General features: G+C 37.9%; 1 protein-coding gene across 3 annotated transcripts; it reads right to left on the bottom strand.

Moving 5' to 3' along the window:
* Positions 1 to 9630: 9630 nt before the first annotated feature.
* On the bottom strand, positions 9631 to 99794 carry Pak1 (p21 (RAC1) activated kinase 1). Of its 3 annotated transcripts, none has more exons than XM_051192281.1 (15): positions 99774 to 99794; positions 69392 to 69605; positions 61899 to 61999; positions 61223 to 61370; positions 56007 to 56044; positions 44660 to 44776; positions 41890 to 42064; positions 39884 to 39947; positions 36055 to 36103; positions 21933 to 22045; positions 20097 to 20214; positions 17124 to 17223; positions 16213 to 16409; positions 13386 to 13523; positions 9631 to 10927 (listed from the first exon to the last, which is right to left on the bottom strand). In XM_051192281.1, the coding sequence occupies exons 2-15, from the start codon at positions 69579 to 69581 to the stop codon at positions 10841 to 10843; spliced, it is 1635 nt and encodes a 544-aa protein (XP_051048238.1). In that variant the 5' UTR covers positions 69582 to 69605; positions 99774 to 99794; the 3' UTR covers positions 9631 to 10840. The 3 variants fall into 3 exon arrangements, with proteins under 3 accessions (XP_051048238.1, XP_051048236.1, XP_051048237.1); XM_051192279.1 differs by lacking the exon at positions 99774 to 99794 and adding an exon at positions 83080 to 83283; XM_051192280.1 differs by lacking the exon at positions 99774 to 99794 and adding an exon at positions 83080 to 83283 and having other exon boundaries at positions 69392 to 69602.
* Between the last annotated feature and the right edge of the window lie 29029 nt (positions 99795 to 128823).

Below are 128823 nucleotides of genomic sequence, written 5' to 3'. Positions count from 1 at the left end.
TGTTACCCGGCTAGCCTTGAACTCACAGAGATCCATCTGCCTCTGCCTCCCTAGTGCTGAAATTAAATTCATGCACCACCACCACCCAGCTGGCAACTCTTATTAATAAAAACATTTAATTAGGGCTTGCTTACAGTTAGGAGTTCAGTCCATTATCATCATGGCAGGGATCATGATGACTGGAAGTATGGCAGACATGCGGGCAGACATGGTGCAGGATTGGAGCTAAGAGTGCTATGACTTGAAGGCAACAGGAAGTGGACTAAGTATCATATTCTCACAGTAACATACTTTCTCCTACAAGTCCACACCTCCTAATAGTACCACTCCCTTTGGAGGCCATTTTCTTTCAAACCACCACAAAAATCTATCTATAAAAGGCAACAAAATTTAAGCATCAATAAAACAAAAATTCTCCCAAATAAAAATACTCCACACCTAGATGAATTAATTGCTGAAATCTACCAGGCTTTTAAAGAAGAATTAAAACCAATGGTTCTCAAATTATTCATAAAGGAGAACAGAAAGAACTGCTACCAAACTATCTTTTTTTTTTTAAGTACAAAACATAAAAAGAAATTACAGATCAATCTCTTTCAGGAAGAAAAGTTCTCAACAAATTACTTGCTACTGAATTCAAGAATACATCAGACATTACATTATGTATGATGAACTTGGCTTCATTCCAGGATGGAGGAATAGTTTAACATACACAAAAGGACTCAAGGACAGAAATCATATGGTCATCTCATAAGATGAAGAAATAGCCTTTGACAAAGTCTAACATCCGTTAATGACAAAAGCCATGAAGGAACTTGGAATAGGACTATATCTCAGCATAATAAAGGCTTTTTATAACAAACTGACAGCCAACATGATAGTAAATTGAGAAAAACTCAAAGCTTTCCTACCAAGATCAGAAATAAAACAAGAGAAGGAATAAAATGGATACAAGTAGGAAAAAAGTTAACATGTCCTAATTTTCAGATGATGACTCTACACATACGAGACTAAGAAGACTGCCGACAAACACTCTTAAAACTGACAAACACTTTCAGCAAAGTGGTAGGATGCAGACTTAAAAAGCAGTAGCCTTCCACAAACCAAGGACAAGCATGCTGAGAAAAGGAATCAACTCTACTCATAATAGTCTAGAAAATACATGAATAAACTTAACCAAGGAAGTGAAAGACTGCTACAGTAAGAGTTTAAAAACACTGAAGAAGGAAATGGAGGAACATGCTAGAAGATGGAAAGACTTTCCATGTTCATATTATTGTCCTTCCAAAAGCAATCTACACATTCAATGAAACCCCTCCCTCAAAATTCCGACACAATTATTTGTTGTAGAAACAGTTGCGGGTGCATGTGGGTCTGTGGAAGATGACACAGGGCACTTCGGGGATGAATCTAGCCTTTCCATCTACAGGGGAACTCAGCCTCATTGGGACTGAGACACTCCACCTTAGTCAACAATCTTTTTTATTGTTATCCAATTTACACCTTTAGCAAATTGATTTCTAAATCCCCAATACATCCTAACTAAGCTTCCCAAGAGACAAAGCCAAATGCAAATTCTCGATTAAGGAATATCATGGTGTGCCAGATTTTTCCCAGCCAAGTTTTGCATAGGCTTTGTACCCTCGGGGAAACTCTCAGACAAAATTTACATACGTTAAATAGAAGATGCCAAAGACAAAGGGCAGATTAAGGCTACATGCAGACATTCCAGGGCCAGCTGCAGTTGTGAAGGAGTTCTCCCTACAATTATTCACAGAAATTGAGACAACAATCTTATGATTCATACAGGAACACAAAGGACCCCAGATAAACAGAGCAATCTTGAGAAAAAAGAACCTTTCTCTTGTCTTATTATTCTAGTCAAGCACTCCACTGAATAGGAGTAGAGTGGAATCCTTGTTTGAGGTAAGACCCCATTAGCTACAGCCAACTAATTTTTGACAAAGATGCTAAAAATGTATATTGAAAGAAAAGAGCCTCTTCATAAATGGTTATAGGAAAACAGGATATCTACATGTAGAAGAATGGAACTAAACACTTTTCTCTCATTCTGCACAAAAATTAACTCTGAACCTTAATGTAAGGGCTTTCTGAATAGAACTCCAGTGCTAAGGAAATAAGGTCAGTAAGCAACAAAAGGAACCTCAAGGCACCGTATAGCTAGCTCTATATAGGAAAGAAAATAGGTAACCGAATGAAGAGACAATCTATAGAATAGGACAAAATCCTTGCCAGCTATATAACTAACACAGGATTGATACCCAGAATTTACAAAAAAAAAAAAAAAAGAAAAAAAGTTAAAAAACTAAACAGAGATCTCAAAAGAAGATATACAAAGGCCCAATAATATTTGTAAAAGTATTCTACATCCTTATCCACCAGGAAAATGGAAATAGAAATTCTTCTGAAATTTTATCTTACTCTAGTAAAATAGTTATCCTCAAGATATCAAATGACAACAATGTTCTTGAAGAAGTTGAGAAAGGGGAATCTTTATTCATTGTTTGGCAGAGTATAAACTGATGCAGGCACCATCGGAATTAGTAAGCAGTTTCATAAAAACTAAAAAGAGTATTTCCATACGACTCAGCTATATCTCTCCTGGGCATATAGCCAAGGGACTCTAATATATCCTATTACAGAGATACATTCATGTTTATTGCTGCTCTATTCACAATAGCAGAGATCTAGAATCTAATTTGATGTCCATTAACTGATGAATGGATAATGAAAATGTGGTACATTTAAACAGATCCATAACTGTTGTCTCTCCAGCAAAGAAAAGCCCAGGTCCAGGAGGCTTCATTGCCAAATTCTACCAAATCATTAAAAAAGAGCTGACACTCAGGCTTCTCAGACTATTTTGTAGAACAGAAAGGGAAGGAAGATGAAGTATGATCTTAATTTATCCCAGGTTCTATAGATTCAACACAATTCCAATTCCCAACAGGATCTGTGGACTTTTGACAGAAAGCAATATACGGATGTAAGATTTGTACAAACAAACAAAGGGAATATAAAGCTAAACAATGTGTTTTGAGATTCAAACTAAGCTCAAGACTTATAGAGTATTTATAATGTACAGAACCAGAGACAAGGAAAACATATGGATCAATTAATGTTTGACAAAATACTACGGTATGTTTGTTTGGCTGGTCTTTGTAACGGTTTGGGTTTCCTTTTTTTATGTTAGAAATTTATACAGACCAAGAGAGGCTTCAGACTTGCTATGCAGCCCAGGCTGGCACTGGGCACATCTGCATCAAACCGGCACTCTTCTACCTCAAGATCCTGCACTAATCATATTTACCATGTGCTTCTACCATAATAGAACACGGGACTTAGAGATTTTGAGGAGTAGGATGTAGGTATCTTTGGAGTATCAATAAATTAGACCACTATGGTTAATTTCTAGACTACTCAGTTTTAATTTTTAAAGCTTAAAATAACAAATCCACAGAACTAATAGAACCCTTGATTTTGTTTCATAATTTCACGTCCTGGCCACTTCCCCAACTTTGGTCCTCACCTAAGCATTTCGATAGCCTTCTAAACTATTGTTCTATACTCATATTTGCCCTCCCAAATTTATTCTCTATTCCAAAGTAATCTTACTTCTTTGGTTTTTTTTTTTCTTCTTCTTAAAAAAAATAAAAACAACTTTTTTGAGATCATAATTATAACATTTCTCTATTCCTTTCTTCCCTTCAAACCCTCTAATATATCCCTCTCTTAATTAACATTTATAGAACAATATATTCAACTAAAAACATTATTCACAAGAATGTATTTTTAACAACTTCAGTGATTACATGTAAAGTGACTATATTGATGTATAGCTCAGTAATAGAATACTTGCATAACATTCGTGAAATCCTGTGCTCAATCCCCAGAGCAGAAAAAAATTATCATATACTAAGCCATGTAACTGGCTAAAGAATTAATGTCTTAAAGAATGTATTTTTTGGCTGGGTGGTGGTGTCACACACCTTTAATCCCAGCAATTGGGAGGCAGAAGCAGGAGGATCTCTTTGAGTTCGAGACCAGCCTGGTTTACAAAGCTTCACAGAGAAATCCTGTCTTTAAAACCCCCCCCCCCACACACACACACAAACAAAAGAATGTATTTTTTTCCCTAGAAGCCATACTTAGTGTATCTTGCATCAATAAAAAACAAATGCAAACACTCTTCGATAAGACAGATGACATAAACAACCAGAGCAGGAGTCAGTGATCACACAGAGGTCATAGATGAAGGCTAAGCCTTTCAATAGGTAAAAGAATTGCAAAGAGTGTGCATGACTTAGGAGACATTTAATGTCCTCTCGCTTTGATTTTTCTGTACAGCTCCAGTTCTTGCCTATTATATTCACTGTATTTATCAAGGAAGGTAAATCATTATATATATATATATATATATATATATATATATACATATATATATATGTATATATATATATGTATATATGTGTGTGTATATATGTGTGTGTGTGTATATATATTCATTTCCAAATGGCCTGTGCCCCCAGATTGCTGTTTCAGAAATCAAAATGTTTTGGTTTGGGCTTTGGTTTTTTTGAGTGTGTGTGTGTGATTTTTTTTTTTTAACAACAAATAAATATATCCATGAATCAGTAAGAAACATAACTAGAATATATTACATTTGGGAATTAAATACACATAAAAAATCGTGAGTCAACACAAAATAATCACAATGGAAACGAGAAACAAGTTAGCTGAGTGTGTGGGTGGGGGGTTATATCTTGGTGTGACTGGTTGCAAATACTGGGAAATCTACTGGCGGATTTGAACAACAGTTTTGTGATGGGAGAAGGGTAAACTGAACACTAAACGAGGCAGCTTTTTACTTAGTCATTACCACTAGCATTTCAATATTCCCATGGATGGAGCCTTTGAGCTTTTGCACTGCCAGGGTAGGTGAATTCACAGGAACCTCAAATGCTTAGCAGGAGATCAATTAAGTTATTCCTGGTCCAGACCTCTTCACTCATTCATTACAACAGCCTGAAAAAAACACCACTTAAATTTCTTACAGGTACTTCAAAATAAATATGTGTAAAACTCAACCATGAATCATCCCCCTGAATCTATTCCCAAAGACACCACCATTCACCAACTTGATTGTGTGGGGCAAAATAAAATAAAATCAGTGATTCCAGGGACTGAGCAAGGACATTTCTCTTGCCACAAAAACTAGAGAGACGAATGAAGAACGTTGACAGGCGGCATAGGACTGTCATCCACAGACAAACCAGCCTGCAAGGACTTCAAGGTCACATTTTGGGTGGCCAGCATGGGCACCCCTGGGCTGCAGAGCTTTGTGCCTGTCCTCTGACAGCTGTGGAGAGGAAACCCTTTCTTCCCTAGAGCTGAGGAAACTTGGCCGGTAGGCTCACCTCAAGAGATGAGCAACATGGATCAGAGCCCCCCAGCTTTGGCTGTGGGCTGTAAACCTAAGGTAACTTCCTGGTTTGGGTGATGTTTGGGGGTTCCACAGAAATGGGCATGCTACTTACGGTGACTTCACAGCCCCCAACGCAAATCTGATTTCACACCTATGAAGACCAGCGTCTCTCAAGATGGAGGACCGGCAGAGGGAAGCGGCTGACCTAAGGGTCACATGCGCGGGGGCGTGGCCACTGGCCGTGAGGGCGTGACCACGTTCACACAGGGCTAATGCCCAGGAAAACCCAGTGAGACCAGATCCCTAAACCTTAGGACCAAGCACCATGATTGGTGTGTTGTTGTTGGGTGATGCTTGGGATTAGAATTTATTTCCTCGGGGCAACATGTTTTAATTGTGCCTTCGAAGGTAAACACTCGGATTTGTTATGATTTATATGAAAATAAGCTTAGTTCTTATTGCTTGCTAAGTATTTGTGTGTGTGTGTGTGTGTGTGTGTGTGCACCAGAGTGTGTGTGTGTGTGCACCAGAGTGTGTGTGTGTGTGTGTGTGTGCGCGCGCGCGTGCACGCGCGCACCAGAATGGGCAACCACACTTGTACACACAGAGGCCAAAACGGAATTCTGGAATCTTCCTCTGGTTACTCCTTTAAGACAAGGTCTCTTACTGAATCAGAAATACTGGACTGCACCTTGGCTCTCCTCAATGGCATGTTGCTGTATAGACTTCAAACTCTGTAATTGTAGATTAAGTTCATTCTCTTTCCTTTCAAATTTGTTCCATCTCCTGTGGCTCTAAATGACAGGATTTGAAAACAGTGTCTCATTCTTGATAGCTCCGTTTTCTTTGCAGTCTGGCAAGATAACAAAATATTACTTAGCTTTTTGTAAAACTATTTGTCCACTTCTCTGTGTGGGTACCTTATTTGTATTTAAGAAATAACTCGTGCCTGAAGATCAGAGGGCAGAGTTTACCACTAGTTAACCATAGATGTCTGGAAGTCTGTACAGATAAGACAGGAAGTGATATGGCTGAGTGGAGGGAGGAATATTAAGCAGGAGACAGGAACTCAGCCCTTTTTTGGCTGAGAAGTTAGCAAGATAAGAAGTGGCTGTGACTTGCTCCTTTGTTTCTCTGATCTTTTAGCATTTACCTTATATCTGACTCTGGGTTATTATTAAGACCAATTAGAACGTGTGTTACACTTCTAACCATTTCTTCTACTCACTTTCTTGTATTTCAAAGCCCACTGGGCCCCTAAATTTCTCGCTGTACATCAACCAGTTAGGAAATAGTTAATCATACTACTTACACTCCCCCAAAGCCCTCCAAATAGCAGGCCATGCTGATCTAACGATTTTTATAAGAAAACTCCAGATAAAACCTTTTCTATTGATTGCTGTTACATTATCTTTTTATCTTTCACTCATTTGTTTGTGGATTTATTGTGGCAATGTTGGGGGTTTAACTCAAGGTGCCTTGCACACCTTAAGCGAGTACTTTACTCCTGAGCTACATGCCAGCCTATACACTATCCTCTTTTGACAAATTCTGCTGAAGAAAACACAAGAGTGTTTTTAGTTTCCTGTTGACTCTAAGGCCTATCTATTTCAAACAGTTGGGAGATATAATCACAAATATGCAATCACCAACACCCATTTAAACATCTGCAGTGGTAGACATTCCCCTTGGCTTAGAAATTCTTTTCAGCCAAATATATGTTGGTAATTTTAAAACTGAAGCCAGTTCCCTAAGTTCCCTGTGGTTTGAAGTTGAGTGCAATAGTTTTCCAAGCCAGTTATAACTTCATTATTCTAAGAGCAGTTTTACTATATAGTTCTTGGACTGAAGAATGAATAAACAGTCAAAGGTTGTTTTAAGTGGCATTTATCTAAATCAACAAAATGAGGAAGGTGACATGAAGAAAGGAATATACTTGTGAGTACACATGCCACCTGTCTTGTGCCAGCTTCTGATTCTTTTTCTTGGCAGCATGCTGAGGCTTGGTGCCAGACCCTACTCAACCATCCAGCAGCAATACATCAAGCCCAAAAACGTGGACACAGCTTTTATGAAGCATTCATAGTGTCCTGTTTGGCAAGTCACTTTTTATTAAAATAAATATTTTATTTCTTTTTAATTTCTTTTATTGTGTGTGTGATTTGGAACTCAATTTCTATAAGCAGGGTGCATGAACATCTTTAGTTGCAGAACATCTTACTGACTCTGAATCTTTTTATTTTTTAATGTATATGTCTGTGTAAGTGTATGTCACGTGTGTGTGTGTGTGTTTGTGTGTTTGTCCCCACCAAGGCCAAAAGAGGGAGTCAAATCCTAGTACTGGGAACCAAAATTGGATCCTCAGCAAGAGCTCTTAACTTCCAAGTTATCTTCCAAGCCCCTTCAATTTCCTTTTAAATGCAAGGACATTAAAATCAATTATTTGATTTTGTTCTTCCAGACTGTTTCTCTATGTAACAGCACCGGCTGGCTGTCCTACAACTCATTCTGTAGACTAGGCTGGCCTCGAACTCAAGGAGGTCCACCTATCTCTGCCTCCTGACAGCTGAGATTAAAGGTGTGTGCACCACAAATGCCCTGTAATCCTTTGCTTTTAATACAACCGTAATAAAGAAACTTGAACTCAAGTCTAAAAAAAGACATGAAATGCTAATGTTAGGTGCTCCAACACTTAGCAACTCACCAGGAAGAGGCTTGTTTTTTTTTTTTTTTTTTTTTTTCTTTTCTTCTGCTTTTTTAACAGTCTTGTCAAACAGCCTTGACCATACACAATTTATTATTTTGGTTTGGTTTTTGACAAAACATATCATAATGTAGCCCAGATTACAGGCCTCTATCACCATGCCCAGTGAGACACAGTTCTGTTTTTTTTTTTTTTTTTCCTTCAGTGTTTAAGTGATTATTGATTTTATCATTAGAAACCAGTATTGACCAAAATGTTAAAATACAACTTAGACTCCCAGATATAGATTCTTATGTAAGGCTCCTATTTTAGTGTCAGTGAGAGACAGAGTTAGCACACAGCCTTCTGACAAATCAAGTCACTTCAAGCATTATAACATAGCATTTGCCAGGGATTGTACCCAATGCAATAAATTACTTTATAGCCTCAGAAACTTAGAGGTATATAGTATCATTATATCTACAGATCTAGAAGTCAAAGTTTAGACAATTTAAGTAGTTTATCCAAGGATGTACATAATGTGGGTGAGCCAAAATGAAATATACTCAATTGATTTCAGCTACATTTGCTACTTGTTTCCTTTAGAACAGTGTTTTTCAACTTGTCTCAACCCCTTTGGGGGGTGTCAAACAACCCTTTCATAGGGGTTGCCTAAGATAATTGAAAACATAGATATTTATAATATGGAATAGTAGCAAAATTATAAAGTAGCAATGAAAATAATTTTATGGTTGGGGATCACTACAACACAAGGAACTATATTAAGGGGTTGAAACATTAGAAAGGCTGAGAACCACTGTTCTAGATGTTTGAGCCTGGGAGAGTACTTCAAGCATTGTGTGAAACACAACCCCAAGACGCGACACTTTGACTGCACCCTGATGACAGATAGCCTGAGCAGAAAGATCAAGCCAGGGTATGCATAGACTTTAGAGTGACAGCAACTGTTGCTGCATTTGGTCTTCTCAGAGTTATCTCTTTCAACTGAAAGTTGAGTCTATGCTCATCTTAACTAAGTTGGAATATTGATCTGTCTAGCCTCAGCACTCCAGTTCTTAAAAACAGCCTTGAGGGGGTTGGGGGAACCAACCTGGCAGAATGAGCTGCTGATTCTACATTTATATACTGTGAAAGCATAAACACATATGATTTCACCCAAGCACGTCAGTGGTTACCATTCAGAGTTGGGGCTGTAATAAGGGAACCACAAGATGGAGAAGTGTTCCCTTTCTTATATGGGCACCAAGTACATGTGTATTTACAATAATTCTTTAAACAAAACACACTTGGTTGTTGCTATTTGTTTTGTTTTTGTCAAGTTCTTTGGTATATATTTAAACTAAAAATATTTTTAGAAAGAAAGACAACAAATGGAAGTCAATAATGGCAAAGGGGTACTCTATCCACAACTTACTTTCAAATGGTTTATGGAGAATCATTATTATTTCATGAGAAAGGAGTAAAAAAGACACACTCTGTGTAACATATTTTCATTTCCTTTTATTGAAGGAAACAGAAACTTGTGCTGCTGAGGCAACAGTACCTCTGAGCATGACAAAGTAGTCAGTGGCGCTGACATGACAAGCCACAATGCTGGCCAAGCATCCTACCACAGTGGGAGAACCAAAACCACAAAGAAAGCAGGAGGTAGCAAATATCCCCAACACCTAGAGGAAGCATGTCCATTTGCAGAGAGCTTGGTCATGCATTTAAAAGGAGGGTCCCCTTATCACTAGTAGCACATGATCTCAGATTTGGAGACCTTTTCTTTTGACTGAAATAGTTAAGCTACCAGAAGATGAGTTCATCTTTCAGCTTCTATCCCAGGTAGAAACAGAGGCTGAGGTCACCTAAGTATAGCTGGCCAGGTGCCGAAGCCCAGCTATGTGCTAAAAGTAGCTGCACTTTCCCTCTGACTTCTCACACAGCTCTTACTCAGCATGTGCTCTAGGAAATCTCTCAATGCTATAAATAAGATTTATAACAGAATGCAGGCAGCAGCCTAGGGGATGCAGGGAATCAAAAGCTGCTACATAGCTAAGACCATTTCACTAGAAATAGCACAGGGAACACTACTGGGTCATGGTTCTCCCGAACAGCTGCTAGAAGCACACACAAAGAAAAACATGGTAGTTCTCCCATGTCAGGATCAGCTGCACCAAGGTCATGGTTCAGGAAACAGAGCCACTTCATGTCCCTGGCAGATTACCAGGCACCATAGCATTCCAAAGCTGTTATGGTTTTCAAATACAATGAGATGTTTGGAGAATTTGGTTACAAAAAGAAAGCACTAAAGAAATTTCAACAGATTGCAAATTGATAATGCCATCAAACCATAAATTTAGGTAGTCAAGAACTGATTGTGAGGGGTAAGGAATGGGATGGTTCAGATTTCTGTTTCGTAGAAACAGGTTTATTCAGGTAAACCCTTGCTCATAAGTCACCTCCCCCATGCCCACAAACTGGAAGGGAATTCCTACTTAGAAATGGCCATTGTTGGATTAGTCATCCAGTTGCAGTTCTCTTCAGTGCTAGCTAGACATGGTTTCCAAGTATCAAAGTCTTGAGAGCACTAGATCAGGAAATGGGAGAAGCAAGGCAAGGGGAAGGGACACGAAGGATCAGAGTTCCCGAAATGAGTAGTTTCTTTCATAGAAGGCTTGGCACGATGATCTGGGGTGGATGTGGTTTCAGTGACTGTTCTTGGTTGCTTCCTTTGCTGCAGCAATCAGTGGAGTGAGACTGGACAGGGGCTTGGCAATCTTCAGGAACTGATGCTAGAAGGAGAAAAAGCAAAAAGAATATGATTATTTACCACTCTTGCTTGCAACCTTTTTGTTTTGTTTTTTGTTATTGTTGTTGTTCTTGTTTTTTCAAGACAGTTTCTCTGTGTAGCTTTGGAGTCTGTCCCGGCACTCACTGTGTAGACCAGGCTGGCCTGGAACTCAGAGATCATTCCTGGCTCTGCCTTCTGAGTACTGGGATCAAAGGTGTGCACTACCATGGTTTGGCACTTAGAACCGTTTTAAAACAAAACGGGCATCCATGTCAGGTCACTCTCAAACTAAAGGAAAAAAAATATATTTTACTTATTGTGTGTGTGTGTGTGTGTGTGTGTGTGTGTGTGTGTGTGTGTGTGTAAGAACAACTCACAAAAAAATTCCCTTTACTGTTACAGGAACAGGGGAATTGACCTCAGGTTGTCAGTCTTGGCAGCAGGCATTCGTCCCTACTAAGCAATCTCACTGACAAAGTATACAAGTTTTACTTATAATAGTTAATACCTATAAATCCAAACAAAGTTAATAGTTTTATGTTCATATGGCATTATACAGTATATTAACACAGTAATTGACACACTGAAGGCAGGATGAATCCATAGACCTTTTTTCATTTTTGGGGGGATAGGGTTACTATGTTTCATAGCCCTGGCTATCCTGGAATGCACTCTATAGATCACACTGGCCTCAAACTCATAGAGATCTACCTGCCTCTGCTGGGATTAAAGGTATAAACCACCACACCCAGCTCTAATCCATTTTGAGTGAAACAAGTAAGACAAAAAGAGTTTATTTTGTATGATTTTGTTTGTTCCTAGGTAAAACTAAACTATTGCAATAACAGAGTAACTTTTATTTCTGGAAAAGACACTGGTATTTAGTCTTATAACTACAATCTCAGCCTATTAGCCAGGACTATAAGCACAAAACATACCTGGCCATAAATCCTTGACTCCAGCAAGGCTAAGTGTTCCAATAAGGATTTCAATAGTTTGGTCCTTTCCAAAATTACCTTCACAGAAATAGACTTTAAACCATACTTCCAATTAAAGAAAAAAGAGTAATTTAAGAGATAATACCATATGAAAATGTTATAGAAGACAATTCTTTATGTAACACAGAGTCTCTTAACTAAAACAATAGGTTGTTTGGTTTTTCTTTTGTTTTGCAATTATCTTGAGTATATAGACTGTTTGTTCCATTTGATACAAATTAGCTACATTTCTTTTTCTGAGCAAATATGATTATTTATAATTATTTAACATATCTGGTTGTTCTACCATGCTTGTAATAACTTTAAATAGTCTTATTTTATATGTGTACAGTCACATACATAGAGACATATACATATATATTCTTTGCTGAAATTTGTTTCAAATCTTATTAGGACAGATACAGGATATATAGAGGAACTGAGAACTATGAATGATCTTGGCTAAAGCTTGAAGCTATGAATCCCATATTGGGATTCTATCTATTTCTGTCTCATCCAATATATTTCTGTCCATATGTGTATTCTCACAGAAGAAAAAGATGTGAAACTTCATGATTTAAGATTCTGAAAAGCCTAAGTTTTGAATATTTACCAAATAACACTGACAAGTTAAGGAGCTAGGGTTGAGGTCCTATTTTTCTAACTCTTCTGAAGTAAGAAAACAATATTATCCAATACTAAACTAGGAAGCCTCCATTTTCTTCTCTCAACAAAGCAAACTAAGTAAGCCATATACAACTTCCAGTTCTGACATTTTTTTGAGTCTATAGAAACAATGATGCAGGGCATATATATTTGGCAAGCAAACAGACATGCCGAAACCCTGTATCCTCTATTTATCAACTGTATAAACATACAAAAGTTATTACATGTAAGTTTCCTCACCTGCAAACATGAGAATAACCAATCCTGTAACCTGTGGGGCATGAACCCCTTGGGGGTCGCATATCAGGTATTTATATTACAATTAATAACAGTAGCAAAATTATAGTTATGAAGTAGTAACAACAATTTTATGGTTGGGGGTCACAACAACATGAGAAACTGTATGAAAGAGTTGCAGCATTTGGAAGGTTGAGAACCACTACCCCAGACTGCTGTTTTTTTGCATTGTTTACATGTATCCCAGTAAAATATAACTTGTACAAAATTAAACTTCAAAGAGAGCTACTTTTCAAGACCCAACTTTGACAGGCAAATCAGACAAAATAAAAGATGCCTGAAAGACAAAGAAAAAAACTTCATGAGAAGTTCAGAAAGTAGACTTTGAGTTGAGCCTAGAAAAATGTGTAAAGTTTAAAAAGACTGAAGAACAAACTAAGGGACAACTTTAAGATGAGTGAAGGTCAAGGAGCTACAAATACAAAGTGAGACAGTAGGAGAGAGAAGCCTATAATAAGCAGCCTTAAAGGCAAAAATGAGGTACAAAGGCTTGGTATCTCCCTTCATAAGGATAGTTACCTGCAGTAGCTCTTTAGCTGAACCTCTCTTCTCCACATCCATCTCAAGACAGCGGTTCAAAAAGTCCCGGAAAATAGCCGACAGCTTCTCTGGATTCTGAAGTTCTGGGGTCCCATTGGTGGCAATGAGGTACAAGGCCTAACAATACAAAGGAAAAACAATGTTGGTGCCACAAGGTTCTCGTTCCTGGTCTTAAGACATGTCTTCTAAAAGTACACCAGCTGTGGTATGCTCTAGGACACAATGAGGCAGCTGTGATGCTCTGCAGAGAATATACTAACCTAAGGATCAAGGTTAACATTTCAAGGCCATATGACCTTGTATCTGCACTTAATGTATAACTTCTTTGCTAATAAAACAATGCTTCATATATCCACAAAAATAAAGAGTGCATTTGGAGAGCACTCTGTACACTTCTAAGGTATTACAAATCTAAGGGCATTTTCCTTTTTCTTGATACAAGGGGTTTATTATTCACTTAGCATGGTAAGTTAAACATTTCTTTAGTTGCTGGCAGAAATAGCTGCTGACACCTTCACTGAACTCAGTCACCCAAGAGGATTATGGGAAGGCATGTTTTGTTAGGCAGCAACTGTTTTTCTGCTGCTTCCCTACCCTTAACATGAAGCAACTCAAAATCACAGATCCACCTGCCTCTGCCTCCTGAGTGTTGGGATTAAAGGCGTGTGCCATCACATCCAACTGCACTGGCTCATTTTTAATGACCACAGTAACTCTGAGTAACAGAGGCAGGCAAAAATGACTTTCCTCATTTCACACATAAGACTATACACCTGTTGCACTCACTGTTTACCTATACTCACTCTAATCCCAGTCTTATTTCCATCACACCACACTGATCACCTTCGTATCTCAGGCAGAAGAGGACATGGTACACATGAAGTTAGAAAAGAAAGCTGGGACACCAAAGGGTAGAAACTAAAGAAAACTTCACTTTGAGAAAATGAAGAACTTTCAGGAACTGAAGCTACCTAAGAGTGGCGATATGAGCACATAGTTAAGGGTAGATATCCCTTACAGGGGAATTCCTGTACTAGATTGGAGGATGGATTAAATGAGAAAATAAAAGCAATCAAAAGAACCTCACAGTTGTCCACCATCAAAATCACCACCTTTCTTGTATCTTTGTTGTATACTCTGTGTTCCTCTCCTATTACAGAACAGAAACATGTTCACACTCTAAATGCCCTTTACTTTATCTAGCTTCTCTTAGCTAGGTAAGAACATCAATCATTCTTACAGTTGCCATTTCTCTCTTGCAAATGACCATTTTCTTCTCTCCACGAATTCATTTCCATTAGCAAACATACAACTTTTAGCCTATCCCTTCTCAACTCTACAAGATACTGTTCCATTTCTCTGTCATCCTCCATAACAAAATTCATATAAGAAGAAAAAATATTTATAAATACCATTTCAATTTCCTCTTTTTCTGTTCTTATGGGTTTATTCAAGTTAGGTGTTTACCCCTATCACTCTACTAACTGGCCATTAAGGCCTTGCTGGAGGAAGTATGTCACTGGAGGAGGAGCTTAGGGTTTTCTTACTTGCAATTTGTGGTTCATGTGCTGTTCCAGATGGAAGCTCTCCGCATCCTATTCCTGCTGTCACTCCTGCTACCTCCCTACTATCATAAACTCTTATCTCCCAGGAACCATAAGCAAAATGAACTTTTTTCTTCTATAAGTTGCCTTGGCCACAGTACTTTAATCACAGCAACAGAAAAAGTAACTAATGCAAAGGGCAATTGAATTTCTCAAAATTTAGGCTATAGGGACTGTTGATTCCAATATATCTATCTTGTCAAGATACTTTACAAGTCTACCTGTATTCCTACCAGTGTCATCCAAGCTACTACTCTTGTCTGAACTATTTTATCAGTCTCTTACTGTATTTTCTAAAGAAGCAACCAACATGATTCATTTCAAACACAAACTGTATCTTATTACTATTATCCAGCTGAAAATTCTTTCTAATGCTCCAAAATCCAAGTTCTCACACTGGCCCACAAGTCTTAGTGGCAGATCCTTCCTTATCCCTGACTAGCAACCAATCTACTTTCTCTTCACTCCTTTCAGAGAAATAGCCTCCTTGATTTTCCTTGCGGCTCAATGAGCTAAAAAAGTCAAGTCAAATTCTTAATACATGGAAACTCTTGCATAAGACTAAATCTCCTTTATTTTCTGCTGAAATAATAAGAGAAAACTTTCCTCTAAATAAAAACTTCCCCATTACTTTTCCAATTGTTCTTATTCTACATTTTTCAACAGCAGTTACCAAGCATATTATAATTTAGTATTATTATCAGAACAATATCTTGTATATAGCAGGAACTCAGCCCTTCCACAACCACACAATGCTTGGATTGAGCTCTAAAACAAAGCTATATCACCAGACCCTGTTACATTTTATATTCATTTACATTTTAAATTTAACAGTATCTAGCCTCTGGGTTATGTGTTACATTCATTTAGTGTGTGTACATGTGGATGTGGACACCTGTGAACCACACAGCCCACATGTGGGAACCAGAGGACAAACTGTAATACCTTGTTCTCTCTTTTCACCATGTAAGTCCCAGGGATTAAACTCAAGTTATCTGGCTTAGCAGTAAGAGCCTTAACTCACTGAGCCTTCTCACCAGGTCTCTTGGCCTGAAACTGGCAATCTTCTACTCTCAGTCTTGCCAGCCTAGGCTGTAAGAATCTGTTACTACACCAGATATATAGAGAGAAGAACCAGAATCCAATTTCCTGGGATTTGAGACAGCAGCCTAAATAATTTGAAAGAAGTTGGGAACACTTACTCTCAAAGGGTTTTCATTGAGGTATGGGGGCTCTCCCTCAATCATTTCAATTGCCATGATACCCAGGGACCATATGTCAACCTTGGGCCCATAAGCTTTCCGTGTCACAACTTCAGGTGCCATCCAATATGGAGTTCCCACCATAGTGCTCCTTTTGCTCTGCTCTGGAGTTATCTGTGCACAGAATCCAAAGTCAGCTAGAAACAGGGAGAGGAGAGACACATGGGATAGTCCATCAGTACGTGTTGTGTATCTGCACATGGCCATCAAGCTCTGCTCTCTGCAAGCTATCTCAGCAAAGCAGGAATCACCTGACTGTTATCAGTCCCCTCCTCATTCAACCATGAAGAGAAGTAGGAGGAACATAAGAACAACATTTCTAGCCTCCCACCTTCTCAGACCAAACAGTCAGAGTGTTAAAGTCCAGCAGGCCATTTTGGTCTTAACTGCTTGGCCCTTTATACATAAAAAAATTTCCATACCCCAGAATCTTGTAATAATTGTACAAAGACTGTTTATTTTGTACTCTGAAAAGAACTGGCATATAATAGATATTCAATAAATGGTTCCTGAATAAATAACAATAAATGAAGTTATATAAAACGCTTTTTCTAATTTATTACAGGTCTCTCATACAAAACTGAAAGATCCTTGAAGATTGGTAAAATGTACCCTCAGAGTCTGAAAGAACAACAGAAGTAGGCATTCAATGTTTTAATGTGTAAAAGAATTGAAAAATTGTGAAAAAAAATGCTGTAAGATAATACAGACAAATATAAATACCTTATAATATCTTATGAAATAACAAGGTCTCTTTGGTGAATGTTATAGTTACTATTATTTAATTACCATCCCACCAGAGACATAGCCCCATATATAAAAGTGTTATCATTCCTAAGACTCATACTTACTTAACTTGACAGAACCATCCATTCCCAGCAGAATGTTGTCACTTTTGATGTCTCTGTGAATGACTTGGTTTGAATGTAGGAACTCCAAAGCTTGTAGACACTGTTGAAGTAGTGGGCAAGAAGAAGAAACATACAATCAGAAGACTAACAACAATTTAACCTCCTCATTTTAAGATAAAGAAGGCTCCTAGGAAAAGACAGACTTGCCCCACATAAAGAGGCAGAGCCAGCTATATAACCAAATCTTCTGTCTCCTAACAAAACATTCTTTTAAAACATCATGGGGCAGGGTAGGGGTAGAGGAGGATGAAGAGATGGCTCAGTGGCCACACTGGGCAGCTGACAACAGCCTGTCACTCTAACCTGAGGGGATCCTATGTCTTTGGCTTCCTTGGACATTCACATACATGTACACTTAACCCTCTACCCAAAACACACATAAAACTTAAATTTTAATTTAAAACTATATGCTGGCTTTGTCTTACAATTTTCCTTTAATCAAAAGTATTCTATCATTATATTTGCATGACTAGGAAAGGAGACACATGGAAGTGATGTTCATAGACAATCTTATTTTGGGAAAGGAAGTCTGTATTATTTGACATTGAATTTGACATCCTTATAAAACATAAAGACAAATGTTCAGTGGGCACCTGAATTTATCTTATGGTCTATACAAAGATTGATATTTCCAAATCATTTACAGAGACTGATTTTTCAGTGCTGAGAAGTGAAAACATGGCCTCATAAATATCAAGCATATACTCTCTTACTGATTTACACTACAAGCACAAATAGACTTTTCTTTTTTTTTTTTCCTTTTTTGGTTTTTCGAGACAGGGTTTCTCTGTACCTTTGGAGCCTGTCCTGGAACTTGCTCAGTAGATCAGGCTGGCCTTGAACACACAGAGATACACACCTGTCTCTGCTTCCTGAGTGCTGGGATCAAATCTGTGCACTACCACCATCCTTTTAAAGTTTAGAAATGATCATCACAACCAGTAAAGGATATGAGAAAAATCTTTAAAAAAAAAAAAAAAAAAAGGGAAGGGAGAAAGGGAACAAACCAAAGCACCTATTGTGATGATTCCTCAACTCATACACATAAGCTTAAACACATATTTACCCAACAGAATGAGTGACAAAGTACAGTGGAAATGTCTGGTTTGGGCAAGTGAGATAGATGGCTTAGAGGGTAAAGGAGTTTGACACCAAGTTTTATAACCTAAGCTAGATTCCTGGAATCCATAAGGTGGAGTTGTCCTCTGACCTCCACATGTACACCACGGCATGTACACATACATGCACACACACATATGCATAAATGCAAAATATTTTTTTCCTTTTTGTTTTTTTTGAGATAGGGTTTCTCTATATAGCCTTAGCTATCCTAGGACTTGCTTTGCAGACAAGGCTAGCCTTGAACTCACAGAAATCTGCCTGCCTCTGCCTCCAGAGTACTAGGATTAAAGGCAGTTGCTACCACTGCCTGGCACAAAATAATTTTTTTTATTTAAAAGGCAGTATATTAAAAAACATTTTAAGTAGATTTATGTATTTTATTTTATGTGAGAAGGTTTTGCCAGCAATGTATGTATGTGCATCATGTTTGGTGTTTGTGGAGGTCAGAAGAGGCCATCTTTATTAGATTTTAAGAATAATAATCCCATCTATTTATATAACGTTTAAATTTCTGGCCATGTTTTTCATGGCATTGGTGCAGTTCTTGGGATCACACTCAGGGCCTAATGTATATACTATATACCTCAGCTGATCTATTCTCTCAAGTTCCCAAGCACTTAAAAGAAAAAACCCATATCCTTTAATAGTCACTTCACAAATATGCTGAAAATGGTGAATTATATACTTTATGAGGATAAATTATATGACATACAAATGTATCTCAGTAAGCTGTTTCAAAAGTGGTAATGATCTCCATCATTTACAACAACAATACTACTTATTTAAACAACATTTATACTTTCTTGCCAAGATTTTTGTTGATATAGTTCTGGGAAGCAAACTCAGGGTTTGTGTCAAGATGTTATTTATTTTATTTTTACTGGGGGTGAGGTGTATGTGTGCCACAGAGCATATCTGGAGATCAGAGTACAATGCTGTGAAGTTGTATCTCTCCCTTTTTCATATGGGTTCCAAGGATTGAACTCAGACCACCAGATTTTCATTTCAAGGGTAGAGATGAAAACAAGTTAAATAATATGATTTTTTTGTCCCTCCAAAGGGCATCTATATGTATGTAATTATCCACCAAATCTGTAGTATTAAAATTTCATAGGAAGAATGTGATGGGGGGGGCTTCATGGGAAGCACCATTTATTTATTCATTTGTTTGTTTGTGTTTTGAGACAAAGTTTTTCTGTGTAACAGCTCTGGCTGTCCTGGAACTCACTTTATAGGTCAGGCTGAATTCAGGGCCTCCCAAGTGCTGGGATTAAAGGTGTATGCCACCATATCAAGCTTTTCACCTGCAGTTAATTTTTACTAGAACTTTGCTGGCTTACCTCTACATGTCATTCAGTTGCATATTCAAATTAAGGGTGGAACCTTCTCTGACTATCTGAAGTATGACACTACCTTCTAACCAGTGTTATTTCCTTCACAGCACACAAAGCAGGAAGGCAGGAAAAAATGGTTCAAATATATGTGCAAATAAAAGAGATTAAGAGAGATATTATGTGTTAGAATAGCTATAATTACAGATTCAAAGTATAAATGATTGCTTAAGTATTTATTTCTGAGTACCTTTTAATTTTTCTATCATGGTTGGAACAGATAGCTTTAAAGAAAAAGAACATGATTACAGAAATTATAAAATACAATCATATAATATGAATGATAAGTGCCAGAACTAACTTCTCCCACTTCCGCAGAACCCAGACTGAAGCCTCTGTTGGGTGTGAACTTTCATGGACTGTAATATAGTGGTCACTTCCTGTTTTACCCTTGCCTTACCTCTCGGCACACAGCTGCTATCTGGCCTTCATCCATACAGGTTTCTGTCACCACATCTGTCAAAGAGCCTCCAGCCAAATATTCCATGACAACCCATAGCTCATCTCCCACAAGGTAACTACAAGAAAACAGGTACAGGGCAAAAAGGAATAGTTAGAATACATTAAGGTATTGCAGTGGATTTCAAAACCAAGGGACTAGGATATAAAGGAATATATCTCAGTCAGCTTTTGAAGAGTCTAGGGTTCTTTACTCTGAGATAAAACAAAATTTGCAAAACATAATCAGTCTTAGGGACAGATCTGGAAAAAGCAAAACATACATGGTCTGTGAAGTCCCAAACACTAAAACTAAGAATACTAGATTGAAATATAAAACTACGTATCATTGCAATACCAAGGGATACCTCCTAAAGCTATAAAGACTAGCATTGTTCCCACACTTGTAAAAGCATACAGGCAGTACCCACACATGCGAAATGGGATTTGGAAGAAATATTACCATCAAAAGGGAAGGCCACAGGACCTCCTTGAGAGTTCTACTAGACCAAGTAAACTTGGTCTAGTTCAAGACTCTAGATCCAGGGTCTAGCACAATAGGTACCAATATTTACTAAATAAATCAATGAGTAAAATAATATGTATGCTAAATATATATTATTGTAATATATATTAAGTGAAAGTGTAGTGATAAGTCTTTAAAAGCTGTAAAATGTACACAAGGTTACTAAAGCTGACAATGATTTTTACTTTGAGTTTCTAGGATTCTAGTCTCTTCTAATAAGCCAAGGCTGTGGGTTTGGTAGTCTAGGCTGTTATAAATTGACCTGAGTCAGAAATGAATTTGACTCAGAGATTAGATCTCTTAGACATATCACACTAATAAAAAGGTAACTTAACCCATTGGTCAACATTATCTCACTGTAGACAATGAAAAGAGGCTAACTAACTTATGTTAATCTTTTGCAAATAAGCTATGATGACTTAAGGTATGAGATCTGTCATCTTTTCTTCATCCTGGTAATGGATCTCTTACTTGGTAGATGGTGAAACTTGAAAGATTTTAATACATCTCAAACGATGGTAAGATTTTAATCCTGTTCTTTTGTAATTTTCTTCTGGTGATGCTGGGAACCAAACTCAGAGCCTCACACATGCTAGCCAAGCATTCTATCACTGAGCTACATCCCAACCCAATGATAATTTTTTTAAGGTGATGAAGAATAAATAGGACAAGTTAAAAATGGTGATGCATGCCTTAATCCCAGCAGTCAGGAGGTAGAGGCTGGTAAGCTAAAATGTTCTGAATGCAAGTTGTTCAATGCAAGTTTATGGGTGGGGGGGGGGTGGTGGTAATAAATTTCAGTTGACCACAAACTTGCCAGAAGTTAACAATGAAACAGGCAAGGGGAGCTGAGGGGCAACAACTAGATACACTTTTCTTGAGTCTAGAAAAACAAAAGAGTCCCATTCTTTCCATGTTAGTCTGATTTCAAAACAACACCCAGACTGGAGTAACATCATGATTTAAGAATATATAGACATATAGAGTTATTCATGAAGGTGAGCAGGATGAAGAAATGTTTGGAATATAGAATAAAATAAAGACATCAGGCAGGTGGACTGAAAAGGCAAACTTCCCTAAAGCAGAAAGCACAGTAAAAGAATCTGTTGTTAGAAACTGTGTGGTTGGGGGGTTAATCATCACCTAGAAGGATTTTCCAACAAAGACCTCAGCACAGAAAATACTTAAGTGGAAGCAGTTCCAAGTGCTGGCTTAATTTTCTCCTCTAACACATTGGTCTGAAAATTCTGACAGGACCCACCCATTCCATACCTGTCCAGATAGTTCACAATATTTGGGTTTTTGTTTTCCCTCATGACCAGGATCTCATTAATAATCAGCTCTTTCTTCGGCTGCTGCTGAAGATTCATCTGTTTAATGGCCACCTGAAATAACAGGACATTCAATGTACACCATGGGACACACAACATTTATTTAGCATACATTCAGCACTACACCTTAAGTACTAAGGAAACAATCAAGAGTAAGGCATGGTCTTAACCTTAAAGTAATTCATAACTCATCAATGTTAAACTCAGCTGGTAGCATTTAACATCATCTCAAAGACTGTTGGAAACAAATGTTTTCAGATGCCACTACAAACTTATTGAAATCAAAAACTGTTTTAATAAGCCCCTGTGCTTATTCAATGTGCTTATATGCTGACATATATCAAAATTTGATACCTCAATTAAAAAAAAGATGTATGCTGTGAATATATTTCTCTTATTGGATGATGAATAAAGCTGTTTTGGCCAATGGATGGGCAGGATTTAGCCAGGCAGGAAATCCAAACAAGGATAGAGAAAGGCAGTAGGCAGAGTCAGGGAGATGCCATGTAGCTGCCAAGAAAGGAAGAGGCTCAGAAATCACCAATAAGCCAAGATCATGTGGAGATACATATTAATAGACACAGGTTAATAATTAAGAGAGAGCCAGCCAATAAGAAGCCTGAGCCAATGGCCAAATAGTTTATAATTAATAAGCCTCTGTGTGTTTACTACTTTATAATTAATAAGCCTCTGTGCGTTTATTTGGAACTAAACAGTTTCAGGACTGGGTGGGACTGAAACTACAAAAAGTACTTTAAAAAAAAAAAAAATCACTAGATAGAGAGTTGGTACTGCCTATTATCCCAGCACCCAGGAGGCTGAGATAGGATAATAGTACATTGGTGATCAGCCTGGTTTCATAGTTAAATTGTCTTATAAAAAATGTTAATAAAAATCAAAAACAGCTATGAAAAGTTGTAGTGAGACAATTCACCTTGTCCGCACTTGTGGCATAGACTACGCTCATTGGGGGTGGAGACAGGGCCAGACAGTTACCTGGGGGGAACTAAGTCTGAGGAGGGAGCTGGGAGAGCCCTCTTTCTTGCAACACCGGGACAGGAGTACATCTGGAGGCATCCTTGGGACCAGGAGCCTGCAGGTGTTCATCTGTCTATGTTGTTAGTTATTTCTCCCTGAATAAACATCTATTTGGCCTATTTGTTTCTCCTGATCCTTATTAAACAGCAATATCTGGTGTCAGAAGCAGGATCAGGTTTTCACCCAGGCAGCAGACACACTCCCTTCCCCCAACATCCCTGAACAGGCAAGGTCCCTTGCCTAACCAGGTGGACACACCACAGCTTGTAGGATGTTTGCCTCTGCCCTACAACTCCTTTATCTCCACAGCAGCCCTGAGAAGGTACTCACTGCTTCTCATCTTTTGCCCATTTCCCCACTTTGCATTCGCGCAGAGCCACTTGGCGCCCACCCTGCTTGTGTGTTTCCTGAAGCCCAGCGCCCAGCAGTGTCAGTCAGAGGCAACACCTGTTAGCCCTGCAGTCCCAGCAATTTAAAGGCTCCTTTCACTCATTCGATTAAAAAATTTTCACTTGCCTTAGTTTGTTAAGAGCTATTCTACAAGGACCAAGATCAGAAGGATCGCCTGCTGCCAGACGCTATTTGGTGGGACACCTCCAGGCGTAACTACCACAGGTTGAGATCTACAACTAAAATCATCAAAGTTCTAGGGCAGCAGAATCACACCTAAGGTAATTGCAACATTCTTCACAATTTAAGCTGATATAATATCTGAAATCAATTGTTCCATACCTATGGGAGATAATCTTATGATGCAGGATTTTAGGAATTCTTTTACTTCATATATAGAAGGAATTTTAACAGAAGAAAAGCATGACTTAACCAATATATACATTTTTTTTGTAATAGCAATGGGTTTCATCATTATTATGATATTCTTAAAGAAATGGTTTGAGATTAGAGCAAATAATAAGAAACTTGTACAAACCATAAGAGACTTAGTAACAAGTATTCAAAATACGGAAAATGACAATAGAGAGCTAAAAAAACAGAATGGAGAATATTGAAAATGACAATGAAGAGCTTAAAATTAGAACACAAAACATAGAATGTTTGGAAAAAAGGTTCAGAATATTGAAAATGATAATGGAGAGCTGAAAATTAGAAGGCAAAACACAGAATGCTTATGAAAAAGGTTCAGAATATTGGAGATGGCAATAGGGAGCTGACAGGTAGAATACAAAACATGGAACATAAAAATGACCAACTAGAAAACAGAATTTGTTCCATGTTTGATGCCTAAATTACCAAAATGGAAACAATGCAATGCATTAACATGCTAGCAGAAACAGCTCTCTCCTAGTTGGATGAAGCTACTAATAAGGTTAAAAAACTGGAACATCAGATGGAAAGACTAGCAGATAGAATCTGTTCCATGTCTGAGGATAATGGCAAGACAGCAGATAGAACATTGTTTCTGGAAGGCAGTTTACATGCCATTCAGATAATATCTAAGGGTGGAGAAAGCAAGAGACTGACTGATTCAATGAAGTCTCTAGAAAGTTATGATTCAAGAAGTTCAGACACTCAAAGAAACAATGGCAAATAGATTTCAGGCCTTAGAAGACCTTTGATCTGATACATCAGAAAAAGAACTACAGGGAACAGGGGATGAAAGAAGACTTAAACTATTCTACACCATTTAGGGTCAGGGGAGTTTTCCCTGTATCTATTAATGAAAAACCAGCAATGAAAAAACACCCAAAAGGTGTTGTTGCATATCAGTGGGAACCATTACGTATGAAAGATTTAAAAGGTATAAAGGAAGCAGTAGTCTCTTACAGCATGCATTCACCATATGTGAAACAATTAATAGAATCGTGGGCAAGGAATAACAAGGTAACCCCTAAGGATTGGGATCAACTATTATCAGCTGTCCTTGAAAACTCCTCTCAATTAGAATGGAGGGCTTTAAGGAGAGAGGAAGCAAAAGTTCTTGAAATACAGGGATTAAAGAAAGGTTATAAAGCTTCCCAAGATAAAATTCTTGGAGAGGGTCTTTATGCTGACCCAGAAACTCAAGTTGCCTACGATGACCACACCTTGTCTCTATGCAGTACAGCAGCCTTGAATGAGAGGATAGAATCCTATACCAAGATAAGGCAAGGACCAAGAGAATGCTTTAGTGTATTCCTAGAAAGGTTGTCTAGGGCAATACAATTAGAGGTAGCAGACACAGATTCTAGGTGAATACTCATAGAATCATTAGCTTATGAGAATGTGAAACCACAGTGCAAACAGGTGCTTTGGCCTTTAAAAATCAGATCAGCATCCTTGGATGAATAGGTCCTATATACAGCCAACATTGAGTATTGTAACACTGAAGCTTGGGTAGGAGAAGCCATATCTAAAGGTCTGAGAAGACATCAAGATGACAGAGGTCTTAACTATGGTGACAAAAAAGCTTGGGTAGGAGAAGCCATCTCCAAAGGTTTGAAAAAATATCAAAATGTTAGATGTTTTAACTGTGGTACAATAGGACATCTAAAAAAGAAAAATTGTAGGCAAACATTTCTAGAAATAACACTCCCAGGAATGAATTGAACAGAAAAGCTCAGCCTTCTGGGTTATGTAGAAAGTGTGGCAAACCGACACTGGACCAATGAATGTAGATCAACCAGAGACAAGCAAGGAAACCCTTTACAATCGGGAAACTCCTTGGGGGGGCCTCTCGAAGGCCCCCATGTCAAAGGTGGTCCGGACATTCCTGGTCGCAGTGAAGGACAATCTCCCACAGGATGATTAGAAAATCCAATGCCTATTGTAAAAACTCATACTGCTCTGGATGACAAACTAGTGATGGAAGTTGAATCAAACATGAAAGAAGGAAACAAAAAACCGTATATTTTGGCAAAACTCTATAAACAGTCATAGGCCTAGATTGATAGTTAAAATGAATAACAGACTGTTTGGATGCATTGTTGACACAAGGACTGATGTAACTATCATAACTAATAAGTCTTGGCTGCCAAGATGGCCCCTGCAAGAGGTAAATGTTCAATTCTTAGGGATTGGAACCCTGTCTCAGGTAAAACAGCACGAGAAGGATTGAATGTATAGGACCGGAAGGATAGAGAGGAAGGTTTAGACCATATGTGGCTAATATAGCAATAAACCTATGGGGTCATGATCTATTACAGCAATGGAATACACAGATTAACACTCCTCCAGTATTAGATATGAACCATGATTGTGGAAAAAATATTATAAAATACTATACAAGCCAGACACCAAATATCCAGGCTGTACAAAACCAAACTACAAGTGCCCAACAAACAGAGGAACCAAAAGCCCTACCCTTAAAATGGCTAACAGATGAACCTGTCTGGGTAGGACAATGGCCTATGGCCTCTGAGAAGTTAGAAGCTTTAGAAAACCTGGTTCAGGAACAGCTAAATGCTGGACATATCAAAGAATCTATCAGCTCTTGGAACTCTCCTGTATTTGTTATCAAAAAGAAATCTGGTAAATGGAGAATGCTTACAGAGATGACAGCCATCAATAAAGTTATTCAGCCAATGGGTTCTCTACAGCCAGGAATGCCCTTGCCTTCTTTGACACCTAAAGAATGGCCTATTATAGTTATTGATTTAAAGGATTGCTTCTTCACTACACCTTTACAAGAACAAGATAAAGAGAAATTTGCCTTCACGGTACCTAATTACAATAACTCTCAACCAGTGAAGAGATGGAAGGTTTTGCCACAGGGAATGCTAAATAGCCCCACCCTGTGCCAATATTCTGTGCAAAACTCGCTGGAAATAATTTGTAAACAGTTTCCACAATCCACAATCTACCATTACATGGATGATATATTGTTAGCTGGTTCTAAAGCAGAAATATTAGAAAAAATGTTTGAGAAAATAAAGGAAGTTTTACCTCCCTGGGGATTATAAATTGCACCCAAAAAAATACAAAAAGGAAATTCTATTAACTACTTAGGATATAAAATAGGTCTACAGAAAATTAGACCCCAAAAAGTACAGATCAGGAGAGATAGCTACCAGACTCTTAATGATCTTCAAAAATTACTAGGAGAGATTTCTCAACTATAAACCATTATTGGAGTAGAAGGTCATGATTTGAAAAATTTGAAAATGACCCTGAAAGGGGACAAGGACTTGAATAGTCCATGAATACTATCAGCTGAAGCTAAAAAGGAATTAGAATGGGTAGAAAAGGGGATACTAGAAGCATATGTGGACCGTGTGGATCCAAAACTAGACTGTATTCTGGTTATATTACCATCTAGGACTATCCTTCACGATTTTTGATGCAGAGGGAAGACATCATATTAGAATGGATATTTCTACCACATAAACAGAATTAAAAAACTGAAAACATATATAGAAAAGATCTGACTTGATTGTAAAAGGTAAATTAAGACTTCGTCAACTGACAGGAAGGGACCCAGAAGAAATTACAGTACCTTCAACTAATGAATATTGGCAGAGAGCATGCAGTAATTTTGGGGGAATGATTAGCAACAATTATCCCAAAAGTGAAAGAATCAAATTCATAAAGAAAATGATTTGGATCCTTCCATGCATTGTAAGAAAAACACCTATCTCTGGAGTTCCTACATTCTACACTGATGCAAACAAATCTGGTAAGGCAGGATATAAATCAGGAAAAATAAGTAAAGTAGTTCAAAGCCCTTACAATTCTGTATAAAAGGCAGAATTGTATGCCATTCTCATGGTACTTAATGGATTTTACAGAACCCCTCAATATAGTTACTGACTCTCAATACTCAGAGAGAGTCGTCTTACACATTGAGATTGCAGAATTTATTCCGGACAATACAGAATTAACTTCATTGTTTATAGTTATAAGATACTATCAGAAATAGGACTCATCATATATATATATATATACACACACACACACACACACACACACACACACACACACACACATCAGATCCCATATGGGTCTGCCAGCAGGTACCCTAGCCCAAGGCAATGATGAAATTGATCGCTGATTAATAGGAAGTGTGCTAGAAGCCTTGGAGTTTCATAAAAAACACCATGTGAACAGCAAAGATTTAAAAAAGGATTTTTCTATCACTTGGCAACAAGCTACAGAAATTGTAAGGGAATGTCCTACTTGCTCATTCTATAACCAAACTCCTTTATGAAAAGGCAGTAACCCTAAAGGTATAAATAGAAATGAAATATGGCAAATGGATATGTTTCACTTTGCAGAATTTGGAAAATTAAAATATGTGCACCACACTATAGATACATTTTCAGGGTTTCAATGGGCCACTGCTCTGAGCTCTGAAAAGGATGATTCTGTTATCACACACCTATTAGAGGTAATGGCCATTATGGGCATACCTACACAAATAAAAACTGACAATGTTCCAACATGTTTCCAGCAAATTGAAACAGTTTTTTTTTTTTGAGTATTATAACACAAAACACCTAACTGGTATACCACACAACTACAGGACAAGCAGTAGTTGAGAAATCCAATTGTACTTTAAAGGAAATGATCCATAAAGAGGCAGGAGGAACCAAGACACCCAAACACAGATTACATAATGCTTTATTAATATGAAACTTTCTTAATGCTAATGAAAAAGGAAAAACAGCTGCAGAAAGACACTGGACAATAGAAAAAAACTTCTGAACTAAATCAGCCGGTATACTTCAAGGATGTATTGACCTCAGTATGGAAACCAGGATATGTGTTACATTGGGGTAGGGGTTTCACATTTGTATCTACAGGGGAAGAAAAGCTATGGATAACATCTAAGTTGATCAAGATCCAAGTTGAACAAGAGAAACATCTTAATGAAGAGAAATGACAAATCATCCAACAAATTGGGTCCCATGAGATGTGCGGAGACCTCTCAAAGGTAGGGGAAGTGTTCTTTTCTTGTCCTTACAGGAAAACAGAGAACAACCATCTTCAAACAGCCAAGAGACACTAAACATGTAGGTACCTACAGAAGAGAAGATAGCTCTCCAGAAACAATCACTTAATGAAGAGGAATCTGATTTATGGTAAAAATATTTAATTTCTATACAGAAATCTATTTCTCTTTACTATCTAGTATTCCTGTAGTCCCAATTCATGTAAACCAATGCTATCAATGCTGGCTTTGGAGTTGGATTTGGCTTTCCTTCTCTAAATTCAAGCATGTTGCTAAGATTAAATTCATAGTTTCTGCCTTATATCAAGAAGCTAATTGTAAGGCAGAAGAAAACAAAATCTGGGAACTCATTTGCTTATATGCAATTTTCTCTCTGAAATCCTAATTTTCTCATATACATTTTAATGCTTATTGTTGCCTTTTCCTATATGCATACCTTAAAACTTGAAAATTTTACTTTGATATTGATGTTTAAGTTTTCCACAAGGAATAATAATAATTCCTAACATCAATCTTTGAACTCTCGGGAAAGAAGATGGGGCCCCACTTCAACATTTCCACTTGACTCAACCTGATGCATCTGTACTACAAACATCACCCTAAAACCGGTTTGAGACTGTTTTGCTCAAGACAACTCATGACTAGCTAGCTGTAATGGTGTACCTTCTTATTACACCCTGGCCAGAATCTCAGATAGTACCACAGTCAAGCACAGTGACTAACTACATATGTCACAGCCAGTCCTGTCGAGAAAATTGGTTGCTAAAAATTTTCTTCCTATAGGATCCCATGGAGCAATCATCGTCCCATTTCAGCAGGAAGTAATCTTAATATAACAATGCCCCCTTTCCCCACTCTTGGCATTTAGGGATAGTATGGAAGGTGATGCTTAGACAGAGATATGGTATGGTTGGGAAAGGTATGGTTTAGATGGGATATGGGTAGATTAGTCTATCTTCTTGTGAATTATTTTAGTAATAGTGAGATATTAGTATTATAAAGCTTACATTGTTATAGATTCTTATATGTGGTATCCTATATAAAATTAAGTTTATTCCCTTCCCAGAATTGTATATAAACTGTATATTTTGTCATATTGTGAAAATCTCTCCCGTTATGATTTTTTGTACAATATCCTTACCACATTCTATGTATATATACTTTTACTTATGTTCAAGACATTTTTGTATATTGATACAATTTAGGATATTTTATCATGCTGCACTTCATAGTTCTACCTCTGGTCTAGACATTTCTACTCTACCTCTTCTTGAAGGATTTACATACATACATACATACATACATACATACATACATACATACATATATATTGCTTAGATATTTGTCCCTGCTTTACTCAGGGAAGTGTTATAACTAGATCCTGAGTATTATAGATTATCTTCACCCATGTTTCCTATACCTATGAGTTTAGTCAGACATAGATGCTTAATCTTCAAACACTTCATAGACCTGCAGAATATAGCAGTTAAATGTTTTAATATTAGTATTGTTCCTGACAGCACCATGCACCTTCCTGAAAAATGTTGGACACTGTTGTTTCTCCTTCTGGAGTCCATCCTTGCTTCAGCTATGGCCTCTTGGGCAAAGAACTGCCCCTACCTCAACCACTGATTTGGACATGCGGTCCTATGCCTATGTGCTTGCAGAAGACAAACAGAAGACTGCTGAACCCTGCCAAGTCAGGGTAAGACAGCCTTTTTACCTCCCTGCTTTTGTTGTGGTCTGTCAGGTACTCTAGGCCTTAGGCAAAACTGGCTGTACCAACATTGCTGTGAGACCTTGGGTGACTGTCCAGGTAGCATGCTGTTTCTGTCCTTGCTGTACCTTTTGGAAGTTGCCCATCCGCACTTCCTGCCTTCCCTAGTATTGTTATTTTCCTTCTCACATCTTTGATGAGGTTGAAGATGAAATTCAACTATTATTCTCTCTTCCTAGTTAGATTTATTAGGTACTAGACTTAAGCTTTCCAGTGTAGGACAACTCTATGGTAAACCCATTTCGATTTCACCCTAGGACTAGATAGTTAGGTCTTAAAGTTTGTATGTTCTCTATTTTCCTTTTCTTAGAGCATACTTGTTATTCACTGTTTTGTATATAGTTTTTGTATCTAGTCCAAATTTTTCTTTAGACTAAAGGGGGAAAGTAGTGAGATATTCACCTTGTCTGTACCTGTGGTATGCCCATTGGGGGTGGAGACAGGGCCAGATGTTACCTGGGGGAACTAAGTCTGAGGAGGGTGTTGGGGGAGCTCTCTTGCTTGCAGCACAGGGATAGGAGTACATCTGGAGGCATCCTTGGGACCAGGAACCTGCTGGTGTTCATCTGTCTATGTTGTAAGTTATTTCTCCCTGAATAAACATCTATTTGGCCTATTTGTTTCTCCTAATTCTTATTAAACATCAATAAAAGGTTCAAAGAAGTTAATTAAAAAATGAAGTAATAATAAGTTCTGAATATGGGGCTGGAGAGATGGCTTAGTGGGAGAGCATTCACTACTCTTGCAAAGTTCTCCAAACACATTGGGCAGCTCACAACCACCTGAAATATGAGCTCCAGGGGGTCTGTTGTCCTATGCTGACCTCTGCAGGCACCTATACTTACATCCACATTACCCCCCTCAAACACACAACAAACACACACAGACAGACAGACAAACAGACACACACACGGCATGGATAGATAAATCAGAGATTACCAAATTAAGAAAGACTAATAAAGGGGACAAGATTCCTAAAGCTTAAATGTGAAAAGAGGCTTCATGGGCTCTTTGTTTATATAAATTAAAATACCACTTAATCCAAATAATAAGGTATACTTTAGATTTCTAGGTATTAGGTACTTTTCTAAAGTGTTCATAAATTTGTTTTCTTTCCTTTTTTCCTTTCTAGAACTCACTATGTAGACCAGGCTGGCCTCAAACTCTCCCAACTGCTGGACTCAAAAGACCTGTGCCACCACACCTAGCCAAATTTGCTATCTCATTTACTTCTCTGAGGTATCTTGTATATAAATTTTTCAACAAATGAGGAAATTGTGATTCAGAGAGGATATGTGTCTTGCATGCATGGTAATTCAGTAGTAAAATCAGAAATAGTACCTTAAAAAGCTATTTCATTTGGTCAGTGACACAGGTCAGCAGGTAATGGGGTCCATTTAGCAGATGGAAAGAACAACTCTTTCAAGTTCTCCTCTTACACACATGTGCTGAGGCATGTACACACACACACATATACAAGCTACTTTAATTTATCCTAATATAGATTAGTCCTTCAACCCTATACACACTGGATGACTCTCTTCCCATTTGAAAGCAAAATTGTTCTTATTTGCCTAGAAATATTCCTCAGCTTAACAGTCAAGTTTCTCAATGTTACTTCCTACTGTACTCTGCTACATGTTCCATGTTCTCCCTGTCTTTGTTCAATATCACCTCTGTCTGGAATAGACTGTATCACTTTTACACATCTAAAAGCTTTGTATCATGGCAAAGGAAACTTGATTCTCAATCTTGCACGTGCGCGTGTTTCCCCCTTTTTGGAAAACCCAGTAAGATCATGTAATTCCTGCTACTTTGTATGAAGAATCAGGTATATATGTGTGTGCATGAATGTATCTAGACATTTCAGAGTTTTACTAAAAGCCTCAAAACCCCAATGTCAACCACAGGGCACAAGGCTCAACAAATATAGCTGCTGTTTAAAGAAAAAGAAGCAATAAGTTGATAAGTTCTTTGTTTTAAACACACACACACACACACACACACACACACACACACACACACACACACACACACACACACACACCCCTACATCCCATACAGTTACACTGTTTGCTAAATATTTATTCCCTAGAGACAGTCTCTCTTTTTCTCACTTAGTGGACAAGAATGTGAATGTCTAATAGAACTTCTTTCCAGAAGTTGCAATAGGAATGAAGAACACAGGTTGGAGTATTGGCTCAGGGTTTAAGCACTGAAGACCCAATTCATTTCCCAGAAGCCACATGGCAGCTAGGAACTGCCTAGCTCCAATTTCAAAGGACCCAATACCTTCTTCTGACCTCCTTGGGCACACACAAGGACACAAAGACACAAGGACATACTTTCAGGGTAAACACCTATACACATAAAAATAAGTAAAAATTTTAAAAAATGAATGACTCAAGTCAATATAATCTTCTGAAGAAGCTCAGTTAATTATTAAGAATAAAAATAATTCTTATGGGTCATCAAGATAGGTCAGCAGATGAAGGTTCTTGCAGCCAAACCCGGCAACCTAAGTTTGATTCCTGGAACCTACATGACAGAAGAACACCCTCAAGGTGTCCTCTGACTTCCTCACATGTGCCATGGTGGACATGATCAGCATGGTCATGTGCATGCATTCTCCCCCACCACTCACATTCTTTCTCTCCTACACACAGGTAAGTATAATTTTAAAAAAAAATTAATGATTTTATTAGGCATTTTGAACACTTCCATTTCTAACCCTAAATGAATTGTTTGGAAATGGGTTTCATTGTGGGTCAGGCCTTAGGTCTCACTGCATCTTTCTATAATGGTTGAGGATTGTCTTTTCCTAATAGCTGAAAAATGACACATTAATCTACTGTAGATATTAAGTAAGCTTTTACAACTAGGACTGGGGCCTTAAGAGTCCCTTTAGAGCTCCTGAGGGCAGCCTGGAGGATGAACTAATGTTTGTGAACCTCCCAGTAGTCATCAGAAGCGGCAGCATGGGAGAAGGCGAGCAGAAGCTAGGGTAGGACACTGAGAGTCACTTTTAGTCACTACTGATGGGCTCTAGAGCCCTGGGTAAATGCCTGTTCATCCAGGACAGTAATACCACTCCTATAAAAGAAAAAACAGAAACAACTGGACTTAAACCTAAGAAATCTAAGCTTTATATCTGAATGACAATTTCTGAACTTGACTAATCACCAGTTTTATAAACCTAAATCTCTTTATAAATATATTGAAAATAATAACATAACCATGATTGACCTACTCAAAATATGTTTTGAGTACTAAAACTTGACATGTCACTCACATATAAGTAAAAGATTTAAGCAATAAATGAGGCCAGCAATGAATATGAAAAGCATAGTAGTCACACAGCTGATAAGTACCCAGCACAGAACAGCAAGAATGATGACTGTGCTTCCCGCTATTCTTACCTCATCTAAGGCAAATCTAACAATCCTTCACAGTAATGTACTGCATTTTTAGGTACAGACACCGAGCTAAGACATGTAAGAAAACCGCCTACAATCATAATCAAAGCTCTTCTAAATAGGTTCTTTCTATCATACACATTACCTCTAAAAACAAGTTTGAAAAATGACTGATCTCTAATGGGAAGATTTCCCTGCACTAATGCTAACCTATCTATATGTGACAGACAAAAGTTTCCCTCTTCAGGATGGATAACACGCCCATAATCATTCACAAAGACTAAGAGCATCACTCTAGCCTCACTAGATTTATACTCCCTTGGGCAGGAAATGAGGCCTTCCTGACCACACTGCATTAGCCATCTAATGGATTTGTTTCCATTCATAGTTTTTTGACCACAAGACAAGCACACAGCAAAGTCAAGTGTTTCTTTCCTGTGGCCTGCTTCTCACACAGGCATCTCCAGGAACCAATCATCACCCTCTGTCTCCCATCAAGGGTTACAAGGCCCAAAGGGCCAGAAACATGGCAAGAGGCTCTGTTATGACTCTGTAGCCCTAAATACCCAGGATTTAATTCTAACTCAGACCCTGATCATTTGGGAAGAAAAGAGTAAAATGATTTACCCAAGGTAACAGAAATAACTTCAGGCAAGTATCCACATCTTTACATTTTCAATTAATTCTTAACTATAATAATGGTTTTATTTTTTTTGATACTTTTAATTATGTGTATTATGTTCATGTTTACATGTGGGTTTGTGCACTTTAAGTGTAGTGCTTCCTGAGACTAGAGGAGAGTGCTGAATCCCCTAGAGATAGAGGTATAGGCTGTTGGAAGACACCCAACTGAGGTTGCTGGGAACTGAACTTGAGTCTTTTGCAAAAACAGCAAGTGTTTTTAATTACTATGCCATCTCTCCAGTTCCTATACTGGTGGTTTTAAAAACTGACTTATTCTCACATACTATTAGTATTTGGCTTTTATACTTGTAAAAAGTTGATAAGAACCCAATAAAATATGTGCTATCCCTCTAGGATACCAGATTTTGATAATCAAAAATATACAAATAGATTCAAGCAGCCTCTCTCAGAGAAACAAACTTTATTTTCATTCAAAGAAGTGGTTCCTCTTTCAGTTTCTGAGTTCCAACAATTTACTAAGAATTTCTCCAAGGTAGCTACTAACTACAACGACCTGTCAGCATTCCTGTTTTGTAGCCAACCAAGGGTAGACTACAAGGAGCCTTTAATTACTTGATATTCCCTTCATGGATTCCTTTTGCTGATCTTGGGTCAGTGGGCTTTATCAATAAGGTCAGCATTCTCATGGCTTAATAAAATAAGGACAAAAAGATACCTTCAAATAATCAAGGATTCCAATGTCCAGTGGGATCTGAAGCATAGAGCTGGAAGCTACTAGATTAGAAGCTGACAGCCATGGGTTTAAATCTCCTATGGCTAGGCAGATCAGTAAGATCTCTCAGGTAGCATCCACCTTCTTTATACTTATACCTCTGACTTTACTCTTTCTCCTTGAACAGTATTGCTAAGTTCTATCAAGTTAACTACTATTTCTCAAATCTACTTACTTCTACAACATCATCTCTCACCTGGAATTATCCTGGCGTACATGGCCCATTCTTCCTCCTCTGACCTGCTCTCTATCTTTGGTAGCTTTTGTAAAAGTTTTAAGTCTCATATGAGTTTCCTACTTGAGCCTAGCCTGGTACAGAAAGAAACTAGAAATGTCACTGAGCCAGAAAGAAAGAAAGAAAGAAAGAAAGAAAGAAAGAAAGAAAGAAAGAAAGAAAGAAAGAAAGAAAGAGGGAGAGAGGAAGAGAGGGAGGGAGGGAGGGAAGAAGGGAGTGCATAAAATTAACTCCAAATTAAATTAAAAACAAATACTGTAGAAATAAAAGTGCAACAGTTGGTGATGAATATTTACCTCCTGTCCTGTGGCTACGTCCATTGCAGTATACACCGTGCCTGAAGCACTGAAAAAAGATAAGAGGGAGACAGGTGTTAAGTGATATAGTATTTGTCTATGCAGTTTTACACACAACCTGGAAATATGTTAACAAGAGCAGCAAAGATAAATCCTCCCTCTGCAACCCTCCCACTGTCACATTTGAAAGGCAGTGTGTGGTAGTAAAGAATGAAGGGCAGAACCAATCTAGAACTGATACTCTGTCTGATCTCAAGCAGCTTATGATTCTGAACTTTACTTATACACATATGTAAGAGTTAGTTCATGTGAGGCACTAGACCAAGTCCATAAAATTCAGAAGTATTCAAAGACATTCATTTATTATACCTGCTTGGCCCCCTCTTTCTGCTACCTTTGAGAATTTGCTTTCATTTCTTGTACTTTCAACTGGGAGTGAGGGGATAGGAAAGGGAGACCAAGGAGAATTCTAGAATGAGGCAGGAGAAATGGCTTATATATTTACTAAAATATGGACTTTTAGAGTATCAGTAATGTTCTCTTTATTGACCTGGATGTAGCTTACATTTGTGTATTTACTTTTTGAAAATTCATTGAGCAATATATTTATGTGTGTGATTTTTAATTAAAATTTACAACTAAAAAATAAAAAAAAAAAATAGAACTAGAGCCTATTTTGGTGGCCCCTGCCTATAATATTGTAACTCAGTAAGCCAAGGGAGGAGGATGGGCAAGATCCTAAAAAGAAGTGGTAGCAGAGGGTTGCAAGGAATTATTCTCCACTTTTAAGACTATATTCTACAGTTAATCCCTAAAAAGTATAACTAATTTTTAAAAAAACTATGAAAATTTGGTCAACTCACAGTGAAGTGCCCAAAATAATCCTGAAATATCCTTACCCACCTTATTATAGGATACCTGATACTTTAAAATCACACTTTTCAAATCACAACTAACCAAAAGGGTTTCATTTTTTATGGTTTAAATGAAATGAATTTTAATTTTTTTTCAAAAATATGATACTGTACATACTTTTCCAAATATATGTACTTCTAGAAAATCTGAGGTTATTTCTACCTCACTCTCAAAGTAAGAACAACTCCACGGAAGACATGAACATTTAGGCATTTATATACAGTCAAACAAAGAGATGGGGCAAGTGAAAGAGATGCTGGAAATAATGCTACACAATGCCTAAAATCACAAATCTTGTGTATGTCTACGTAATTTGCAACACATATTTGTAGCTATACACACCATATGTCATGTATTTATGGTGCAATTTGTAGACATTTTTAATTCTGGTCTTATATAAGATGTTCCCAGCAAATCCTGAAATTATACTTCCCACAAAAATCAGGTTAATTCAAGAGGAAAAGACAGCTGGACGTATATCTCCAGCTAGAAACTATGGTCACCAGTTCCCTAACTACCACTCCTTGACAGCCTAGCTACATGCATGTAAAGTATAATTATAAAATATTGGCTATCAAATGACTGGATATGTTCACTGGTAGCTATTTCTTCAGTGCCTAACCATTCTTGCCTAAAGATCTTTAGTTATAGAATGTGTGTCTATCTTCCCTAGCCCTCTGTGTTCCTGTCAATTTACACCATTCTTTTTTAAAAATGATTTTCAGATTTTAATTGTATAAGTATTTTGCCTACACGTACGTATGTTCACCATGTGTGTGCCTGGGTAAGTCAGTGGTAGAAATGAGATTCCATGCAACTGGAATTATGAACATATAAGCTACCATGTAGGTGATAGGAACCAAATCCAGGTCTTCTGTAAGAACAAAAAATACTCTAACCAGTGAGTATCTCTAGCTACCATATACATATACATATACATATACATATACATACATACATACATACATACATATATATATATATATATATCTCATCCTTAAAGGGCAAACATATTCAAGTCTCAGAGACTAAACATTTGGGACCACGTCTTCCACGTTTACAAAGTTTTAGAAAGCTACATGAGTAGACTAGGTAATACGTCATTATTCCTATCAGAGATAAAAGATCAGACAGTGTAACAGTCTTCAGGTCTTAAAAAATGAAGCAAGTCTAAATTCTAACAGTACTAAACCAGTACATCAAACTGGTGTGGCAATTTTTAAAATTATGGAATACAACATTAACAGACCTGTGAAATTAACAGACCTGTGATATAAATCAGAGGACATCTATGAAATAAAGCAGAGAACATCTATGGATGTTGTACATCTATGTTTTTAAAAGGCATGTTTCAGAGGAGAAATGCCCTTAATCTATAATCCTCCAAATTTATAAAGTTCAAACCCAGAAAAGGAATCTAACTAGCTGAAATTTGCCTATGTATCCTTTTTACTACGTTCTTAATAACTCAATTTAATTACCTAAAAACAAAAATGTCATATATATGATTGAGGTAAGCAAAATAATTTCTTCTCAATGTGTAATCTATCTTCTACCAGTTTGGACTCACAAAGCATTATATCTAATGAGAAAGCCACTTTAATCAGGAAAAGTGACATCTGCTAAGCCAAAACTAAAACTCAATGTAAATAACAGGTATAAACTACAAAATGATATGCAAAATATCACCCCTTACCCATATTTTACAATTCCCTAACATATTTTCAGAAATTCCTGTTAGCCTAAGAAAATGAAAACAAACAAAAAATTCAATTAATTAGTAACAACGTTTTTGTTCCATTGAGAGCCTACTATGAACCAAACTTAAACTTTTCAGTTTCTTTTAAATATCATGGTTTTTTTTTTCATATAGAGGGTGCAATTTGCCTAAATTTTTCTGCATTAAGTTATAAGTATACAATTTGATTTTTACATATGCACATAACCTATGTTCACCAAAAAGATCTTTGCAGCATTTCCTCTTTCAAAGAGCCCCCTGCCATGGGTGTTGGGTCCTCTGGGAACTGGAGCTGTCAATGTGGTTGCTGGGAATTGAACCCATGTCCTCTGGAAGCGCAGCCAGTGCTCTTAATCACTGAGCCATCTCTCCAGCCCCAACATTCCCTCCTTTTTGTTTTACTTGACCTCTTCCCAGATGAAAGGTAACTTCTATATTATAACTCTTTTGTGCCTTTATATCTCCAACTGACTTGAGATCCTTGAAGGAAGAGATTGTGCCTAATTCATAGCCATATTCACACTCCTCAACATACAAAACTCAGTTAAGATTTGCTGAGTTTACCAGGCAGTGGTGGCACATGCCTTTAGCCCCATCACTTGGGAGGCAGAAGCAGGTGGATCTCTGTGAGTTTGAGATCAGCCTAGTCTACAAGAGCTAGTTCTAAGACATCCTCCAAAGCCACAGAGAAACCCTGTCTCAAAAAACCAAAATAAATAAATAAATAAATAAATAAATAAATAAAGAATTTGCTGAGTTCAATATACTGAGAGGGCATCATGTGGTTTGTAGAGATGAAACAGCCATGAATTCTGTCATCCGTTTAGAAAAATAGGTCCCATCCCATTATTTGAAAGTCTGTACATCTGAGACATAAATTTTATATTAGTGACAATAGGTCTCAGTTCCAGGGCAAACAGGGTTAGCATGGAAAATCAGTTATAGTTTTTGAAGCTGTTTTTATGCTAAGAAAATAGGTGACTTGTTTACTCTTGCTGCTGGGGTATGGCCAGATAACAGCACATCTCTCATATAAAGTATAACCCCACAAAATTTGGAAGTCATTCTAATATAACAGGTGAGGCAAAGTAAAGAAAGAAAAACAAATAAATTCATATATACCCATACATACAATTTTAAGTCATTTCTCCAAGGAAACAGAATGCCCCTACTAACCCTTGTCCAATCTTCTCAAACCGTGTATACTTCTTCTTAGGATCGCCCACACTCACTATGCTACCTTTGAAAGAAAAGGAAACATGAATCATTTTGTTCCAGATCAAGATACATAAGAGATCCCATGATTCTCTTAAACTCCAAAGTTGACAAGTTTTAAAGAACTGTGTCCAGTTCCCCAAAAGCATTCTAACCAGGCCATTAACTTTACTCCAATAAATCCCAACCAAAAGTTTTATTTATGTTCCCCCACACCCCACCCCATCCCCTACCCGCCTTTTTTTTTTTTTTTTTCCAAGACAGGGTTTCTCTGTGTAACAGTCTGGCTGTCCTAGAACTCCCTTTGTAGACCAAGCTGGCCTTGAACTCACAAAGATATGTTTGTCTCTTTCTCCTAAGTGCTGGGATTAAAGGCAGGTGCCACCACCGCCTGGCCACAATCAAAAGTTTTATATCCTTGATTGTATTTATTCATAGTAACTTATTACAATTCTAAACTTAATTCATTAGACATTTACTCATTTGTTACATACCAAACTATATGCTGAGTGTTAGAAATAAAGAGGAAGATGAGGTACACTTAAGACAGTCATTACTCTCAACAAGCATCAATGTAATGAATGTGGAAAGGATAGGAAACAGAAAGAGGCATGGAAACAGACAGGAATGGCTTCAGAAAGGTGCTATCTGGCTTGATTTTTATTATAAGCACAACTTAGCTAGTGTAATAAAGACAAGAGAGTTCTAAAGCAGGGGATAGTTTAATCAAAAACACAGAAGCATGAGAGAGCCCATGGGTCTCACAGCAGTATTCCTGAGGCAGGGAACTGCAGCCCACAGCAGGAAGAGGGTTCCTCAAAGTCACATAGAAAATTGGTGCTGGAGCTAAGAGTTTAGATTTTCCATTGACATCTCAATCACTAGGATCATACTTCTCACATATAATATTATGTCCTTTAATTTAAAACAAATCAGGTTTAAGTATCATCATTTCAAAGGTGTGATGGGGGAAGGGGGCTCAAAAAACAGCAGAAAATTATCCAGGCCATTATGCTTTCTATAACACATTGTATTACCATGAGGGGATATTCTGGTTTAGGGAACAAGAGTACATATGATTAAACAGATGCCAGAGAGTGGCTTTTACTTCATCATAGGTGAGTCCTAGCAAAGTACAAACAAATAAAAAAGGTTAAACAAGAATTATTAGGAAGAAATAGGAAGCTGCTAAAACTAAAGAACCAGAAACCTCAGCTTTAGAAAGCAATGTGACATACAAGCTGATCAAACCAGTCATGTCAAATCTTTTCAATGATTTGCTCAAGCCAATAAATAAATAAGCAAACAAAAAATTTTAAAAATCAGCCTATGCCTGATTGCACAAGCCAATATATTCTATTTACAAAATCACAGCTTGATCTAACCTCAGCTGTACCACTTTGCAACTCTATGATCTGGAGCAGGGTATTTAGAATCTTTGGGTCTTAAAAACTTTAACTACAGAAATGAAGTTTATCATCAGTATCTTCACAGAGTTACTATAATAAAGTTTTTAAACATATCTTTCTTTCTTATTACTTGTTACACAGTGCAAGCCCATAAAACATTGATTTCTCTTGTCTTCTTTCTCTACACCTACAATGGCAGAGCTGTCTTCTCCTGAGTCAATAGCAAGTATCAGCAAGAGCACTCTTTTCACCAGGTATAATCCATATCTCAATCTTTCTCCATGAAATATTCTAGACTATTCACTAAATAACAGACAGCTATTTGTCCTATCTATAACCCTAAAAGTGAGCTGTCCACATTCTCTCCGAGAGCTGGTGAAACACAGAAGGGGTCGAAGTTTAGATGATGAGCAGTACAGCCATAGTCCTGGTACTATGTACAGCCAACCACGCACGTGGCCTAAACCTAGGATCCAGGTCTTTACAGTAGCATTCCACGTCAATGACTGACCAGTCACAGACCAAAGGAAGGTTTAAAAAAAGCTATCAAGTGCTTACGTAATTTCTCCAAGATCTCCTCATCAGACATTTTAGGCTTCTTCTTCTGCTTTTCAGTATTCCGGGTCAAAGCATCTGGTGGAGCAGTGTTATTCTCAGTAGGTGAAATGGGGGATGTAGCCACATCCCGAGTTGGAGTAACAGGAAGTGGTTCAATCACAGATCGTGTATATACCTGCATTATCAGTGGGAAATTTTGGCAAAGCCAACTTTTTGTTAGTATAGTAGAATCTCTTGTAGATATTATAGTTAGAATATCCTCAGGAACCTCCCCTTCCCAACTCATTCTTTCTCTTATATGTCAAATCTGTATTATCCTTCCTTTGAGCCCCAGCCCATTTGCCCTGAGTAAAATGACCTTCCTTGCTCTCACAATACAAGAAGGGTTAGTGATGGCCTTAGCATCAAAATCACCCGAAAAGGGCTAGACAACTCAGTAAAAAAAATTGGAGGAGATTCTATCATTTGATGTAAACCTCCCTCACTCATGATACTCTGTTTTTTCAAGATGAAATGATCTCATAATCAACCCCTGAACACTTCCCAACACTTATTTTCTATGGAATTATTCCTTCTTGAGCTGTTGAGCTCTTACCAAGAACTAATTACTCTTATGCTTCAAGGGTATAGTAATTTAAAACAAACTTGGGGACTTGATGGCCTGGGTTTAAATCTCAGCTCTCATTACTATCAATCAGGTTACTTCACTTCTCTGTGCTTCGGTTTCCTTGTCTATAAAATGGTAGTAATACCTACCTTATTTAAAAATAAATCAACATGTATGAATGACCAGAGCCATGCACAGCCCATTGCATTTTCTATTCACTTGTTCATTTAACAAATATTTGCTGAGAATCTATGGTAAGCCTAGCTCACTGGCCTACTCATTCTGAGGAAGGAAGTAAGAAAGTAATTGCTACAAAGGCAAAAGAGAAATGTTATCAAGAAAGGAGCCACTACACACTACTAAGATTAAGAAGAAAGTATCCCCACATTATACTTCCTTTTCTAGAAGATGTTTTCAGTATTTATCACACATTTTTATCACTAAGGAAGTCATAATTATTTTTTGACTATCTATAGGGTCTATCAAGATATAGAATATACTTTATTCCTCCTTGAGTCCTCTAACTAATCACTTACCTAGTAAAAAGCAAGCATTCAGAATGTGTTTATAGAAAATCAAATAACAAAGCAATACATAGAACAGGTCTTTCAACTAGACTGGTTTTCTGACTATTCTAGTAAAATAATTTCTCAATTTTTATTCTTGTTCCTGGAGAACAATTACATTCCAGGTATTTATTCTCTATCTATGGTTCCTTGAGGAAAGCTATCCTACTCTCTCTATAACATTATCCTTAACTGGCTCCCAGTGTAGGTCTATACACACAAAAATGTTATATTTGTGTTACTGTGGAATACAATCTGAACTTGGATTTAGTTATCTGCTTTCAAACCCTGGCTTTTGCTTACTAAGTGGCTGTGGCTAGACCTCTCTATAGCTCACCTGCTTCTTCTATAAACTAGGAATTAGCGATATGTTTTTCAAAGAATGCTAAGAAAAGCAAATTTACCAATCTATTCTTATATTCAATATTTACTGACTTCTCTATGATCCCTGTGCCAAAAACTTTATTAGATACTAAAAAGATAACACATTGAACGATAAATGATAGATAGATTTCCTCTATTTTAGAGGAGTTAAAGGTTTAGAGAGAAAACTCTTTTAAATAAATATGCCTGCAAACCACAAACAACGCACCAATGGAAAATATTGACAGCTCACTGAAAGCTATGTTCCTTAAGGTAAATTTGTGACCTACAGACAGGGAAATCCAACAGATTCTATTTGTAAGTTCTTAGGCTAATAGGTCATCTAATTGAATTTCCTCCACAGCATCTTCCATTAGTCATTCAATCAACACAGAACTTAAGTCCTAGATGGTTCTTTCATTATGGAGTTCTCCTCATAATAAAAAGCCAAAACAAACATTAATAGAGTGTTTCAGAGTATCATCTGATGGGAGATCACTGCTCAATGATGCTAAATCAAATAAAAGGTACAGACCCTGCAAAGTGCAAGAGAGACTGTGGCTATTCTAAAATACAGGAACCTCAAAGGAAGTTAAAAAGAGAAATCACTACCAACATCCAGCATCAAAATGCACTCCTAATGTCCAGCATATTAGTGGCACTAATGTATTTATAAACTCTCTTGGGTCTTTTAGCATCATCAAAGATGCTAGAGAGGCTGAACACTGCATACTTAACACAAAAGAAAAAGATATTTAGCAGATAACTTGCTGCTTCCTAGGAGATTGGAATAATTTATGTAATTCTATAAGTGTGTCAATTCTATATATCTTCCTATCATATCTATAAGAAATAAGATAAGTAAACCAAGTTTAGATTGGTATAAACATCAATTACCTAGGGAACTTCAGGAATGGCTGAATTAACAAATACACTCCTTCTTTCTAATCATGTAGAAAATACCTTCAAAACAGGCAATCCAGTTCGGCACAGTAGCACATGCCTGTAATCTTAGTATTGGGTGAGTGAGGTAAGAAGAACACTATGAATCAAGGCCAGCCTGGACTATGTAGTGAGACCCCAATCTCAAAACATGAGAGGGGAAAAAAAAGTAGTTCAATGACTGTAGCAGCTCTAAAATTTATAGATCCCTATATTGTACACCTAGCCTTAGTACCACCATCTCCCCACTCTCTGCCACCCCTTATTTGAATGAATCATATACAAGACTCACAGATTTTGTGTGTTCTGGGCGTGGAGCAATCACTGGAGGTGGGGTGGCATCATCATCATCATCTTCATCTTCTGACACCGGTGGCACTGCTGGGGTCTCAGACACAGTCTTCACATTCTATGCAGAAAAGACAACTTTATCTGGTCCAGAGGACATAGAACTTCAGAACCCAAGTTTGCTAGTTTCCCAGAAGGAACTCAATTCTGACACCCCTTACGAAAGCCTCATTAGCCTCAAGATTCTCCACTTTTGTGCAGCCAGCCAGCAGTCTTACTCAGCCAGCTTCCTCCTCTTTTAGCCATCACTACTCACTTTGGTGCTTCCTTTTCCCACCTAAAGCTTAACTGTGGAACAGTATGTCATTTTACAGCTTTCCTGTCTGCCTCCTGCAATCAAATACTTAAAGAGAAGTTTGGTTTCCTCTCAGTCTATGAATCTTACTCTTTATAATGAGTAGAAAATAAATGTAGGATAGAAAGTTTTGAATTTTCTATACTTTATCACTGGAATTACCTGTTCTTCCTAATACAGTAACTAGAAGACTAAATAGCCACTCCCTCCCACTTTGCTTCTTCCAAACTGCTGATCCTATTATATCATAGGGTGTGAGTGTGGGAGGTCCTGCCTTAAAGGACAATGGGTTCTCACCAGGCTGGATGCTCTCTTTATCACTGAGCTTCTGTCCCATCCCAGAATGAACTTCACTAGTACTACTAATTAGATTTTCTAACTAACTTGATTTTCTCATGCAAACTTAAATAGAGCTGGACAAAAATACCAGATTCAAAATCAATGGATCTAAAACATATGTTGTTTTGCTGTTATTGTTTGTTTTAATATTAAAACCAGAAAGGTCGTAGGGATTTTTCAGATATACTGATATAAATAATTTCAGATATTTTCAGAGTCCCTAGAATACTGATTCTGTTAAAATCACAGGCATGAAGTTTATGTGTAATTGTTGTCTAATCTTTGTTGATTTATTGTAATTTTAAATTTTAAGATTTTTTTACCCTTTAATTACTTCAACAACAATAGATTTAATATGTTCATTATAGAGAAATGGTTTCACTGGCAAGTTTTTCTTTAGGATATGTAGGTGTGTAGGAGTGTGTAAGTGTGTGTGTATGTGTGTGTAAAAGTATATAAGATAGAAGTTCTTCTCCTTGTGGGTATTAAAATGAGAAACCTAATTCTTGGGATGCAGGAGTTTAAAAGTATTTTCTTCACAGGAACAAATTCATCATACCTGGCACTGTAAGCTTGGCCACAAGTCCCCTGGCTCAGGAGGTCAAAGGCCATACTGAGGAACCTATTACTGTTGTTTTGCTAAATGGACATGTTGTCAAACTGCCTCCTAAATATTTATGTGTATACTCATGGATTAGTGACACTCTCAACTATGACCAGAGATGTTTTCCTCTGCAGTGGGCAATAGTTAATGCACAGACTCATAACTGGTCTGAGTGCTGACAATAAGTTACTGTTGTGTGCTTAGTCCTAAATGGGACATCTATAACAACCTCCTACACTACCCAAGGCTCAAGGAACATAGCAGAAGAGACGAGGTGGAAAGAACGTAAGAGCCAGAGGATTGGGAAGAATGCTGTGAAATGCTATCTTCTGAATACAACATGCCATTGGCATTCATGAGCTCACTGCAACTATAGTTACCAACACAAGGTCTGCAGAAGATAAAGCCAACAAGATCCATCAAACTTCCCATCAAGCAGCACTAATTTTTGTCTTAATGGGTTACAAAAACAAAAACAAAAACAAAAAAAAAAAAAAAAAAAAAAAAAAGGAAAAGACTTGAAAATGGGAAATGGACCTGTGGAAAGGAATTGGGGGTGGGGGGAGACTGGGAAGGAGGAATTGAGGGTTAGTATAGTTATAATACATTGTATACAAAATGAAATTGTCAATAAATAAATAAAATGTATTTAATAAAGTAGTAAGTATTTTCTTCAGCTGTAGAGCTTTGTTCCTCTTCAAATCTGTGGTAGCAATCTTCTGATAGGGTTTTATTTCTCTCTCAGGCTCCCTAGCCACAGCAGTTTTAAGTTAAATGTCTTTCTTTTGAAAATACCTGATTTTGCTCCCCCCCACCAACTCCCTGGGTTGGCCCCTGATCCTGCTGCTCCTGTGTCCTGTCCCCATCAAGAGCACCCTTGGAGCTCTGATACACGCCCACCCATCCCCACCACAAGCCTGCACCCCCTACCCTGTGCCTTACCCTGCCCACTATCCCGCCCGTTCTGGTTGAGCACTGGGACAGAGGGTGGAGCCAACAGTCCACCCAACTTCGGGTACTTCTCGGAGCAACTCTGAACAAAGGAGAACTGCCTATCCATGCGGGACCACCTGTAATTTCCACCTGCTTGGTCTCTGACCCCCACCTCCAGTCCTCTGCTGGAGTCCCGGGCCCCTCCTATCCACCTATCTGTCCTCCTATCCGTCCACTCTGGAGTTCCCTCCCCCAGCAAGATCCTTGACCCCCCAAAGCAAGGCCTCTGCTAAAGAAAGAGGACTCAGCTGGAGAGTGCCAGTTCCCAGTGAGATTCGACTATCTGTGAAGAAATATCCCAAGTATCATCCCAGCCATTGTCCTCTTCTGCTAGCCATTGGCTAGAGCCATTGGCTAGAGTCCACACTACTTCAGGGGACTCCTTGGAGCGAATCTGGACACAGGTGATCTGCCTATCCATGTGGGACCACCAGAAATTCCCACCTGCTTGGCCTCTGACCCCCACCTCCAGGCCTCTGGCTGGAGTCCCGGACCCCTCCCAGAGACCCACCTATCTCTGCCGGACTACTCTGAGTTTCTACAGGCATCTTCTACTGGATCCTCATTCCTGACCCCATCCCTGGGTCTCTGTCTGCAGAGAGACCTCCTATAGAGCTTGGACCACCCAGAGCTATAGATATTGAACCTCTGACCCACATAAGCCCACCGGGGAAGTACCATAGAGAGAGGGGGAGACCCCACCAACACCTACCGGAAGAAGCTATGGGAAGACGGCAATACAAGAAAACACCTAACAACAGAAAGACAAGCATGACACCACCAGAATCTAGGGAATCTACCCCAATTAGAACGGAACACAACAAAGAAGAGGAAGCAGAAGGGAACGACTAAAAAATTACTGTCATAAAAATGATAGAGGCCCTCAAAGAAAATCCCTTAAAGAAATGGAAGAAAAAACAAAAAAGTGGAAGAAAGTACAGAAAGCCAAGAAAAAACAATTAAGCAGGTGAAGGAAACAGTTCAAGACTTGAAAACTGAAATAGAGAAAATAAAGGCAACACAAACCGAAGGAATGCTGGAAATAGAAAAACTGAACAAAAAAATCGGGAACTACAGACGCAAGCATAACCAACAGAATTCAAGAGATGGAAGAGAGAATCTCAGGCGCAGAAGATAAACTAGAAGAAATAGATTCATCGACCAAAGAAAATCATAAATCCAACAAATCCTTAACACAAAGCATCCAGGAAATGTGGAACACCGTGAAAAGGCCAAACCTAAGAATAATAGGCATAGAGGAAGGTGAGGAAGCCCAGCTCAAAAGTGCCAAAAACATATTCAACAAAATCATCGAGGAAAACATTCCCAATATGAAGAAGGACATGCCCATGAAAGTACAAGAAGCATACCAAACACCAAACAGACTGGACCAAAGAAAAAAGACCCCTCAACATATAATAATCAAAACACCTAGCATACAGAATAAAGAAAGAATATTAAGAGCAGCGAAGGAAAAAGGAGGTAACATATAAAGGCAGACCTATCAAAATTACACCTGACTTCTCCATGGAAACCCTCAAGGCCAGAAGGTCCTGGATAGATGTTCTACAAGTATTAAGAGAACATGGATGCCAGCCTAGGCTACTATACCCAGCAAACCTCTCAATCACTATAGATGGAGAAAACAAGGTATTTAATGACAAAACCAGATTTTCCCAATACATATCTACAAATCCAGCCCTACAGAAAGTATTGGAAGGAAAACTCCAACCCAAGGAAGGTAACTACACCCACAAAAATGTAGGCAACAGATTATCTAACTACACCAGAAACCAAGGGTAAAGCAGAACAAATTATATTCACAATACCACTGCCAACAACAAGCCTAAAACAAACAAGCATCAACAATCAATGGTCCTTACTCACCCTCAACATTAATGGTCTTAACTCACCTATAAAAAGACACAGACTAACACAATGGATACGAAGACAGAATCCATCCTGCTGCTTCATACAAGAAACACATCTAAGCTTCAATGATAGACATTACCTCAGGGTAAAGGGTTGGGAAAAGATTTTCCAATCAAATGGAACCAAGAAGCAAGCAGGCATGGCTATCCTAATATCTAACAAGTTAGACTTCAAACCAAAATTAATCAAAATAGATGAAGACGGTCATTTCATATTCATCACAGGAGAAATCCATCAATACAAAGTCTCAGTTCTGAACATCTATGCCCCTAGTACAAAGGCACCCACATTCGTAAAAGAAACGCTACTAAAACTCAAAGCTCATATAAAACCTCACACACTTATAGTGGGAGACTTCAATACACCAACTCTCGTCACTAGGCAGGACCACGAATCAGAAACTCAACAGAGAAACAAAAGAACTAACAGAAGTTATGTCTCAACTGGGGTTAACAGACATCTATAGAACATTCCATCCAAACACAAAAGAATATACCTTCTTCTCTGCTCCACATGGAACCTTCTCTAAAATCGACTACATACTAGGTGGCATAACAAACCTCAACAGATACAAAAGAATAGGAAAAGTCCCCTGTATCTTATCGGACCACCATGCTTTAAAATTGGAATTCAACAACAACACAAGTAGCAGAAAACCTGCGAACTCATGGAAACTGAACAATGTGCAATTGCACCACACCTGGGTCAAAGAAGAAATAAAGAAAGAAATTAAGGACTTTCTAATATTCAATGAGAATGAGGACACAACATACCTGAACTTATGGGGACACCTTAAAAGCAGTGCTACGAGGGAAGTTCATTGCACCAAGTGCCCATATGAAGAAAACAGAGGATAGTCACATAAGAGAATTAACAGCACAACTGAAAGCCTTAGGACAGAGAGAAGCGAACTCAACCCATAGGAGTAGACACCAGGAAATAATCAACTTGAGGGCTGAAATCAACAAATTAGAAACCAGGAAAACAATACAAGAAATCAATGCAAAGAAGAGTTGGTTTTTTAAGAAAAGCAACAAGATAGACAAACCTTTATCCAAACTAACTAAAAAGCAGAGAGAGAACATGCAAATTAACAAAATCAGAAATGAAAAGGGGAACATAACAATGGACACAGAGGAAATCCAGACAATTTTCAGGAAATCCAGACAAAATTCAGACATTTGAAAATCTGTATTCCACAAAAATTGAAAATTCAAAGGAAATGAACAAATTTATGGATAACTATCACTTACTAAAATTAAATCAAGAACAAACAAACAACTTAAATAGACCTATAACCCGCAATGAAATAGAAGCAGTATTCGAAAGCCTTCCAACCAAAAAAAGTCCAGGGCCAAATGGATTCAGTGCAGAATTCTACCAGACATTCAAGGAAGAACTAATACCACTACTCCTCAAACTGTTCCACACAATAGAAACAGAAGGTTTATTACCAAACTCTTTCTACAAGGCCACAATCACCTTGGTACCCAAGATTCACAAAGACACAACGAAAGGGGAACACTCCTCCATTGCTGGTGGGAGTGCAAACTCGTACAGCCATTTTGGAGATCAGTATGGCGGTTCCTCAGGAAAATGGGAATTAGTTTACCACAGGACCCGGCAATCCCCCTCTTAGGCATATACCCAAAGGAGTCACATCCATGCAACACAGACATCTGTTCAACTATGTTCATAGCAGCACTATTTGTAATAGCAAGAACCTGGAAGCAACTTAGATGCCCCTCAATTGAAAAATGGATAATGAAAATGTGGCACATCTACACAATGGAATACTACTCTGCAGAAAAAAATAATGGAATCTTGAAATTCGCAGGCAAGTGGATGGCACTTGAAGAAACCATCCTGATTGAGGTAACCCAGTCACAGAAAGAGGAACACAGTATGTACTCACTCATATATGGATTTTAGACCTACAGCAAAGGATCACCAGCCTATAATTCACACCACCAGAGGAACTAGGATACAAGGTGTATTCTAAGAGATTCATATAAAGTCCCTCACAGAAGCGGGAAGGGACAAGTCCCCCAGAGCACAGGGGAAGTGGGGGGGGGGCAGCGAATGGAGAGAGAAGTAGGAGGAAGCGAGGGGGAGGAAAGGAAAACACGTGTGACTAGGAAGATTGAGCCCAGTTAGGAATAGAAGATGAGAGAGAGAGAGAGAGAGAGAGAGAGAGAGAGAGAGAGAGAGAGAGAGAGAGAGAACATAAAAGAGGGAGCCAATATTGGTTTGAAGATAAAATTGAACACAAAGAATGGTCTAGAGAACTACAAGACTGTCACCAACTAACACTTTGAGCATCCATGGAAAGGCTACCATAAATGCCCTTCCCAGATAGTGAGATCAACAACTAACTTATCCATGGAGCCCTCATCTAATACCTGTTGGAAACAGAAGCAAACACCCATACATAAACACTGAGTCGAACTAGAACCCAGATGCAGATGGAGAGGACAAGACCAGGCGGCAGAAACACATAGAGACAGCTTACCTGAACAAGGAGGAGCTGACGGGCCCCCCAGACTGATAGCTGGGAAGCCAGCATGGGACTGACTCAGACACCCTGAATATGGGTCTCAGCCAGAAGGACTGAGCAGTCTAAGGGACCTCAGACAGTGGAGCCAAGATGTATCCCTGGTGCACAAAAGGACCTTGCAAACACATCCTCCATGGAGGGATAACTGCCTTAACCTAGAGACAGGAGAGAAGCCCTAGTCCCTACTTCACACGACCTGTCAGATCTATATGACCCCAAATGGATGGCATTCCCCTACATATGGAATTGGGGTGGGGGGATGGGAGGGTGGTTAGGGTGCATGTGGGAGGGCAGAGAGGGTAAAAGTGAGGGAGGGAGGGAGAAAGGGAGGGAGGGGGAACTGGGATCGACATGTAAAATAAATAAATAAAAAGAAAAGAACCTGAAAAAAAAGAAAGAAAATACCTGATTTTAACCTAGACACAAAGTAAGAGGGAAGCTAACTTTGCTTACTTTTAAAAATGACCCAGGACTACACCACTCCCCCCCCCACCCCACCCCCATGCTTTTATCCTGGAGCTACTTTTTCTCTTCCCAGGGGTTTTCTCTCCTATGCTGTAACATGGTCTGTTTTACCAAGGCTGGCTTGAGCTTTTGCTATTCCTGCCTCAAGTCTCCTGTACTGGGATTTCAGGCATGTGTAATGTACCTGGTTTCCAATTCATGAAGCTGCAGCTGCTTCTGATCTCCTCCTAACAGGCTTTGCATCTTTTATGAATGTTTCATAATAGTTAAGTTATGACCTGTTTTTTGTTTTGAAATACTGTTCCTTTTCAAATATATCTTTGGGCTAACTAGAGGTAAGCACATAAATTTAGTTCTTTTTTTTTTTTTTTTTTTAAGATAAATTCAGTTCATTTTTCCCCTGACCTTATTTTTAGGGAAATTTTTCTAAGGCATGAGCTTAGACTGAAATATACATCAAACTATATAAATCTTTTATTTAAAATAGTTAATTCTAGAACAAACTCCAATTTCTCTTGCTTTATGTGTTGGACCATTGATAAACCCTTAATAAAAGGCTTTTATTATACTATCCTTCAGACAAGGAAGCACTGACCATTTCTTATTACCCAGCTTTAGCTAGCATTATGTTATAAATCCTTTTTATATGTTTTAATTTATCACTAACTCATGAGACAATGAGCAAAGCTCTACCAGCCCTTAACTTCTCAGGACCCCAAGGACCTATCACACAATACATATTCTCTTGTTTATTATGGGGTCTAGCTATGTAGCCCACACTAGCTTGGAACTTATGGCCCTCCTGCTTCAGCCTCCTGAATAAGATTACATATATACACCACCACACCTGGCTGATACAAATTTTTAAATAAGAATCAGCCATAAAAATACCATAGAAACTTAAGTCAGATCCTAGACACAGATAAGAATGTTTCAAGCTGAAAGAGATCTACAAGGTCATGTTTGCTAAATGAGCAAATCTTTAGGACCTAGTGTGTAAACTTCCCTCGACTATGGAAAAGAACAAATCACAAATCAAATTTGACCCCAATGCACATTTCTCTTGCAACCCCCTCTCTTTTGGCTCGTATCTCCTTAGTTTGACATTAAGATTTTTCTCAAGGTCTAGGATAGCATACATTCATTTTTGTGTTGCTTGTGCTTTGGCACAAAGAAAATGCTGAAGAAATACTTAAGAAATGAGTAAATACACAATGTTCAGGAGAATGGTTTTTAACTGATTTATACTATTAACAGTAGGGAGGAATTCACAACCTTCTGTGCCACATTTTCTTAATATAAAACAAGAAGACAATAATTCTGTTGGACTGCTACATAAATGAAATGAAATGATGTATATAAAACCAATATAGAAATCAATGATATGCTACCAAGATAAAATCATATCCTCAATGTACAACTAATAAGGAAATACAGAACAGTGAGTTACAGGGGAAATGTTTTCAATTACAGGAAAATGTCCTTGGCAGTCTGAATGGTTCTAATTGTAGATACTAAACCAAGCAGGTGTTATCCTCTAAGCCATATGGCATGAGCCACAGGGCTCTTCTCCCACACTAACAACATGGCTGTTTCTTTACTGTAGTCACCTTTGTAAGACCTTCTTATGCCTTTCTCTGTTCCTTGACACAGTGAAAAATCCTAGAGTTTGTGAGAGTCAGAGGATTCCAGTTCTTTTCTTCCTTCCTTCCTCTCTCTCCCCCTCATTTTATTTATTTATTTGTTTGTTTATTGGTTTGGTTTTGTTTTAAGACGGTTTCTCTGTATACCCTGAGTTACCCTGAAACTCACTCTGAATCCAGGCTGTCCTGGAACTCAGAATTCTGCCTACTGAGTACTGGGATTAAAGTGCACCTCTACCTTGGATTCTAGCTCTTACATAGCTTTATATGTTTCTTTGTTTTTTGAAACAGGGTCTTCATGTCATCTATGCCAGTCTAATTACTATGTAGCCAAGAATGACCCTGAATTTCTGGTCCTCCTGCCTCTACCTCCCAAGAGCTGGCATTATAGGCTTATACCACAATCGGTTTCCTGTGTGGTTCTTATTATGTCTTTAGGAAGGTTTGTTTTTCTGCCCAGGAAATGAGGACAACAGTACCTCCTTCCCAAAGTAATTGTAAGGATTAATTATGCTAAAGATGAAGATCTTAACATAGTGTCTGGCACAGAGTAGCCATTCAATAATAGATAACAGGCACTCTTCTTAAAAAATCATAAAGACATTTCACCCACGGGTCACAATTCCACTTTGTTTAGGCACTCCCATAATTTACTGATCAATAATTCATTGTTCAAAGACAGTGCATTTGCAAAATACTTCCCCTGTCTTTTAATCACATCTCATCCAATTGATACAAAGCAGCATGAATGGGAAGAAAGTAGGGCAAAGCAGGAATCAAATGTGTATTGCAATTAACCTTTGTCTATTTCAGTTTTATTATCTATAAAGTAAGGATTATAATCCTTTACACAGCTGTGAAAAATAAAAGAGATAATGACTAAGAAAGGACCAATACATTGCAAAATACCAGACTGGCAAACTTTTCATAATTGTCAATGGTATAAATGACTCTGACTGCTGGCAGCAAGGTTTGACAGTGGCTCAGTACTGTGTTATATATTACTATTCTCCTCTTTAAAATTCTTTAAGCTTCTCATTACCTTTTATACAAAGCCAAACTCCTATATGACTTGACCTATTTTACTATGCCTCCTTACCGCCAACCTCTCTTCCGGCACATTTTTACATTCCAGACATATCAAACTACTAGCAGTTCCCAGAATACATATAGCTTGTGAACCTCTTTCCCCACGCATACAATTTTATATCTGAAATATCTTCCTCACTCTAATTCTTACTCTAAATAACTCATTCAGCATAGACTTTAACATTGAGATGCTTTTACCAACACACCCAATCTTTCAATAAATTAGCAAATGTCAAAACAAAGCAATTAATAAGACAGCCATAGCTCCTGACCTCATGAGGTTTATAACATACTGAACTGTAACTGCATGTGCCTTTATAACTTCTATAAGACTAGGAAGTACAAGTCTAAGACAATGTCTGACTGCTCCACACAGGACCAGGAAGAGAATAATGTTCAGTAAATCAATTATGACATAAGAACCTTTCTTTTATTTTCTGCAGTTCTGGGAATTAATTCTACAGTCTCTCACTGTTGATAAGCAAACACTCTACCATTCATCTATATCCCAAACCATCTTTTAACTTTTTGTTTGAGACAGCATAAGTAGCTCAGGCAGGCCTTGAACTCATTCTATAACCCAAGTTGGACTTAAGCTTTCAATTCTTCTTGCCTCAGTCTGTCAAGTAGCTGGGATTAAAGGCTTGGCTACCAAGTCTAGCTATAAACAGTTTATTTTTTTATAAGAGATAACAATCCATACAAAGCATAGCACTCTTATATGTCTCACACCCTATTACTTCTTACTCCCTATTACTTATATAACCAAATATTATCACTCTTTATATAACAAAGTCATCTACATCTCATTTTTTAATCATAACTGCCATAAAAAATGCAACTTTTAAAATGTAAGTCATAGAGGGACTTTTTAAAGCCTCCATTCTTCAGTGATTCCTTTCACAATCCTTTAAATTACAGAACACTACTACAGCTGCAGAGAGAATGATGATCTTAAATAAGTAGAATCTTTTCCCTTCAGATATGTAGGCTTTACTGATGAAGAGATTCCTTTCTAAATCCAAGTGTGTGGAAACAAATACAGTTAAGGAAAAATGTATCATTCTCATTTTATTGTTGAGAATTCTGTGCCACAGATAGGCAAACCGGGTTTCCCAATGTTCAAACCTACAAATGAAATAGCCTAAAAGCTACATCTTCTGCTTTCAAGGTTAGAATTTCTACAACACTGTAAAGCTGGAAGAGATACACTGTCAAATAGGGATAACACTGTTCATCACTCTAGTTCCTTTATTGTAGAAAGAAAATCTAAGGCATAGCAGTGACCAAGGTGAGCAGGCTCTGTCTCTACCACACTATCTTAACCTTACTTCCATATCCACTTATGTCAGAATGGAGGAAACACAGACTTACCAAAGTATTAGAAGAATTATAATCTTCAGCTGACTTATCTATAAAAAGAAGAGAGATAAAAGATTTAGTAAACAGGTATAGTTAACCCTTTTCTGATTGCTAAGGAAATTTATCTGGCCAAGCACTTGCCAGGTCCAGAAAATGGTAATAGTATAACTGGGCCAGTGACAGAAACACATTATACCTATCAGGTCTCCTTTAATCTTCACTATGTCTCTGGGTATTATTATTATATTGTTTTAATAGACTTTATAATTAAGAGACATTAAGTAATTTGCCCAGTGTACACACAGGTTAAACAGATGATTCAAACCTGAATTCTGATCTAATTCTAAATACCATGCTATAATAGTACCCATATCATTAATTTTCAATGGTCAAGAAAATGTCCTACATTCTAAGATAAAGGCAAGGAATCTATGCTCTATATTCCTGAGTCACTTACATAAATCATGACCAATCTACAGCTTCAGCTTTCAGAAAGGATCTTTCAGAGTCTGGGAACTAGCTCAGTCAGTAAGGTGCTTGCTGTGCAAATAAATGCAAGGATGTAAACAAAAAAAAAAAAAAAATGAGTGTGATGATACATGATTATAATCCCAGTGCTGGAGAAGCAGAGACATCCCAGGCCAATCTACTACATGAATTCCAGGTCAGCGAGCAACCTTGTCTCGAAAGCATAGGTACAGGGCCTGAGGAATGATACCCAAGCTTGTCTTGTGCACAAGTATATATGTGCAACATAGGATCATCATTCATTCAAGACATTTCACAGTTTGATGGACCGGTTTGAGTGATATATAAAATAACTGTCATTTTACAACCAGCGATATCTCAGACTGGATGAATTAGAGACCCTTAAAAGAGTTTAGCAAAAAAGAAAAGAAATTTGAAGACCACATATCTCCTTTGATTTGTTTCTTTAAATCATAACAATTTACTTGCCAGCTCACCACCAATGGGATTAGAAAAAACATTCTACCAAATCTGACATATTTGTCATCAAGAACCCAGACCAAAGAACATACATGATCCCAATTCTCTCCAAAAAAAAGAAAGAAAGAAAAAAAAAGTCTAGTAAGGCTCTTTGGCTCTACAGCAAATAAAACATTCACAGAGTAGGAAGTAAAGCAATCTATGACAATATGTTCTTAAAGCAAACCCTGTTCACTGGAGAGATTGCTCAGCAGTTAAAAGTATTTCTGCTCTTGTGGATGACTCAGGTTTGGTTCCCAGTACCCCAAGGTGGCTCACAATCAACTTTAACTCCAGTTCCAGGGGAAATGACCCTCTCTTCTAGCCTCCCCAGGCATCATCCATGAATATGGTGCACAAAGTTAACAAAACTCACACACATAAAATAAAAATGTATCGCTGGGCAGTGGTGGTGAACACCTTTAATCCCTGCACCCAGGAGGCAGAGGCAGCCCGATCTCTGTGAGTTCAAGACCAGCCTGGTCTACAAGAACTAGTTCCAGGACAGGCTCCAAAACCACAGAGAAACCCTGTCTTGAAAAACCAAAAATAAATAAATATATCTATAAATAAAACAAAAACAGTAACAAAAAACCTTAGATGGCTAAGCTCTAAAGAAATCAATTCAAAACATAATTTAAACATAATTAATTGGCTTTGCTCTTCTAAAAAAACAAAATGGTATAAGCTTAGTAGAGCAAAACTATAGCTTATTACAGTGCTTCGAACCTTACTACTCCTAGCTCTCTTAAGAACTAGGTATTATAGTTATGAAATGCCTCTGATATACCATATAAAAACAAATAACTGAAGTTGGTTTGATGGTTCAGCAGGTAAAGACATGTATCAGTCAGGTCTGATGACCTGAGTTCAATTCATCAGACCCTCATGGAAGGAGAGAATGAACTGCAAGTTATCCGCTGATCACACACATGTACACATATGAATGAATAATACTGTAAGTAAACATTTCTCCTTGTAAAGACTCTGTATGTATAATACCTATTGCTCAAAATTGAATTTTAAAGCACAGAATGAAAAAAATACAAAATACTTTCAAACCCTTTATGATTGAGGGAACTATAGTTCAGAAGGACAAAGATACTGGTAAAAGGTCCTATCAGTTTGTGTCAAAGTAGAGATAAACCTTGCATGGGATATCAATTTAGTCTACTTTTTCCCTAACATTAACCAGTATAGAAAATTAAATGTCACAGAAAACTTAACCAAAATAATAAAGGGGACTAGAGAGTTGGGTGGATTATCAAGAGCAGGGTGTTAAGATGCCTAACTTAAAAACACACTTCCAAAGCCAGTGTGGTGGCATATGCCTTTAATCCCAGCAAAGGAGGTAGAGGCAGGGGAATCTCTCTGAGGTTGAGGCCAGCATGACTATATAATGAGACCCTGTCTCAAAAAAAAAAAAAAAAAGAAAAAGAAAAAAAAAAAAAAAAGAAAAAGAAAAAAGAGCTGGGTGGTGGCTGTGCACACCTTTAATCCCAGGGCTCAGGAGGCAGAGGTAGTTGGATCTCTGTGAGCGTGAGGCCAGCCAGGCACCAAAGCTACACAGAGAAACCCTGTCTTGAAAAACAAACAAACAAACAAAAGAAATAAGAAATATATCACTTGCAACATAATGAGCAAGTTATAAAACTAATTAACTTCTTTGGGTCTATAAAATGTGGTTAGTAAATCTTTGCTCAGACAATCCCTATATACCACATAAGAATCATAAAAGTAAGTCATAGGTGAGCATACACAAATTGATGTGGGATTAGCTTAATAACAATACAGAAACAGGAAAAAGGGATAGACCATACTAAAAATAAACTTGTCAAATATAAAAATTTTGCCTAGAGTTGGCCCTTGTCCTTAAAAACCAGAAAATTTAAATCCTACATGGATGCACATACAAGTATTTCTGTGTTAATATACAAAAGTAAAAGTATGCACATGTATCTGTGGAAATACAATAACTATAATTTAAATATGCATACATAGATGACCATATATGTAGTTACCTGAATGTGTATAGCTATACACTTACTCATAAATACATAAAGGAACTATAATTTCAACCATTTACAAGACTTTAGGGACAATGATCCATATGCATACATACAACTTCCTTACATCTATATACATGGACATAGAAAACAGCTTCCAATATGATGTCTCTATAATAAACTCCTTAAACATAACTTCCACTTTCCTGATCATATCCACCTCTCACCCCAGTTCCTCCTCGGAATGATCTAATCCTTCACTGGAAGGGGACAGACTGACCTAGTAGGGACAGATGAGAGGAAGGAAATGCTGCTGGGAAGATGCATGGCCTCTCCTGAGTACTACTGTGGCAGCGTGAGTGAAGCTGCAGTTCATCACTCGACCATCTGTACCTTTTGATATGAGCCAGATACTACTAGTTGGGGAAATGGTCTTTCAAAGTCAGCTAGTTCATCATGACTCTCACCTTCTCCAATAGTTCTGCTTTTGAAGGAGGCTGCAGAAACAAAGAGCACCAGACTAAGAAGAAAGAGGCCAGGACTGACACTAATTTAGGCACACTATGAAGGCCTTCTCTATGTTTCATAACTGCAGTGAGGAATATACACATATGCTTCTTAGTCTAATGTTCTATTTGTTCCCTTGGTTTTGTTGTATTGTGTTTTTCTGGTTTATTTTTTTAAGACAAATTCTAACATAGCCAACGTTGGTCTTGAACTTGCTAGGTAGAAAAGAATGATATTTAATTCCTAATTCTCCCGTATCACATCTAACTGGAATTACAAGAATGCATCACAATGCCCAGCTTTGCTTTAACTCTCTTAAGATGCTATAAAGAAGACACGTATTAGGAGCTGGAGAGATGGCTCAGTGGTTAGCAACACTTGACTCCTCTTCCAAAGGATCTGAGTTCAATTCCCAGCACCCATATGGTGCCTCACAACCATCTATAATAGGATCTGCTATCTTCTTCTTGTTGTGTGCATAAAGACAGAGCACACAGACATATGAGTAAATAAATCTTAAAAAAAAAAAAAAGACAAGTTTCCAGAAATATAAGCTTTTTATAAGTTAGCCTAGAAAAACAAAAATATCTCTGCTATGGAAGAACATGCTCCAAATAAAATTACTATAGGCAACTAGTAATTCAAAAGACATGAGGCTACGAGTAAAAAGACCTGAGTTCTAATCCCATTTTCAACACCAAAAACATAACCCCTTACACAGAAAGTACAAAGAACATTTATAATTACTACTGACCTGCTTTCCATTCAAATGATAAAATGTAGTCCCTTATGCAGGATATGATGACTCATGTCTGTAATCCCAGCATTCTGAAGGCTGATGCTAAAAGATTACCATGAGCTCTAAACCTAAAGCAGCCTGAGCTAGCTCAAAAGGGGTCTCTTAAAGGAGAAACTGGACTTGCAACTTAAAAGATACTCATTAATGTTATTAAGTAATGATAAGAAATAAGGACCTTAACTAAATGCCCATGCTTTATAACTATATAGAAGTCTATGTTCCTTTTATACAATTCCCACTTTTTAAAAAAACTAACATATATGTAGGAGCAGTGAGATAACTTAGTGAGTAAAGGAACTTGACACTAAGCCTGACTACACAACGGAAAAAAATGGCCTATTCCTGGATCTCCATGTGTTCACCATGGCATGGCCCACCCCACACAAAATATTTAATGTAAAAATAACATATGCAGCTTCAGAATAAAAAACAAGCAAGCAGTGGTGGTTTGATTAGGTATGGCCCTTATAGATTCATGTGACATTATTAGGAGGCTAGGTCTTGTTGGAGTAGGTGTGGCCTTGTTGAAGTGTGTCACTGTGGGAGTGGGTTTTGAGGTCACCTATGCTCAAACTACATCCACAGTCTCCTTCTGCTACCTGTGGATCAAGATGTAGAACTTTGAGCTCCTTTTCCAGCACCATGTATGTGTGTATACCAACATGAGGCACCATTATGATAATGAACTAAAACTCTGAAACTCTAAGTCAGCCCCAATTAAATGTTTTTCCTTAGTAAGAGTTGCTGTGGTCATGGTATCTTCACAGAAATAAAACAATAACTAAGACTGAAGTCTTCATCTCAATTGTCATTTCCAAATCACATTTTAGTGAGTGCCATTGCATTCCTGGCACTTTCTTTTTTCTTGCTAATCAACAGGCATGCGAGAGCTTCTCTTGCTATGATTACCATGGGCACAATCTTCATACCTGTAAAACTCATGTACTTCTGACTATTGGAGGTCTTCTTAGAGTTATAAAATTCTAACACATCCAGAACAGCCTGTGGGTTTTTCTTCTGCTCTGACTTTGTGATATTTGATGTTTGAAGCAAGCGGGCCCACTGTTCTGGCATCCCCTAAAAGAAAGAAATGAAAGGTTTTTTTTTTTTTTTAGGAAGACCCTATACCCTTTCAGGGTATAGGAGACCCTGAAAGAATATCAGATCAAACCTTGATGTTTACTAACAGGTAAAAAGGAGCCCGTTATTTATCCCTTTCCCTGATCCCTCAAAATTTACACAAGTTCATTTTATGTATCATTCTTAAAAGGTCTGCTCCATTACCAGACTTTACCTCCTTCAGAGCATGGACCAAATCTGATTTACTCCTGCATCAGTGCCCCACCTGTTTGCTGTCATGGGGCCCCTTAAGAAAGATTTGTTTGGGTTGATGATATAGCTCAATGGCAAAACCTTTACACAGCATGTTCAGGGACTAGTTTTCAATCCCAAATACTGCAATCAAAGCAAGAAAATTAAAAGAAATGTGAGATTAGGAAAGTGTTCTTGAAACACCTCTGGCACAGAAAGAAGCTTTAGGGAGACAAGAAAGGACTGAACCTAATAGCATATGGCCCAAACTCTAAGACTGACATAAAGACTTACCGTAAACTCCCCTGTGACAGCATCAAAACCAACATGAATTGTATGCTCAAAATCTGAAGGGAGAGAAATCTCTGGCCGCTCCTTCTCCTTCTTTTTATTTGCTATAAAATAAAATAAGAGGGATATTCTTCAGTTTCTAGGATTATTTTTAGCTTTCCAGTAAACTCTTGTGAAGAGCAAGTTCTATCTAGTATGCATATATAGTTACAGGACCCAAAAGGCTACCAAGTGGAGAGGGGGGAAGATATAGAGTCTATGTCATTTTTACCTCTTCCTCACCATAATATATAGTTCTGGATCTTTGCTTTCCTATCCAAATGATGAGAAGATGGCAGGATGGTTTTAAGGGTCTGTCTAGATTCTACATTTCACAACAGTCTATGTAACAGAAGAGAAGCTCTCTCAAAGTGCTGTAACTACACTGTTTCCTGAAATGACATCCCCTACCTTTTAAAAGGCATTTCATATATATTATATCACATAATCACCACCAGCCTGAGAGTCAACTTTCACTTGTAGACTAGGAGATTGTGGCACAGATCTGGCTAGTTATTATGCAAGTGAAATAAAAGCCAAGGCCCTTGCATTTTTCTACTCTATCACTGCTGAAGAACTGCAAGTTGGTTTAACAAAATGTACTCAGATATAATGAGAAATACCATCAAGAACTTACCATGTATATATACTATACACAGTTTTCCTTTATTATTACAATTTTATAAACTAAATACTACTACTACTACCTACTTATATATCAGAACACAGAGTAATTTATCAATATAACTAGCAAGGAGTGGGGTTTGAACCCAGGTTTGGTCCCAAAGAGTTTTCTTTAGTAGCTTCATTAAGAACCTCTTGTGTACATGCCAGTTGCTAAGGGTTAGACTATTTATATACTTGGCAATTTCCCTTCTAGAGCAGCTGCTTTGAGAAGGAGAAGGATAAGGGTCATACATACCATGGCCCCAGACGAATAGTTACTTATGACATAATTGCATCTGTCTACTCAAAGCTAGAATGTATAGGACATGTGGCAGGGCTTTGGAAATGCTTTCTGTGTCACATGGCTTTCTGTTTCTAAATTCCTTCTATGCTAATCCCTTAAAAGGTTTTTGAGAAATAAAATTATATTGTTTTATTTAGATTTGAATATGTTTTATTTATACATATTATTATGATTTATAATATAACAGCACAGACATGGATATTAAGCCCAGAAGGAACTATGGTAGTAAAGATCAATAGAAAGGGTAGCTCACGGACAAGTAGTAAAAAAGAATGCCAGAGAAATGAAACCATGTAATTCATAGGGAGGGCAGAGTTAATTCTTAAGTTAGCTCTATCTCTACCAGCCACTCTTCTCTCTACCTATAGCCTCTGAATACATCTCACAAACTCCTACCTCCTAGTTGTTGCTCACTTTTTCTTCTACAGTGGCTAGAGAGGTAGAGTTTGTAGCCTTGGGCTACTGAACCCACAGGAGCATAGATTTTCTTTATCTGCTTTGTTTCTCAATCCCCAAGTCATAGTATATGTCTAGTAAGAAATTATCAGAGTTGTTTGGCTTTCTGGTATGTGAAAAGCAGGGAAAATTCTTAGCATACTGTTGACTTCCTTAGGCCTTTGCTTATTCTGTGTTTCTGGAATATCCTTCCCTGTCTCTGCCTAGCTAGTAACTATGTAATACAGCTATAAAATATTGGATGCCTCTCTTCTGGAATTAAAAAAATAAGGGTGGTTCCCATTATCACGTGTAGTATTCAACACAGTGATGAAAGTATCAGATAGTACAATTTGGTAAGAAAACAGAATGAAAAGAAGAAGAAGAAGAAGAAGAAGAAGAAGAAGAAGAAGAAGAAGAAGAAGAAGAAGAAGAAGAAGAAGAAGAAGAAGAAGAAGAAACTCAGGACAATTTACTTTTCTTACTATTAGGTGAATCAATTAAAATATACAGCTTTATAAAATAAAGAACCTTAAAAACATGAGTTATCATTAATATTAGCATCTACTGAAATAAGATTTCTCCATAAGCTGATTAAGTTAGAGAATTCAAATATGACTGAAGACAGAAAGGAGAACAACCTACCTTGATTTCATGTAAATAGAGAGTGTACATTTGAGGAAATAACATAGTAAAAAGCTTGCAACCTTACCCATCCTCCTATCTCTGACTTTGTCCAGCCTGCTTAGTTTGAGAAAGCAGCTACAAAATTCCTTGTTTTACCACAGACATTAAAGTTTTAGCAAAAGCCATTAGCCCTATTTTAAAATTAATTTTAAACAGTACCTCTCATTGGCTCAACTGAACTAATCTGAGCAAAAGGCAGTAAAACATTCCAAACTTGAGATAAACACTGATGTAGTTCAGTGTTAAAATTAACTTCACTAACCTCTTCCAAAGCTCAGAGAATTTCACTTTGTTCATAAAAATGCAGCCAGAAAGACATTTCAAATTAAAAGCCATAAGACTTCTTAGAATAAACCAAAGGCTCCAAATCCTAACCACAGGAACCAGGCTTTCCCACATGGAATTCTGCAACTAAGCACCACCTACTATAAGCCTTCAATTATAGCTTCTCCTTCCAATCATTTATGCATTCCATCAAGCACAAACTGAGGACCTGGCCATCCTAGAGGTCAACATTAGGTAATGCCTACAGACACCACCCACCACCAGCTCTAATCTAAACTACTACTTTTCATTCTTATTTCCCTTAGAGATTCAACACTAGAGATTCTGCCTTCAACATGTGAGTAGGAGCAGGATCCAATGTGCAATCAAGTGTTGAGAACAACTAACAATAGTATGGTGCACTTCAGTAAGACTTAATTCTATGCTCATTCCTATCACTGTCCACCAATAAGACCTTGGACATTCTAGAGTTTATATATTATCCTTCTGTGGTCTTTGATGGAGTTAAAACAGACAGTTATGGTTATGGTTTTTCTTACAGATGATAAAAGTTAAGTTACATATAAAACTTTAGACTCACAAAGATAACAGATAGATTGTTAACTATAGTTCTTACCTGACTAACTGTTTTGTTATACATAATTTTACTATGTTAGAAAAGAGGAGATGGTAGGGGATGTCCTTCTGTATATATGTTTCCCTTATTGGTTGATGAATAAAACACTGTTTGGCCAATAGCCAGGAAGGAAGGATAGGTGGGGCTATGAGAAGAAAGAGTGAGAAGAGAGAGGGAGGCTGAGGAGAGATGCCATGTAGAGACCAGGAGGGCAGAATGCACCAGGCCTTGTAGAAATATACAGATTAGTAGTTATGTGTTAATAATTAAGAGAGCTAGCCAGTAAGAAGTCCTAGCCATCGGCCAACAGTTTTATAATTAATATTGTGTCAGTGTGTTTATTTGGGGCCAATTAGCTACGGGACCAGGCTGGAAAGAAACTCTAGCAACATATATATGGTCTTATAGTTTAGAAAATACTTTCACATTCATTACATAGAGTGGTATACAAGTGCCAACTACTGATATAAGGTGGGCATGAATTATGTTTCTCCCCCTTTGCAGACAACTCTATAATTAAGATATTTAAAAATAATAAATGACAGAGTAATTGTGGGGGCAGACCTCAATATAGGTTATTGGAGTTCGTTTCTAGACTATGTCTCTAAGCAGCTTTTATCAATCCCTAAATACTATATGAAGGCAGAGCATGGAAAATCCTGCTAGGACTGTCATATATCCTGCAGTTGAGTAATATATTCCAAACTGAACTGAAGAAACTCAGCCAATTTTTCATCTTGATGTACATATTAATAACAGGCAACAAGGGTTTTAAAGCAGGAGTAAAACCAATGTGCTAAGAGAATCTATAGAAAGTCCACAGCTAGAAAATAAAATACAGTCTATTGGGCCATCTTGCAAAAACTTTGTGTAATTGCTTTCAACCTCTAGGCTTTCAACCTACAAAGATGCAGACTTGATCTTGAGGATAAGATTTATTTTTCAGACCAAATTTGGCCCAGAGACACTCAGTCAAATTTCTAGAAGAACCTCCAGGTCTATAGCTCTATCGCCAATAAAAATAACTCACAGTGGCTTGGTTTCCTTCTACCTAAATAGACAAGCCTGATCCAATGGCATATTGCAATATCTCGTCTATATAAATATAGATTAGAAAACTAAAAGAAACTAGCTCTGGCTCTCTCGTTTTTTGTTTTTGTTTTTTTGTTTGTTTGTTTTATTTTATTTTATTTTTTAGATGAAAGCACTGATGTCTACAGCCAGCTTGTGGAAGAAGCAAGATTAAAACACAGGTATCTAGATTCTTGGCACATAAAACTACTTCAGTTGCGAGGACATATGAAGGTACTGCTTCTATCCTGTTGTTTTAAATGGGAATTAAAACAAAGGGGCTGGAGTGACAATTCAGTGGCTAAAAGTGTTGGGTATATAAGAATGAGGAACTGAGTTAAAATCCCCAGCACCCATGTCAAAAACAAAGCATTCCCATGTGTATCTGTAACCCCATCACTGTGGAAGATGGGGTTGGGGGGAACAGGACTGCCCGCCTAGCTCCAAGTTCAGTGAAAGAGCCTTTCTCAAAGGGAATAAGGTAAAATGTGATAGATTAGGATTTCCTCCTCTGATGAGACAGGGGCATGAGAATACTATCCACATATACATATCACCACATACACAACATGTAATATATACATATATATATGCCAACTGTATTGATAATTAAAATACTATTATAATTTACCTATAAAGTACAAAATCATTGGCTTTTAGTATTTTCATTGAGCTGAACAAACACCATCACAATCTAAGTCATTTTCATCATTCCAAAAAGTAATTCCGTTATCTTAGCCATCACTCCCTTAATCCCATCTGTTTACCCATTCTGCATCCTTAGACAATCACTAATATGGTATTTACCCATGGATTTACATTTTTAAACATTTCACATGAATGGAATCATGCACTATGTGACCATTGTGACTGGGTCTTTTCCTTAACACAGTACTTTCAAGGTTCACCCATAGGTGCAGTATGGCTCAGTACTTTTTTTTTTGTTTTCCTTCATTATACGGAGGCTATGTTTTACATGTAATATCAGGTTGTTCCCACATTGGGGTATTATGAAAAATGAAGCTGTGTAATAATATATGGCTATACTTAAGCTTCTAAAGAACTGCCAGAATCCTTTCCCTGAGGCTGTAACATTTTACATTTATACCAGCAATTATGAGAGTCATATACCTCCATATTCTCACCAACATTTGATACCATCCAACTTTTTTCTTATAGCCATATTAGTGTGTGTGGAGTGGCATTTTATGGTGGTTTGAATTTGTAATTCCATGATTTAGGCAGTCAGATGTCTCTGTAAATTTCTAGAGTTTATGGAATTCGTTTGCAATGCACTTTTTGTTTAAGTAATATTATATCCTTCTGGTATCTTTAATGGGATTGAATACTATGTAGTTAAAGTTGCGATTTTTCTTAGATATGATAGAAAGTAAGTCATGTATAAACCTTTGGATTCACTAAGACAGAATAGATAATGCATTATTTTCTCTGAGTATGCTAACTACAAATGGACAGAGTATTATAAATTAATTCTTACTTGATAACTGTTGTACATAGTTTTACTATGTTAAAGTTAAAATCTTTCTTTTTTTTTAGACAAGAAGGGGAAAACGTGGTAGAATATTACTTTAAGATGTTACTTTTGTTTATGCTGCATTTGTTTAACTCTGTGATGCTGTGATTCTTTGCCTGTCTAAAACACCTGGCGGTCATAATAAAGAGATGAATGGCCAACAGCAAGGCAGGAGCATGGATAGGTGGGGCTGGCAGGCAGAGAGTATAAATAGGAGAAACAAGAAAGTGGGAAGGAGCAAGAGAACAAAAAGAGGAGGACATCAGGGGCCAGCCACCCAGCCACCCAACCAGTCATGGAGTAAGAAGGAAAGTAAGTTATACAGGAGTAAGACAAGATGAAAGCCCAAAGGGAAAAGGTAGATGGGATCATTTAAGTTAAGAAGAGCTGTCAAGAAACAAGCCAAGCTAAGGCCAGGCATTTATAAGAAATAATAAGGTCTGTGTGTTTTATTTGTGAACTGATGGCAGACTTCCCAAAACAGCCAAAGAGTAAGAGCAAAAACATCACACAACACCCTGGCAACTAATGATAATTTAAATATTTATTCATATGTTAATTTGTTGGTTGTTTATCTTCTTTAGAGAGATGTCTAACTCAGATCCTTTGCCCATTTTTAAACTGAGTTATCTGATTTTTAGTTAAGTTGTAGTAGTAGTTCTTCCTGCATTTGTGATGCAAGTTCCTTATAAGATTATACCATTTCAGAAAGCTGTCTCGTTTTGCTGTTACCCTTTGATTTTCTTGATGGTGGTAAATCAGGTGCCTCTGAAACTGAAGCTCATACTATTCACAGATGGAAAGCCATGCCACAAGAAGAGCCTCCTCCATGGATAACTAAGAACTTTACTTAAGTTTAACAGTCACCTGAGTCAGCATTATTTTTTAGTGTGAAGCAAAAATCATGGGAACACTCAAACTTCCATGCTTTGTCTGAAATTACATCAGTGACTTTTTCAGATTCATGGTTAAGATTTTGAATATTTCAAGTTTTATTAAGAAGAAGGTAATGGGTAATGAAAGGTGGGCATGGTGGCTTATGTCAGTAATCTCACCACTTGGGGGCTAAGGCAGGAGGATATCAGGCATTTATGACCAATGAGGGGCTACAGAGTGAGGTTTAAAAAAAAAAAAAAAAAAAACAAAGGAAATGAGGCTGCCTAGTAAGTCTTACTCAGAGTGAACTCACAGTGATTCCTATTTATCTCTGCTTTCTTTGCTCAGCCAATCCTTCCTTACTGATACTAAATTCCCAAATCTGAGTGTGGGACCAGAGATATAGACAAAAAAATAAGTGGTTCAAAATTTTCAAAGAAGGCATTCCAAGTGAAAGCAATCTGGGAAAAAGAAAAGTCCTTAGATTTTATGACTTCATAAACATTTTTAAAAGTTAAAAAAAAAAAAAAAAAAAAAAAAAAAAAAGATGCCGGCGGTGATGGTGCACATCTTTAATCCCAACACTTGGGAGGCAGAGACAGGTGGATCTATGTGAGTTCCAGAACAGCCAGGGCTTTACACAAAAAAACCCTGTCTGGAGGAAAAAAAAAAAGTTAAAAAAGAAAAGAAATACATACCAATGCCTTCAATCTGTCTGAGAGCTAGAAGAGCAAAATGATTCTTAGAATTTTGTTCAAGTGTTTAATTCTGAACAACGAACGAGTCTAATTTTCATTTGGCTTTAGCCACTTTAGGGAGGAAAGACATGGGGAATAGTTAACAAGAAAATTAAAGGTATGGAAGGAGAATTAAGTCAGGGGAGGCCAGATCTTTCATTTAGACTATTAGAAGGGGAAAAGATAGTCTGCATTGCTTTTTCTTCTTAAAGCACAAAAATTATGAAAATAACTAAAATACTGTACTTTTATCTCCAGGTAAGATGGAGCGGTAAAATCGGTCCTTCTTTTTCTTCTCCTCTGGGTTTGGAGGCAGAGGTTTGGAGCCATGGTTTAGGGTTCCAGTGTCTTTGCTGCCAGCTCCAATCATAGTGCTGGTGTTTCTCATGGGAGGGGCTGGGGGTTTGTCCTGGATGTCTAAGCCGTTATTTGACATTGTCACCACCACCAGCAGCAGCTACTAGAATCAAAAGAAAGAACATAACAACATTCATTTTTTTAGCACAAGGAAATATATATTTTAAATGTTTTAAAATTCAAACTCTACAGCCCTTCTGCTGCTAACCATGAATACTGCTAGCCTATTTAGTCAATAACCCAGATGTAAATCTATACTATGTGCCAAACACTGCTTTAAAAATTACCAAGATTTTGCTTTTCTCTGCATTATCTTACCTCAGAGCCTATAGAAAAAAGATACATGCTTTCTGTAGTTGAAAAGCAAACATGGACCAGGCAAAAACTCAGTAAGAATCCAATAACACTAGCTGCGGTGAAATTCCATACCTTCCTTGGTTCCATTCATTCATCTATAGGAAGATAAACTAAAACAGTGGTTCTCAGCCTTTCTGATGCTGTGACCCTTTGACACAGTTCTTCGTGCTGTGATGACCCCCAACCATAAAATTATTTTGTTGCTGCTTTATAACTGTAATTTTGCTACTGTAACTCGTAATGTAAATATCTGGTTTCGAACTACTGAACTAAAACCTCCAGAAGCATTCCATTTATTGAGTTTGCTGACATCTAATTTAATAACTTTAGATAAGTTACTCTTTCCCTGTAAAGATGAGACTATTGCCAACTGTTTGCAAAACTTCTGTTCTAGTAGCTAGCTTTACAGGACAAAACAATACTCCTTCATTTACATGTTAATCTATACCCTCTTTCAGGTTACCCTATCAAAGCAGTGATCATATGCACACAAACTTACAGTACTTATACTTTTTGGTCCTTCACAAGAAAGTTCCTGCCCTTGTATCAATTGTATCAATTCTTCTGTATATTTCCTCCTCCAAAATTCTACCTGATTCTAAATATACAATGTTCAAGGCAGCAACCATCCTGCTTAATTTACTAGCATTTTCCCATGCTTTTGGAAAATAGAATAAAATTTAAAAGAAGAAAATACCCATGATATACTAACAAGGGGTTTTACTGAAAACCAGCATTATAACCTTAAAATATGTTCTAGTAAGATGTGTCCAGAGTTTATACTGTCTCCTTATTAATGCATGTAATGGTAGAAATTATATCTTTAATTACAACTACTTAGAATATAGTCTCCCTGGAGCTAGATACAACAGTGCTTTAGAAATTAAAAGCTTCCAAAACACTACATAATAATCACCAGTCACTTTTAGAAATTGATTGCCAGGGCCTAACACCCATAAACCTTGATTTAGTATGCTTAAATGAAGGTTAGAATCCTCTATTTTGAAGAAAATAACCTCAATGTCAGCCAGATTTGAATAGCAATGCTTCAGAAATCAATTCTTTAAAAATGCAATAAATTAAAAAAAAATGAGCGTTGGTAGTACATGCCTCCCAGCACTCGGGAGGCAAAGGCAGGCAGATCTCTGTGAGTCTGAGGCCAGCCTGTTCTATAGAGCTAGTTCCAAAACAATACAGAGAAACCCTGTCTCAAAAACAAACAAACAAACAAACAAAAAAGCAAAAATAATTTGCCATTCTAATAATTAAAAAGATTAGACACAGAGAGAACTCTTGACAAAATACTATATTCAATATAAGTAATGGTTTTTTATAAATTTGTAAAATTCTATAATAGCCTTTTTAATATTCTCTAGTAAATGGAAAATCTTTGATTTCTTCTACCCTGAATTTTTTCCTCAATGGTTTCTCCAGGGACCATCCAAAGAAACATACTATTTCTTACTTTAAACTCCTTCACTGACATGCCAGAATAAAAGCTAATGCTCTGTAGTGACTTCAAGAGGCCTTCTCTTATTTGATCAGGCCCATTCATCAGTCACACTATCATTCCTTCTAATTCCTCTTACAGTCTAGCTATACCATCTATGCCATAATTTCCCACCTCTGTCCCATTACATGTGATGTTTCATCTGCCTATTTTCCCTATCAAACAGTGAATTCACCCATCCTTTTGAGGATTAATTGTGTTACTTCTTCTATGGCACCTTTTGAAAATGTTTTGACCTCCAAAATGTTAGGTATTCTTTCTCTATACTCCAAGGCAATGTGTTTATTTCCAGGTTATCATATCTTTTGTATCGTTATAATTACTTACAGATATCTTTCCCAGGAGCCATTTTGCCATCTTTGCAGACCAACAGTGCCCTTCCTTACCTTTTAACTTATAGTAGATACATGTTAATTAATACAGTTTACAGAAAGATAGACATATGTACTTCCTTGAAAAGAATGTATTAGTACAGATGAAATTCAAAGTCCTTTATAGTAGGCCATCAATTGGCCTTACAAACTAAAGCTATACAGTCTACATTCAATTTATGCCTCAGAAATCTCTGAACTTGCCAAGCTTTCTTCCTCTCTCTCTTTTTCTCTTTCTAGTGCTAGGGACATAATTCTGGGCTTTATCACCAAGTTACATTGCTTGCTAGCTCATCAAATATTCTTTCTTATTTTCTTTTTTGAGACTGGATCTCACTTTGTTAGCTCTGAGTGTCCTGGAACCCACTATGTAGACCAGGCTGAGTCCAAACTCACAGGGATCTATCTGCCTCCCTAGTGCTGGGATTAAAAGTGTGCATCATCACACCTGGTCCTCACCAAATATTCTGACACACACTGGAAAGAGAGGGAGGAGCAAGGAATGGGGAGATGTCAAGCTCTGTGTCAATGATTTCTCTCTTCATTAATTAAAATCTTATTTAAATTTTAAACTTGGGGGGGTATTGTTTCTTGTTTTGGTTTGGTTTGGTTTGATTTTTCAAGACAGGGTTTCTCTGTGTAGCTTTGGAGCCTGCCCTGGAACTAGCCCTGGAACAAGATCACGCTGGCCTTGAACTCACATAGATCCACCTATCCCTGCCTCCCAAGTACTGGGATCAAAGGTGTGTGCCACCCCTACCATCTGGCCTTATTTAACTTTTTAAAGTCAAACTCAACTGGACTTTTTTGCATTCATCTTGACCAAACATTGGCAAACCTTTCCTTTCCTTTTTCAACAAATAATATCACAACAAGTAAGGATAATTCTGTTAATCCAAACTAACTATCTGAGTAGTTGTTTTTCATTTATTTCTTCTAGTTTCACTTTTCAGATACGACTATCTTTGCCTTCTTTTCCAGCTCTAACTCAGGTTCCTTAGCTCTTCCAAGAAATCATCCAGGGCCATAGGTAGCAATGCCCTCCTACTCCAGGCTGCCAGTTCCAAAATTAAACTTTCACAGCTACCTACAACCAACAGGCTCTTCTTCCTGGCCTCCCAGGCCATCAACAAGTAGCTTCATTTAATGTAACTAGCATTTATTTAGGTCACAGGCTAGGATAATGTCCGGAAAGTTTCACCAACCATCTTGATACATATTTTCCTTCATTCTTAGTCATTTTACCATGTTTAAGAGAATTCTTAGCAGGCAGATTCAGCAAAACTCTACTGGAGTCTAATGTTTGAAATCTTGTACCACATGATGCTAGTTTGGGTCATCCTACCTCTATACTTGAAATCTTTAGCAGTAGGATATCTAGAACCTCAAAAGGCAGCCTAGTCTACCTTTTTTCACCTCATTTAAAGAGTTCTCACATAAGTTCTGTCTCTATCATTCTTGCCCAGCAATTATTGTTTGCACATTTGCCTCCCCCTTCACCACCTTCAGCTAGACTTGAGACTATGGACCCTTAAGAACAAAGTTCTTATCTTACATACTTTTCAATCCCTTACCCCATTCCTGGCAAAGAATGGGTAATAAGAAAATTGTGTTGAATATATGAATGAACAAATATGAGCTCAAGTAAAATCAATAAGAATAATTATTCCTTTCCACACTTGAATACCACCTTTTAGAACTATTCAAAAAACCTTCTCCCCAAGACAGAATTTGAAATATCCTTTCAAGACATTCAAAAACTATCTGCTCAACGCTAAACATTCCCAGTAACTTCAAACTATATTCACAAAAACTGTGCTTTCTTGACCACTCCCCTCTAAGCTTACCAGGGCTTAGGTTTTGGCAATACTTTCCTGTTTCCTTTCAGTTCTCCAATCAGCCCTTTCCTACTATTTCTTCATAAGTCTTGTCTGCCTTTATAGTCACTTCCAGCATATGAAAAGTGAAGATGAGATCCCAAGGGAAACTTGCTAACTAGACTGGCTCATGGAGAGATCACATAAAGTAGAACATGACCAAGGGAGAAAAAAAACTCAAGGTTCACCTCTAGCTTCCACATGTGTATGTACTTGCATACATGTGTAGCCACACACAAGAACATGTAGACACACATGCATACAACTGTAATCCCACCACAGAAACAGGAGAACTGAAAATTTGAGGCCAGACTATGTTACATAACAAGATTCTATCACAAATAAAGGGAGGGTATATTTTACCTTTTTGTGTGTGAAAAGAACTAAAGTGAGACACAATGAAACACTATAGGCCTGTTATGTTCTGTCTCAAATAAAGCCAGAAAAATGGGCTTTTCAAAGAGTTTTGGATCTGGGCAGTAAATTCACCATGACAAAAACAACAACAACAACAAAACCCACTTTTGATTAAAGAACAAGGCTAAAGAGGAACTACAATAAAAAAGAGGTATATCCTAAATGTAGAGACTAACCGTATCCATCTGCACTGAGAAATATGGGATGTCTTGAGTTCACAACATGGGACTTGGGGTTTAGGACAGTCTTTGATATTTCCCAACAGAGTTGCTGAAATCCTAAGAAACAGTTTCCCTAAAGAACCAGCTTGTTTAATTACTTTTGCATATAAGATTTCAGCCATTATTTGGAACATGTATTTTAATAATCAATCACTAAGATCAATCACACTTCAAAATTTATAAAAATCTTAAAAACCTACTTGCTGGGTATCATGTTTCTCATTCTAGGCTCTGCTAGGTACTGGGAATAGAATAGTGAGTAATCCAAAGAAGCACAGTTTCAGAGATGTTGCCAGTCATTCTACAATACACACATGGTAGGTACAAAAGGTAGGGACTTGAAAAAAATGTTTATGTGATCACTGCACCACACTGTTATCTCTAGAAGCAAAGAATCTACACAATGTCTAATTTTCTTTAACTTAAAAAAAAACTTTGTTACATTTGTTTATTATGGGTTCATATGTGTGGGAGTCAGTTCTCTCTTTGACCATGTGGGTCCTGGGAATTAAACTCAGAACATCATCATGCTTGGTAAGTGTGATGATATATTATTTATGATTATTAAAACTTGCCTGAGGGTACAGAAAGCAAACCCAGCCTCAAGCTACAGAGATCAGGCAGTAGAGTGTACAGAAAGCAAAACCATCCACTAGCTATAGAGGTCAGGCAGTGGCGGTACACACCTTTAATCCCAGGACTCAGGATTAAGAGGAAGCCGGATCTCTGTTAGTTCAAGACCACACTGACTACACAAAATTAATCCAGTCCTAAAAGAAACAGCTTACACAAACGTGATCTCAGCACCTGGGATCACATACCTTTAATCCCAGTACTAGGGAGGTGGAGACAGGAGTGATATGGCTGGGCGGGGAAAGGATTAAAGGAGGAGAAGATAGGAACCAAAATTTTTGCCTCTGAGCATCCTAGAAACAGGATTGCCATTTCAGCTGGGTAGAGGTAAGATGTACTGGCATAGCTGCTTTGTTTCTCTTCTCTTCAGATTGAAACTAGAATCCCAGTATCAGTCTCTGGGTCTTATATTTTTTGTGTTATAGGTAAGTGCCTTTTCCCACTAAGCCATCTCACCTGTACTCTAATGTACTTTCTAGATAATCCCTCAGATCGTTATTTAAAATAAAAGAGGGAGGAGGTGGGATATTGTTCAGTGGCATAATAGCAAGAAAGTGCTGAGTTCAAGTCCCAGTAATGAGAAAGGAACGAAGAGGGAGGTGGAGAGGGAGAGTGAGGGAAGAAGGGAGGGAGAGAGAGGCAGAGAGAGAGAGAAAGAGAGAGAGAAAGAGAGAGAGAGATATGGCTAGGAGTTTGCAATAAAATAGTCAACAAAATGAAGGAGGAACAGGAAAAATAAAGCCTACTCCACATACTAACTACATTTCTAACTTCGAACAACTCAGAGCAGCTGCAAAGTGGCATAGCCAACTCTCAGGCCTGAGGAATACTGTATGCCCTTGGTGTCTGGTTATTTGGAATCTGATCTTTAATTAAATCCTGCCAAGAGGTTTGCTTTGGCAGGAACCTGGAATGCTGCAGCCTTGAATTTGCTGAGGGATGTCCTTCTAATTCATCAAAGGCACTCCCACTATGCAGCCTTCAGCCAGCCACTTGCTCTAGTATAGCAACAAGAAAGCAACTGCTGGGGCAGCAGAGAAGAAAACTGTAGGTGGTTTTTGAGCTGTTTGAAAGCTACCTTAATTTCTGATTTTCTGTTGACTCTTAAGTAAAATACAAGACTACATATTTTAGAGCTTAGAATTTAAAATATAAAAGCTTTTTAAAAGAGACACTACCTAGCATGCTGTTTGGCACAAAAAGATATCCAACAAATAATTATTTCTTTCCCACCTATTTTTCTAATTTTACCTACATCATTCCCAGACCCATCATTCCATCAATACACTTTCATGTTCCCACCTTTACCCACACTGTTCTATCTGCCTAAGATGTCTCAGTGGGCTGCCTAGGAAACTCCTGCTCATTCCTCAAGGTCCAATTGACATCACTTCCACTAAGAAACTTTTAGAAAAAGCCTCTTATTTACCTCCTCCTTCAAAATTTAATTACATTTCATACATACTTCTATGAAGTAATGTCAAAATTTCATCTTCACCTCTTGTCACTAGGTAAGGAATAACTCAAGGGACAAAACTATGATTAACCTTTATGTCTCCATGGTCTCTAACCAACACAGACATAGAGTACCTAAGGTAGTGAGCAACAGCCCAATTTAAGGCAATCTGGCTTGGTGGAAAACATACAGAAACTAGAAGGCTTCCAAGGAGTCAACCAATTCCAAACCTTTATTTTAAAGGAAATTTAAAACCTATCAGGGTATATAATTTACCCAAGCTTACTAACAAGGACATGACTAATTTCTTGATTTTTTTAAAATTCTTTTAAAAGTATTCTTTAGACACTAATTATGAGACAGAGTGCTATGCTGAGAGGCTTCTCAAAGTTAAGAGGAATATGAAAGGGAACAAAGATGTGGAAAAGGAAGAGATTTGAAGTGAAAGACTTAAAAACTCAGTCTCCTGCCCTGTACTTACACACACACACACACACACACACACACACACACACACACACCATCCTTACTCCTAACACCCCTCTTGATTCAAACCCTTCTACCATTTCTGTTGGAACTTTCCATTGCTGTTGGCTAGCTCTCCTTCCATGCTAGCCTTAAAAGAAACCTAAAAAAACTCCTAGCTGTGGTTGTAGCCCCGACTCCTACCTCACCCCCCAAAACCTGGAGGCTCTCTGTTCTCTCACACTCATCCTACAGACTTTATCCTTAAATTTCAGTGCTATTTGCAAACCATTTCTTTACCTCCGTCTGGTGAAAAGACTGTTTTACTGTGAGTCACCTCTGCTGGCTGCTATCACACTGCTTTGCATTTACTACTCATTTCCTAATCACTCTCACTCAGCTCCTGATTGTCAGCGTCTTCACCCCTACCTTAAGTCATCATTGTAACTGAATGACTTCAACACCACTCCATTTTCTTACCTCAGGTCCAGTTTAGCACTAATCTAGTTGGATAAAACAAAATTCCTATGTTCATGAAAATCATGTGTCTAGTAAGAGATACAGACAAAAAATAAACAATGTCAAGTGTCATACACATATGTGTATGGGGGCAGGGTTAATGAGGACAGAATTTGTTGAGGAAGAAACACTTAAGACATGAATGAAATAAGATGATAAGGGCTGGAGAGATAGCTCAGTGGTTAAGAAGTGAGATGACAGCCAGATGGCAGTGGCACATGATTTTAATCCCAGCACTCAGGAGGCAGAGGCAGAGGCAGGTGGATCTTTAAGTTCAAGGACAGCCTGATATATAGTATAGTTCCAGGACAACCAGGGTTACACAAAGAAACTCTGTCTCAGGAAAAAAAAAAAAAAAAAAAAAAAAGAAGAAGAAGAAAGGAAGGAAGGGAGGGAAGGGAGGGAGGAAGGGGAAAATGAGGGAGAGGGAAATGAGGGAGGGAGAAAGGGAAGTGAGCAAAGAAAGGAAAAGAAAGAAAATGAGATGGCAGATTTTAGTAACATCCAGAAGATGAGTATTCTAAGCAAATATAACCATAAATAAAAATACAGAATATAAAACTATATATACAGGGCACCAGAACAGCAAAAAGATCAACAAGATTAAAGTTTAATTAATCAAGGAAAAACATGTCAAGATACTCAGATTAAATGACTAAGGCTAAAAATTCTGTGATAGAATGGTTGCCTGGTTTGTTCACAGCCCTGGGCTTTCTGTCAATACAGACAGAAAGAAGGAGACAGAGACAGAAGAAGAGAAACAGAAAGAGACAGAGAGAGATTAGCAATTAGTCAGATTGTGCAGGGCCTTATAAGCCACAATAAGAATCTGGATTGTACAGCAACTGGAGGAAAGACCTGGGTTTTAAAGTAGAGATCTGATTTATAATTTAGACAGATCACTCCTGCCAGAGTAGAACAGGCTACAAGGGAGAATAAAGAAGAAACCTTTTAAGAAGTTACAAAAATCAAGGTAAGAACTCACAGCTACATAGAAAACTAGCAGCAGGTAGACAGAAGTGCATGGGTAAATGTATCGTTTTTTTTTTGTTTTGTTTTGTTTTTTGTAAGATTTACTTATTTATTATGTATACAGTGTTCTGTCTGCATGTATCCCTGTAGGCCAGAAGAGGGTACCAGATCTCATTACAGATGGTTGTAAGCCACCCCGTGGTTGCTGGGAATTGACTCAGGACCTCAACCTCTGGAAAAGCAGCCAGTGCTTTTAACTGCTGAGCCATCTCTCCAGTCCAGGTAAATTTATCTTAAAGGTAGAACCAAAGGGTTTAGAAACTGATGTAGAATAAATAGCAAAGAAAAAGGAAATTCAAATAGCACATCTAAATGATTCTTTTTACCTGACCCAAGAAATTTTGGAATAATATACAAACACTATACAGCATCCTACATGTGCACACACACTCTCCTCTGACACCAACATCCTCTTTTAAATACCATTTATGCCTTTGCTTGCTCTCAGAAGCAGAGCTTCTCAAAAGAATTATCTATTAATATTTAAAGCACTTCCCTTCTATGCCAAGTAGCATCCTTCCTATCTCACCAAAAGTATTCTTGTCAGGATTGCCAATCATTTCCATTTTGAAAAATAAAATGGTCCTTTTTCTGTCCTTACCTTGTTCAATTTCTCATCAGGAGTCAATATGATTAACCTCTCTTCTGTTTTAAATACTTGATTTCTTGGATTCTCTTTCCCTTTACCTTTCTGCCTTCTCTTCTGATCTTCTCTTCTGATCTTTCACACATCCAAGACTTCAGACCCTTACTAGTACAAAATACTCTCCCCAAGATAACCTCACCAAGTCCAAAGGCCTTATATAACACCCTAATTGTTCATGACAGGTTTTGCCTTTTAACCAATCAGCTTTCTTTCAAATTAATAACCTTATCTGGCAATCAATTCTATCTACATTTCTGTTAAGTTGCAGGTACTGGTAAGAGTTGCAGATGCAGTTGTCTCACAGACTATTAAACTTAATATGACCAAAAGGTACTCTGGGTTATCACAGTTATCACAAATTTTAATTATATTCATGTATTATACCTCCTTAATAAACAGTAGCAACTAAATATGTTGTACTTACTAACATATACACAGTAACTAAACAGGCACTTACCTGACTTTTAGATGTACTATACTCTGACTCTACACTCAAATGAATGCACAGCCTAGTGGGAGAAGCAGATACAAAATCCACATAACAATATAACAATGGCTAGTACCAAGTGCAGACAGGTGCTGCATAAATAGAAGAGGGACCCTAACAGTCAAGGAAGACGTTCTTAAGAAGTGACTTTAGAGTTTATTTTTGCAGAGTAAGAATAAATCTTACCAACTGTGTAATTTTTATTTTTAAAAATTTATTTATTTTTATGTGTATTAGTGGTTTTGTCTACATGTATACATGCATGAGGATGCCAGATCTCCTGGAACTGAAGTTAGACTGTTGTGAGCTGCTATGTGGATGATGGGATTTGATCCTCTAGAAGATCAGCCAAGGTGTTTAATCACCATGTACTTTTTGTTTCTCCAGCCATGTACTTTTTGTTTTTTTACAAAATTACTTTTAAGCTTTATAATAAACTCTTCAATGTTAATATAAATTATTTTTCATTTTATATATGAAACACATTAACAAGCAAGTAACCAATAATTTCTAAAACGAAGACTTCGTTTACAACAAAGAGTCACTAGAAATAAAATCTTTCTTTATACTGGCCTCCTACCATCTCTCTAACCTGAATAAAGAATTTGATTACCAGTTGGCCTCCATTTTGAGCATGGAGTTCAACTAACAATCCTGAAAACCTTTTCTTTCTATTCCTTCTTTTCTTGTATTCACCAAGAATAAGACTCAAACTTTAGATTACTCGGTGTCATCCCTAGGCTTCTGGGCTATAGCATCTGAGCATTTTCTCAGTGGGACATCACTGTACAAAGTGTTTTCATACATTCATTGCTTCCCTAGATCCTCACCAACCCTACAGGGTGTTATACTTCTATTTTACCGAAGTCAAAGATGTAAACACCAAGCCTATCTGGTGTTTGAACTCTATCTTGTGCCAGAAACTGAATTTAAGAAAGCAGGGATGAAAAGGGGCAGAAAGGGATCAAATAACTCAGAAAGGGTGCTCGGCAGTGAGTCACTTAAATGGCCTGGAGCCAGAAATGAACAGGGACAAAGTCTGTTTCCTTCCAAGGTACTGAGCATTTGCTTGGCCATGGACAAACACCTACCACATGTTAATTTGTTTTCTGTCTCAGTAATATCTATACTCTAGTCCCAAAGACAGAAAAAACAAGAAAATTCTTTATTCACAACATGCATGTAATGTCACAAGATAACATGGTCAAAGCAAATTCATATCACCATTAAAGAAGACTTGAGTTCACGATCCAGCCCTGCCACTGATTTGTTGGCCTTAGTCTTCCTCCACTGCATCATAACAGCCCTCTATGCCTCCCTCTACACTACCCACATGAGGGTCCATACCTTTAACCTGCAACTGAAGGCAGAAAATGACTCAGACTACTACTTTTTACCTAGCAACGAGCACTATAACTAACATGATGCTGATGACTGAAAAAAATATTTCTTTTTAAAATTACATCTATTTATTTGTGTATATGAGTACTAGGATAGTGGTGAGTGTGTGCCATGGTTCATATATCTAGGCAACTTGTAGGAGTTGGTCTCTCCCTCCACCATACCAGATCTGGGAATAGAACTCAGGTCATCATGTTTGATGGCAAGTGCCCTTACCTGATGAACCATCTTACCAGCCAGACATAACAATTAATAATGGATGGATACCACATTGAAATCTTTTGTATATGTGCACACACACGCATACACTGTATATTCTAGATGGTGTCAATGAAACAATAACCCTGTCATTCTCGTTTCTGTTTCCTCTTTTACTCTAGTACTTTCGGATACTGCCCAAGGGAAAAATAATACAGAGCAAAATAAGCCACTCCAAAGAGACCTAAGTCAGGAAAGAAAAGCATTAACCTATATGATCCCATTTCACATCCTATAATGTTTCCCTCAACAGCCACCCTTCTCCCCAAATAACACCTATCTTGATGTCAAAACCACCTTCCTCTTCAAAGGAACACTTTCTTGCCCTAAGATTCCACTTTCTCCTCTTCCTCCCACTCTACCCACTCTTTGTGCCCCCCCACACACACACACACTGGAACGCACAGGTCAACCTCATTCCTTCAAGTCAGCAGTACCTCTGGGCTGCTAACGAGTAACTGGTTATCTCCCAGCTAAATGAGGGACTCTCATAAAGTCTCTATTTGTACTTGTTCTCCAGCTCCAGCCTTCAAACTATTGACTTTCTATTGTGCTTTTTCCCTACTGCCCATGTTCTGCCTTGGCTCAAGGAAAAAGATGGGGAATTAAACCAGGAAGAATGCTTGCTTATTAGGAGGCACCAAAACACAGCCTGAGGGCAGTAAGAAGAGAGCCTAGCACTTAAAGAAAATAGAGTTTAAGTGAAAACAAGAAAGTTAGAATGTTTGAACCTTACAAACATCACAGCCAAGGTCCTACAAACCAGCGACCTACAACCACCAAGAAAGTACAATCAAAAATTCTAAAAGAAAAGGAGAAGAGAGCCTAACTAAGAAGGAGAGGATGCAGGGAGGAGGAGAAAAAAAAAAAACACACACACACACACACACAATTGGTTATGGAAGGGAATAGACAAGAAGTGGAAAGCATGATTACAAGGAAAGGAAGAAAGAAAAATGGTGAGGTAGGAAAACAGGTGAGGGGGCAGGCAAGGAAAAATGACCAAAAGGAGGAAGGAGAGGAAGGCTTGTCAAAGGAAATACATAGCTTTTTTGAAACCGATGAGAAAGAAAGCCCAAAATAATCAAGGTACATTAGCATTTGTATTTCTTGGTGTCAAATAATAAAGGAAGAAATTACAGTGATTAAGGCATTACACAATCTGCCATTTACTTAGCAGATCGATAACAGGGCTCCAGAGAAGACAGCCTAGTTTATAGAAGTGGCCTAAGACCAAAGAATTGGCCAGTTCAGGGGAAAATATTAACATACTTTCACCTGCTTCTTCTCAACCCCACCTCCCTACAGTCAACATACCCGCACTTGCCCCTAAGAAGAGCATCAGCATTTTCAGCCTGTCTTGCCCTTAGTCACTGGTTCTAAAGGGACCAACAAAATATACACAGAAGGCTGGCTCCTCTGCCTCTATCTAGCTCACCTTTCCAAGGTAACCTGACAGCCTGGGAAAGACAGTTACAAACATTAAACCCTTCCTACAAATAAGGAAACCAAGGCTCACAGAAGCTGTTTAAACAGGAACAGCTCCAGGGGCCTCCTATCTTCACTGCATCTCCTACCAGGGAGCAGTACCTCTGGTCCCAGTCAGCTAAACCAAGGCACAGAAAAGCATCACCCAGGACTAAGCAGAAGCATGCTTACAAAGATCGGGGCCCCAGAGGTACATAGTTCCCCAAAAATCCAGCTTCCCCTTCATAACCTTCCCTAGATAGAGCTCAATTCCAGCAAAGGCCTAGCCCTGAGTGGGCTTATCTCAAGGTTCCACCCTGAGGCCCTTCCCTCATTAAGAGTCCCTTAAGGTAAGTGGAATGTAATGTTCCTCCATTCTACCCCGGAAAGCAGCAAGACACCCCCTCCTCCTACCCTAGGTCAGCCTAGCAGTTCCAGGCCCAGGAAAAACCGGCATTACCTGGTGGGGAGTGCGGGGCCCAGCATCTCTGATGATCTTGTGTATCTGTCGCAGCTCCGCACCTCTCCCAGCTCAGCAGTTGGGACAAAGCCCAGGCTGAACCAGCCTGACAGGCTAGATTCGGCTGGGCACAGAAGAGTAGCCACCCAGCTCCAGAGGAGCAGCACACTCCGGCCCTCTCAGGGCGGCAGTAAAGACAGAGTGGCTCCGTGAAGGGGCGGGGAGGGAGGGAGGAACAGAGAAAGGGAGGAGAAGGAGGCGGGGAGAGCACTTCCCCCGCCCCCTTCTTTCTGAAGAGGCTCAGAGGGGCGGGAAGCAGCTACATTCCCACCATTCTGGTAGTCTCTGCTATTCTCCCAACTCAGGCTCCAACAAGAGGTGCCAGGCAGGCTGTACAGCAGCCAGAGTCCCCTTTAGCCCCAGGGTCAAGAAGAAAACCAGAGGTTCTCTGTGCCTTAGTTTTGCAGACAGGTATTGAGGAGTATTTCCTAGACCTCCTCAAATCAGATTCAAGGTTCATTCAGACTAGAATGGAGAGGGAGAAAAGCATCTCTTAATGCTGACTCTCAAAAGACGTCCCATGAAAAATACTAGGTGGTCCTTATACCATCCTCTCCTTTGAACAAAGTTCAACAATAGCTACCATTTATTAAGAGCTATCTATTGTATGTGTCCCAGTACTTTACAAGGCTTATGGAGTAAGCACTACATCAGTTCACAAACGGTGTCAGAATTGGGGTCCTAGAAGAATATGATCTCCGAATTTCTTAAAGACCTGCTAGATACTAATCACTATGATAGAACTGGACCTGAACAACATATTAAAGAACCAACTCTGGGCTGTCCCCTCCCAATAAAAGGTACCCCCTAAAGACTAAAATGATTAAAAAAAAAAAAAAGTACCTTCACATATTTCCAAACGTGGACAGTATCTCTCATCACTCACTCCACTCACCCAGCTCATCCCTTGCCTTTGAGATATATGACTGGAGTCAAGTTATGCAGACCATCTCTTCCAGGTCATAATTAATGAGTTCAGATTTATAAATTATTTACATCACTTTATTTAGTATGGGAGGTGATAGTATGTATGGGGAGATCAGAGGATAACTCATGGGAATCAGTTTTCTTCTCTACCGTATAGGTCTCAGGGATCAAACTTGGGTTGTCAGGCTTGGTGGCAAGTGCCTTTACACATTAAGCCATCTCACCTGCTCATAACTCTAAATTTTGCTCCAAGTTGCAGCAATAGAAGGGATCTGAACAAAACAAAATGACAAAAGCTGACATTTTTAAAAGATCCCTGGTCAATGAAAGGGAGTATGGGCAAGAGCACAATTAACAGAATCTCTTAGTGCTATGGGCAACAGAAAAAACATAGTACTAATTTATTATATAAATGTCTAATATGAAAAGAAATAACATATTCTGAAGATACTGCTTGAAAGCAGCACAGCAGACTAGGTATAAGACAGAAAGCAATGGATAAGAAAATATGGTGACTTCCCCAGGATCACACATCCAGTAAATGACACAATCATCCATATACCATACTCTGGTTCCCTAAGCCTGTTTCTTTTTAGTCCTCTTATTTATCTCTGTTCTGTTTATAACATCATTGTTGGTCATCTTTTATATTAACACCAGTAGCCCAGACTTTCTAGCAAAGAGTTGACGATGAGCATGAAACCCAAATCATTAAATATTCAGCTATCTTCCCTGAAAAATGTCTGTACTTCCATTTGGTGTCCCTAAATTCATCTACTTGCAGAGAAAGAACTCTATACAGAAAGCTCTTTCATTATTCACCCTTTCCAAGTCCTGAGTACTTGTAGTATCTGGTAAAGGAGATTGGAATTTCTACATTTAAAAAAAAAAAAAAAAGAATTGGGGCTGGGCAGTGGTAGTGCACACCTTTAATACCAGTGCTTGGGAGACAAAGACAGGCAGATCTCTGTGAGTTCAAGACCAGCCTGATCTACAGAGTGAGTTCAAAGTAAGGTTCCAAAGCTACAAAGAAATCCTATGTCAAAATCCAAAAATAAAATAATAAAGAATTGGGACCAGTACAGTGGATCAGTGGGTAAAGGCACTTGCTGACAAGACTGATAACCTCAGTGTTCTGATGGAAGCTTCATCCCAGCCACTAGCATCCATATACCCAAAGAGTCTGGAATGTTCTGGTGGAAAACCCCCTCCCCCATTTCTCCAAACTCTGTTGCATCTCAGAAAATCCATCAAATGATGACCCCTCCTCCAGAGATGTTCAAGACCACTTCTATAGGGTATTTAAACTGTACCCCAGAAAACAGACTCATGGTTTTCTAGTATCTCTTTTCTGTCTTCTCTCTGAGGGTGGGGGCTAGAAAACCATCCAGGAACATTGTATCCATTAAACCTAGGCTTTTTCTAGTTCAGTTTGATTTGGTCTGATTTGGATTGCTGTACTGGCAGAGTGGCTTATCAGGATGCAGAAACTTTTCACTGAGTTCAATCCTTGGGACCCAGAGTAGACAGAACTAACTTTCCCACGTTTTTCTCTGATTTCCATACGCACATCATGACATATGATGTACTACCCACACAAATAAATAAATGCAATAAAAATGTTTAGGTACCAGAGAAACAGTTCAGTAGTTTTGAAAACTTGTAGCTCTGCCAGAGGATGAGTCCTTAAATGTCTGTAACTCCAGTTCCAGGAGATCTGATCCCCACCCCCCACTTCGGATCTCTTTGTTGTTGTTACATAGTTTGTTTAAATTGGTTTAGTTTTTTGAAACAATGTATCAATCCAGACCCATTGGAACTTATTTACAGACCCTAAGGAGGACCTTGAACTGTTAACTGTCTCAGCCTCTTAAGTGCTGGAATTACAGTTATGTAACCACTACTTAAGTTTAAAGTGGTTTTAAGATGGTCATTCACCTTCATACTCTGTCCATTCTAATTGCAAGATGAATGACAGAAAAGGAGAGAAAAAGAGAATGAAAGAATCTAGACACAGTCTTTATAGTTTTCACACACAACTCAAAATGGATCATAGATCTAAATTCAAGACTATAAAATGTCTATAGTATAATACAGGAGAAAATCTAGAATGTAGTTTTGTTGTTTTTTTTTTTTTTTAACTCTTTGGGGGGGGGTCTGCCTGGTCTTAGCTTGGCTTGTTTCTAGACAGCTTTTCTAACTGAAATTATTCCATTTCTCTTTACTACATTTTGCCTCAGGGCTTTTCATCTTTCTATATATATATCTTTCTTTCCTTCTTACTCAGTGGCTGGTTGTGTGGCTGGGTGGCTGGCCCCTGGAATCCTCCTCTCCTCCTTTTTGTGATCCTCCCCTCTTCCCTAGATTTCTCCTCTTATTTACTCTCTCTGCCTGCCAGCCCCACCTATTTCTCTCACTTGCCTACCTATTGGTAGGCCACTCAGCTCTTTATTTGACCAATCAAGTGTTTTAGGCAGACAAAGTAACACAGCTTTATAAAGTTAAACAGATGCAACATAAAAGAATGCAATACATCTTTGTATCTTTAAACAAATATTCCACAGCATAAACAATGTAACACATCTTAAACTAATATTCTACAACACTTGATCTTGAATTAGCCATGATTATTTTTAGATGCATCATCAAAGACACAATTCATTTAAGAAAAACTAGACAAGTTGAACTTGATGAAAACACAAAACTGTTCTTCAAAAGACAATGTTAAAAAATGAAAAGGCAAAATGCAGATATATTTGCAAAATATATGTACATAATGTGCTTTATGTACATATGCAAAGTACATAAAGAATTTGTACTTAAAATACAGAAAGAATTCTTAAAATTTAACAATAAGAAAACAACCCAATTTAAACAAACAAACAAACAAAAAACTGGAGGAAGCAGCTGGGGACTATAGCTTAATGGTAGGACACTGAAATGCACAAGGTTCTAGGTTTGATGGCAGCATGGGGGTGGGGGTGAGTTGGGGGGAAATCCACCAACTATGGAGCTGCAGTTGCACTGGCAATATTTTAGGACCAGTAAGATGGCTTGGTGGGTAAAAACTCTGGCTGCATAAACCTGACAATCTAACTTAAATTCCCAGAACCCACTTAAAGGTAGGAAAAAAGAACTGACTCCACAAAACTGTCCTCTGACTTTCACATACATACCACACCAACAAATAAATAAACAAACAAACAGGTAGGTAAATGAATAAATAAACGTGAACAAAATGTCTGGGGTTATTAGCATACTGGTAGAGTACTTAGAAAACTGAAGCAGGTAGATCATGAGTTCCAGCATTACTTAAGCTACATGGCAAGACCCTATCTTTAAAAGCAGGCAAAAGGCTGGAAAACTGGATCAGTGATTAAGAGCACTGGCTGCTCTTCCAGAGGTTCTGAGTTCATTTCCCAGCAACCACATAGTGGATCACCAGCATCTACAACGGGAGCTAATGCCCTCTTCTGGCATAAAGGCATACATGCAAGATAGAGCACCCATACACATTAAATACATAATAAATCCTTTATTTTTTTTAAAAAAAAAAAAAAAGGCAAATAGAGGCAAAAGATTTGAACAAAAGGTTTGCCAAAGTCAGCAATCATTAAAAAAAAAAATACTCAACATAGTAAGCCATCAGGGAACTGCAAATTTAAACAATGATGTGACACTACTATTAATTTCTACCTAAGAAAATGCTAAAATCCCAAATACTGATTAACAATAATGGTGAAGATGATGTGAAACAGCAGGAACTCTCATTGCTGATGAAATACAAAATGGTTAATCATTTTAGAAGACAACTTGGCAGTTTCTTACAAAGCTAAATATAGGCTTAGTAAGCAATTCATCAACTGAACAGCTAAGTTTTTACCCAAATGAAAATTGATTATAGCCCACCCAAAACCTAAATAAATAAGAAAAAAAAGAAAGAAAAAACTCACAGACAAGAATAAGATGTGTTTTCTTTTTAACAAAACTCATTAGACATAAAATGACTACTATAAGTATCTAAATACCTCTCAATTTCTATGCCTTTTTCACTACATTGTGAACTGCAAACTATACTTTAGTGGTATTCTAGGGCAACCTCCCCTGAACACGGAACTGTTACTCTTAAATGCAATCTGTCTCATTGTAGTGCTACTATTATCTCCTTTAACTATACTTAATGCTTTTAATAATTAAAAAACTACACTAAAGTGTTAACCACTGCAATGCCATTGGATGACAGTGAACTTAGGCAGCCCAAACCACCATTTTCATAAGAATAGCATCATGCTAAGTCTCCTTTAATCCATATATTGTCATTTCTTTGAGACTTAAAATGCAGAATTTAACAGTCCTCTTAAATTTCATCTTGTCAATTTCAAGGCATCTATTCCATCTATAATCTAGCACATCGGCTTCCACTTCTAGTTATTACCATCTGCAAATCTACAAAAATATTAATTATGCAGTTTTTTAAATATTAAACATTTAACATCCTCTCTCTCTCTCTCTCTCTCTCTCTCTCTCTCTCTCTCTCTCTCTCTCTCTCTGCAGTACTAAGAAATGAACTCTCAGGGCTTTCAGATCCAATGCCAGACAAGCCTTTTACCAACGAAATACATCCCTATCCATTCTTTTTATTTCTCTTCCTTTTTTTTTTTTTTCTGTCTTACTTTTTGAAACAGGATGACACTAAGTTGTCCAGGCTGTCTTTGAACTCACTCTGTAGCCCAGGCAAGCCTTGAACTTGTGGTTTTCCTGCCTCAACCTCCTCAGTAGATAGATTACATGCCTGAACTACCACCCATGTACATCAAGTGCTCTTGCATGTTCTAGATCTTAGAAATTAAAAATGATGAAGAAATTGCCTACATATACAGGAAATCACCAACAGAGGTTGACATATGTACAATAACTAAAAATTAATCCAGGCAAAATAACACACCTGTTATCCCTGCATTGGAGACCCTATCAAAAAAAAAAAAAACAAAAAAAAAACAAAAACAAGTAGTAGCACATGCCTTTAATTCCAGCATTCAGAGACAGAGACAAGCAGATCTCTATGAGTTTGAGGCCAGCATGGTCTACAGAGGTAGTTGAAGGAAAGCTGGGGCTGTTACACATAGAAACCCCATCTCAAAAACAAACAAACAAACCGCATACACACAAACACACACACATACACGAAGGCCAGACATAGTAAAATACAACTTTAATCCCAGCACTTGGGAAACAGAGGCAGGCGGATCTCTATGACTTTGAGGCCAGCCGGGTCTACAAAGTGAGTGCCATGATAGGCTCCAAAGCTACACAGAAAAACCCTGTCTCGAAAAATAAACAAAAAAAAAAAAAAAAAAAAAAAAAAAGAGGAGGAAACCAGAGGATCTGAGTCTATATAGTGTGCTTTAGGCTAGCCAGGACTATACAGCTACATAGTGAGATTTTAACAAAAAACACCCACAAACATACAAACAGGCTAAAAAGTGACACACTAGAGAACTAAATATGTAGAATAAAGAAGAAACAAGTAACTATCAAATAGTATGAAAAGATCAAATTCAGGTATCTTCTATTTACCCTTCAATTCTGAAACATTATCTATAAAAAACACTTCTTATAGCTAACTAGCATAAACAATCAAAAGTCATCATTACCCCCCTTCACTTTGCCCCCCCTCATTTTCAATACTGATATAAGAAAAAAAGTAGGAGAAAAGGGGAAGTTAAGTAATTACATTTTAATTTTTAAAAATAAGAAAAAATTTATTGAACCTTAAAAAAAAAACAAAACAAAACTTGGCTCCCTCTGATGACACATAGACTTACAGGATTGAGGCAGGCTGATAAGAAACCAGCAGTTTTATTTATTATTGAAAACTAACAACATCTGATGATCAAAGATAAAAAGCAATGCCAGGTATGGTGGTGCACACCTACAATACTAGCACTCGGGATGCACAGATAGGGAAATCACCGCAAGACTGAAGCCAGTCATTGATACAGAGTGACATCTTGTTTCTCAAACAGTAAGAAAGGAAAGGGGAAAGGCAGAACTGAATGAGGAAAAGGACATTTAGGCTATATATTTGAAAAAAGAAATTGAATCAGCAAGATAACATATGACTTACTGAAATCTACATGAGTTAGCAGTTCTGTTTAATAACTTCCTTGTATTTATTATACAGCCCTTTGAGTTACAAAGTAAATAATTGACAAATTATAAACTGTGAACCTTGAACAGCAATGTTTTGTCTATGAAGTCTTCTTAAACAATATTGGGCCCTTTTAGGTCACATATCTGGCCTATGTAGGCACATGAGCATGTACCACCTGCTAACTCTATTATAAAAGCTAATGACTATATTAATTTAAAAAAAAAACTTGGTTTAGAAACTAAAGTTTTCAAGACAATGATGAGGATCTGAAGCACAGTAGCTGTTGTGTGATAGTGAATGAGCCATTACTCTAGCGTCACACAGCTACATAATAATGGTAAGACTAAAGCTAAGGTTAGACTCTAAGCCCCTTATTCCAATGGTTCTCAACCTGTGATAAGTGATCACTTTGGGAGTGAAACAACCCTTTCACAGAGGTTGCCTGAGACCGTTGGAAAACACAGATATTTATATTACAATTCATAATAGTAGCAAAATTACAGTTATGAAGTAGCAATGAAAATAATTTTATGGTTAGGGATCACCATAACATGAGGAACTATATTACAGGGTCATAGCATTAGGAAGGCTGAGAACCACCACTTATTCCCTTTTTGCTATATAGAGCTTATAGGATACCTTCTGTAAAGGTGATAAGCTTATACATCTGGTACTGACTAATGTCAGGGTTATATAGAAGAGTAGGTGCTACAGCTTCAACAGAGTCAAATTATCTTCTAAACTAGTGTTTTGTAAGGTTTACAAGATACTAATTTCTTTTGGCCTTTGATGAGGATTTCAGCAGAAAAAAAAAAAAGATTCTCCTATTAGGTACAAAGGTTAATGACCCCAAATTTCCTTCAACACTGGGACATGGATCTGCTGTTCTAAAGATCCTTGTTCCCATTTCAGTCCAGTCCTTTGAGTACCCAAATAATCAGTGACTAAATTAGCCTCAGACCTACCACCTCCTCCTCCAGTGTTCAAAAATGTTTAGACTAAGGAGACAAGCTAGAATTGTCAACAAGAGCAAATTTTATCCTTCCATAAAAAGGACCCATATCACCTATAATGACAAGACCTTTCCCCCCCCCCCAAAAGGAGAGAGCACCAGAGGTAAAGATCTCTTTACCAAAAGGATATAAAATAAAATAGAAAAAAAAAATAGTCTTTGAAATCGAATCCAGTTTTGACTCTTGACTCTGTCCTTTGAGCTATTTATATGCTTCTCTGATCTGGACATTTTAGTCTATCAAATGTGGATAAATAACTATTGTAAAGTATCAAAAAAATGCTTAAAATATGAAGAATACAGTGAAGACCTAAAATGTTCAAATCTCCAACTGCCCACATAAAGAGCCAGGTGTAGTCATAAATACCTATAACTCCAGGGATGAAGAGAGAAAGGAAGAAAGATTTCTTGAACAGGCTTGCCCAGCATCCTAAACAAAAACAAAAACAATAAAATAGGTAGCTCCAGGCTTAGTCCTCTGTTGTGAAATAATCTCGTTGTACATTGTGAAGATTTGTCACTTGGATTGGTTTAATAAAAAGCTGAACAGCCAATAGATAGGCAGGATTTTTGTCACCCTTCTGGAACACCATATCATAAGGGCCTTCCCCAAACATCATGGCATAAAGCACACAGCCTAGGAACCAGACATCAGTCCGCTCATCGATGACACAGTGGCTCTGCACAGAAAAAAGCTCAGGTGCCCTGTAGGAGATGGTACACCGCTGGGCCCCCAGTCCTGTACAGCTAGGGCTTGGCGTGAGCCTCCACTTGGATACATGCTTGATTCATGGACTCGAAGTCCATTAAAACTGGCTGCCCCTCATCACCAAGAAAAATATTGGTGGGCTTCAAGGACCTGTGTGGTCCTTGCTGTGCAGAATGAACTCAGAATCCCACAAAGCCCCAGGCATTCTTCAGCATTGCGACAGCTTTTGGCCTCTATGATGACTGTGGACCCCCAGCAGCACCCTCACACTCCTGTCCTCCTCAGTCAGTTGGAGGCATTGCAGCCACCTGCTCCTGGCCAGCACACCACCCAAATGGGCATGTTGGGAAGATGATCTTGAAGAAGTTTTCATCCCTCATTGGAACACCTTCCATTCTACCCAGGATGGCTCTTACAGCTAGGGGCAAAGACGGCAAAGATGTGTGTCCTGCTCTTATCCCAGTACTTGGGCAAGGAGCCTAGGGTGAGTTGGGGGAAAGTGAAACAGAAAATAGGGCTCAAAGCTGGACTGCTGGGAGCACATCATGTTCTGCCTCCAAATCTGGGAGCAGGAGAATACATAAACAAGAGAATAAAGTGAAAATAGACAAAAAAAAAAAAGTTCCAGACCAGCCAAGGGTATGCAGTAAATCTTTTTTTTTTTTTTTTTTTTTTTTTTTTTTTTTAAGCCTTCTTCCCTATAAACTAACTTTCTATTTTAGCTGGTATGCTTTGACCATGTCATCACTGAAATAGGAAGCAGTTGTCAAGAATAGTAGCTGTACGCAACTGAAAACCTTAGGACAGAGAGAAGCGAATTCACCCCGCAGGAGCAGACGCCAGGAAATAATCAACTTGAGGGCTGAAATCAACAAAATAGAAACCAGGAAAACAATACAAAAAAATCAATGCAACAAAGAGTTGGTTTTCTGAGAAAATCAACAAGATTGATAAACCTTTATCCAAATTAACGAAAAAGCAGAGACAGAACATGCAAATTAACAAAATCAGAAACGAAATGGGGAACATAACAACAGACACAGAGGAAATCCAGACAATTTTCAGGTCATACTTCGAAAATCTGTATTCCACAAAAATTGAAAATTCAAAGGAAATGGACAAGTTTCTGGATAACTATCACTTACCAAAATTAAATCAAGAACAGACAAACAACTTAAATAGACCTATAACCCGAAATGAAATAGAAGCAGTCATCGAAAGCCTTCCAATGAAAAAAAGTCCAGGGCCAGATGGATTCAGTGCAGAATTCTACCAGACATTCAAGGAAGAACTAATACCACTACTCCTCAAACTGTTCCACAAGATAGAAACAGAAGGTTTATTGCCAATCTCTTTTTATGAGGCCACAATAACTTTGGTACCCAAACCTCACAAAGACACAACTAAGAAAGAAAACTACAGACCAATATCCCTGATGAACATCGATGCAAAAATACTCAATAAAATAATGGCAAACCGAATTCAAAAATACATCAGAGAAATCATCCACCATGATCAAGTAGGCTTCATACCTGGATTGCAGGGATGGTTTAACATACGAAAATCTATCAACGTGATCCACCATATAAACAAACGGAAAAAGAAAAACCATATGATTATCTCCCTAGATGCAGAAAAAGCCTTCGATAAAATTCAACACCCTTTCATGATAAAGGTATTAGAGAGGTCAGGGATAACAGGAACATACCTAAACATAATAAGAGCAATATACAGCAAACCAACTGCCAACATCAAACTGAATGGAGAGAAACTTAAGCCAATTCCTCTAAAATCAGGAACAAGACAAGGCTGTCCTCTCTCTCCATATCGCTTCAATATCGTACTAGAAGTTCTAGCTAATGCTATAAGACAACAAAAGGAGATCAAGGGCATCCAAATTGGAAAGGAAGAAGTCAAACTGTCTCTATTTGCAGATGATATGATAGTTTACATAAGCGACCCAATAAACTCTACCAGGGAACTCCTACAGCTGATAAACACCTTCAGCAAACTAGCAGGATACAAGATAAACTCAAAAAAATCAGTAGCCCTATTTTTTTCAGACGACAAAGAGGCAGAGAAAGAAATCAGAGAAACATCACCCTTTACAATAGCCACAAGCAACATAAAGTATCTTGGTGTAACGCTTACCAAACAAGTAAAAGATCTATATAATAAGAACTTTGTGACTCTAAAGAAAGAAATTAAAGAAGATACCAGAAAATGGAAAGACCTCCCATGCTCTTGGATAGGTAGGATAAACATAGTAAAAAATGGCAATCTTACCAAAAGCAATCTACAGATTCAATGCAATCCCCATTAAAATCCCACCACAATTCTTCACCGACCTTGAAAGGATAATAATCAACTTTATATGGAAAAACAAAAGACCCAGGATAGCCAAAACAACCCTATACAATAAAAGAACATCAGGAGGCATCACCATTCCTGACTTTAAGCTCTACTACAGAGCTATAGTTCTGAAAACAGCCTGGTATTGGCATAAAAATAGACAGGTAGACCAATGGAATCGAATTGAAAATCCTGATATTAATCCACGCACCTATGAACACCTGATTTTCGACAAAACAGCTAAAATTATACAATGGGGCAAAGACAGCATCTTCAACAAATGGTGCTGGCACAATTGGATGAGGGTGTGTAGAAGACTGCAGATAGACCCATGTCTGTCGCCATGCACAAAACTCAAGTCCAAATGGATCAAAGACCTCAACATCAATCCAGCCACATTGAACCTCTTAGAAGAGAAAGTAGGAGGTACCCTTGAACAAATTGGTATAGGAGACCGCTTCTTGAACATAACTCCAGGGGCACAGACACTGAAAGAAACAATTAATAAATGGGACCTCTTCAAACTTAGAAGCTTCTGTAAGGCAAAGGACACAGTTGACAAGACCAAACGGCAGCCCACTGACTGGGAAAAGATTTTCACTAATCCTATATCCGACAAAGGGCTGATCACCAAAATATACAAAAAACTCAAGAAACTAGTCAACAAAACACCAAATAACCCTATTAAAAAATGGGGGTACAGAACTGAAGAAAGAATTCTCAATGGAGGAAATCAAAAAGGCTGAAAGACACTTAAGAAAATGCTCCACATCCTTAGCTATCAGGGAAATGCAAATCAAAACAACTTTGAGATACCATCTTACCCCTGCCAGAATGGCTAAAATTAGAAACACCAGTGATGACTTATGTTGGAGAGGATGTGGAGAAAGTGGAACACTCCTCCACTGCTGGTGGGAGTGCAAACTCATACAGCCACTTTGGAGATCAGTATGGCGGTTCCTCAGGAAAATGGGAATTAGTTTACCACAGGACCCGGCAATCCCCCTCTTAGGCATATACCCCAAGGATTCACATCAATGCAACAAAGACATCTGTTCAACTATGTTCATAGCAGCACTATTTGTAATAGCAAGAACCTGGAAGCAACCTAGATGCCCTTCAATTGAAGAACGGTTAATGAAGATGTGGCACATCTACACAATGGAATACTACTCTGCAGAAAAAAATAATGGTATCTTGAAATTCGCAGGCAAGTGGATGGCACTTGAAGAAACCATCCTGAATGAGGTAACCCAGTCACAAAAAGAGGAACACAGTATGTACTCACTCATATATGGATTTTAGACCTAGATCAAATGATCATCAGCCTATAATTCACATCACCAGAGGAACTAGGATACAAGTTGTATTCTAAGAGATTCATATAAAGTCCCTCACAGAAGCGGGAAGGGACAAGTCCCCCAGACCTCAGGTAAAGTGGGGGAGGACAGCTAATGGAGAGAGAAGTAGGAGAAAATGAGAGGGAGGAGAGGAAGGCATGTGCGACCAGGAGGATTGAGCCTGGTTAGGAATGGAAAATAGGAAAGAGAGAGAGAGACAGAGACAGAGAGAGAGAACATAAAAGAGGGAGCCAATATTGGTTTGAAGATAAAGTTGAACACAAAGAAAGGTCGAGGGAACTACAAGACTGCTCCCAACTAACAATCTCAGCTTCCGTGGAAAGGCTATCATAAATGCCCTTCCCGGAGAGTGAGATCAACAACTAACTTCTCCATGGAGTCCTCAACTAATGCCTGTTGAAAACAGGAGCAAACACCCATACATAAACACTGAGTCAAACTAGAACCCAGAAGCAGATGGAGAGGACAAGACCATGCGGTAGAAGTACATAGAGACAGCTTACCTGAACAAGGAGGAGCTAAGGGCCACTAGACTGATAGCTGGGAAGCCAACAGGGGTCTGACTCGGACCCCCCTGAATATGGGTCTCAGCCAGAAGGTCTGAGCAGCCTAAGAGACCTCAGACAGTGGAGCCAGGATGTATCCCTGGTGCACAAAAGGACTTTGCAAACATATCCCCCATGGAGGGATAACTGCCTTATTCTAGAGATAGGAGAGAAGCCCTAGTCCCTACTTCACAGGACCTGTCAGATCTACATGACCCCAACTGGATGGCATTCCCCTACATATTGTATTGTGGTGGGGGGTTGGGAGGGGAGGGTGTTCAGAGTGCATGGGAGAGGGTAGAGAGGGCAAAAGGGAGGGAAGGAGGGAGGGAGGGCTTGGGGGGAGGGAGGGAGGGAGGGAGAGGGAACTGGGATCGACATGTAAAATAATAAAAAAAAAAACAAAAACGCTTTGACTCCAAAATTTAAGTTGAAGAACAAGTTACTGGGGAAAAGTATTTCTATTTTTGTTTCCACAGAAAATGAAAAGATGTGGATTCCTTCCAGACTAATGTGGTTTGATCACACCAGACCGCCTGAAACAGAGTACAAGCTGATCCTACATTCCAAACAGCTGGACAAAACAGCCCTACAGACTACAGCTAGGATATCTGAATCTTCTTCGAATCCCCCAAGACAGCGCCCCTTACCAGCAGGAAGTAGTTTGGAAAGAACGACGCCCAAATTCCCAAATATTGTGTATAAATGTTTGTTTTCATTTAATTGGACTTTGTTATATAAAATTAAATAAAAAATACTCTATATGCATAAAAAAAAAAAAAAAAAGAATAGTAGCTGTAACATGACTTCCAATTCTGAGTTGGCAGAGACAGCACAGCTTCCCTGGTCCTTCAGAGACATGAATTCGAGGGTCGGAGACTGAACTGGAGGACATTATTTACAAGCAAACAAAAATGGAGAAGGAAAAAGAACAGCTGCTGGTCACTTTTGTTAAAAGAAAACTAAAGAACTTGATAAGTCAACAGAACAAAATCATTTAGTCATGACAAGTATACAAAAAGCAAGCAGTGTGTGGTTTATAAAGAATTCAGGGCCTGAGGACAGGAAAAACTCAGAACTTGTCCCAAGTTACTATCAAAATTCTACATAATCTTGACTAAATCAACCTCTGTCAATATCATTCCTTCCCATATGCTTGCTGATGACTCAAGTGTTTTCACAAATAAGACAACTACTATATTCAAAAGTCTACGTTTAACAAAACAATCTCTACACTCATGGAGAATACTCAAGCTGGGTATTTTAAAAAACACTTTAATTTTAACATAATTGCAACTTGTGTTCCACAGCCAATGCAAGTCAATAAGATGTAGAAATCTGCTGGGCATTGGTGTTTACACTCCTTTAGTCCCAGCACTCGGGAGGCAGAAGCAGGCAGATCTCTGTGAGTGTGATGCCAGCCTGGTCTAAAGAGCTAATTCCAGGACAGGCTCCGAAGCAACACAGAGGAACCCTCTCTGGAAACAAAAAAAAAAAAAAAAAGATGTAGAAATTTTACCAACAAATCCAAGAATATAAACCAGAAGTAGCTTCTCTCAGCTCACCTTCTAACACAGACAGGAGCTCAGTATTTCTGTTACCTTACTACCCAGTTCAGCTGAAAGCATTATGGCTAATCCTTATAGACAAGACATACAATAAATGCAAGTCAACTCAAGAAGTTTCCATGTATCTACATCAGTCTCTGTTTCTGTTTTTGTTTTTCTGAGACAGAGTTACTCTATGGAACCCTGGCTGTCCTGGACCTCAATCTATACACCAGGCTGGCCTCAAACTCAAGATTAGCACTTTAATCCCAAATGCTGGAATTAAAAGGCATGTGCCATCACTTCCCACTTCTTTCTCAGTCAGTTTCCTAACCACAAAAATGGAGATACTATTGGCACTTCCCGGTATTGTTTGAAAAAAAAAAAAAATTGGAGAAAATTAGTCTGAAAAATTAAATGTTTTATTAGGAAAATAAGACTGAGCCTTAAAAAGAAAGAAACCAAGCCTTTACTCCAGTGTGCTATCAATGTTTAGCAACAAATATATAACAAAATCTATAAAACCATGACAATATCAAAATCATCTGGCAGATTGAGTGTAAGAATTAAATCAAATAATATACAGGTAAGGGCTAGTTAGAGCAATCCCTAACAACATATACTTGTAACAGCATTAGCACCTATTAATTCATTTAACCTTTCTTTCCCTTCATTTTCTGATCTATACAACTTCACTAACAGTACTTAACTTACAACCATTAAGTGGATTAAACAAGCTATTATACTTAAGGCTTAGAACAGTGGCTAGCACATAGTGAATACTATAGGAGATCATATTAATATTAGCTTTATCTTCTAGCTATCCCCATAACTTATATACATGAAGAGTACTAAGGCTCAGTTACACTTGATTTTTCCCCCACAATGATGTTTAGTGGTATCTAGAAATTTTTGATTATCATGACTTTGTAAAGTAATGGGTGTATTAGCTTCTATCAGATAGATGGATGACAAGGGAACTGCTAAACATCTTATAATGGAGCTGGGGAGATGGCTCATTGTGAAAAGAGCTTTCTACACATTACAAGGACTTAAGTTCAGATCCCCAGCACCCAGGTAAAGGCAGCTATAGTGGCACAAACCTGTAACCCTAGAACTGGGTAAACAGAGACAGAGAAACCTGGCTAACTCTAGGTTCAGTAAAAGACTTTGCCTCAAAAAATAAGATGGGTGAGGCTGGAGAGATGGTTCAACCATTATGAGTACTTGTTGCTCTCACAGAGGATCTAAGGTTCAATTCCCAGCACTCACATGGTGGCTTACAACCATCCATAACCTCAACCCAGGGGATCCAACAGGGGCACACACACCTCGTAAACATACAAGTAGATAAAACACTGTAAATTTTTTTTGTTGTTTTGTTTTGATAAAAAGGGTGGAGAACAATGGAGGAAGATACCCAAAGTTGAGCGCTGTACATGTACATGTACATACATATACACATACTGAGGCACACACACACTTTTTATATAAACATCATATTATTATTCCACCCAACAGAGAATTCTACAACCTGAAATAACAAATTCTCAGATTGAGAAATGAATATAGATTAAACACAACTGTAAAGCCCAGCACTCAGAAGACCGAAGAACTATGAGTTCAAGGTCTTTATATAAAAGAAGTCAAACAGAAGTTCTACTTCTAAACATCTCTGAACTCTCTTAACACATGAATCTATCTCCTATACCTTATTAAATGGGGATAAACATTTTAGAGCTGCCTTTACTAAAACTCAGAATGGGCAAGAAATTTACAAAAGAACAAAGATTAGTGGGAGAACAGCTATTCTTTTCTCCTGTTATCAAGCTATTGTTTTCTCTAAGAACTAAAACAAAAATATGTCTGATGATCTTGTAAGTATTCTCTCTTCTCTTCCCCACTTCTTCTCTCCACCATTCCACAGACTTAGAATCATCGAAGGACAGGCACTAGCAGCCTCTTTTCTTCATATTCAGAGTGCCAGTATGGGCGCTGGACCAGAAAAGAAAAGCCTTCCTACTTACCTTGCCCAGAGGTCCCTTTCATGCAGAGATACACCTACTTCTACTCCTTCCCAAGGTCAGGTAGATATTTGCTTGAAAAGTTTAGCTTGGGTTGGACAATGTGAACTCATTTCCTTTTCCCAGCTTACAGGAATGAACTGGGCTCAGGGAGGGGCCAAAGGCAAGTTGTAACAGCTTACTTTGGACTTTCTCCCCAGGAAGTGACTTTGAAGAGAAAAAAAAAGACTGTGGTTACCTTAGTGAGAGAAACCAGGAGAATGGGCTTCAGAGAGTAACCAACACATACAGGTATTTCTCACATCTAATGCTTACCAGTATTTTAAGGACAAATGTCTCACTATGGGGGTGGGTAGACATTAAGCAAGTGGTTATTATGAGCCAGCCACTGTCATAAGCTTACTTCACTCAATATTTACAAGCAGCTACTGAGGTATTATTTACCCTAATTTAAGAGATGAAGAAAGCAGGGGTTAGGGAGGTAGTTAATTTGCCTTAGGTCACTCATACAATAAGTTACAGCTTAAATTTATTCTTATACTTTTTAGACACCAGAAAGGTAAGCTGCTGTGATAATTGATTTCATGTGCCAACCTGACTGGCCACAGGCTGCCCAGATTAAACATTATATTGTTGGTGTGTATGTGGGTGTTTCAAGATGACATTAACATTTGAATCAGTAGACTCAGCAGAGTGTCTTCTACATTTTGGATTGGCTTTATCCAGTCCTTTTAGGACCTGCATGGAACAAAAGGTGAATGAAAGGGGAATTCACCCCTTTTGCTTCTTGCCTGCCAGTCTGAAGAAATGTGTCCTCTCTCCTTCCAGCCCTCAAAATAGGATTTACATCATCAGCTGCCTTAATTCATAGGCCTTCAGACTCAGACTGATAAATGTCTGGTTTTTCTAGGTTTCTAGCTTGAAAGTAACATCCTCCCTAATTGCAAGAGACGAAGCCTCATAACAAAAATTTGAGAAAGAACCTCCACTAATATAGCTCTCAACTACTTTTCTGAACATTGAAAGGGGTATTTTGTTTTTTCTAAGGCAGGTCTCACTCTGTACCCAGGATGTATCCAGGATGGTCTGGAGTTTACTATGTAGCTCAGGCTTGCCTAAAACTCACTAAAATAAATCCTCCTGGCTCAGCCTCCTAAGTGCTCGGAACCATAGGCATACATACCTAATGGAGTGGTTTTCATCTGCTTATAAATAAAAACTTTTGGTTTCTCTGGGAAGTTTTTATTGTTGTTTCTGAAAACAGGGTTTCTTTGTGTAGCTCTGGCTGTCCTGAAACTCACTATGTAGACCAGACTGGCCTTGAACTCAGAGATCTGCCTACCTCTTCTTCCCAGGTGCTGAGATAAAAGGTGTGTGCCATGACTCCTGACTTCTACTGGAAACTGCATAGTTTTAAGCAACAATTTAGCCTTACATAGACGTATGTTGAGGTTTCATTCTAATATTTCCTCATATAAGGCTATCTAACATATAATTATTACTTGTTTTGGCTCATCTCCCAAATACTTAAAATTTAATGTTATCAAAAATCTTAACCTTAAACATTGACTCACTTCGGTCTGCCATGTGATCAAGGTTACAGATATAAAAGCTACTAGCCCCCACTCTTCCTACTTTTAAAGAGAAACTCTAACATCTTGGAGAAAAAGGAAAAAAGCACTTTCTCCTGGGGATTATCAGGATAAACTTGATGTGGGAAATTTTAGTTTTTATAAAGATAATAGGATCTCAGTACAATGGGGGAAGAGAAATACAGCCTGCATGTGGAGGTAAGAGGACAACTCAATTCATCAGGCTTGGCAACAAGCAACTTTACAGGCTGAGCCATTTCATCAGCCTAATACTTAACTTTTTAAAGACAGTTTCTGCCTTATTTGAACATTTATTCTGCCTGCTGTCTGTATTACATAACAAGCAATTCCAGAAGCCTTGTCTTAGCTATCTGTAAATCCAAAGATTTGTTCCAGACTCTGTGACAGGTCAAAAAAAAAAAAAGGGGGGGGGGGAAGGAAGGATGGAGGGAAGAAGAGAAAAACAAAGGAAGGAATAAGGTAATCTTTTCCCAGTTTCCTAAACTGTTTGACACCAACCTACAATAAGAACAGATTTTATATTGATCCTTCGTACACACCTATGCATGTACATGTACACACACAAATCCAAATGTAAAACTGCAACAAAGCTTCATAAAACAAGCTTTGCTCATTTGGGGGTAGGAGATCCATACAAGATATCTGTAGCTCTAGCTGTGAAACTCCTGGTTCTTGAGTGCTAAAACTACAGCACTAAGGCTCACACACACACACACACACACACACTTTTCCCCTGATGTGTTCTTAAAAACCAACCTACCATTTTAAATCTACAATTTAGTATTTATGGTGGTGCACACCTTTAATTCCAGCACTTGGGAGGCAGAGGCAGATGGATCTCTGTGAGTTCTGAGGCCAGCCTGGTCTACAAAGCTAGTTCTAGGGAAGGCACCAAAGCAATACAGAGAAACCCTGTCTTGAAAAACAAAACAAACCAGTTGCAACTTAATAGTTTGAAACAATACTGACCTTGAAAAACCCACAGATTAAAAGAGATGGAAAGGCATGAACAACAATAAAAATAATTATGACAGGAACTAGCATTTCAAGAACTGTTATGTCTAGTATTCTGCTCTAATCCAAGATGCAACCCAGGTCTGCTGCCCAGATTAAATGTCAAATTTTTTTCGTATAGCACAGTGCCAACCAATGCATGTGGTAATGACTATAATGAAGCACACTTCCATGAAAGAGAAAAAAGTAAGCAGGGCATTGGTGGCACACACTTTTATTCCCAGCATGTGGTGTATCTCTGAGTTTGAGACCAGCCTGGTCTACAAAGTGAGTTCCAAAACAGCTAGATCTAGGGAGAAACCCTGTCTTGGGGGGTGGGGGGATGGGGGAGTAAGGGAACAAAAGGGAAAAGAAGTCAAGTGACTGAGAAAAGTAAAGCTTTCTGACACATGTCTAAAAGTTGGGATTTCCCATGTTTTTTGTAGAAGTTAGAATAGAAGTATTTTTTTTTTTTTTTTTTTTTTTTTTAGGTCTAAAGCAGTCTATTGTGAGCAATAAAGGCTTGTGGGTGAAATTCTTAACCTTCTCCTCCAAAGTTGAAAAACAGCTTGATATTATTAGGACAAATCTAACCTAGATGGTGTTTTGTTTTGGTGGTGGTTGTTTATTATTTTTGCTTTGTTCTGGTGTTTTGCAGTACTGGGAATCGAACCCAGGGCTCTACACATGCTAAATAAGTGATCTGGGCTATATTCCCAGCCCTGTTACTGTATTTTAATAGGACTTGTCATCCATTCACAGACCACATGGTGCTGAAAAATAGTTTCAAAGATTACTAACAGCTTCTCTAGAAGAACTGTCAATGGAAAGAAATCCAAGAATTGCTACTGTAAACCAGAATTTTAGCTGAGTTATATCAGAGAATTTGGCCTTGAGTTATTCATCTATAAACAGTTGTAAGACTACATAATCAGTAGGTGTCTTTATTACTAAGTTGAGAAAAAGCATGCAAAAATAAATTTAGGTAAAATAATCTGTGCAAAGACAAGGATGATCTGAGGTTCTAGAACTAAACTCAATCTCTACACTGCATGATACTTTCAGCTGGAGGCAGAATAGAAAATTCTCAATCAATGGCCTGCTTACCAAGTATTATTTCATTTGTCTGAGCCTGCTTTCTCATTTGAGAGGCCAGTAATTAGAAGCCATAGTGGTATGAATTCTCATTTTCAGAGACAAAATTCCCAGTCATGAAGATGCCCACTAGTAACAATACAGTTCTCTACTATGGAGAATGTAACCAGATGCTGGCAACTGTGTAGTAAGAACCCTCCAATGTGAATCCCAAATAAGGTAAAGGCTGTGCCAAATGCCTATTTGGAAGTTTTTAAATTCTCCACACAATAATTGAAGAATTAGTCTTTAACAGACTATGCTGGGGATAGGGAAAGATGTAGTTTTCTGGTCCTTTGCATTCCTCTCTCCTTTGTACTCCTAGGGCACCATGGTTATACTTGTCTTCTCTTTTCAGGGCTCTTTTTCTTAAATTATAGGAAAAGAGGGTTACATTGTCAGGGAAAAGACCCAGGTGTATCTGCAGGTAAGTACCTAGAAAAGGTACACACCAGAAAAAACATCTAAAGACAATAAGAATATATAAGATACTGCTCTACCCAAAAGTAGGTAGCCACTGGCTTCTAAGGCTACATAGATGAATGACCCTCAAAACTGAAGTTAGGAACCTAGTATGGAAATTTACTAGCTCCAGACACCCATAGTACTATCAACTACCCTAGTCATTGGAGAATATAGTGTTATAAGCTGAGCTGCCAGGTGCCTCTACTAGATGGCCTTGAGCCATTCATTGCTTCATTCAAAGCCTGAACAATTCCAAAAACAAAATGTCAATTCAAACTATAAATGAATAGATCTGACAAGACCAAATTTTATCAAGTAGTAATTTTGCTACTCCAGCACAAACTATTTTTAAATTTTTAATTAGCACCTATTCAAAAGTCTCAAAGATATATGAATGAAAATAGCAAATATTTTACACCTAGTAAGCATTTAGTATGGGAGCAAGTGCAGTGTGGTACCTCATTTTCACCTTTAATCTTCACAGCAATCAGGAGGTTACAAACTGAGATATAAAGCCTTCCCAAAGTCAAACAGGTAAACAGAAGACACAGAGTTTCTCCTAGCTCCCATCCTTCCACCAAACCATTATTTTCTAGGCTTCTATTCCAAAACAGAATGTTTACATGGAAAGTAAGAAAATATAATGCGGGAGGGATAACAGTTAAATTTCCCTAAGCTGTTTGCTATATAGTAAGGGGGAAAAAAAACAGTAAGCACTGAAGCCATAAAAATATAAGGTGTGGTAGTGCATGCCTTTAATCCAATTAATCTTAGCATTGTTGAGGCTGAGTTCCAAGCCAGCTTGGTCTACAGATTGAGTTCCAGGACAGTCAGAGCTTCACAATGAAACTCTATCTCAAAATTCCCCACAAACACCTTAAAAAAAAAGGGGGGGGGGAGGAGAGAAAAGAAAAAAAGAGATCTGCTAAACAGTTAAAAGCAAGTATCAAGTGAATTCCTCCCTCTTTTGCTCTCCCCTTTCCTCCTCCACCTGGAAAGCCTGTTCCATGTACCCTGCCTTTCCAAAGAAGGTCTTTATTCCTCAAATCCTATATTCCCTGAAACACCTATACCACTTTTGGGACAGGAGATATATCCAGTGGCAACTAATACCTATATCTGCACACACTATTTAAGTAAATAAAAATTCTCGAAGGGAAGAGGAAGAGGAAAAAAGAATCCAGGTTTCTTAGGAGTCATCTAGGTACACTGTTCTGTTACTGTTATCTTCAGAAATACAGAAAAGTGGGTACCCTCACAGCCCTTAGGCTCCTTGTGGCATCAACAAGCCAACCCCTTTCTTCTGAGAACTTTAATAAGACTTTTAATCACTACAGCAATCCATTTCCAAGCTTTTTTAAAAGCCTCAAAGTTTCTTTCCAATCAGATCTTACAATAACCTCACCATTTAAACAAACAAAAGTAGAACTATTGTGTCTGAAATGGAAATGAGTAAGTCCACTTCCTCAGGTTCTTGCCACTTCCCAAATTTACCCAGTAACCTGTGAGAGTCTACTTCAAAGCCCTGATGCTCTAGTTTAATGTATTGAAGTCAAAGAAACTGTGACTTAGAATCACACTATGAATCAATACCAAACAGCAATACAAACCCACACTGACTTCAAGGCCAGGCACTCTCCATCTCCTCACACTTCTCCTTTTAAAAATAACAAGTACTGAAGAAAAGTAAGGTTCCCTACAGTCAAAAAAGTTAAAATGCTCAGACTACTGAGGATGATTTCACAGGATAGTACCAAACAGAAAAGAATGCTCCAAATCTCACTAGTGTCCTGTTGTTTGTAGAAACAGGCATAACTGAGTTATTAACTAAGAAAGATCCTTAGTAGATAAATGAGACCCAAGAGGCTTCTGAAGGAGTCCCTGCTCCTTGCATCCCCAGAAACCACCCTTTAAAGACATATGGGAATTCTCTCCATATCTACCAAGCCTGGAAATGGAACAGAATCAGAGCTTGCTTATTAAGGTTCACTCCTTTTATAAATGTTGTAGTCTCAAAGTCAAAAGTAATATTCACTCACCTAGAGAAGGGTTAGCCTAAGTGACTACAATAATAACAACAGAAGTAATGGCATGTCACTTCCAAAGCTAGATGATAACAGGCACAAAGCTTCTGTCTTGGTTGCTCTTTCAGAACATTACTTCAGAGAAACCAGCTTCATTTACTATCATCTCATTCATTCCCAATGTGAAGTTTTTGCAACTCTGGATACAAATCCAACTTTATCTTTCCTTTAACTTCTTTTGAAGTTTGCTTCTACTTCAAGTCGGCAGATTAAAAATATTTACCCATATTCCCTCCCAAGTCATGCTAAAATGACAGTTTAAGATATGTAGGGCTGGAGAGATGGCTCAGCCGTTAAAGGCTAGGCTCACAACCAAAAACATTATATATATATATTCTCATTCATTCTTTGGTGAGAACTCAAGCTGCTGGGATAAGAGCCCTATATTCCAATTGTCTGATTCTACAGCACTAAAAATGTAGGTTACTGGCAACTGACTTTAAAAAAAGAAAGAAAGAAATGAAAAGGCTTGGGGCAAAACAGAAGTACAAAGTGTTTCAAGTAATCTACCTTGCCCTTGGTAGTAAGAAGCAGCTTTCTCATCTCTTTTTAGAACAGAACATGCCCAAAGGTTAGTGGTGTTACATCTGCCAATCAGTTAAACAATCATTTTCAAATGCCAAATTACAGGATTGCCCATAATTTCAATTAGGACATTATAAAGATTCCAGGGCAATTTCTTATTACAACTACTAAGTGTGTGCTATGCCTATTTGCCCTCTATTCCAACTTGCTACCATTTGAAATCTTGTTTATCACTGCATTAAACAAAGCTATACACTCAATTTCTGATCTTTTGGTATCCATGAGAAGAATGCTGGATTGGGAACCACAAAGAAAGTCCTAATTACAGTCCAAGCATGGAGTCAGCAAAACCAGTTTAACAATTATGATATTGTAAGCCACTTTATCTCTCTGGGCTTCAATGACGTCGTATGTTAAAGAGATATAATATCCATGACAGAGACCACTGTGAAGACTACATGAAAATATTTACTGGGAGCTTATCAGCAATAAGGCTCTCAACACATGGTATTTCCTCATAATTGATCACCTGGTACACAGTAGTACCTCTAACTTAGAAGAATTTAGGGTTGTAAGAAAATGTTTAGGGGCAGACAGGATATGAGAATGATTACAAGAGAATGGAGTATAAAATATAATAAATGTTGGTTCTTTTGTTAGGAGAAAAATTACCCAGAGAGCTCAAAAGAGAAGCTCTTATCTATGTTAAGGAACTTCAGCTTTCTCTTCCTCTTTGGGGATAAGACTTGACTAGATGGGCTTTGGTGCAAACAGGTTTGAGGAAGGTGCTTCCACCACTTCCTGAGGCCTTACAAAACTCAACCTCAAAAGGGAACACAAGTAAGTCTACAAAGAAACAGTTAAAAAATAAATAAATAAAATTAGTACACAAAAAGACAAAGTAGGTAATGAACTTGAAAGGAAACTAAGCGGTGAGCTAAAGACAGGCAAAGGAGCTATAGAACATCTCTGTTACCATGGTAATGGAGGAAGTGAACAAGAGCATTATCTAATTATCTGAGTTATCAAGGCCAAAGAGAACAACCAGTTCATCATTTATATACATAAGAAGAATGAAACTAGAGAGGGCACTGAGCAGAGAATGCTGGACCTGAAACAATAGGACATTTCACAGTTCAGGTAGGTTCTTTTTCATCTTGTATTTTTGAAAGATTACTCAATGAAGGTAGTATTTTTTCCTAATGAAACTTTTTTTGTGAATAGTGGTGATGGTAGTAGCTATACCCTCTTCTTTGAGACTGATCTTACTAAATTTCTCAGACTGGCTTGAAAGTTTTGAGGTCCAGCAAACCTCTTGCCTGAACCTCCTGAATAGGGACTGTAATTATGCATTACCTTGCCCAGCTAAGATATTTTTCTTAATTACTTAATTTTGTGTGTGTGTCTGTGTGTGTGTGTGTGTGTGTGTGTGTGTGTGTATGCCAAGAAAAGCATGTGTCACAGCCTACAGGGGAGGTCAGAGAACAACTTTCCACCTTGTTCCCTATTCCACCTTGTTGAGACAGGGTTTGTCTTCTTTCTACTGCTAAAGTGTATACTCCATGCTAGCTGGCCCATGAGCTTCCAGCTGATCCTCCTGTTTCTACCTCCCATCTTGAGACAGGAGTGCTGGAATTAAAGATGGTATCTATCTTCTTATGAGAAATCCAGGATCTAGAAATGAAGTCAGGTCATCAGGCTTAGTTAGATGTGATTCTACCCACTAAGCCATCTTCCTGGCCCCCAGCTAATATCTTCAAGACATATGTTTGTGGTGTTTATGCTAGTTATTATTGTAGATTTTATGGAGTAAATAATGCTTCCTGGTACCATGGTTTATACCAATAGATAAGTAGATAGGCAGATAGATAGGACAGACAGATAGACTGATAGATAGACAAACAGTTTGTTCACCCATAAGTAAATAGGTAGGTAGGTAGGTAGATAGATAGATAGATAGATAGATAGATAGATAGATAGATAGATGGTTCATTCGCCATAAGGGATAAAGAATGTAGCTCAATTGTAAAAGTGACTGTCTAGAATTACAAGCTCAACATCTCATAAACTAGTTGGTGGCACATGCCTGTAATCCCAACACTGAAGAGATTGAGACAGAAGAATCAGTGAGATCAAGACTTTCCTGAGCTACATGAAAACCTGTCTCCAAATAAACAAAAATTCATGGTGAAGATGTATGCTTCCCCAGGTAAATGATGTAGACTAGTATACCTAATAGCTTTTGTCAACGTGACACAAGCTAGAGTCATCTGGGATGAGGGGACCTTAACTGAGGAAATTTCTCCATCAAACTGAACTGTAAGCAAGTCTGTGGGATATTTTCTTGATTAATGATTGATGTAGGATGGCTCACTGTGAGCAGTGCCATCCTTGGATAAATGGCCCTGTGATGGGGAATGTTCTGTGTATATGTTCCTCCTAGTGGTTAGTGAATAAAAAACTGATTGGCTGATTGGCCAGACAGGAAGTGACATTGCTGGGCAGAATCAGGATATAAGCAGGAACAAACAGGAAATTGTTCTCTTCTCTGTGGAAATGCTGAGCAATCATTATGTAACAGGCAAAGGAATTGCAGGCCTGGTATTCTCTGGTAAGATAAGACCACATGGAAATACATGGATTAGTAGTTATGGGTTAATTATTAAGACAGAACTAGCAAATAAGAAACCCAAGCCAAAGGCCAACATTTCTATAAATAATATAGCATCTGTGTGCTTATTTGGGGCTCCTGTGGAGCCAGAAAACATTCACATTACAGCCCTGAGTACTGTACAAAAGGAAGCTCAGCAGAGTGGTAATGGTAAATGCCTCTAATACCACACTCAAGAAGAGGCAAAGGCAGGTATATCTCTGAGATTTAGGGCAGCCAGGGTTATATAAAGAAACCCTGTCTTGAAAAACAAGAAAGAGGAGAGAGAAAGGAAAGGAAGGAAGGAAGGAAGGAAGGAAGGAAGGAAGGAAGGAAAGAAAGAAGGAAGGAAGGAAGGGTGGGTCTTTGACTCTTCAATGTACCAATCATCCAATTAAAAAATACTATGTGCTAACCTCTATCCTGAGATGAGGGAACACAAATTTGAACCAGACAAAGTCCCTGACTTCTCAAGTGCCCATTCTGATACCGTTCATAGGCAAGCAGTCATAACAAAGAGAAATCAGGAACTGGAAAAATGGCTCAGAGGTTAAAAGTCCATGTGGAATGGCTCATAACTGCCTGTAATTCTAGGTCCAATGGAATCCAATACCCCTGTTTTGGCCATCTCTGGCACCCATACACACATGGCATATACAAAAATTTAAAAAGTAGTTTTAAGAAGTAGATTTGAGCCAGCTGGTAGTGGAATGCCTTTAAATCCCAGCACTCTGTGAGCACAAGGCTAACCTGATCTACAAAAATGAGTTCTAGGACAGGCTCCAAAGAAACCCTGTCCCCAAAAAACAAACCAAAAAAAAAAAAAAAAGTAAAGTAAAACCCCAGATCTACCCTTTACCAGCTAAAGTAAATAATTGCTTTTATCTAAATTCTAGACTCCTCATCTGTGAAACTGAAGACAATATCATCAATCGAACTTAAAATGTTACTTCTAAGTATCTGGTGGAATAATACATTTAAATCACCCATTAAAATGTCAACTCCAAAGGCTGGAGATCTAACTAATAAGTATAAGACCCCTTGCTTGATCTCCCACACATAACCCCCCAAAAGTCTGCTCCATAATATAGAGTACATACATATTTATTCAATTGATGGCTCATGTGAGACTATCTTGGGAAGATAGAAGGGAAGAAACAGCATCTCAGCATTGTGTTTTCTCATCATCATGGACTCTCTAAGGAAAAGTTGTTAGCCTGAAAGTGAGACTTCATGTTCTGAAGCTCTCAAGTATTAGAATCACAAACTCTACCCTAGAGGTAACAAGCAGCAGGTCACATACAGTGAAGTGACTATAATTGAAGTACGGAGCTATCTGGCCTAGCCATGATAGCAATGAAAAAATGGCCATCAGAATAAAGCCTAAAAACCCATGACCCTAAACCTTTCATTTCTTCAGGTTGAAGACTATGAAAGCCTGATTAAATACAACTTGGAGTGTAAGAGAGTAGGCCCTCACCAGGATTAATGAAACCCTCAGGTGCTAGGTGTTCTTTACTTCAGACATTCTTTCAATTAAAAAAAAATGATATATATATATGTATATATATATATATATATATCATCATATTCTCTGTGGGGTCATATATATATATATATATATATATCATCATATTCTCTGTGGGGTCATATGTTTAGCAAAGAATAAAGATATTGTTCCAACTTTTGAGACATTTATAATCACAATGCATTTCATTTCATTTCAATTCACAAAGATTTCACCATTAAGTCCTGACATGAGCTCTTCAGTGAGCCACAGACAGGAATAACCCAAAGAAGCAATACTTTTCCCTTTTCTATTCTCCTTTCAAAGTTTATCAGATCCTAAAATAATGCCTCTTCTTTCTCAATCTACTTACCATAAAACCTATCATCATGGCTGGGTGTCATTGTTCATACTGTAATCCTAGGATTTAGGAGGTAGAGTCAGTGGTTATCAGTGGTGGAATGCTTGCATAGCATGGACAAGGTCTTAAGTTTGATCCTCAGTATATAAAACACAATTAAAGATCAGAGAGATTATTCAGAGACAAGTCACTAGCCGTGCATGCCTGACAACCTGAGTTTTATGAGCAAGATAGGAGGTAGAGACAGGAGAATTATCTGGAAACTTACAGGCTAGCTAGCTTGGTGTATGGCAGTACCAGTACAAAAAAATGGGCCTTGTTTCAAACAAGAAAGAAGCTGAAAATCAGCTCTACAAGTCATTCTTCTCTCTCTGAATTCTATGTACATGCACATCTTGATATGGGTGAGCCCCTCCCCCCTAAAAAAACACAAATAAATAATATAAAACCATAGAAAAACAAGTACTGTTATCTCTATGATTTTAAAGTAGTAATTCTGAGAAAACAGAATTGTCTTCTAAGAAGTTCTCAAGCACTACCACATGCCAGGTACCATTTTAAATGCATTTTTACAGATTTGAGAAATCTATAATTTATTTAATTTAATAACCAAAATATGGTACCTTTCTCATTTGAGAAGACGGCACAATCAGGAAGGTCAGACTTGCCTTTCTTTATCTTCTCCAAAGACCCTAATTCAAGAGGTAATCCAAATACAGATTATATTGTTTACAGTTTATTAAAGCTTGCCTAGGGATTCAGAAAGCAAAGTCAGCCACAAGCCATAGAAGGCAGGCATACACCTTTAATCCCAGAAGCCAGAAGCTAGAAGGTGGTAGTCCACACCTTTAATCCTAGGACTCAGGATTAAGTGAACAGATCTCTGTGAATCCAAGGCCACTCAGATCTACACAAGATTGAATCAATCCAAAAGAGAATTATAGCTCACACCTTTAATGCCAAGACTCATGAGAGGTATATAAATCAGTATCAGGATTTAGTGGGAGGCATTCATTCTCCAGCCACCCTGAAGAAAGGTTACAGTCTGAAGCTTGGTGAGAGTTTGTGGAGACAGGATCAACCCTTTCAGTCTGAGGTAGAGGTAAGAAGCTAGTGGCCAGCTGCTTTGCTTTTCTGATATTCAGCTTGAAGCTTGAATCCCAATATCAGTCTCTGGGTTATTTATTAATTGGTGTTACAACTCTTCATCTCTGAAGACACATGGATAAGGAGAGTTCAAACAAATAATCTCTGCAAAGTTTCCCCTAATTTATTACCATTAGATCATATACTTTGTCCAGTAACTCACCACTTCAACAAACCTAAATATAAAAATATACAAGTGTACCTATTTTTAGGGGTCTTCATTTCCTTCTAATGGTTCGTATTATCTAAAACTTGTACTGAAGTCTATATGATTTTCTCTTATGGATCTGCCTTTTGTTAAGGAAGCTTCTCTATGAACCCAGCAATAGGAAGAAAATACATTGCTTTTCCCTACATTTACTCATAATGTCCACACGATTGTCCAAGGAGAACTTGGGGGGAAAACCAAGTTTGAAAAAATTGGGTGACATTCTCAAAATCAAACACTAAATGGTGAGAAAGCTGAAATTTATAAACACACTGGCCACCTCCAATCTTAACTGGCCACTTCACACTGTAATGTGTAACAGCCTTGTGGGGCAATTTCAAGAGGGAGCAGCATAATCCCATTTTACAATTGAGGAAACAAGTAAAGGAAGTAATACTACTGTCTGAGAAACGAATCAGTAAGTGGCAGAACTGTGACAGATCTTCTGCCTCCAAATTTGTGCTCTTTCTGCTATCTCTCACATTTCCTCTTATACAATGCCTTGAAGGAGTCCAATAGAAATGTACTCAACAAGAAGGCACAAGTGCCAAAATGTGGCCATAACTCCAACTACTTACAGTAAATCAATACTTTTTCTCCCCCAGTTCTCTCATCCATAAAATATTTGATTAGCTAGCCCCAAAGTCTGGTAATCTAAGTTTTAACTAGTACCAGTAAGTTTACAAGAAGTAGTTTATTTGGTTTCCTTTTTATAAGGAAAATAATTTTACTTGCAGTTAGTGAAGTGTTCAGCACTGTACTTTACTATTACTACATGAAATTACCCATTTAATTTCATGCCTTTTTTTTCCTCAAGCACTTTAGATACAAAGAAAGATCACATACTATCCATAACCCAGTACCAGAATATCTAATACCAAATATGTGAGGGTAATAATTTGTCCTCAGTGAGGGAACAGGGTTCTTTTTCTCTCTGCTGGACTTATACTTCTGTTCACTAGCTAATTTCTCTTCCTAGGTTAAACATCAACTCTGCTTCATTTACATCAAATAGTGTTGTAACATAAGCCAAGGAATCTACACATGACTTCTGAAATATAATATAGTTAAGACTACAACTGTAGGGCTGGAAGGATGGCTCAGTGGTTAAGAGCACTGGCTGCTTTAGCAGAGGACTCAGGTTCAACTACCAGCACCCACAAGGTTTCTCATAACCATCTATAACTCCAGTTCTAGAGGAGCTGATGCTTTCTTCTGGCTTCTGCAGACACCAGGCATGCATATATACATACATACAGGTAAAACACCCATACACAAAATAAGATAATAAAAAAGTTTAACCTCAGATGTAATTTTTTTCTGTCAAGAAAGTGAAAAGGGAAGTGGCAAGATACTTAAAATTTTGGGTAAATTCCTTCTGTTTTGTTTTCATTAAATATAGGTATGGAAGAATTCAATTCTAAACACCTTTCCCATTTGTAACCTAGAAAATATTCTATCTTACAAAATGTGAAATGTGTAAGTGATAAGAATTTGGAGGAAAGGGTATAGTGGTACAAATTAAAAAGGAATGAGATGTAATGTCAAGACAGAACAAAAAATATGTATGGTAACATTACCTCTCTATCCCTTTGACAACTAAATTAAATAATTCACATAACACCAAAGGATAAGATTGCAGAGACAGAACACATGTTCATACACATAACTAAACCAGAGCTCACTGGGGAATCCAATCAAGCATCCAAGACCTGAAATAATCACTAAAAATCAGGAAGTGATCTTGAAAGGAAAGGTGCTTGATCCTAGCTACCAGAAGGCTAAGACAGGAGGATGTCATGTTTGAGGCCACACTGGGCAATGTAGTGAGTGAGACTTTATCTCAGAAAGAAAGAAAGAAAGAAAGAAAGAAAGAAAGAAAGAAAGAGGGAGGGAGGGAAACAAAGAAAGGAAGGAAGGGGAGGGAGGGAAGGAGGGGGGAGGGATGGAGGAAGGAAGGAGAGTAAAGAAAAAAAGGAGAAGAAGTAGAAGAAAAGAGCCATCATGATGGTTCAATGAGGAAATACGCTTACTGATGAGCCTATTGAGGTGAGTTTGATCCCTGGAGGAAGTGTGTGTTATTCATTCAATTCTCCCAACATCCTAATGGCCATACTGTGTTTATAGAATGAGAATTTAAAGCTAAATGAGAGAAAGAACCCAAGATGAAAATCTAATCGCATGCCTCCAAAATCATGAATTTAACCTTACCTCTATTATATTCTGTCACCATCATACAAGTCCTTAAATACACACTATCCACTTTATTTTTTACAACTTTATAAAATACATTCATGACCCTTCATGAATTGGTCCCTTCAGAACTGAAAGTACCTATAGTCTCTTATAAGTATGATTTAGGTCTTGCCAAGTGTATACTCTCAAACTAGATACCAATTTGGAACTAGATTAGATAAAGAGTAAGACTGGACACAACATCCTTTTGTAGGAACAAACTACAGCAGAGACAATACAATTCTAAATCTAGCTGTCATAGCAACAGCTTCCAGCTCCTTGAGAGCTCAGTTCTTTAATGCAATCTGAAGAGTTTGTTCAAATAAATTCAACCTGGACACTTTTCTTCAGATTTTTTTTCAGTGCTAACAATTAAACCCAGGGCTTTGAGTATACCAGGAACATGCTTTATCACTGAGCTGCATCCTTAGTCATCACAAGGAATCTTTAGACCCTCCTCTCATAACTGTAATGAATCCATGCTGCCTGAAATTGCAAAAAGAAAAAAAAATTCTGTTACTGCCCTCTATTAATTTGTAAGGACTCTGATAAACAATCCCACAGTAAAAATAACATACAATATATTATCATATTCCCATACTATCTGGCCTCCCTCATAGTGTATGTAATGTAGTGACCTCCCTCATAATCAGCCAAGCTACATAAAAAGGAACTAATCCCAGAAAAAAAGAGACTTAGAAAAAATGAGAACACTGAAGAAATAACCAGTATCATTGTGCAGAGGAAAGGCAGGAAGGGTTAGCTCAGGTAAAAAGAACAACCTTCATAAAGGCAATAAGGCAACCCATGTCACTGAGGATTACACCTACAATTCACTTCCTAGAGTCTGGAATGATTCCACAGCATATACTAAATTTTGTTCAATAAATTAAGGTTGAATCCAAATGATTTTTATAACCAATTGTTCATAGTTACTAAATCTTTAAAACCGTACCCAAAAAAAAAAAAAAAAAAAAAAAAAAAATACCATACTATGTGCTACAGGAAAGATTCTTACAACAAAAACCACAGTCCCTCACTTTTTTTTTGAGGGGTAGACTGTGGATATTGGTTGGTTTTTTGGTTTTTTGTGTTTTTTGTTTGGTTTTGTTTTTGAGAGAGACTCAAGTAGCCCTAGCTGGCCTAAAACTCTTGATCCTCCTGCCTCCACTTCAGAAGTACTAGGATTATTGGTGTGCACCATCACCTCATTCTTGAAGATTTACAATGCAAAGGAAACAAAGATACATGAAATGATCAGACGCCACACAATTTATTTTGTGTGCATGGGTGGGGGGGGCACACAGGTACCACAGCATACACTTGGAATTTAAAGGACAAGTCATGGGAACTGGTTCTCTCATATGGATCATAGGGATGAACTCAAATTATGGGGGTTGGCAGCAAGTACCAATTGAGCCATCTCATTAGTCCAAACCTTTTTTAAAAAGTGCAAATTCATGTAAGGAAAAAAAAACTAATGACAATGCAGTATCTAAACCTATGTGTTATTTAAAAACATTCCCTTCAAAAAAAATTCACTGAGCTGAGCATGGTGGCACAAGTCTTTACTTCCAGAATTTGGGAGACAGAGGCAGGTGGATCTCTATGAGTTCAAGGCCAGCCTAGTCTACATAGTGAATTCCAGGCTAGCAAAGAATACATAAACCTTGTATTAAAATAAAATTAAAATAAACAAAAAGGAAGGGGGAGAAAAAAGAAATATTTATTAAGCATCTATGATTACACTAAAAATTGTTCTATAAAATGATAGGGATATAACTCAGTTGGTAGAGGACCTGTCTAGAATACATGAGGCCCTGGGTTTGATACCCAGAATCACATAACCTGAGCATGGTGTTACTTACCTGTAATCTTAGCACTTGAAGTTAAAGGCTACACAATAAGTGCAAGGACAGCCAGGCTATATAAAAAACTATTGCCTCAAAAAAAATATATTTTTTTCCCTAGGTGCTAAGGATACCTCAGGGTAGCAAGCAGATTTCATGGATTTCACAAGGCTTGGATCCTAACTGAAGAATTAGGAAGAAAGGTTTCAAGCACAGAGCTATAAATTAAGATCATTACAGCTGCTTCTTTAACCTGGAATGATGGCCAGCATTTGTTGGACATTTGTTGTGTGTCAAAATCTGCTAAGCATTATAACATTACTATTTCATGTAATCCTAATGCAAACCTATAAGCAGGTTATTATCAGTACAATTTTAAGGGTAAAGAAGCTGAAACTATCGAGTTAACACTCCCATTACACATAGTCAGGAAATGGCAACATCACAGCCTTTAGAGTTAGGTAAGGGGCAGAAGTTTAACTGCTTTACAATACAGAGAAGATAAAATTTTAGTCAGACATCTTTGTTGAAGTATGAGATAATGGAATAAATTTGGTATGAGCCCTTTTTGGTTTTTTTGTTTTGTTGTGTTTTCTTGTCTTTCTTCTTAAATAAAATGAAGAGTTAAGATTCCCAGATCTAAACAGCATGTTCAGCTTATGGTTTTAAAAACAATATGAAAAGTTTTCAGGTGTCTAGTCCAACTGTTAGTGAAAGATATTCTGAAGGCTGCTACTACGGAGCTCTTATCCAAAGACTGGGACCATGTGTGTTCATGGCTTCATTAAGGGGCACATTAGCATTACTTAATTGTTAGAAACAGCTGTAGCACAAACCTCCAGCAGATAAAAGGCCAAAGGCACAGAGAACAAAGAGAGAGCAGGAAAGCAATGATTGGCTGACCTGGTACTGGCTAGGTCAGTCAAGGCATTTGGTCCCTTTGCATTTCTAAATTCTCATGAATGTGGATATCCAGGCAGCAGCCCAAAGCCATTCTCATTTCCATCTCAATCTCCAGGAAGAATTACAATGAGACCAAGAGCTACTAAGGCACAGAACAGATTCTGAATATTAAAACACATACTGGCAGGAACAAAAGGAAGAATAAGTTTTCCATTTGGACCTAACAACACTTAACAGCCAAAGTCTAAGTGTCATACACACACTAGACCATATAGTACCAAATCCCTTCAGTTATTTCTCACTTCTTCCTTGATCACTATGCACTTATGAGGCATCACAGGAATACAACCAATAAAGAATATCCAGTCTCAGAGAACTATATCTAACAGAACCATCAAACACTAGAGGGATTCTTGCTATCCAAGATATCTAGTACCCAAATTATTTCAAGTTAACCAGAATTTTTAGTATACCTAAAAGAAAATGAAAGGAAAAAGAAATGGGAAGAAAAATGTTTTTAATAAACTATCAAAATCTTTTTCATCATCATTACTGAAATCTAAGTTATAATTATCACTAACAAAAATCTTAAAGGACATCTGTCACTTCACATTTAGTTTCCAAAATATGTGGATAAGGTCAATTTTGTAAATATATCCAAGAGCTTCACCATTTTCCCACAGGTTCCTCTTAAATCCTGTTACCTGAATCTCCTGTTGTTTTATTACCCACATTAATCTGCCTTCCAGTTGTATTTAAAGTTTTAGTTTAAATATACTAAATATACAATCTTCCAGAATTACTATATTTCAAGTTCTCAAAATTCTTCAATTTCCATTTTAGAATCTGCGATATTGTCAGATGTTAACATTTTGCCATTAAAAAAAGCACTTACTGACAAAAGGAGTGAGAAAAAAATCTAATGGTGAGCAGAAAGTAATACATAGATGCTGATCTTTTTTTAAAACCATTGATTTATAATTAAATAGAATAAACAATTATTCTATATATCTAACAATGATGCTAATGCAAGCCTTCAACTTTTGGGCTCAAGCAATTCTCCTGCCTCTTTCAAGTAGCTGGGACTATTAAGTGCATATATGTCATAATACCCAGCAAAGGAAGGCTATTTAAAATTATATTTTATTTACTTATTAAATGTGTGTGTGTATGTGTGTTTGTCTTCAGGCTTGGTAGGAAGCATCTTTAAGTACTGAGTCATTTGGCTAGTTTAGGAGTCTTTTTAAAAGAAGGAACTTAACAAGAATGGCAAAGGTTAAGCGGTCCAGTAAGTAACCTAAGAATGAAACAGGCATTCTACAGCTATCAGCATCACAGAAAGAAAGACATCCAGGACTCATGAGCCTCTCGATGAAAGAACAAACCAATAACAATGAAATGACACTAGTTCAAAACAAACTTGAATCTGACCAAGTTTCTGGGGATGTGACTCAATGCTATAGCTCTAGTCCAACATATGAGAGGTCCTGGTTAGAGAAGAGGGAGGGAGAAAGAAAAGGGAAAAGAAAAAAGAGGGTAGAAGAGGAACAGGGTAAGGAGGAAAGGAGAGAAGGAAGAAAGGGCAGAGTTGGGCTTCTGGACCCAGCTATGGATTTGTAAAAAATAAAAAAGGGGTGCTTGAGTGATGGGTCAACAATTAAGAGCACTGGCTACTCTTACTCTTCCAGAGGACATGGGTTCAATTCCCAGCAACCACATGGAGGTTCATAATCAACTGTAACTCTAGTCCCAGGAGATGTGATACCTTCTCCTGGACTCCTCTGGTACCAACATACAGGGGGTACACAGATATTCGTACAAGAAAACTACATACATAAAATTAAATTAAAATAGTTAAAAAAAATAAATATATAGGGCCAAGGAAGTTGTTTTAATAATAGGATTCAAAATCTGAAGTGAATAACCTTACAGAATAATGTGGTTTCTTCAACAAATAAACTGAAAGGATGGCCAAAGAGGTTGAGAGATATGATGATTTGAATAAAAAATGTCCACCATTTGAATTCTTGGTCCCCATTTGGTGGTACTGTTTGGGAACTCTTAGGGGGTATGGCCTTTTTGGAGAAAGTGTGTCACTGAAGCAGGCTTTGAGAGTTTGTGATTTCTAGTTTACTTTATCTGCTTCAAGCTTGCAGTTCTAGATATGAATCTCAGCTTCTTGCTCCTGCTACCATGCCCACTGCCTCCACTCTAACCCTGTGGACTCTAACCCTCTGGAACCATAAGCCCAAATAAACTTTCTTCTGTAATTTACCTATCCATGGTATTTCATGACCGCAACACAAAAGGAACTAACACAAAGGGAAACTTAGAAATGATAATGATACATCAAGAAAATAAAAACAACATTGTGCAAACCTTATCTGAATTTGGGGGGGATGGGGGTCAATACAGGTTCTCACTATGTAAAACAGACCAGGCCTCTGCCTCTCCAGTGCTGGGGTTGATTGCATCACTGCCACACCCATCCCCTTTTCTATATTTTTATTCAAACTATTTAAATTCCTAGTAGTAAGTAAGAAGACATAGTTTGGAAAACTATGCTCTGGTTTTTGTTTTTGTTTTGATATTACTGCTTACAGTGTTCTGTTTGGGTTTTTAGTTTGGTTTGGTTTGGGTTTGTTTTTTTGTGGTGCTGGGGACTGAACTTGGCATTCTACTTATGCTAGGGCCCCCAGTCCCAAATCTTTTGCTTTGTTTTGTATGAACATTGATATTGGGTGTGCATGTGTGTCTGTATGAGGAAGTTAGAGCCACCAGAGCTTGAATTACAGACAGATGAGAGCTGCCATGTGGATGCTAGGAATTGAACCCTGGTCCTCTGCAAGAGCAGCCAATGCCTTTAACTGCTGAGCCATATGTTATTTTTAACAGAAGAAAGTTATTAACATTAAACCAGGTGTGGTAGTACCTGGCTGTAATCCCAGCATTCTGGAAGCTAAAACAGGAGGATCTAGATTGTAAAGCCAGAATGAAATACACAGATAACTTGCCAAAAGGAATTTAAAAAGTTCTTTAAAAGAAACAATACTAAATACTAATATAAAAGAACTTCCAATTTTGAAGCCCTGCCTTGGGATAAAAGCCTGGCCCTCAGAATAGAACTATAAATGTACCTGTAAGGTTCATACCTAACACATGTGCAACCAAACCAAAAAAAAAAACAAAAACAAAAAACTGCTACCTACAAAGGCCTCAATAATACGTTAATTCCTCAACTCAAATGAAGTAAAGAAACATCCAGAATGGCAAAATAGCTGGAGGTGGCCTTGAAATACTTTTACTCTTAGATATCATCAGGAAAGCTTTCAAACTTTACTCATGGCAGAGGTATTTGTACTAAACAGTCCTCTATTTAGCAATAATCCCTATCATCTTTTAGACAAATATTAAAATAACCTTTTTTTTTAAGTAGTGTGAACATTGATCAAGGAGAAATAAGAAAGAACTTGAAAGCATGGGAAGGGCTCCAAGGGAGAAATACATAAAAATTATTTTATGTTTGTTGAACTGGCAAAAAATTAAACCATTGTTCTTACTCAAGAAGCCACATGGGCTACAGTGTATGCTGGTTTCACTTTCATTTACTCAGTACACAAAATATTATTAAATACCTACTATATGCCAGGCTCAAGCACAACAACAGTTAACAGAAAGGAATCCTACTTTTCATTTTCAAGAAATGTCAAGCGCCCGACTCTTTAAGAGGTTAAGACTGAAGAATCAAGTTCAAGGTCATCTTTGGCTACACAACAGTTCAAGGTAGCCTAATCTACATAAGATTGTCTTGAAAAAACAAAAACAAACTATCCCATTCTCTTCTAAAGAGCCATGCTTTAAAGGAATTAATTCTGTGGAGCTTAGGTTCCAGTTGGGTAGACAGCCATTAATCAAATAAAACCACAGAATAACAAATGAGTACAGTTCTGTAAAAACAAACAATATGAATACTAAAAGTGTCTAATGGTAAAATAATAATATTTACAACTTATTTTGAAAGGCTTCAAAATAATACGAATATGAATAGTTTGAGAGATGGACAAGCATGCAACAAGCAAATACAGTGAAATACCATAGAATTTATGTAATAGGTTAGGTATATGGGAGCTGTGTGTAACAGTTTCCTCTCAGACTGAAACATTCCATCCTGCAAGAAGCAACTTAAACCAAAAGGCAAATTACTCAAAATGGATTCAGGAAGTTCCTGAAACTGACCATATTCATTAGGTCCCTCCCTGCCAGAGTAAGCAATAAAAGCTGAGAGACAGAAGGAAGCTGAGCTGCAAAGAAGACTCTGAGATCAGACCACCTGCCTATAAGAAGGAGAAATCAGCCAAGCTGCCTGGAAGATGCTCAGACCAGAGTCTCTTAGAAACAAAACTCTCCAACCTGTTGAGCTGCCTGTAGGCTATGCAAGGGTGCCCCAATTTTCCCAGCTTTTCTGAGCTGTCACTCATGCTGTAGTGGGCCTTGGTGATGCTGCTATCTTTGAGTCATTTTTGCTCCTATAAAAAAAAAAAAAAAAAAACCCTCACCCATAGTCCTCTAAGTAACTATAAGGGTTTTTCCAACACAAGAACATCTCGGCAGTCATATCACAAGAAACAAACCTCATACAAGGGATTTACTGAGGAGAAATCAAAAATGGCTGCTGCCTCTGACTGGGAACAGGGACAGCTGAGGGTTGGTTGGATGGAGATGCAGGTTTTTATAGGGTTTTGGAACATGTGCAGTGAGCTTATTGGGAAAGTACTGAACAATAGGAAGCCCTGGGTCAAGCCAGGGATATGGTGTTTTCCCTTTGGCCTAGGTCTTGGGTTTGGGGTCAAGTCAGGAGGAGGGTGTTCTTTCCTTGGCCCTTTACCCTACAGTAACCCCATTGAAATTCATCAAGTTGGACTTTGGTGCTATTTGTACTCTATTCTATCTGTATCCCTATCTGGGGTGAGGAGACACATGTTGTGTCTCCCAGGAAAAGCTTGGTGTCATACAACAGGAGCTCATGAACATACCTATACATGAATATACAGATATGTATGTATGCCTTTACAAACCCATGTGTGTGAGTAAAATCTCTACACTGCTGAAGAAACTTGGACTTTCAAAAGGATATCATTATGGATTTTTCCAGTGTGTGTGTCTATCTGGCTTTTTATTTACTTTTATGTTACAACCCTATAAGTAACATCTTCAGTTATTCAAGCAAAGTCTATTCTGAGGAACTAGATGCTCAGTGGTAGAGCAAGTGCCTGAAGGCCTAGGTTCAATTGCCAAAACTAAAGAAAATTACTGGTAATAAAACAAACCCCTCAGATTTTGGAGGTGAGAAATTAAACTAAAAGAGAAAGAAAAAAAAACCTGAACACCTGTGCCCTAATCTGAATTTTTTCTTCAGTTTGTTTTTTTAACACAGGTCTCTCTATGTAGCACTAGTTGTCCTGGAACTCGTATATCAAGCTGTCCTTAAAACTCACAGATCTCTGCCTCCCAAGTGCTCAAAAAAGCAAATAAATTTAACAAATAAATATTCAAAAAAATAAAAACAAAGGGGGCTTAGGTAAATATACTAAAATTGGGAGAGTAATTAGCTGACAATATTTTACCTTTTTGTATCCTGGTTAGCAACTCCAATAGGGGAGGGAAGAGATTGGAGATTAAGGAGAATTCTAAGAAATGTTCTCTGAATATGAGTCAAAGGAACTTTAAGCTGAGCATGATGGTCCACGCCAATAATCCCAGCACTTGAGAGATGAAAGCAAGAAGACTGTGGATCCATGAAACCCTGTCTCAAAATAAAATATAAAATATTTATATATAAAGCCGGGCATTGGTGGCACAAGCCTTTAGAGACCCAGCACTTTGGAGACAGAAGCAGGAGGATCTCTTTGAGTTCAAGGCCAGCCTGGTCTTCAGAGCTAGTTCCAGGACAGGCTCCAAAACAATACAGAGAAACCCTGTCTGGAAAAAACAAAAACAAAAAAAGCAATCACAAACTCCCAAGTAAGAGCCAATACCAGTCAAGCATTTTGTAGCTTACAAACTGCACATACCCATAGTGTTTTCCTGATCCTCAAACACTGTAAAGGTGTAAACCAACAAGCTCAAAAGCTAGAATGATCTGGCTTCAAACCTTAGCTATGCAATATACGGCCTTAGGCAATTCAATTAACTTCCCTGTTTTCTCTTCTATAAAATAATGATAAAAATGCACCTGCCCTAACTGATCCAGAAAACTGTTCAGAGAACAAAGTGAAGCCATATTATAGTGAAAGACCTTGTGTATCACTCAAAAGACATTTCATCACCTGGGTCCTGTCTCTCTGTTCTTTCCATTCCCCATCTATAGCTCTATCTTCAATACATACTAACCTACTCAGGACTCACCATAAAAGCTTTTTAGTTTTCTGACCCTCCTAACTGCTCTCTTTCAGAAAAGTCCTTCTTTTCCCCTTTCCACAATTCCCATACTATTAACCTTTGCTCATATTTCAGACCTCATCTGCAATGTCACACTTCCTTTAACACAGCTTGCCAAGCCTCCCCATTTCAAGTGGAGTAGACTCCCTTCCCCTGCCACACAGCACCTACACATATCTTAATGTGTCTGTTTCCCCCTAGACAATGCCCACCTAATACATAATGTGATTAGCAAATGAGTGAATTCAAATAGCAATAAATCACTCATTTTTATGTAACAAGTACATAAGACATTTACAGCATATATTGTATTTGCAACCATGTTTGTATATTAGAATCATCTATAAACATTTAAATTAGAGCTAACTAAATAAAGTATATTAACAGAATCAGTAGGTATGGGCAAAAGGATCAGAACTTCAAAGCCATCTCTGCTATATAGCTAAAGGCCACCAGGGGCCACATTAGACCCTATCTTTAAAACACACACCAAGAAAGTTAAACTAAATTTAAGCCAGACAGCTGTGTTTTTATTAATCTTGAGAAGTAATTCAAATATTATCAAAATTAAAAACCTTTACCTACACATAAATTATATTACTCTTACATCTTACAGATCAAAATCTTACAATTCATTTACACAAACATCAATTTAACTTTCACAACAACTATGTGAGTTAAGAGTTTCTTCTTGGGGCTGGAGAAATGGCCCAGTGGTCAAGAGCACTGTCTTCTCTTCCAGTACACCAGGTTCAATTCCCAGGACCCACATGGTAGCTCACAGCTGTCTATAACCCCTGTTCCATAACACCCTCACACAGACATACACACAGGCAAAACACCAATGTAAATAAAATACAAATATAAATAAGTTATTTTTTAAAATTTCTTCTCTCTTCTAAATGAAGAACTAGAGATTTAATAAATACCTAAGTTGCTTTTTGTGTAACTTTTTTGGCACACTCCTTTTTATACCCAGTTCCTTTCTATAAAATATTGTGGTAACACACAAAGAACTATAGAGACAAAGATTTAAATCAGGATCATATAAACTTCAGCGTTGTGGGAACCAGGGTGGGAATAAGCAAAGTTGAGCATGAAGATCCTGTATGCACAGACAGAAGATCGAGGAAGCCACACATACATTGGTGTTATTGTTTATCATAACAAAAGACTCAAAAGGCAGATTCTACAAAGAGAACATTCTTGCCACTCCTACTTGGAATTTACCCAGCCTAAAAGGGAAACAGAAACTTGAGAGAGCTGTAGGCAGAAAGGGAAAGAATTAAGAAAGCTCCATAAATAAGAATGGTTTCCCAAGGCTATATGCAAATTACTTAACCCTGACTCATGAATAAGAGCCAAGATATAATGGACTTTTATAACTTAAAACTTGAATCAATATTAGATAATTAATCAATACCAGTTAAAATCATATTAAGGGGCAGAAGAGACTGTTCAGAGGTTAAGAGCACTTGTGTGAAAGAACTTAACCTGGGTTAGGTCCTAGCATCCACACAGGAGCTCACAGTAAGCTGTATCTCTACCTCTAGGGAATCAGTCAGAATCCTCTTCAGGTACCAGACATACCTGGGTGAACATACAGGCTGAACAACTTTTACAAGTAAAATAAAAATATATCTTTTTAAAATAAAAAAACTATTTTAAAACACTATGATTTGTCTTTTAATAAATCATAGTAATGAGGAATTAAAGAATCTCTACTTCTTCCTAAACTTAGTACTTCAAGATCCTTGAAAAGGAATACTTTGGTTGGTTGGTTGGTTGGTTGGTCAGTTGATTAATTGGTTGGTTGGCTGGTTGGTTGTGATAGGGTCTCTGGTCACCAGGCTGACCTCCAACTCAATATGTAGCCAAAGATGACTTCTTCTGAACTTCTTCTGATCCTCTACCACTCTGAAATGCTGGAATTATAGGCATACACCAGCATACCTGGCTTATGTGGTGCTGGGGAATCAAATCCAGATTTTTCATATATGCTAGGGAAACACTCTGCCAACTGAGCTCCATGCCAGCCCAAAAAGGATAATCTAAAGGGTCATAAAACATGCATGACATCAAAAGCAGAAACATAAAAATTTTATCTTAAAAAAAGAGGGGTTCCAAGAAAGAAGAGAAAGTTATTTCTGAGAAAAGGCTTAAGACAAGGGCAGTGTATAACATTAATAAACACATGCAGCAGGGGTAAGAAATGCTATATTCAAGCTGCTATTATAATTTTTTTCTATTCATGCTATCATAATTTTTTCTCTAGCTCAAACTGTACACTTTGGTTAGGGTTTTCTTAAGGGTAAGAAAATGAAATTAGGAAGCAACCTAAAAGCATTTCTAGTGTCCCAGAGTCTAGATGGATAAAGTTCAAAGTCAATATGATAGTAGCAAGTCAGGTACTAACTATACCTAGAATTTCAGAATGTGCTTCAATCAGTATCCAGGCATTTGCTGACGTGCTTTTTAAGCAATACAACATTTCTATGATCCTCAGTCTCCTAACTCATAAAATGGGAATACAGGGCTGATGGGGGATGTTATTCTGTATATATAGTTCTCTTATTGGTTGATGAATAAAAACACTGATTGGCCAGTAGAGGCAGGAAGACAGAAGAGGCTAGGGAACAAGGAAAATGCTGGAGAGAGGCAGACAGGAGAGATGCCATGCAGAGACCAAGACTATAGGATGAACCAGGCATTCTCTGGTAAGATAAGGCCATGTAGAAATACATAGATTTGAAGTTATGGGTTAATAATTAAGAGAGAGCTAGCCAGTAAGAAACCCTAGCCATTGGTCATCAGTTTTATAATTAATAGAGTGTTTGTGTGCTTATTTGGGGGAAAGTGGTTGTGGAACCAGGCAAGACAGAAACCTCCATCCTCACAGGGCTACTACGAAAACTGTAAGAAAATGACACCCAGGAAAAATCTCTTCCCGATATGAATGACAAACTGTACATGAAATAAATCTGTCTTTATCAATCTTTCTAATGCAGGCTAAAGAAGGACAGGCTAAATGAAAATTTTATTTTAACTACAATAGTATATTTATTTGTAAAATATTCTATACCCCCATACATAAAAATTCATGGAAACTGGAAATGCCCTTGGCTGCTGGGGTCAGGTAGATATGGATTGGAATTGAGGTTTATCATTTACCATTACAAGACTCTGAAATAACTGCAATTTTTCTGAGGGTTGGGAAAAAACCCACCTTCCACTTGCTGTAATTTAAAAGTAATGGCCACCACTCCCAGATTCAAAATGATTTTTGAAGTATGTTTATTAAAATACCTGCTTAAAACATATCCATAAATTGGGAGGGGAAGGCACAAAGGTTCTTTCACCTTTATAATAAAATCCATGTTTATCCATCCATTTAGCCATCCTTAAGAGCTTAGGCTATACCCTATATATCACTGAATATCTATCCCAGAAAAGGTCTGGTACATGGTAGAGATGAACCCAATTACTGTTTAAAAGGTAACAAATGAATATGTGAAGCCATTTTTCCTAGAGATGTTAGGAAAGGAAAAAACTGGGCATGTTGTGTTAGGCTAATAAGACAGGTGACAAAAACACTGGGCTGAAGAGATGACTCAAAGTGCTTCCCACAAGCATGAGGACTTGAATTCAGTTCCCCAGCACCTATATAACAAATGGGAGCAGTAGTATACCTATAACCCCAGCACTGGGAAGGCAGTCAAGAGGATGCTGGCTTCACATTAATGAGAGACCCAAGCCTTAAAAAAAAAAAAAAAAAAAAAAAAAAACCCACAGTAGAGAAGCAATTAAAGACACTCAAAACACTTATGACTCCACAGATGCACAGACAAACCTACAAACACACAAGAAAAATACATATATACATACACACACACAAACAATAAAGAAAGTGAAACAAATAAAACACTTCTAGAGCTTCATAAGGAAGAGAAATTGTTGCGTGGAATCAGGTAAGACTTTATACAATTTTAAACATCACTAGAAAAAAACAAAAACCATAGGCAATCTAGAAGAGACATTTTCAAGTTCTGACTCAAAAGTTGGAGTACTCATGTTAGACCTGCAAAAACAATTTTCAAATTCTCAAGAAAGAATCCTGGCCTAGGATATTTCAGCAGTTTTCAGATCATGGGTAAAACAAAATTCTAAGTTAGAAAACCCTGTAGGTTTTTTCTATTATAGAAAGACAGCAAAGCCAGGAATATACCTATCTATAATATCAGCACTCAAGAAGCTGAGACAGGAAGGCTGGCACAAGTTGAAAGCCAATCTGAGCTATACAGCAAGACTCTAGTTTCACATAATACTAAAATAAATAAATAAATAAAAACACAGGGAGTAAAAATGGCTAAAGCTAAAATGAATGTCCCAATATGTTAAGATTCTTCTGGATTTGCAAATTGGAATGTGATTCCTCTTCACTCAAACTATTCATCAATAAAACTCCAATGTAGCAGCTGGCAGTAAATAGAACTAAATCATATTATTCATCCAACAAATATTTTGAGTGTCTGTGCTAGCTGTGGTTAGTCACTTTTCTGGGTACTGAGCTAAAGCAATGAACTTGAACAGAAAAACTTCCAGCCCTCAAGAAGTTTTCATTCTAGTGGAAAGGGATAGATTGGAGGGAGGGGGTATACACAGAAGGGAATGTCAGAGTCTAAGTACTATAACGAAGAAAAAGAGAGAGGGAGAGAGGGAGGAAAGAAGGGGAAATGGAGGACACCATTAGTTTTGACCAAAATCAGACCTATATAACTCTGTAGTGGGTTCTCAAACTTATTAACTCATCAGGATCATTTGGAGGGCTTTAATAAGACAGAGATTTCTGGGTTCCAACCCTAATTTTTTTTTATTTTGTAAGTTTGAGATGAGACTCATTAATATACTGACAAATTCCCAATTATGCTGATACTACTGGTC

The sequence above is a fragment of the Phodopus roborovskii genome, unplaced genomic scaffold (assembly GCF_943737965.1).
Source record: "Phodopus roborovskii unplaced genomic scaffold, PHOROB, whole genome shotgun sequence".
Classification (NCBI taxonomy): Eukaryota; Metazoa; Chordata; class Mammalia; order Rodentia; family Cricetidae; genus Phodopus; species Phodopus roborovskii.
Note: the sequence above shows the minus strand (reverse complement) of the source record. Positions and strands in the feature narration are given on the sequence as shown.

What these genes read in the sequence shown, in the direction of transcription:
- Pak1 (XM_051192281.1), bottom strand. Translation starts at nt 69,581, where the DNA reads ATGTCAAATAACGGCTTAGACATCCAGGACAAACCCCCAGCCCCTCCC. An exon ending in CATCTTACCTGGAGATAAAA is followed by an intron (nt 62,000 to 69,391) that starts GTACAGTATTTT and finishes TTTATTTTATAG; the next exon opens with CAAATAAAAAGAAGGAGAAG. An exon ending in ATTGTGAACTATCTGGACAG is followed by an intron (nt 20,215 to 21,932) that starts GTATGGAATGGG and finishes GTTTTCTTGTAG; the next exon opens with TTACCTTGTGGGAGATGAGC.